At 41.3% G+C, this 133,825-nt stretch overlaps 10 protein-coding genes across 22 annotated transcripts; 7 read left to right on the forward strand and 3 right to left on the reverse strand.

Annotated features, from left to right (window-relative positions):
- The first annotated feature begins 809 nt into the window (after window positions 1–809).
- Window positions 810–4,864, forward strand: LOC147331517 (transcription factor Sp7-like). Of its 2 annotated transcripts, none has more exons than XM_086293914.1 (2): window positions 810–924; window positions 2,144–4,864. In XM_086293914.1, exons 1-2 carry the CDS (start codon window positions 904–906, stop codon window positions 3,491–3,493), a joined length of 1,371 nt encoding a protein of 456 aa, XP_086150040.1. In that variant the 5' UTR covers window positions 810–903; the 3' UTR covers window positions 3,494–4,864. The 2 variants fall into 2 exon arrangements, with proteins under 2 accessions (XP_086150040.1, XP_086150039.1); XM_086293913.1 differs by having other exon boundaries at window positions 847–939.
- Window positions 4,865–11,372: 6,508 nt separating this feature from the next.
- Window positions 11,373–17,998, forward strand: LOC147331518 (RISC-loading complex subunit tarbp2). The gene is made up of 7 exons (XM_086293919.1): window positions 11,373–11,552; window positions 13,152–13,466; window positions 13,690–13,759; window positions 13,860–13,977; window positions 14,428–14,555; window positions 14,791–14,986; window positions 15,922–17,998. Exons 1-7 carry the CDS (start codon window positions 11,500–11,502, stop codon window positions 16,077–16,079), a joined length of 1,038 nt encoding a protein of 345 aa, XP_086150045.1. The 5' UTR covers window positions 11,373–11,499; the 3' UTR covers window positions 16,080–17,998.
- On the reverse strand, window positions 16,878–29,646 carry LOC147331519 (uncharacterized). Of its 3 annotated transcripts, none has more exons than XM_086293916.1 (12): window positions 28,336–29,646; window positions 27,299–27,481; window positions 26,953–26,995; window positions 26,006–26,046; window positions 24,337–24,390; window positions 22,568–22,607; window positions 22,234–22,278; window positions 22,031–22,126; window positions 21,654–21,862; window positions 20,353–21,521; window positions 19,622–19,709; window positions 16,878–18,323 (listed from the first exon to the last, which is right to left on the reverse strand). In XM_086293916.1, the coding sequence occupies exons 2-12, from the start codon at window positions 27,435–27,437 to the stop codon at window positions 18,232–18,234; spliced, it is 2,016 nt and encodes a 671-aa protein (XP_086150042.1). In that variant the 5' UTR covers window positions 27,438–27,481; window positions 28,336–29,646; the 3' UTR covers window positions 16,878–18,231. The 3 variants fall into 3 exon arrangements, with proteins under 3 accessions (XP_086150042.1, XP_086150041.1, XP_086150044.1); XM_086293915.1 differs by having other exon boundaries at window positions 28,190–29,646; XM_086293918.1 differs by lacking the exon at window positions 28,336–29,646 and having other exon boundaries at window positions 27,299–27,637.
- A 2,011-nt stretch (window positions 29,647–31,657) lies between these two features.
- On the forward strand, window positions 31,658–39,838 carry LOC147331520 (transcription factor Sp1-like). 4 transcript variants are annotated; one of them, XM_086293920.1, is made up of 6 exons: window positions 31,658–31,750; window positions 32,359–32,432; window positions 34,076–35,471; window positions 36,637–36,778; window positions 37,002–37,195; window positions 37,917–39,838. In XM_086293920.1, exons 1-6 carry the CDS (start codon window positions 31,744–31,746, stop codon window positions 38,228–38,230), a joined length of 2,127 nt encoding a protein of 708 aa, XP_086150046.1. In that variant the 5' UTR covers window positions 31,658–31,743; the 3' UTR covers window positions 38,231–39,838. The 4 variants fall into 4 exon arrangements, with proteins under 4 accessions (XP_086150046.1, XP_086150047.1, XP_086150049.1 ...); XM_086293921.1 differs by having other exon boundaries at window positions 37,005–37,195; XM_086293923.1 differs by having other exon boundaries at window positions 31,750–31,805.
- Window positions 39,839–42,481: 2,643 nt separating this feature from the next.
- On the forward strand, window positions 42,482–54,843 carry LOC147331521 (serine hydroxymethyltransferase, mitochondrial-like). Its single transcript, XM_086293924.1, has 12 exons — window positions 42,482–42,697; window positions 46,548–46,739; window positions 49,401–49,480; window positions 50,026–50,226; window positions 50,360–50,441; window positions 50,725–50,847; window positions 51,234–51,373; window positions 51,474–51,636; window positions 52,051–52,150; window positions 52,488–52,643; window positions 53,197–53,304; window positions 53,564–54,843. The coding sequence occupies exons 1-12, from the start codon at window positions 42,521–42,523 to the stop codon at window positions 53,689–53,691; spliced, it is 1,650 nt and encodes a 549-aa protein (XP_086150050.1). The 5' UTR covers window positions 42,482–42,520; the 3' UTR covers window positions 53,692–54,843.
- A 2,462-nt stretch (window positions 54,844–57,305) lies between these two features.
- Window positions 57,306–61,738, reverse strand: LOC147331522 (cell division cycle-associated protein 7-like). 2 transcript variants are annotated; one of them, XM_086293927.1, is made up of 8 exons: window positions 61,208–61,738; window positions 60,375–60,746; window positions 60,141–60,236; window positions 59,907–60,059; window positions 59,421–59,564; window positions 57,958–58,107; window positions 57,609–57,745; window positions 57,306–57,422 (listed from the first exon to the last, which is right to left on the reverse strand). In XM_086293927.1, the coding sequence occupies exons 1-8, from the start codon at window positions 61,304–61,306 to the stop codon at window positions 57,377–57,379; spliced, it is 1,197 nt and encodes a 398-aa protein (XP_086150053.1). In that variant the 5' UTR covers window positions 61,307–61,738; the 3' UTR covers window positions 57,306–57,376. The 2 variants fall into 2 exon arrangements, with proteins under 2 accessions (XP_086150053.1, XP_086150051.1); XM_086293925.1 differs by having other exon boundaries at window positions 60,375–60,749.
- A 999-nt stretch (window positions 61,739–62,737) lies between these two features.
- Window positions 62,738–65,141, forward strand: LOC147331523 (uncharacterized). The gene is made up of 4 exons (XM_086293928.1): window positions 62,738–62,883; window positions 63,687–63,749; window positions 63,873–64,327; window positions 64,552–65,141. The coding sequence occupies exons 2-4, from the start codon at window positions 63,734–63,736 to the stop codon at window positions 64,585–64,587; spliced, it is 507 nt and encodes a 168-aa protein (XP_086150054.1). The 5' UTR covers window positions 62,738–62,883; window positions 63,687–63,733; the 3' UTR covers window positions 64,588–65,141.
- Window positions 65,142–66,032: 891 nt separating this feature from the next.
- Window positions 66,033–79,037, forward strand: LOC147331524 (poly(rC)-binding protein 2). Of its 5 annotated transcripts, none has more exons than XM_086293935.1 (13): window positions 66,033–66,279; window positions 67,440–67,561; window positions 68,754–68,777; window positions 68,871–68,903; window positions 69,031–69,147; window positions 69,247–69,378; window positions 69,495–69,623; window positions 69,875–69,949; window positions 71,289–71,330; window positions 72,438–72,537; window positions 73,019–73,071; window positions 74,200–74,369; window positions 75,004–77,095. In XM_086293935.1, exons 2-13 carry the CDS (start codon window positions 67,493–67,495, stop codon window positions 75,452–75,454), a joined length of 1,395 nt encoding a protein of 464 aa, XP_086150061.1. In that variant the 5' UTR covers window positions 66,033–66,279; window positions 67,440–67,492; the 3' UTR covers window positions 75,455–77,095. The 5 variants fall into 5 exon arrangements, with proteins under 5 accessions (XP_086150061.1, XP_086150060.1, XP_086150059.1 ...); XM_086293931.1 differs by lacking the exon at window positions 75,004–77,095 and adding an exon at window positions 77,704–79,037 and having other exon boundaries at window positions 66,062–66,279; XM_086293932.1 differs by lacking the exon at window positions 75,004–77,095 and adding an exon at window positions 77,704–79,037 and having other exon boundaries at window positions 66,062–66,279; window positions 72,465–72,537.
- Window positions 79,038–79,085: 48 nt separating this feature from the next.
- LOC147331525 (mitogen-activated protein kinase kinase kinase 12-like) lies at window positions 79,086–107,303 on the reverse strand. 2 transcript variants are annotated; one of them, XM_086293930.1, is made up of 14 exons: window positions 107,187–107,303; window positions 93,219–93,745; window positions 90,791–90,974; window positions 90,410–90,601; window positions 89,616–89,774; window positions 87,684–87,842; window positions 87,431–87,539; window positions 85,515–85,624; window positions 84,877–84,993; window positions 84,399–84,536; window positions 83,605–84,313; window positions 81,522–81,589; window positions 81,090–81,390; window positions 79,086–80,952 (listed from the first exon to the last, which is right to left on the reverse strand). In XM_086293930.1, exons 2-14 carry the CDS (start codon window positions 93,709–93,711, stop codon window positions 80,866–80,868), a joined length of 2,826 nt encoding a protein of 941 aa, XP_086150056.1. In that variant the 5' UTR covers window positions 93,712–93,745; window positions 107,187–107,303; the 3' UTR covers window positions 79,086–80,865. The 2 variants fall into 2 exon arrangements, with proteins under 2 accessions (XP_086150056.1, XP_086150055.1); XM_086293929.1 differs by lacking the exon at window positions 107,187–107,303 and adding an exon at window positions 95,609–95,740.
- A 1,856-nt stretch (window positions 107,304–109,159) lies between these two features.
- On the forward strand, window positions 109,160–130,851 carry LOC147331526 (MYG1 exonuclease-like). Its single transcript, XM_086293938.1, has 7 exons — window positions 109,160–109,644; window positions 110,852–110,964; window positions 115,884–116,043; window positions 118,169–118,318; window positions 121,506–121,628; window positions 122,879–123,060; window positions 130,515–130,851. Exons 1-7 carry the CDS (start codon window positions 109,360–109,362, stop codon window positions 130,702–130,704), a joined length of 1,203 nt encoding a protein of 400 aa, XP_086150064.1. The 5' UTR covers window positions 109,160–109,359; the 3' UTR covers window positions 130,705–130,851.
- Window positions 130,852–133,825: the final 2,974 nt, after the last annotated feature.

The raw sequence follows: 133,825 nt of genomic DNA on the forward strand, positions 1-133,825 counted from the left end.
ATCTTTTATTTCTTCCCCTGTTTCCCACTTTAAGGAAACAGTCTTCTTCTTTTTGGTCTTTTTTTTTTAAACTAAGCGTTTTAATTCATTTTATTTGATGTGATAATCTTTTCTTTATTTTATTTAATGACTAGATCCTTTTCTTCTTCGCATGCCTCTGTAGTTTAACCTCTTTAACCATCACAGTTAATGTCTGAAAAGGCAGTTAAATGCGTTTAAGAATATTGGAAACAGAGAGAGGGTTGAAACCAGAATAATAAAATCTCTGATAGAAACCACAGACTCGGTCAACTCGTTTTTTTTTTCTTCTTTTTAAATTTATGTGGCAGAGGCTACACGTTCTTTTGTTATTTTGCTCTCTCGGAGAAGAAGCAGAAGAGAAAGCTTAAGTCGTTTCGCACTTTTTATTTGCAGTTTTGCAGTTTAGTGTCTAACACAGCCAGCTTATAACTGAGGGCGTGCGTGAGCGTCTCTATAGACGAGTCCATCCAGATAATTCTCTGAGGGGATGTCAAATGTAGTCGTTTCCTTCAGACTCCACTGGACTAATCCCAGTGGAAAAAATAATGCCAGTGAAATTGAAATAATGTCCACACTGTGATTGATGACTAACCCATTCATGCATTTATATTGGAAAAAAAAAAAAAGATTCGACACTCTCGTTTGGGGAGGTGGGATGTCCTGATTTTAGCCACCAATCTCCGTCCATTTTCCCTCGGCTCTGGGTTTTTATTGCTTCTTAGCGAGTCTTCAAAGAGCCCATAGCCTATAATTAGGGGGCGGGACCCGAGTGCCTCAAAACACTTCCCCGCGTTAGAGCCCAACTTCTTCCAAACTGTCCCGGGACTCTGAGCTGCGCTGCTCCCACTCCCCTCAGCTTCCTAAGGATTTTGTTTCTCAGGGATGGCCGCATCTATTCTGGAGGTAGGGAATGTAATTGTAAGTAGCTTTTCATTTTTCTCCTTCTTCTTAATACAAACTTTTGATGGTGGAATATTTATAAGAAAGTCGTGCAGTTACTAAGGAAGAAACTTCCAGTAGTTTCAGGTCGTCTCATAGGTTATTATACATAGTGAGAGAGAAAAAAATAAGAGTGATAAAAGAGATTTAAATATACTAAAGGCTAAGCTGCTGAAAGTGCCTTGAAATATTTCTATTCACACCGAGCCTATATTTGCACAAATTTGGCGTTTCCTTAAGATGTGATTGCTCATTATCTGGGAACTGTCAGAGGTGCAAGACATGAAGATAACAGGTCCTGTAAGGGCAGCAGGCTAGTTCATCTTAAAGGATGTCACGACTTTTTATTACTTACAAAACAGAGGAAAATCTGCATGAAGAAGGGAGTTCAACCAGAGTGTGTTGTGAGAGAAAGTGAATGAACTGAGAGTGAGTCAGATTTATATCTAAAAGTTAGCAGAATATTTGATTTTTAACCACGAATATTAAAAGTTACATGCTGTAGTTACAGATGTGTCACAGCTGGTTTGATAGTTGACACCTCAGCGCACAGTTTAAACAGAAATACAGGAATATAAGCTGATGTTTTATTAGTTATATCCATGTGTAAACTGTGCATCCAGCAGAAAGTCTCTGAAATGTTCTGCTGTAGCGTTAGGTACTTGCCACGTGGGAACCTAACATAAATCAAATTAAATTCTTGTGACATGTTTGAGTCAAATATATAATCTGATGTAATCAGTTCAGTTCAAAAATGGCACATTTTTTGCTTTGTAGATAATAAGATCACGACCGAGAACAATAGCTCGTTGCCATGATGGCAGTTAGATGACCTGGTACATATTTAAATCGTCTGTATGAGGAGAACTGTAAATTCAGGTGGATTTTTGTATTTTTCAAGCAAACATAAATGTTAAATTAATTTAAGCTGGTCGAAAGCAGTTTGGACAAAACTAAAAGTGAGGGAGTTCCTCCTTTGCTGAGCACAGCTGAAACTTTACAAACACAAACATCCACTGCTTAAAATTGCCGTGACCACTTAGAAAACAGAGAGAGGAGGAAAAGCCAGCGGTGGTTGTCACACATACGTTTTTTATTAGAGTTGACACTGACAGAAGCGGCAGCAGCAAGCAGCCATTTCCTGCAGAAAGTCTAATTTTCTCCCGTGTCTCCTCCTCCCCAGGAAGACGCACGCTATGGCTCCAGTCCTCTGGCTATGTTAACAGCTACCTGCAACAAGTTTGGCAGCACCAGCCCTGTCAGGGATTCAGCTACACCCGGTAAGACTGCCAGCACCTCTCCAGTAAAGAAGCCCTACAACATGACCTCTGACCTTCAGACAGCCAAGAACGGGCGGACCACAGACAGCAGTGGCCTGGCAGACTCCTACACTGGCTCCTTCACTTCAGCTGGAGGAGGAGGAGGTGGCGGGCTGCTTACACCCACTGGAAGTCCCCCTCCTTCAGCCGGAGGCTACACTACAGAATATAACCCTTTCTCTCACTCCTTCCAGACTTCGGTCTCACAGGACCCGTCTCTTTTAGTGTCCAAGGCCCATGCTACAGCCGATTGTCTCACCAGTGTGTATACTTCGCTGGATATGACACACCCCTATGGCTCGTGGTATAAGGCTGGTATCCACCCTGGCATAACTGCTGCTCCAGCTAATGCTACATCTTCCTGGTGGGATGTCCATCCCAACTCCAACTGGCTGTCAGCAACCCAGCCCCAAGCAGATGGAGGTCTGCAGGCCTCCCTGCAGCCTGTGGCACCACAGGCATCCCTTAGCCCACAGCTGCCCAGTTACAGCACCGATTTTACACCACTTAACCCAGCTCCTTACCCCTCCGTGGGACTGGGCTCCTCCTCACATCTCCTCCAACCTTCCCAGCACATGCTGCCCCAGGACATGTACAAGCCCAAACCTGTGCCAAGTGCAGGGCTAATTGAGAATCCCATGGGCCTAAAGCCTGCTAGGGGATCAGGGGGCTACAGCGGAGGGGCTACACCCACCCGGTCTTCATGCGACTGCCCCAACTGCCAGGAGCTGGAGAGGCTGGGAGCCTCTGCTGCATCCCTGAGGAAGAAACCAGTGCACAGCTGCCACATCCCGGGCTGTGGGAAAGTCTACGGCAAGGCCTCCCACCTGAAAGCCCACCTGCGCTGGCACACCGGCGAACGGCCCTTTGTTTGCAACTGGCTGTTCTGCGGGAAACGTTTCACCCGCTCTGATGAACTGGAGAGGCATGTGCGCACCCACACGCGGGAGAAGAAGTTCACCTGTCTACTGTGCAACAAGCGTTTCACACGCAGCGACCACCTCTCAAAGCATCAGAAGACCCACGCAGATTCTGCAATGCAGGGCAAAGCTGTAGCTGTGGAGGGAGACGCAGATTCTCGGAGCGAAGAGACCACAGAGCTCAACTCCAGCGCTGTACCTACCAATCCTGTCGCTGACCAAATCACCAACGGAGATGAGAAGACTGGCACGCCTAACGGGGTGGAGAACAGCAGTGGATTGTTGGAGATCTGACTTGATGAAGTCTTGAAATTTTAGAGGTGTTTTCTTTTCTTCTTTTTGTTTTTTTTTAAATAGGAAAAAAACTCACCTTACAAACACAAAACTGTATTTTATTTCAAGACATACAAAGGAGACAGTGTTTGAAAAGACTTGATATGATACAGGACTGATAAAGGTAGAAATCACTTCTGGACCACACACACACACAAGCATAAATATGACCAAGCCTGCAAACATATAGCGATCCTCAAATGTATGCAGACACACATGCACAAATATGAGCGACCGAGACATAAATGAACACAATATGCACATGTGAACAGGAATAACTATGAGCAAATGTGCAAACATCCATAATGCATGCATGCAGGGGGATACACAAAAGTACGTCTGCTCGGAAACACATACAAGTAAACATGCTCGTGCACAAATTTTGTAGCCTACACACATTTTCTGCCTTTCAAATGAGACAAACCACTGGGGAAATTTAATCTGCAAAAGCAGAAGGAAAAGAGCTCTGAAGCCGCAAAAGGAAAGTAGTTTTAAAACGAGACTTATGGTCAGGATGATGGAGTCGATGAAGCATTGCATGCCTAGAGAAAAATCTGATTTACAGCTGTACTTTGATACTTATTCATTATTCTTGAAACAATCAATGGACAATCTACACTTACAGCTTTTTGTTGCCAAAGACACTCTGTTGTACAAGGTATTGCATTTCACCTTTGTTTGCTGTTTGCTTCTTACCATGTCTAATTTAATTTCATATTTACTTTAATAATCTAATTTATGTCTTAAATTATACACATGAAAGATTATCTTGCACCTGCAGGAAATACCTGAAGAAAAAAAAGAATGCAAGATGGTTGAAGCCGGCCAAAAAGAAAATGAAATACATTAAATTAAGACTGTTTTTTCTTATTTATTAGCTATAAGGAAGAGTTTGGGGGTTGTTTTAAAAGTTTTATTTATAAACCTTGAAGTTAAATGTGCGTGTAAACTAATTCTTATATAATCTTTTAATTGTGAAGTCTTCCATACCTGGCAAAATAATGATCAATAAGGGCTTTCTTCCTTGTTTGTGCATACTATATATTGACAACAGTATATAGATATGTATATAGGTGTGTTATTTTTTTATGCATTTTCTATGTTTTGTATAACTTTCCACAAGAAATGATGTCTAGAACGCTTTGGTTACAACAACAAAGAACGTAAAGTAAAAGCTTAATTTTTTTTGATTATTAATTTTGTTATTTAGGCAGAACTGAAGTCCTGGTGTTTGCTGACTTGTTGTGAAATGAGTGTAAAAGATACTGTAAATAGCGATGAAGCATGGTACACATGTTGTAAGGTTTATGGTGTGGAATAATGACAATTTTGGTGCTTTTAAGAGTAAAAAAAAATTTGAAAGAGAATTTTTTTGTGTTGTTCCTACACAAAATCCTTCAGAGAGGAAGCTTTAACATGAAGACGGAAATAATGAGAAGCAATTCTTCCATGAGCCTTCACTTTATCATTTTATCACACTTTATCCCCTTCTCTCGCCTCACTTCACATCATTCTTTTCATATCTTACTGTATTTCCACCTCAGCCTGGCTAACCAAATACTTTCATTATCTTTTGCAGCACAAACAAAGCTGTTCACTGAATTGGAGTCTTAACTCCACACAATGACCCCCTTTCAGAGATCCACTGTAGTTACACTCAAGACAATTACTCCACTCTCCAGCTCGAGAGGGGTAATTACTGAGAGCGATGCTCCAGGAGAGTCAGGAGAGAGAAGAAGAGGGGATTAGGACAGGGGAGCTGTGGTTGTATTGTTTATCCAGGGAGGCGGTCAAACAAAGAACCCCAATTAAGGAAGGATGCGGGACGAAAGACACGATGTGGAGATACAGACGCTGAGAAGAGGCCGAGCCGATCCCCCAAGCATCTTTTAAAACGCCTCTCTTTTTCTCTGCCACTTTTCCTGGGTTTGAGGAAGAGTTAAAGTCCCAACAAGTGGCACTTGTTTGTCCTTCTCACCACTTTCTTGTCAGGTTACTCAGGCTTTTCCAGACTAATAAAAATACTTTAGGAGGGCGGATTTCCCGCTGTGTTTTAAAAGAGAGATAGCCTCAGGATAGACCAAATGAGGCCCCAGATATGTGCACCAGTAGCAGTGCCAGACAACAATGATTTAAGGAGCTAATCTTTATCATAATTAAGCATATTTCCAACAAGATATAGCAAGGCAGGCAAGCACACATGACAAATTTAGAGATATGGTCAAGTTTCATGGAAAATCTCAATTCGTAAACAATTACAATACATTAAACTAGAACAGGAAACAAAACACTGGCTTCATAAAAGTAAAGACTTTCATGACAGAAGTGAAGAGGAGACCTGCGCTGTTTGAACCCCCCTGAATCTACTGACTCTACTATTGTAACATTTACACTTCCCAGGCTGCATGGTTCCAATTTAGGGCTTCTAATGAGCTGTAGTTGAGGTCAATTTATATAAAACGTCCCGGGGCCGACTCTGTCATCAAGGGCCGACATGTTTATGGTGGTCTGAAGTGGGCACACGGTCGAGTCCACAACATAAAAGGCAAACATGGGGAATGAGGTATGGGTAGGGTGTGTCAGGCCAGCGAGAGAGGGTGGGGGGGTTAAGAAGACGGTCAGTGGCTTTTAAAACCTCTGCTACTACTGGTATTTTCTGCCTTTTTAAAATACACTGCCTTTGCAGTGGTGGTGGTATACTGTAGCCTTAACTTTATTTTTACTTCTTTTATTTAGAAAGCCAGGAAACATTAAGTGTTTCTTCAAGTAACAGCGTAAAAAGAAAATATACATGCAGTGACACATAGAGGCAAAAAGCAGAAGCTGGGACAATCTGTTCCATATGGTTTGCCCACAAGTGCCCATTTGCTCCATTTACAAAATCAAAAGCAGACTTAATAAGACTAAAAAGGTTATTCCAGAGGATCCTAGACACACCTGCTTAAGCCATCGTGCAACTAATTTCCGATCTAACAAAAACAAAGAAGCAATTTTAGAATATTTCCTCGCCCGGTGTTTTGTTAAGCGTTGACGACTCGATGAGTTACGCAAACTCAAGCTTAATGAATTACTCCGGGGAGGGGATCAGATTCCAGTTCATTAGAATGAAAGCCCTCATCGTGATGTGTTGAACAAAATGCTAATTAACCTCTTTTCCTGCTATTATCCGGTCCTAACTGATTAGTCACATAAAACAATGGGCTGTGTTCTGATATAGCCACAGGCACAAGTACCCCTACCTCTACCTGCCCGCATGTGCGGGCGGGGGTTTGTGAGAGGCAGGACAAAAGCGCAGGTGTCTGCAGGTGTGCCTGGGTCTCTGTGGCGAACAGTGGGCTGAAATGGGAAAGAATGTCAGCATGCCCAGAGGCTCAACAGCCAGGCCGCAAGTAACGACAAGATAAGGCTTTAGTGGCAAAGTGGAAAAGTAAAGTGACCTGAGTGAACCATAGCACGACCCGAAGAGCAAAAGAGGTCAGGCTAAACGAAACAAAGGTAAAGGAGAAAGACATTACAGGTAACAGAGGGCAAGAGGTAAAAAGGTCAAGCATGCTTTGCTGATGATTTGTTTTTATCTTTTTTAGCAATGCTTTACGTGGCTGAAGCGGAAACTGCACTATGAAAAAGTTCAAAGTACAAAAGATGTCTCTCAGTGATTAAGCATCTTTGTGGATTTTGCTTTATTTGCGCAGTAAATTCCACTCAATCCCAATCCTACTGCATTACTTCCTAAATCTCCTCGCTGTGCTACACTCACCGTAACACTGGCGATCGAGGTTTGGCCGACCTTGGTGTTAATGAATCAAGTATAAGCCGTGCGCCTCACACCATCAAACTTGTAATGCTTCTCTTATTTCCAATGCTAATCTTACAATATTAAAGCTTTTTTCCCCTAGTCTGTGAAGTTCCTTTAAAGTTTAAAAAGAAGTGCTCCCTCACTGCCCAACGCACCAAATGCACCACTAAATGAGGCCATTTTGTTTATAGGAACTGTGGGAGGGTTGTGGGTGACTCTGTGCCCCTTTAAAAAGATAATATGCTTCCCATTTAATGGCCTCCGGATGACAAATTGCTTCCAGGGGAAAATTAGGTTAAGAAAATTGCATGTGTGACACGTAAAGACATATCTGCTCAACTTAGGATGTTTGGCATCCATAAGTCAAATATGCGCAGTAATAGGTGCAGTTGATATTCTTTGAAGAAAAAAACACACACACACGTTTGCTCACAGGCTTTGAATGAGGTGCACACGTGGGCTGTTTGTCAATTATCACGTACGCCCAATCCTGACTGTCTTCGCGTGCAAATCACAGCTTTAACAGAATCTATCACGAGAACATATACAGCAAAGCACGGTTTACCCCATTTTTGCCATGATGGAAAGTTTCTTTCTTTCAAGACAAGCAGGCCTATATCTCTTGGAGCTGGTTGGAAAACCACTCAGAAAATTGATGGCCCATTATAACCTAATACCGTTACAAATATCTAGAGCACCATTAAAGTGTTCTTTCCTTTTGAAAATGCTTACTATCTTGACGGTATTCTGACTGACACAGAGCCCAAACCATCCTTGTTTACTTTTTTTAAGTCAAGCCACTAAATACTTCCTTGGAACATTTAAAGTGAAGGGATTTAAGAGAGACAGTGCAGAGAAGGGGTGGCGGAGGTGTAAAAACCCACAGCTCTCAGGAGAAAAGGTAGAGAAAACAGAGTCGGGGAGAACCGCCACTGAAAGAACAGCAGTAAGTGAGAAAAAGAACGGAGTCGAATAGTAAATGAATCTGGATGCGAATCAACAGAATGAGGAAACTGAAGAAGGAAAAAACAGTCAGGGAGGAAGGAGGGAGAAGAGAGAGAGACAGAGAGTCGAAACGCAGAAGGAGAACGGAGCGATTTGGGTTGGAAGTGGGAGCTGGGAGCCAGGGTTGGCAGGGTTTGGTGGAGGAGTGTGGTGGTTCAGAAGTCCTCCAGCGCGAGGCGCCAGTGTGTCCGGCGGGGGCCCTGACCATGAGCTGCCTCACCCCCCCAGAGCCACGGCCACAAACCCCCTCTCCCCCTTCACCACCACCACCACCGCCACCCATCCAACCCAAAACCCACTGGCAGGCAGCGCTTCACTGAAGCTGCTGCTGCTGCTGCATGTTTATTTAATATTCTGAAGAAATTGAAATATCTTTGCGGGTTAACACACATACATACACAATTACATATCACTCACTCACACATACGTACAAGCGCGCATACATTCACACACATTACCACCACAATATATAAATAAATAAAGTCGAGTAATAACGTTCTCTTGATCTGTGGCCAAGAGCGGAGTCGGAGAAAATCTTTTTCAAATGGTGTTTTCAGAAGCGCAGAGGGAGGGGCGTGAATGTCTGACGCTGCGTGTTGCCTGAGCATGTCAGTCTCAGTCTGGTTCCATCAGAGAAAGAGAGAACATTCACAGCAAAAGATACTCCCAGTGTGACAGAAACACAGAAATTTAACCAAATGTGTGACTGTGCTGATATATTCAAATGACAGCTAGTGGATCGTGTAGATTCAGTGAAAAAGAAAAAAGAAATCACAGGTTGGGCAATTTAGCCACAGAGTGTGTGGTCCGTGAATGGGAGCATGTATATGAGGTGTTTGAGAAGTGTTAAATGAACAAATGTGCACGCCAGCTTTTTTTTCTGTGTGCGTGAGTGAATGTATATGCACGCACGCACATCCATAATGAGTGTGCGATCATTACAAAGCAATTCCTTCAGACAGAAATCCCTTAAACAGCCTTGGTTTTGGTCTTCATGCTATCCCCCTTCTGTCTCCTCTCTCCTCAACAGCCACCAACCACTGCTGCTGCCAAAAATAACACAGGAGCGCCACTCGAACCCGCGCCTCACCACAGCGCAGCCTGGCCGCAAGAGAAGGATCAAAACACACACAAAAAAGGAAACACATCATATTGTGGAAGGAGGGAAAAAGAGCAGCTCGAGGCTTCAAGATATCTACTGATGATTTTGGCAAGCAAAGAACCACACATACTAATGCACCAGGCCAAGGCAGGGAAAAGGAAAGTGTGTTTGTGGATGTGCGCATACAATTTGGATGAAGTATACTGTAACTGCTAAGAGATGGCATTCATCGCTGATCTCATTCAGTCAAAGATTTAACCACAAGCTCAATAAAAACGCTTACATTATCACATTATAGGTCAATAAATTGGAGCCTTCAGCTGATAAATAAAGTCTCGGAGAATAAGACAAATTAACGCTGAAAGTATGAGTAATGAGGAGGAGGGGTGCACTCCGGTCACAGATACTCAGGTCAGTGATAAATCACGCTGCTCGGATTGTAGGTTTAGGAGTTCAAATGGGAGGCAGCTCTACTCATTGTCATGGCCAGTTCACTTTGTGTTGCGTTTGGCAAAGCGGGCTTATCCACACTGACACGCTGATGCCAGTGGACGAAGTTTTCAGAGCTCCGGTTCGACAGTGGCCAGCAGGGCTTTGCAAGCGCACCATCATGGGATTAATTGTTGATCCCCGGAATTAAAGATAATTCATGGAAAGGTGGAAAATGCTAATAAAATGAAACATTTTACGAAAGCGCTGCTACATAATTTGGAAAGGAGACTCTGACGTTGTGGGTTCAGATGATTTCTGGGGTCTGCACGGTTCCTTTGGCTATTTATGAAGACACATCTTTCCAAACCAAGCAGGGGAAAAGATCCCAAATTAAAAGAGCTGCCTGACTGTAATATCATTGTAAAAACATTTACTTGGGTAAATTATTTTTCATTGTAATTGTTTAAAATAAATTAAAAGTGCTGAAAATGTTTATTTTGAAAGTTTATAACCTTTTTATTCCATGTAGAGGTTTAACTCTGGATGTTTTCAGAATAAACACTTTGGGGCATATCTGATTTCGAAACCTTATTTTCAGCTTTAGGGTGGTCAGTCCACTACACGAAAGGAATTTCTCGTGTTGCCACGTTGGTCTGTAGTGGATATGACAGGTGCTGGACATCCCAGGGACCCGACAGGGAGGGCTGTCAGCAGGGGAAATCTATAGCTAACTGTCGCCCTCTTCTGGTTACATTTAGGAACACCACACCATTCCCAGTAAAACTTATCAAAATCTGTAGCCTATAATTGGGCACATACACAGTGTAGCTACCTCATGCAAAACATATACAACTGTAGAAATTACTGTAAAAAAATAAACTGTAAGGCCATTTTTTTTTATTTACAGGCTAAACAAATAACTTAAAAGTTAAGTAACAAATGTAAGTCAACGTGATGCAGGACTTCTCTATTTTCTTATCAATCTGTTTTTAAATCCTCAGTGGCCTGAGGTGGAAGATTGGCTACCGTGAAAGCGATCATTTACCAAAAAATGTGGACCATGTTCACGGTTTGGAGATGATGGCTCTCACAAAAGACAGCAGGCAGAGCTGAAGATGCTGAGATTTGAGCTGGAGATGAAGCTGCCAAGCTGGGGGAAAGATGAAGACCACTGAGAAGATCCATAGATGCAGCGAAAAAGGACATGTAGTAGGGTGGTGTGACAGAAGACGATGCTACAGCAGATGGTGTGTTTAGCGCCCCCTACAGGGAACAGCCGAAAGAAGAATGTCTGAATCTTTTACCTCTCTAATGTGCATAAATACTTGGATTGACGCCTGTTGTTTACTTCTGTCTGTACCATCCATAGAAAGACATGTTTCGTGAAATCTCAACGTTAAATGTGCCAAAACAGATGTTTCGCAGTGAGCCGATGACGTCATATCATCGCGCCAGAGGACTCCGCTATTGTAGTCTGTCGGGGCGGCAGTGACGGGGGGGCTTTGCTTTATGCCGTCGCCTCATCATCTGTAAGGGGGAACAATAAACAGCGTCTGATGAAAGCAAGTGTCTGTTTTGGTGGGGGGGATCTGCCATCCGAAACCGACCGGCTCTGTCTGCGTGAAATAGGGAATGAACGACGAGACAGCATCGGACAGCTGGAAGAGAAACTCCGGGTGCTCCAGGTAAAGCTAAGCTAACAGCTCCCCCGGTCAGACCACCACACTCCTCCTCCAGTAACAAACAAGACGAGAAGGCTGGCTTTTAGTAGGGTTTCAGAAACAGAGCTGTAAACACGAGCTGCTAGCATTTTTTTTCCTGACAGCTGCATGTTGCAAAACTGTGACGCCAGAATGACGGCATCGGGGCTGCTGGAGACTTTGGTGACATTCGTGGTGTTTTACTCAGTTTCCACACTGTGTTCAGACTCTCCGATAATAAAGTGGCTACACTCACACTGAAAACTTTTGTAAGCTTCCCCTTTCCCATAGAAAGTGACTATTAATGAATAATTAGATCAGCGATGGCTGTATTGATCTACAGCACGTGCATTAAACAGGAAATCTCCACTAAAAGGTTTTTTTGTTTGTTTTTTTGGTCTAAGTCTATCCATGTTTGAGGACCTGAGCTCCATAGAGCTTATCTAGTTGTAACACTGAATTATTCATTATTAAAGCACATTACTGTGGACAGCTTGCACTTGAAGGCTTGAGAAAGAAATGTCTGTGTAGGTTCTCAGTCGTCCAGGTCATCGTAATCTAAGGACCTTGGAAAGAAAAGGGACTGGACTTCTTTGAGTTTCTTGAAGATGTTTTACCTCTCATCTGAGAAGCTACGTCAGTTCTAAGACCAAATGCTGGAAAGTCCTAGATTGTAAGCAACTGTTGATCATGTGCCTCATCACATGGGCCAAGATGTGAAACAGGGTGTTGGTCATTATCAGCAGAGGTTTCGGGTGAACCCACTGTGAGACATTGCTTCACCCTATCATGTGAGTTACATGGGAAGAGATCGCAAAACTACACTATAGGTGGCAGAGAGTTCAAAAATGGTGCTTCAAATAGATGGCTTCTTTCACTCCTCTTTCAAACTGTCTTCTTTGTCCAAAATGTGAATATTGACATCCTTGAAAGAGTGACCTTTGACCTTTAGATGCAGAGTACAGCTGAGTCTTGTCTTGTCGAGGTGGCTCTTCTGTGTTGTGCCGTGCATTTATGAAGTGGCTGTTTGGTTTCTCCAGTGAGAATGAAGCACAACTTTGCACAGATGTTTTATGATCATTTTTGCAGCCATATATTTTTATACAGATCAGACTTTGAAATCATTGCATTTTTCTTCTTTTTACTTCATTTTTTTATTCTACTCTTCTGTCAACATTATTTGATATTTCTGTCAAGTTTCAGGGGAATTAAAATCTCCTTTAATTGGTGAATATAAGCATAGATATATGTAACTGTAATTGTTTCTGTAACTCTAATTTGAAGACAGAGAATTCAAAATATATAGAAAAAGTATCAAAAATATAGTTCCCCGTAATATTTAGTGAGATTTTTACTCTCCTAATAGTTTTTGTTTTAATTTTTTAATGGAATAAAAAACTAGAGTGATTAAAAAATAAAATAAATATAGATATAAAAATGAAAATAAAAATAAATAAGAAATAACAAAGTAAAACTATGAAGTTACACACAGTATATTAAACCCTATATATAATTATTTTTCTTGTTTGCATGAAAAGGTGTTTCTGGAGAGTCTGTCTCATGCGAGGTTTTTCTCTTATGTAGTATTGAGCAAATGCTGGCTGTGAATCCCGGAAAGACGCCCATCAGTCTGCTGCAGGAGTATGGAACGCGGATAGGCAAGACCCCAGTGTATGACCTGCTGAAGGCCGAGGGACAGGCCCACCAGCCCAACTTCACGTTCCGCGTCTCCGTTGGAGAGATCAGCTGCACCGGCCAGGGGCCCAGCAAGAAGGCAGCCAAGCACAAAGCAGCTGAGGCTGCTCTGAAGATGCTAAAGGGAGGCCTCGGAGGTCCTGCTGGAGTTGGTATTGGAGTAGACGGGTTTATTGGGGTTGATGTGTCTACTGATGCAGATGGGTCAGTTTTTCTGTTTAATTTTTATTTATTTTCTTATAAAACAACCTCATTACAGTTAAAATTATTTAAAAATGTTTATCCATACAGCTTAGTCTGCTTTAAACATCTAATAAGCAGGCCAGCCTGAATGTTATGAAGAGCATTTCAACACTTAACAAGAGTAAGATAGAGCGTTGTGTGGTTTCATTGTTTCCTTTTTTGTTTTTTCTCAACCTCTGTGTAGTGCCCAGTCAGAGATGAAGACCACAGGCACTTCACAGCAGTCTGAATGCAACCCTGTAGGGGCTCTGCAGGTAAACGCAGACAGCTACCAAGGTTTCATTTTGCTCTCATTATTTCTGCGGCTTATAAATTTTCCAACTTTTGGTTTCTTTTTTTACTTTGTTCTGTCAGGAGCTGGTGGTGCAGAAAGGATGGCGTTTGCCAGAGTACACGGTCACTCAAGAGTCTGGTCCAGCACATCGCAAAGAGTTCACCATGACCTGCAGAGTGGAGAGATTTGTAGAAATCGGTACGTTGCTTTGTTTCAATCTCTCAGCCTGCGTGCGCGTGTGTATGTGTGTACCATGCTTACATATCTTTGTGGGGACAAAATGCCTGACCCACGAGTTTCATTTTTGAGACTCAAAATGTGGTTTTAGTGTCAGGGTTACAGTTAGGGTTAGGCATTCAATTTTAATGGTTAAGGTAAGCTGCTAGGAAAAGCATTGTGTCAATTAGATGTCCCCACAAAGACATGAAAACACAATTTTGTGTGTGGGTGTGTGTGTGTTCACTAATGAAATATTATTGATAGAAAACAGCTTAATAAAACTGAGCAAAATCATATATCTTTTGTTACACCTTTCACACTGGTCAACTAAGTTGTGACGTTCCTTGACTTACTCTCTTAAAGCATGAAAACTTAAGAGATATCAAGCACATCCTTTGGTTTCTGATGCAATCTCCTCTTCCTCTCCAGGAAGTGGTACATCTAAGAAGCTAGCCAAGAGAAACGCAGCAGCTAAGATGTTGTCACGCATACATGATGTCCCCGTAGATATGAGGACCAGCAATGATCCTGATGCCGAAGATGATACATTTACTATGGTGGGAATCAAACGCTGTTACACTGACTGACAAATGTTTATTAAGCATCATTAGAGGAATTAGAGTTTAGTTCACTTCTACGTAGTAACAAACTATTTTTGTAAATTTCATTTTTCTGTATTTCCTGAAGCATTATTAATTTAGCATAATCTCTGATTCATATGCTCTGTTGTTACTCTTCTGTCTCATGGTTATTGCACGTAATGACATTGTCCATTAATTCCTGCATGCACAGAACATGGGCAGCAGAGCGGAGTCGGGTAAAAGTAAAGGCTTCAGCTGCACGTGGGATTCTCTGCGTAACTCTGCCGGTGAGAAGATCCTCCAACTCCGCAGCCACCCTCTGGGCATGCCCTCTGATTCCAACTTCTGCTCTTTGCTGAGTGAACTGTCTCTGGAGCAGCGCTTTGATGTCAGCTACCTGGACCTTGGTGAGTTCACAGACCGTACCTGTCACACTTCTCTCTTGCGTTCTTGCATTCTCGTTAAAAGGAGGATGGTATACAAAGCGTAAAGAGCCGCTGCTGATGCGCCTGCTGACAGGAAGAGCTGCATTTTTGTTAGTATCTGTTAAATATGGTAATTCAGTGGAGTTTTCACTGCGCTGCTTAAGATCTGTTAGGTTGTGAAAGCCTCTTACTGTTTCACATCTGGTTTGCACCATCTGCACGCACTTGCAGAGGATACAGGGTAGATTTTGATGTCATGCCCATAAAAAAAAGGCAAGCTGTGTTGTGGTCGTTATTACTGTCACCAGATATTGAGGAAGTAGCCTGCAGCTGCTTGTTATCTTGGTTTTATGTAGAACCATTTTTTTAATGTGGACAGTTTCAATTCGATTCAATTTTATTTATATAGCGCCAAATCACAAGGCGCTTAAAGCTCTTCACCGAAACAACAGTTTAACGTAGCAGATTTACATTAATGAATCGAATTATTGGCATTTGTTTGTTATCTCTGCTCGATTTATTTGTGTAATTAACACACATTTTCTTTCTTTTTTTTAGTATTAAAACCTGTCACGGTCATTATTTTATCTTCTGCAAACTATATGATCTATGTAATCGTGACAAAAGTGTTAGTTTTTCTTAAAGTACGCAGTAGATGAGGGTAGTTATTACTATATTCTTATATATGTTTTAGTTACAGTAGTTTTGATCATATTATTATTATGCCTGTATATGATAACGGTACATTGAATTAGATGTACAGTATTAATAACAATGTTAACTGTCAAATCTTTCATTCTGAAGTACACCACACATATGTTATGATATTATTTAAAAAGTAGCAGCAATCCTGTAAATATCAATTTTATAATAAAAATGAAACTCGTGATTTTGTATTTTGTTCCTTCTGTTCTCAGAGGAGCGCAGTCTCAGCGGCCTGTGTCAGTGTCTCGTGGAGCTCTCCACGCAGCCAATCACCGTGTGTCACGGCTTCGCCCCAAACATAGATGGTGCCCGAGCCAACGCAGCCCACAATGCACTGCAGTACCTCAAAATCATGGCAGGAGGGAAATGACGAGCGTGTCAGCCCCCCTCCCTCACAGACTTGAACTCACCACTACAAAATGCCATCATAAATTTCTACTTTGGATGACGGAGGCACTTTTGTGATGAACTCAAATAACATGAATTACCTCAAATTTAGAAATGAAGACTCTTTATGCCCCGAGATTTTTTAAAAGTCCTATTGATGATGCCAATGAAGATTTAGTTGCCCCCCCCAAAAAAAATCACTTGACATTTACAATATTTATCACTAATTATGTATTTTTACTTTTTTATATCACCCTAGTTGTTTTCATCTGAATTTATAAATGGTGCTATCGTGGTAAACTATACGTTGCAAATTACTTGAGATAAAATTCTGATGCCGTGAAATGACCAGGGCGTGAAAGGGGTCTGAAGAAAATGGAGTGGAGTCATCCATTCACTGCTGCTTTGTTAAATCCCTGTTTTCATGCACGGACCTAAAAGAGCCCAGACTTGAAGAAAAATTAAGAAAAAGAGACTGCTGAGTTATTGTCATAGGACAATCATCTTGAAGATTAACCATTTTACACACAAGTGTTAAAAAATGTTGGTTTTAGTATGAAAATAGCCCCCCTGTCACATGCTAGTTCTTTGTTTGGGTCTGTTAGATTAGGTTTATATGATTTAATGTTTAATAAACACATTATTTGTGGCTACACCTTTTGTTGCCCTCTCTCTGAAACAGTCCACTTATATTATTGTGCGGCCTTTACAATAGACCCCCCCACCCCTCCCCCATATGTTCTAATTGGTCAGTTGAACTGACACAGTGGTATCTGAAATCCCAGTGTCTTGATAATGTTTTTAATGTTCTGGGCTTTTTAAGGTAACTTTGATGTTAAATCAGGGAGTTGAAAATGGTTTTATTTAATGAAATGTTTCACATTGCTGTTTCCATGGAAATAAAAGCATGTCACTGGGTCTTCAGAGGAGTAAAATAGTTTTACTGTAAGATTCAGCAAAGGCAGCTTCCCATTACTCATGATGTGTCAAACTAGCCTCCATGCTGGCTTTACATCAGTCCGTTACGCAGTGACATAAATTAGTCTATTATGTTTCAGAACGACTACTTTTGCCGTGTAAGCAAACCTTTTTTTTAACTTTCCAAACAAACAAAGCTAAGCAACCCCCAAAACACTGTTAGAGGCTCTTACATTTAAAACCCCCAAATTAAAGCTGACTGTCTGCTGCGCTGTGCTCTGAATGTTTGGCTATGTTTTCTAAAGAACATTAATATTTTGGAAACTCCGTTATGAATTGCCCTCACGTAGTTTCATGATGTGTCACAGTCTAATTTCTTTTCTTTCTCACACTTTACGTTAAGTTTGTAAATTCATTTCTGTTGCGATAAAGACACAGCTATGTGTTGGCAGAAAAAGGAAGCGGTACAGTGAGTTTTATAATAAATGTTTGTTCTTCTCAACATTAAACTCACTCTCGTGTGTTAAGCTTTCAATATCACACACCAGACAAAGCCATCATGTCATGTGGACTTCCAAAAGTATTAAAACAATCCCCTTGTTTTTCTGTTGATGTGACTGATAAGTTTCCACATAAAAGCTGATGACTCGCTTCCAGAGTATTCAGTGTAACTGCCTGTTGTGTCACTTCACCTTGCCTTACTGTAGCTGTTAGTTGGTAAAATGCTGTGAAGTCATTTAATAAAATTATTTTTTGCACTACTACAGAAAACGTCTGTCGCTCAATGCAGGATGGACACATTTGTGTAGTTTTATTCACACTGACACTGAGTTCAAGGTGCATGAAACTGATGGTGATGCTGACATTAAACTTGTGATGCTCCTCTGCTGTGATACAAAAACAATAAATGGAAGTAAAACGTTAGCTCCACAGGAATAATCTTTGAAATGCAGCCTTTCACCTGTATTATGACTAGATTGCCATTTAAATAAAAGATTTTCCACTGTCTACTTATTAAGAATACAATAATCTTTGTTAAATATGAGCACAATGGAAAAACTTAATACTTTGTTCAAAAATATTCTCACTGAAAAAAACCTTTAAAATCGTGACATGAGCAAGTCTTACAGTACGATGATTTTATTTTGATAGGAAGTCCTCGGCAGAGTTTCACAAACTCAGGCACTGCCGTACATGCTGTTTGCATGAGCTTTCTGTCATCTGCTGTGTCTGTCTGATGAGGGGCTGACTTCTTCGTCTGCGTAGCCGCTGCTGTCCGACTGCATACTGTCACCGCGGACCACTTCACCTATACGAGGGAGCAAACACAGATATGTTCTCCAAACTCTGGGAAGTGCAGCACAAGTGCAGCAGCACACTGACCTACATAGGCACAGAAACACACACCTGCAGAGCTACTTGTGTACACATCTGTCAAGCTCTCATGTGATGCTGAATTCATATTCATGCTCAAACATTCACACACCAGCCACTTTAGCAGGTACGACCAGTCATTAACACATTTATCTAATTGACTAATCACATGGCTGCAAGTCAGGCATGTTCATGTTCAGACATGATCAAGGTGACCTAGTGAAGTTCACACTGACAATCAGAATGGGCAAGAAAGGTGATTTAGATTAAGTGATATGAAGCGTGGCGTGGTTGTTGGTGCCAGATGGGCTGCTCTTTGCATTTCTAAGGTTTACAGAGAATGGTGCAAAAAAAGAGACAATAACCAGTGAGCAGCAATTATGTGGGTGAAAAATTCCTTGTGGATGTCAGAGGAGAATGGCCTTGCAGAAGAGCATCTCTGAACACACAACACATCGGACATTGAAGCATTGAACCTTCCTATGGTGTGGTCAGATTCTGATGTAAACAACATGAAAGCACGGATCCATCCTGCCTTGCATCAGTGGTTTAGACCTGTGGTGGTGTAATGGTGTGGGTGATACTTTCTTGGCACACTTTGGCCCCCTTAGTATGAACTAAGCATTGTTTGCTCCTGACAATCCTTTTATAACTCCAACGTACCCATCTACTGATGGCTGCTTCCACCACCACGTCACAAAGCTCAAATCACTGTGGGTTCGCTGTACTGAAATGACCTCCACACACACCCGATCTCAGTGCAACACAGCATTTTGGGATGTGCTTGAATGGGAGATTCCCATCACAGATGTGCGCAGTACTGTCATTTCAATATAGAAAGTCTGAGGCAGGCTTTCAGCACCTTACTGAATCTGTGAAGAATTACGGCAGTTCTCAAGACAAAAAGGGGTCCAACCCAGCACGAGTAGTGTATATTTTTATACCTGGGTTTGCCTGAACTACTCAGTTCCTCATTTGACCTCAACACAAGACCTCCAGTAAGCTCAAAGTTTATTCACATGTAGCTGAGCAGTGTTACATGGTAACACCCTTTGACTTCACACATTTTAACTGTTATAACTGTGTGCATCTTTTTTTTTTTCTGTCAGCGAGTTTATGACCACTGCTAACTGCAAACAGCTATTTTAAAACTGTGACAAGTCAAATTCCCATAAACTGTGTTCACAAAATAAAAGTCAAGTTCGTCAAATGAGATGTGAGCACACAGGGTACCTTTGTATGGATGTTTTTTTGAAAATGGTGAGGTTGTAGTTCTTGGAGTTTCTGACTGTCCCAAGTCTTCCTCTCCTGCACTATGCACCTAAAAAGACAAGGGGAATGCCTGCTTAGTAACTGTTTAAAAATAATTTCATGAACAATTACACACAGCAAGAGCTGAAGAAGTCATTGCATCATAGATGTCTATCACTATACAGTGTTTGAAGCCAAATATAAGTGAATATAAGAGCCTCTTTTGTATCATTTGGTTAGGTTTTCAATACTTCTGATAAATAATATTGTTATTTGGCCTGTTTTTCTTTACATAACAAACAATAATCAATGATCAAAATCCTTTTGAAAGAGAAAAAATGTAAGCGCAAGACATATTCCTAATGCAGGCTGTATTCTGGGTCAAAGTGAGCAACACAAAACACCCACGTATTATGAATCATAAATGGTTCATCGCCAATACCAAACATTATCAGAGGAAAGAACATATGGAATATTTGAAGGTGAGATTGCTTTTGAGTAATAATTTGATCATTTTGTTATATCCATTTATACCATTTTCATCATGATGATTATGATGACTTGAGCCTGTTTGGAAAATGTTTACTGAATCAGTTTGTGACGTACTCAGTTTGCTTTTGTTTAATGAAAGTCAGCCAAGCATTGTTAAACTCTTTTCAAATGGTAGTGCTGAGATAACAAGCGACATGAAGCCTATTGTAAAACTACTGTACCTCTTCCAGCTCAAAGGAATTAACCTGCTGAAGGTTACTGGAGAGCTTGCCCAGACTCTGATGCATCAGAGGATTCAGAAACTGTCCTTGCTTCTCTGAAGGAGACTTTTTCTCACCATAGAAACCATGCGAAGCATGACTAGAATCTGATGTTTTCGAAGAAGAGGATGGCACATCATCGCCTTCCCAGCCAGTCACAGTTATGCAGTAATGAGTGTAGCTACCACTGGGTTCCGAGACAGGAAGTGATCTAGATGCGTCCCCCCGCGTGGCCTCACCTGAAGAGGCAACATCGTCTGTGTGTGAATTCAGGTTAGACTTTGTCACGGAGGCTTGTAGACTGAATTTGTGTGATACAGAACAGGATTTATCTGTGCTTTCTCTCTCTGGGGGAGTCAAACTTTCCGGACTGTGTGTCCTTTGACTGCAAAAAGGTGCCCGGTGTACACTCTCGACTATCTGGGGGCAAATTAAATCGTATGTAACCTTGGCAACAGGCTTTAGTTCCGCTGTCCTTTTGTTAGTTTGTGTCAAACATGAGTCTGGCTCTGGCTGACATGAAAATGATTCAGAGTCGGTTTCTATGACAGTTTCTTCTGATAATGATGATGCTACAGATGTTCTTACACCCTGAGTCATGGAGTCATTTTCACCAGAGTCAACATCCTTTGGCTGTTTATTATCATCCCCCATCTCCGTTTCACAGGTTTTATTTCTGTCCTCGAGAATCTCCATGTCCGTCGTTGACTGTTGAGTTTCCAGCCCATTTTCACCGTCTGTGATCTGGTTAACATCCATAGCTGAATTATTGCTATTACATTCCTCCAAATCCAGCTTCTTGTTAACTCCACTCTTGTTTTTCCACACTATATCCACAACTTCTGGCAGGCTGGATCTTTTCCTGGGTGAAGGCTGTGGAGAGGTGGAGTCAGACCCCCGGGGAGAGCCCGTGTAGAGACACATCTTATTGACAGTGTCCTTCAGCCTCTCTACCGGAGAGCGTGGCTCACTTCGAATGCTGCTTCTGAACCGTTCGATCCTCTGCACAGAGGAAGAGAAGGTAAACTCCGGTGTGGACAGTTTCTGGAGAGGAGTGCGGGACACGTGGGAGTACAGGGAATAGAAAGCGTTGGCCATTGCTGTCAGCACTTGAACCTGTCTGAAACGACCTATGGGAATCAAGAGACTTATATAAATGGATATCATTTACCGTATCACAGATCAAATAATTATATACAGATTACAGCTACAGAAGTCAAAGCAAGCTAACCAACAGAAGAACTACAACTAGATAGTCTTACTAGCAAGAGAGAGGCTGGGGTCTTCTTCTCTTATCCGCCTTATTTGTGAATCCAAGAAGAGTCGGAAGTTGATGCCCTGAGCCTGAGAAGGAAAGGTAAAGAAACGAGGAGGGATGCGCACAGTAACCTGTGGCTCCTCACAGCCAAAACCCAGCTCATACAAAGTCTCCTCTGCATCCTCTGAACACAACTCGAGGACATCTGATATACTAGTGTGAGAAAAAGGAGAGAAAATGTTGTATTACAGCTAATGTAATCATCAAAGCATCAAAGATGCAACCACTATAGTGAATAATATGTTAGAAATGGTGTATACCATGTCATCTGAAAACCATTTTTGAAAATTTGGCGAATACTAAATCCTTTAAAAGACTCACGTTGATGTACTTTTCCAGGTTGAGGCAGAGAAGCAGCTAGAAGTTATGCTGTGGCCCAAGTTCATTGATGGCAAACATAGTCCTTGACGTGGGGTGCTGAACATAAGACGTGTCAGATGTTAGCCTGCATCCAACCTGCATGTTAAAGCCTTTATTTGTGCGTGATCTGTTTATTCTGACGTGTGGAAGAGTTGGTCACTGACCTGGTGAGCCTGCTCTTTTGTCTGAAGGACGGCTGTCGCACCAAGCTTCTTGGTCACCACACAGTGAAACAAAATTATAAATAAATAACATTAGATCATTTATTTATGTTTCTCTAATACTGATTTTGTAAAATTATAAAGTCACATGATGGACAACAATCACACAGCAAGCTTTGTATATTACAAGTAAATTATTAAATGAGAAATGCCTTTAATATAGTGTAAAGATCACCTATGCTATATGCCTATGACTACCAGTTCTTTACCAAATATTTGTTGTTTTCCTGTTTTGCTGCTACTGCCATAACTACATGCTTATATGCTGACTACTCACCCAGGCTCAGGTTTAACATCTCCATCTTCTACCACAGAAGCTGAAACAAGGAAGGCATGTTAAAATAAATTACAACACCTCTGGGTTCAACAGTTTCCCCAGGCACAATACCACAGGGTTGCTCAAGGAAGAAATTCACTTATCAGGAAAGACAAAACGCTACAGAGGATATAAAGTTGTAGATATATTTCTATGATGTGAGTAAATGTAGAAAATCCCCTTCGGCGCTACTCTTCCTTCATTTAATGCAATGCTTCCTGCAAAGGGACAATCAAGATCTCTAACAAGTAACAACACCAACCTGTCTCAAATTAATAACTTCTGTTAATTAATGGCTGTGTAAATGAAGACTGAGCTTTCTTTGTTTGACAGCTTAAACCTTTAATAACTTTGTACTTTGAACACTGTATGGTTTCAGTTTTATTTCAGTAAGAGACGTGGAAAATATGTGAGTTAGTTTTTGGTATTTTTGTTGAATTATCTGTTTAATATTAGAAGGAATTTTGTTAGGTACACAATTTCAGCTGCGTATTAACACAAGTTTCTTATCAGTCATTCGCATATAAGCAACTCAATAAATTTAGGCATGTGGACATGGTGAAAACAACCTGCTGAAGTTCAAACTGAGCAGAATGGGGATGATTTACGTGACTTTGAATGTAACATGGTTGTTGGGGCCGGACGAGCCTCCACAGTTACCATATCTCAATCCAATAATAGCAACTTTGGGTTTTAGTGAAACAGAAGATTTGTATCACAGATTTACAGCCGACAAATCTGTAGCAACTGTTGAAAAACTGCTGAAAAAATGGGCCAAAATATCTGAAGAATGTTTCAGACCTCTTGTTCAGTCTATGCAACAAGTCTTAAAACCTGTGACCTTTGCTTACAATCCACTAAGCTTATTGTTCCAGAGTCCGAATATCCGCTAGGTGGTTATTAATGTTGTTGCTTAACCCCTACAACAACAATCATATAACAGTTTTTTCATATATGATCTCCATGTGATCCATAAGAATCTGTATATGTGTAAAGTTGTATTTTTTTTTAATAAGTGTGCCCATTCATGACATAACATAAGAGTTATAAACAAAATATCTTTCAAGCTTTCTCAAAAAACATCCTCATGGCACTGCACAACACTGGGTGTGTCACTGACATATAAACTGCTCAGTCTAATTTGAACATAAACAGAGATTTAAAAACATCAGGATGCACAGTCAAGTTTCCTATAGTAATATAGTCTGCTCTATTATTAGTCTTTTACAAGGGTAAGCAACTATTACGTCATTTGTACAGAGAACACATGAAGGTTAGTTTAAGGGCTTGACTAATCTTCAGATGAATATGAGAAAAGTAGTGGTTATGGCTACGTCTTCAGGAAATTAATGCAAAACTATTTTCAAGAAATATCTGGGGTTGTCATTATCTGCAGTTTCCTTTTTCCTTTAACAGGAATTAATATGTTAGATGCAGTCACGTGAAGACAAACACTCAGTCTGATTTAGAAGAGTTAGCAGAGAGAGCAAGGGGCAGGACCTTTGACATCTCCAGTCAATCAATGTGAATTATCCAGAAACACTCCTTTGCTATTCTCACACCAACTCAGTGGCACATCGCACACTCTTTGTACTAGGGAGCTGACACAGAGAGCTAACCCCAGGCAAAAATCTATGTAATTCCTAAAATTCCTTTAGGATAACACTAAGTATGCATGCAGTCATGTATATTTGTCTTCCCATGCATGAACATATACAGCGTATGCTTACCATCTGCTCCAAGACCCAGGTCATCAGCAAAGTTACCGGCTTGGAGCACAGACTCTGAAGACAAGAAAGTCACAGACATGAATAATTACATGAGAAATACTTTTAAAATAAATTTTAAAAATGTAATGTAGACTTCCTCCATGTACATTATTATGAATGTAGCAAATATGAGAAACCTGTATTTTACCTCACCATTTCGTTTTCGTGCAAATTAAAACTTAAAATCGCCTACTGCATCTCCAAAGGAGTAACAAATTCTACTTTTTACTCCACCACAATCTTTTGACAGCTTTAGTTCCTTATCGTACTATGACACACAAAACATCCGTCTATTTGTTGTCCTGCAAACATGTACGTAAATAGGAGCTGAGCAACCAAAGTTGACACACAGGTTTATCTTTGGCCTCTGAAGGTTCTTATCTGTATCAGCTATAATGACATCATCAGGTTGCCTACCATCTATCTAACAACAGGCTAAAATCTCAGAACAAACAATGCTGTTGCGTGTAATAGTTAAACATAATAAACTCCTTGAGGTTCGGTGATTCATTTGAATGAAAAACAGCTCAAATTAGGAACACTGACAACATGTCTGTGCAGGTTCTCAGTCATCCAGGTCATCGTAGTCTAAGGAGCTTGAAAAGAAAAGCGTCTGGACTTCTGTAAGTTGCTTGAAGACGTTTCACCTCTCATCCAAGAAGCTTCTTCAGTTCTAAGGTCAAATGGTGGAGAGTCCCAGATTTAAACCCAGTGGAAGTTTCCCCCCAAAGAGGGACAAAGGACCCCCTGATGATCCTCTACTACTACTACTAATCACATGAGCCAAGGTGTGAAAACGGATGTGGGTCACAATCAGCCAGGGTTTCGGGTGAGCTCATTGTGAAACCTCCCCCCAACCTATCATGTGATTTCCTGAGGTCAGATGGCCAATGTGGAGAGATTTGAGAGAGACCAAACAGCCACTTCACAAGCGCATGGCACAACATAGAAGAGCCACCTCCACGGGACAAGACTCAGCAGTCCATCTGCATCTAAAGGACAAAGGTCACTCTTTCGAGGATGCCAATGTTCACACGAGAGGACAGATGGTTTGAAAGAGGAGTGAAAGAAGCCATTTATGTCCACTGCGAGCGACCATCTTTGAACAGAGGCGGTGGTTTACGACACCAACTGTCTGCCATCTATAATCAAGTTTTGAGATCCCTTCCCAGACGCCTTAACGCCCACTCACATCCTGGGCCATCTGACCTCAGGAATTCGCATGATAAGGTGGAACCAGGTTTCACAATGAGCTCACCCGAAACCCTGGCTGATTGTGACCTGCACCTGTTTTCACACCTTGGGTCATGTGATTAGGTGGAGGATCATGAGGGGGTCCTTTGTCCCTCTTTGGGGGGAAACTCCCACTGGGTTTAAATCTGGGACTCTCCACCTTTTGACCTTAGAACTGAAGAAGCTTCTCGGATGAGAGGTGAAACGTCTTCAAGCAACTTAAAGAAGTCCAGACGCTTTTCTTTTCAAGCTCCTTAGAACACTGACAACAGAAACATTTGATAACATAACATCAGAATCTGAAACCCTGATAAAAGTATCAGTATGCAGTATTATGAAAAGTAATACTGCATGCCAATATATTTTAAAGCTGAGGTTTGTTTCAGCTCCTACTCACCAAAACTCAGCTGACCGCTGTTCTCTGAGCAGGCATCTGACCTGTAAAATATTCCAATATTTAAAACATGAACACACCCACTGTGAGATCCAATCAGTGTCATGCTTTTATCAAACGAGTGATTAAGTTTGCATAGATAGCTTCATCTGCAGCACGATACTGCCAGAGCTCGTGAGAGCTGCTTCTTAATCAACTTACTGTTGGAATCTGTCAGCTTCCTCTTGTAGGTGTAATAACTCCTTCAAACTAGCCTGGTTACGCTCTCCTATTTCTTTTACTGTACTCTTTTCTGGTGTTACAGGCCATTTCAGTGAAAACGCAGACTATGCAAACTCATTGACCACTAAATGCAACTTCCTTCTTGATAACTGACATAATGTGAACTAATCTGTCTGTGTTCCTTGCAGCAGTTTGATGGGAAAAAAAAGGAAATGATTATTTCCTCCTAGTTATATCATTTTCCCTCTTCTATAAGGAAATATTACAAAGAGTGAAGCAGCAGAAGTTAGTTGTGAGGTTTAGTTTGTATGTGATGAAAAATTCTTACGTCTGAAGACATCTATATGTTGATACTCTGGCCACATATTTTAATCATACTCAGTAACAGGTACCTTCTGTGACACTTAACACTGGTTGATCTTCTGCAAACAAGTGTTCCCAAGACAGCAGAAGGTCAGTTCGGAGCACTGGTTTTATAGTTTAAAGTTCATTGTAAAATTATTTTTTTCCAATGGAACAATAATAAGTCATCATCAAAGTTGACTTTGGTGAAAAACAATACTGCGGCTGCCTTGCTGCAGCGTCTTCCTGGAACACCTGACTTCAGAGAGTTTCCACTTGCTACGCGCTGCTCTTTGTTAACCAGTTTCCAGTGACTTACAACTTGTCCTTTAGTGCTCAAAATATCATCTTACAAGAAAAACAAGCAGTAAAACAAGTTGACTTACCCACAGCTGAGAAGCCAGTTCTCAATCTTTCCCGCAAGGCAACCTGTGGAAATCGCACTTAAGATTATGATTGATCCCCACTGAAGGAACACATGCATTGTGCTATTATTAACTGACACTTAGCCGCTTGTTGTCATGTATATCCTGTTATAAACTCGTGTTATTTTTGCTATTGGTCACAACAAATATATTTTTTAACCCACTATTTATTCTTTACCCAATAAACAGGGTATCCAGCTACTTAGGTATCTTCAAGTTCAGCTGGTCACTTGATGTATGCTGAAGATAGTTAATAATAAACCACCATGGAGGACGATCCCTCCCACGTTCCAGAATCTGCTCTTACCATCAGAGAACACATCATCGTCCGCTATGGAGGCAGATGGGAACGGGCACAGAGGCCCTTCCGGGTCTTCCAAAGTGACCCGCTGACGGCTGCTGTTGATCCATGCTCGCCGCCTCACTGTGGAGGACGAGCTCTCCATCGCTTCAGTTCACAGGACTGCCGGGGGACATGGCTCTGTCAAAGCTGCCAAGGTGCAACAAAAGAGCCGGGGATGAAATGTTGAAGCAGCAACACAGTGTTAGGCTTTAATGTTTACTTTAGGAGAATGAACACCTCTTTACTCTAAAGTCAATTGTATTCAGGATTTTTAGTGATATTTCCCTTCTCATTAAAATTGAGCCATTTTTGCATAGGGATATTAACAGCCACTTCCTTATCAGTAGTGTTTCTAAGACATCTGTGCATAGATTATACTTGATATTGCAGTAAAAATGAGGTGGCTACACGCAAATCAATCTAGCTATGACATTAAGTTCAGAGACTATACTGCTTAAGGCTCATCAAAGTCAGACAAACAGTTCAGGTGAAATATTGTACCTCCAGGACAGCTGGAGACAAGATAACAGACACAATATAAAACATGTATAGATAAATATTCATTAAGAATTGATATGTTATGGTTAAATGTTCATGAAGTGAATTTAGCAGTGCGAACCACATATAAACACAGATAATAGAAAATGATATAAGGTCGCTTCTAGTTGCCTTCTGTATGACTGACTAACAGTTCAGTCTAAACCCCTTCAAAGTAAAAGCAGTTATTATTAATTAAAGGTCGTAATTTACTTTAATGTGTAAGGGAAACCAAGTGTAGTTTAGATAAATTTATCGATGAGATGTAAACCATTAAATATATATGATTATACTAATTAAGAATAATTATTTACTTACTTAATAATACAGCTTACAGGAGCCGTATGTTGGATGTGTGTTCTCGATAATGAGACGGAGTAAGATTTTCTCCATTCAGCTACAGCGAAGCGTCTACATGCTGCCTTAGAGCTCAATCAATGCTGACAACCGAAAAGCAGCCTTACCTTCATCGGCTCGGGTTTCAGTTCTGTATCAGAGGCGTTCTTTGTCTCGTTTCCTGTATGTGGCGACTTAAATACGAGACACTTCATCTGCAATCTTTACAAAACACTTAAAACTGCATCCAGCAGGCTCCCGTTTATCAACGACCGCTCGACGATTCTGGTGATTTCCTTTCGAAAGCAGTCAGTTATAAGTCGGGCTGAATATGCGCGGATCTTGGCGGTGAAGCGGTTTGAGAAGCCTTTGTAGGAAGTAACTTTGCATCTCGTCTGAAATACAAAAGTTTTATCAGCGTGGGATGCAGCTGCTGCACATCCTGCAGAAACAAAAACACAGACAGGTCTGTGGAAATGTCAGAGGCAAAGCTGATGCGACACGAGTGATTTGAATGCAAATCATATGACAGGCAAATAGTGCTTGTTTTTTTTGCACCTCTCCTTTGATATTTGAATTTTACAAAACAAATAAATATTATTTTTGCGTCCAGTGGCCCACAATCATTTTCTTCAGTCGTTTTATTGCGAGGTGTGTAGTTGTTCTCAATGCAGCTGGGAAACTACTTAAAAAGAGCAATGAGTCGCTGAAAATCATAAATAGAAAAAGAAAAAGCAGATTTGCTCTATCTTAGTGTACCATGAAAACACCAAAAAAGTGTAGCCTTGCTAATGCCATGGGAGTACAGAGGCCATTTGTAGCCATCACCCCAACATCCCAGTGCAGTGTGCCACTTAATGCCAGTTTGACATTTTAGCATAATTTTTTGCACTGACTAACACATGTGATGTATCCTCTAAATTTGACTATAGTGACAATCTCTAACTATAGGGCCCATCCTCCTGAAGGGTCTGATTCATCTAATCATTATGCCCAGGTCTTCTACCAGAGGCCTGGGAGTCTGAAGGTCCTGCACATTATGTTGGGTACTCTGGGACTGCACTCCTCTGGACAGAGATGCTCATATATATATTAGAAGGAGCTGACATCAGAAATCCTACCAGCGGCTAGAAAAAGATGACTTACAGGACAGCACAGAGGCTCTGATCATGGCAGCACATGAACAGGCCCTAAGCACCATAAAGGACAGGACTCTACCACAGCTGACAGAACCCAAACTGCCGACTGTGCAACGGCGCCCCAGAGACTATCCAACACATAGTAACAGGATGCAAGACACAAGCTTGGACTGCATACCCTGAGAGATACAACCAAGTGGCTGGGATAGTGTACAGGAACATCTGTGTTGCATATGGATTACAAGAACAGCAAGGTCCTAATGTCCTGTGAGACTTCTGAGTTCCAGACCGACAAGCAGCTGCGGGTCAACCAACCAGACATAGTGATGACTGTGGTAATACCAGTAGACAGCAACATTGGGAAGGAGCATGAGGAGACAGAGAACTACCAGAAGGAACAACTGGAGCAGATGTGGAGGAATAGCTCAAAGTAATCGTGGTGGTAAGAGGAGCTGTAAGAAGCTGTAACCCTGCAGATTCCTCGCACAACATCAGAGGTCTCTTGTCAGAAGAGGGCAGTCCTGGGATTTAGAGTATTCAGAAATCAGGACTATCCATGCAGTAAAGTACAAAAAATGTGAAAATAAGCGTCATTTAATGAAACCAGTAAAGATACGAATGAGTTGAACTCAGTTCTGCCCAGTATTTATTTAATTTTATTATAACCTTAAAATGAATTGCCCACCCCTGATTTAGGCTATTTATTAATCAACATTTGTCACCTGATTAATAAATAACATTTTTTATTTGATTATTCTTACTTTTTAATAATCACCTACAGGTAAAAAGCTGTAAAAGTCATGTTTTAAATAAATGTTAACATTTTCCACTATGATGCATATCTAGTATTTTCCTTTAAATATTCACAAAAAATCACTTAATGTAGAAACTGTTAATTTAAAAAAACAAACTGTGCCATTGAAACGCAGGAGCAATGGTTTCTGAAAATAACTGTGGGTCCACATTTACAAGTTTTTCAGATATTTTGCATGTAGGCTGTAGTTTTATTTATCTGTTGTAAGGACAGTACTGTATTTTATGAAATGCTGTAGTGATGTTACTTTCTGGGCTAATACTGGACAAAAAGCTGATGTTATGATTGTCTGCATAGTAAAGTATATGATGAAAAGCCTCTCTTTAACGGTATCGTATCACTCCATTTATTTCCAGACTACATGAATGCTTCAGTTAGTGCTGCTAGATCAGTTCAGAGTGTGGTGGTGTCATGCATGCATCAATGTGTGTCGGTAGAAGTATTCATATCTGCGTCTAATTGAAGAAGTGTCAGTGATGGAGTTCACACAGAGGTGGGTGGCTGCAGGACTGGCCTGGGGATGGGCTCCACCCTCTCTCTCCTGTTTACACGGGCACATGTGCTGCCGTATTGACAGCCCCCTCACGAATCCTAATAATACAAGCCCTCCCACAGGCGAGCCATTTTCTCCTCCCCGCGCGGTTCATAGCCAGTGTGTGCGTGTGATGGGGAAATCTTCACCGCCACCCTGGCCAACTCCTCCCGCCTCCTTGCCGTTTCCCGACCCACCGGGCGCCACCAGGGAGTGGCCAGTGGCCACGGAGGCAAGACTTAAATACCCATGCGGCCTTCCTCCTTTCCCACCTCCGTTTTCAAACCAATACACGAGCCTTAATGTCTCAGATGGACAACACAGGCTCAAGTATCTGACCGAATAAAGGCGATCGCCCATATTCCGAGAACTGTTTACTCATGGCGTCTTTTAAGCGGAAAAAGATAACCAAACGTCAATCATACTCAGGGGTACAACCTACAGTGCTTGGTTCCGCCCAGTCTTCTGCCTCTAGCCCAATTACATTGTCCGACTGATACTCGTTGGCAGAAACGCCCTTCTCCATTGGAGAAAAGAAGCGATTGCTCAAAAGAGGCTCTTAAAAGGGTGTGCTTCTTTTATTCATGGGAACAGTGCGATAGTGCAGCGAACAGGGGGTGAGTTTAATTTTTAATATGGCAAAACGCCCATTGTTGAATATATGGTTACCTATTTCGACTGGGATATTTTTCCACTCGTATTCTTGTATTTTTGATATTAGATAAATACTTTCTACCGAAGAATATTGTACTAAGAACTAAAAGGGATAATAATTAGGTCATAGATGTTTGAATTAAACGTAACTGGAATTGGACTTGAGCTGTATAGGGGAGCTACTTTCATTTAATGACTTCCTCGTCAATACTTTCTCCGATAAGCCTGTTAAAAACCTATACCGCGTGTTCTCCCCGACGTGGGTAGGCTGCCGCGTTCATAAATCGAACGCACCCACTGTTCTCCTTCAAAGAAGGGGGGGCGTCAAGTTAGTGTGAAGTTGTGAAAAGTTGTCAAGCAGAAAAAAGAGCAGCGAAACTCCTCCCGTCTTCAAATTATGAGCAGTAAGTGAACTTTTTAAACTCACTGGCATGTTGTGGACGAACCGATAACTGAACAGTAAGGAGTAGAGTGGAAGTACGTTGTTTTCAATGTGTTCCGTGTCGTAAATGTGGCGTGTGCCGATAACGAAATGCCGAGTTGTTTTTTTAAAAAAGTGACCAACTAAGGTTACAAACCCGCTAATTTTTAAATACACGGCTAACAACAATTAACCAACTGGTCACTTGTAACTTTACTTTTGGACTTAAATTAATAGGTAAGCAGATAGTGTCACTTAACTCCGTGCAACTGATGTGAGCTCACAGCTAGTTGTACTTACAGCGGTGGCTGAAAACATTTCGTTCACTTCAGCTCATACTTTACTTGTGAGTTCACGTTAGCTTAGCATGTAGCTGGCCCTGTGAGCACTTAGATTTTCTTGCACTTCTTGTCTGAATCGCCCCACAGCGGCCCCGAAAAACACCCTTTTTATTGTGTGTTCGTGGCCTGTGCTGTTCCGTGTGTTCCGTCCTATTTATTACACGCAGTAGTAAGTTTCGATGTGTGATGTTTTTTTTTCTTGTGAAGTGCTTTAAGGAGATGTACTCTTACAAAAACTCTTCTTCCGCAGATCAGCAGCAGGGTGAAATGGCCGCTGTGGAGAGCGGTGGAGGCTTCAGTCAAAAGCGAAACACAAATTCACAAGTAGGTTACGGGACACATCCACTGGAGATACTGCCAGACTGAACTCATGTGCACTTCCCATCTGTTTGATCGCTTCTATGGCTCGTTTGTGTCGGGGTCTGTGAGGGTTGTTGATTTTCTCCCCAGAGCACATGTTACCGGGGTGGGGAATGGGCAGGTAAAAGTCGCCCACACGGGGTGTTCCCGTTAAACCCCGGCACTTCGTGTGTATTTCGCTCGGCCCATTTGGCTGGCCTTGGAGGGGGTGGCTAGCGGAGTGAGTCAGTTTATAGGGCAAACTAAAAGTGTGGGAGGGAGATGGGTGGGTTTGGGGGGAGGGGAAGCCAAGCCCGCCGCAACTCCACAAAAATGTGGTCCCTCCCATACCCCCTGCCCACACCCCCTCACTTTGATGCCCACTCCCCTGGAAAGGGCAAGAAAGTGGGTTAATTTTATTAATGAAGTTCTTGTTAGTAGTGGAGTGTGTATTTCTGACATCCAGAAAAGAGGTCCCTCTTCTTCTTTTTAATTAATCTACCACATCACTTGCATTTTTTTAAATCAGAAAATTAATTTGGAAAATAATTTTAATAGACATTTTAAACCATTTAATCTTGTATCGTAAATGCTCTGAATCATGTGCAAGGAAGGAAAAAATAAACTCTAAAAATTCACTCTGTAATTTGTAATTTTCTGATTCAAAGTGAGTTGGACAAAGTGGGACAATATTTACATTTTACTGTGTTACTGGGCTTTCCAAACCAGGCTACACTTCCTCTTGTTTAGGGGATGCCACAGCGAAATATCCACCACCATCTCAGCCCATCTCTAACATCCTCATCCTCTACCAACCCTCTGTATGTCCTCCTTCACTAAATCTCTGTGGTCTTCCTCTTTTCCTCCTGCCTGGCAGCTCAGTCTTCAGCATCCTTTTCCAATATATCAATTTTTCCTCATCTGTGCATGTCCACCATCTTGGGCTCGCCTCTGTAACATTCTCTCTCACTCCACCTGACTTTTCCCCCAATATTATTTCTAAACCCATCCCTACTGGTCACGCCCAATGAAACTTGAAAGCAGCGTGCATACTAGAAGTGATTCACAGTGTCCGGATGACTAGAAACCACAGAAAGTGGATGATATTCCACGGGTTCAGGTGACTATGAGCGAAATAACCGCAAGCAATAGGAAGTGGGTGGGACCTGAGGTAACCCACGGACAAGACTACAAGTGAAAGTGAAGAATGCAACTGATTGGCACATGACCTGATGGTAAATGCGTTAGAGAGTTACCTAGGCAACAGAAGCGTGGAATGTCCACAAGTGACCAGCCGTCCGCTTTAAAGCAGCGACAAGCGATTGACTTCCAGTGTGTATGCAGCTCTGCCACGTCCAGTCCCATCTTCTGCCTTTGAGTTAGCGGCACCATCTTCACTCTTGCTGTCACAAACCACCCCAGACACTCATCTCCACCTGCTCCCCTGCCTGCACTCTCTTCTTCACCTAAACTTTATTATGTATTCTTTCAATCACATGCAAGTATCCAGCTTTACTTGAACATCCTGATATTTTGGCAGCTGTTACTTTTTTTTTTTTTTTGTAACTCTACATTGCATTTCTTATATTTCTACTTTCTAAGTACTCCTTCATTTATTCTTTTTCCAGGACTCACAGCAGCCGTCACCACTCGCCTTGTTGGCAGCCACATGCAGTCGCATTGACACCCCAGGAGAGAACGATTCCCCTGCCGACCAGCACCAACAGAATCAGCAGCAACAACTGGACCTAAACCAGGCTGTTTTTACCTCCAGTGCCAACAGCTGGCAGGTAAACCCTCTCAGTGTTCAAGCATCCTCAGGCTCCAACACAGTCACCACAGATTCCTCAGGAGTGATGTCAGGAGGAGACCTCAACAAGAACAGGCAGGTGCTGTCGCCAGCTGTAAGCTCTCAGGGTCAGCAGCAGCAACAACAGCCCTTTGTAGTTGCTCAGGCGCCGTCAATGCAGGGTCAGCAGGTCCTTACCACTATATCAGGTATGATGCCTAACATCCAGTACCAGGTCATTCCACAGTTTCAGACAGTGGATGGCCAGACGCTGCATTTTACACATGCTCAGCAGGAGTCTGCTGTGCCTGCCGCAGCAGGACCAGGCCAGCAGTTTCAGATAGTGTCTTCTCCCAATGGCCAACAGATCATAACTGCGAGTAACAGAGCCGGTGCAGCAGGAAACATCATAACCATGCCCAGTCTCATTCAGGGAGCCATACCCATACAAAACATAAGTTTAGGCAATGGTTTGTTACAAAACCAGCCCCAGTTCTTGGCAAATATGCCTGTGTCTCTAAATGGAAACATCACTTTGTTACCCGTCACTGCTGGTGCTGCAGGGGGGGATACCAATGGTGGAGGAGAAGCAGTGGGAAACCAGCTCATGCAGCAGCAGCAACAACAGCCAGTGTCTTCCAACAGCGAGTCCGGCTACATGACCAGTGCTTCCACTGTCACTACACAGACGACCTCTTCTTATGGAGTTACCCAAAAGCAGAACAGCAATGGAGCTGTGACAGGGACTTTTCAGCAAAACATGGCCTCTTCTCTGGGTATCCCAATACAGCCAGACAACAGAGACAGGGTGCAGCCACAGCAAATCCTCATCCAGCCTCAGCAGGTTATCCAAGGTGGAGCGCAACTCCAAACCATCCAGGCCGGTACTGTTGCAGCCACAGGCGGTCAAGTGTTTACTCCAACACTCAGCCAGGAAGGGCTTCAAAATCTTCAAATCATGCCAAACACAGGGGCTATCCTGCTGCGCACCGTCGCCCCCAACGGCCAAGTGACCTGGCAGACCATTCAGATCCAGAATCCGACGGGAGCGCAGATCACACTGGCACCCGTGCAGTCCCTTCCCCAGCTCGGCCAGGCTCAGGGAACAGCTACAGCTGGAGGAGTACCCGTCAACACCGTGCAGATCCCAGGGATCCAGACCATAAATCTTAACAGCCTCGGGGGGTCCGGGCTGCAGATGCACCAGCTGCCCATCACCATCGCCAGCACAGCAGGTCAGCCAGTGGCCTGATTTTCATTAACTGTTAATATTCAGCGTTAAAATGCATGCATAATATTTTCATCTATTATAACATGCAGGTTACTATATCAGCAGTTGGTGTGTTTAAGACCTGTTGATCTGACTTTCATTCGTATTAGATGCTTTTCTTTGGACCATTTAGTTTTCATAAATAATTTTAGATTCTATCTAAACACAAACAACTTTTTGTGTTTGTTAGAATTTCTGTTTAATTGGTAGTTAAAGAATTTGGTGTACATGGTAATTGTAAAGTATGTGACTTGCAGTTGGGTTTAGTAAACAATGGTTACCCTGGAAGATTAGATTTACTTTCTGTTTTTCTTTCCCTCTTTATCTTGTATCTTTGGATTGATTCCTTCACCTCTTACCTACGTAGTGAATTATACTGGTTGAACCAGTCTGGCTTGTTCAGTGCTTTTCTGACCTCGTTAGGCCACTTCACATGGTTGTGTTCCTGTTAAAGCTTTTGTTTCCCCTCTGACCCTACGTACCTCCACGTGCTGGTCCCATTACATGCAATTGTGGGTCAGCCACGACTTCTCTGTTATAGCAAGGGTGTAACTGCACCCCTCCCTTCTTTTTTTCTTTTTACCCTTTTTTTTTTTTCCAAGTTTGGCCACTGGCAGCTCCTCCCAGTATGTCTGCATGTTTGTCGGGCTAGATGTTATCAAATTCCCCTGTTTGTAAAGAATCGCTGAGTCTGTTAACAGTGTTGTGAAATCGTATGCCTCCCAGCAGTTACATTTGCAGCAGGCTTTGTTTAGACTTGTTTTAGTTAATGGCTCATTTTTCTACATTTTACTCTGTCATTAAAGTTACTTAAGCATAATGGATAAAGACCAGATGACTAAAGTTGTCATTGTTACTGAAAATGTAGCTTATTTAGAAAACAAGTTGTACTAACATTGGATTAGTACTGTTTGTTTTGGTTTTATGCCAATAAGGAGCTATGAGAAGAAAGCGCATAGCTCTTCAACCCTATGGTTTTTGGATCAGAAATTATAGAGCTGTATTTTAGATCTCTAACATGTAAAAATTTAACTGGTTTAAGCTTTTAGAGCAGCAGCTGTTTAATGAAGCACTAGATAAACTTTGTATGTTATGTCAGACTTTAGCATTTTTCTTTTCCGTTGCTACAGGAGAGCAGCCGTTACAGACGGGTGGAGAAAGTTTGGATGAAAATACAGCTATGGATGAAGAGGATATAAGCCCACCACCTCAAGGGCGACGTAACCGTAGAGAAGCATGTACCTGCCCCTTCTGCAAGGATGGAGAAGGACGGTATGTTACAGAGCCCTGTTATGGCAGTCTTCCTGTCTAAATGTTATTTTCCTTTTTACATGTATTTATTCAACAATCAGTCGTTGTTGTTAGCTATAAAACTGAACTACACAAAAAAGTTGAAGCAAACTTGTTTTTTCACAATCTTTTAAACAGAGACCTATTTGAATATCACTTGTTTTTAATTTCTCTCACGCTCATGATTTGTGGTTATTGCATCAAGCAGTGATCCGACTAAAAAGAAGCAGCACATATGTCACATCACTGGCTGCGGGAAGATCTACGGCAAGACATCCCACCTCAGAGCCCACCTTCGCTGGCACACGGGAGAGCGTCCCTTTGTCTGTAACTGGTCTTACTGCGGCAAACGATTTACCCGTTCAGATGAGCTTCAGCGCCATAAGAGGACACACACAGGTATAAGTGATGACTTAGTTTTATTGTATAAGTTTAACTGGCGTATTTTAGTTTCAGGCCCTGTTATTGTGCGGAGTCACTTGTCATGGCTTGCAGGGATGACTGAGTTGAACTGAGCCAACATTGTTTTATTATTAACAGCCCTCTTTTCCCAAATGTGTCTGCTGTGGGGAAAGTTCACTTTTATTCTTTAATGCGAAAACAGTGAAGATCAGAGGAATTCAGTGCAGCCTTTAACTATTCTAGACATTGACTGAAAATGCACGTGAGTGCAGATATCCAACATTGATGCTAGAATACGGCAGGTGTAACAGTCGTGCCCCAAGGTGGCCTATCTCACAAAATGTGCTACAAGTTGGAAAATGTCCCAGAGTTCACTGTGTGAAAACCGAATAAGCCAATGTGTGATAGGTGTTTGCCACATTAAATGGGGTGTAATTTTACAGTGTACGCCAGCACCAGCATGCTTGATTGAATAGGTCAGTGTTTACCAGCATCAGTACAGGAGCACAGAGATTCCCAGAACACAGATAGTAACAGGTAGAAAAAGTTGAGATGTTTCTGGTTTAAACTTCTTTTTATTAAGAAGTGTAAATGGTTGCTCACACAGACTGACTCCAATGGGTCAACTATTACCATATCTCAAATGGATCATTGACTGTGCAGCAAAAAGTCTGATATTATCACATGCATTTATTTATTTTTGTTTACCTTTCTTCAGGTGAGAAAAAGTTTGCGTGCACAGAATGTCCCAAACGCTTCATGCGCAGCGACCACCTCTCAAAGCACGTCAAGACCCATATGAACAAGAAACCGCCAACTGTTACCAGCAGCAACGCCGCCACCACAGTCTCACCTGACGCTGCTTCGCCTGCAGCAGGAACAGAAGCCGGCACCGGAGCGGTTTCAGCAAATGACCAGCACACCATCGTTACCATGGAAACCTTATCTGCAGAGAGCTTGGCTCGATTAGCCAGCAGTGGTATTAACATGATGCAGGTGGACTTTCACCAAATAAATGGCAATAGTTTCTAAATTGGTGGAGTAAAGTGGCCTTGGTGGATATTGTATTTGGACATTTGGGGCTTTAAAAAGGGCACCTTACTGCAGATGCAGAAGCTTTTAGAGGCTTCAGGCAGGAGAGGTGGTGACAGATGCAATGCAACAGACACTATAAATTTTGAGGACTGAGGGAGAAATATGTTTCCATCTCGTATTTGAGACCTTGGGCATTGAAGGCTCAGTTGGATTAAAATGTTAGACTAGAAAAATCACCATTTGATTTCCTTAAAATGGGAATGGCATTACACTAACATTTATCACACGTAAAGAACGGTCTTACTTGATAGTGGGATTGCAATTAAACACATAAGTCACCACACTTCATGTTGAATTTGTAGCTTATATTACGCTCTCTTTAATCTTATCTCTTCTTTAGCAAAGGGATAAATTCAGCCAGCCCCCCCATTGTTTGTTTTTGTTTGTTTGTTTGTTTTTTGTTTCTGAAGCTCTGTGCTTTGCCATTTTGCCATCCCTCCTCTCATAGATGCTTCCTTTCCCATCAGACTGGGCTCCTGTCTCACACATGCACCTCAGGCTAACTGACCACACATAAGATGAAAACAATCTTTAGCAGAACATATTCAGTTCTCAGATTGCAGTGCTGGGAGAACTGGATGTGTTCATAAACAGCAATCTGATTGCCACGGGAATAATATTTAAATGATAGGAGGTGGACCAGGACATGTACACATGACATCAGAGCCAGAAGCACTAATCAGTGCAGTGTAAGGATGTAGCTATCAGAGCACTGAGAGTAGCCCCAGCACACTTAAGCCATCATGCTTTGATATCTGTCATTAAAAAGCATTTTTTATGTAAATATGTATTTGGTTGTGTAAATGCTGCAGAAATTCTTAGTATAAGCAGGATTATCTTTCATGATTGCCTTTCAGATTTCTAAACCTTTCATGCACAATCAAGTTTAATATTGTTACTCCTACATTTATAAATGTATATGTAGATTAAATGTGTAAACCTCAGCCTTTCTGTCATAGAATAATGGATTCCATACAGTCCAGATCTTCCAGTACTTTTTCTTCCTGTGGTACTCTTCTTCCTCAACACTTTTTCTTGCATTCAGTTCAGTTTCTTTCTTTGGGTTAACTATTGTTTCATCATATCTGCTCAGAGTGATGGATTTTATAATAATTTCCAGACAGCGTAAATATGTAAGCTCAAAACCAAAGGTTCATACTCATTTTATAAACAAAACTTAAAAAAAAAAAAGTCTTTGGTCCATAAACTTTCTAATAATTTTTCTATTATAATGCACATGCTAAAGTTGTAACTGGAAAAAGTCCAGCTTGAGGCAAACCTTGAATTATTTTCCCTTTGTCCAAATAAGATGAAAAATGTACCAAGTCTTGTCATGAACAGTTGTGCTTCCCTTAACTATTGAAATGTTTTGTTTCTGCTTTGAGAAACAACATTTAAAAATTCTTTGCAACTCGAGATTAAGTCAATTGGGCAACAAGTGCTCTTATTTTTTGGCTCATTTTAAACAAGGGATTTTATATTGTTTGTATACAACTACTGCAAATGCCAACAGCTGGATTAAAATAATAAATATACTTTGTCTCATTTCTTTGTATCAGTCCAACACACGCACATACATGCAGTTTGTCGAAAACATTTCAAATTATGACTTAAATTTCACTTGGACATAAAGAATTACTGGACAAAAATTAATTTACAGAGAAAGTAAAACATTGAACGACAATTAAACCTTTGACTCCCTCTAGTGTTGGAATCACATGTCTACACATTGTCCGCACACATCACATTGTCCGCCTCGGGCTTGAGTTTGTTGCAGACTGCAAAGAGAAGTTATTATCTTGGATTAGACGGTGAAATCCTGTCTTTGATGGGACTTAAGCCCATCATTAAATCCCTTCACTGAACGATATGTGCTACTTGTCTTCAGAAAGCACTGCCATCCTTGCATGTGTTATTTCCAATAAAAACAGGAGATAATTCAAATCCCTATTAGCATTGCAGGGAAACAGTTTATACATTGCATAAAAAAGCTGGATATCTGTATTGATATGGCCTGGGTGATGTATTAGGAATGAAAGTTTGCCACATTATTATTTGATTAAAAAAAAAAAAATCAAGCTACAGAGGGCTCAATATAAAGGCACCCCCCCAAAAAATTTCATTTTGCCCACATTTCATTCCAGCAATTCAAAATAGTAATCAGTAGTTTGTAAGGACCCCACATGTTTGTATGCGTGCCTGTCATTGGCCAGAAGATTTGCTGGCTTGATTGATGCATTCATCCTGGAGGAGCTACCTGAGCAACCTCTGTACGGTCCAGGTTGCCTCATGCTACCAGTAGTGACACAGACCCAAGCTAAAAGCAAAACTGGTGAAAAAACAGCCAGAAAAGATGAGGGGAAAATGTCAGCGGCCTCCACTTGTGAAACCATTCCTGTATTGGGGGTTGTGTCTATGTTGCACAACTGGTGACCTGTTATAAATCTCATGAACACCCAAGCAGCTGAAACTGATCTACAACCCTCTGTGCTATACCAGATCCATATCCCGGAGCTTTAACTGACTCAATTACATACTGTGATTAAAAATTAAAGGAACGTTTTCTTCTTTTACTACATAATCAAGCTACTAATTTACATTTATGGGTTGTGTTAAATGTTAAAGTTCCTAAGTTTGGCTTATCTTATTATTGTGTAAATACACTGCTCAAAATAAATAAATAAATAAATAAATAAAGGGAACACAAAAATAATACATCCTAGATCTGAATGAATGAAATATTTATATGAAATACTTTGTCCTTTACATAGTTGAATCTGCGGCCAGCAAAATTAAAAGGGTTTTTTTGTTGTTATTGTTGGTTTTTTGGGGTTTTTTTTAATGATCAATGGAAATCAAATTTAGCAACCCATGGAGGTCTGGATTTGGAGTCAAAATAAAAACAGAAAAAACACAATACAGGCTGATCCAACTTTGATATAAAGTCCATAAAACAAGTCAAAATGAGGCTCAGTCATGTGTGTGGCCTCCACGTGCCTGTATGACCTCCCTACAATGCCTGAGCATGCTCCAGATGAGGTGGCGGATGGTCTCCTGAGGGATCTCCTCCCAGACCTGGACTAAAGCATCCACCAACTCATGGCCAGTCTGGTGTAACGTGATGTTGGTGGATGGAGCGAGACATGATGTCCCAGATGTGCTCAATTGGATTCAGGTCCGGGGAACAGGCGGGCCAGTCCATACCATCAATGCTTTCGTCTCTCAAGAACTGCTGACACACTCCAGCCACATGAGGTCTCGCATTGTCTTGCAGGCCCAACTGCACCAGCATATGGTCTCATCAGGGGTCTGAGGATCTCATCTTGGTACCTAATGGCAGTCAGGCTACCTCTAGCAAGCACATGGAGGGCTGTGCGGTCCCCCAAAGAAATTCCACCCCACACAATTACTGACGCACTGCCAAACCAGTTATGCTGGAAGATGTTGCAGGCAGCAGAATATTCTCCATGCTGCCTCCAGACACCGTGGAGAACTGTCACATGTGCTCAATGTGTACCTGCTGTCATCTGTGAAGAGCACAGAGCGCCAGTGGCGAAGTTGCTATTCTTGGTGTTCTCTGGCAAATGCTAAACGTCCTGTACAGTGCTGGGCTGTAAGCACAACCCCCACCTGTGGACGTTGTGCCCTCATGGAGTCTGTTTCTGACCGTTTGAGCAGACTTTTTGCCACAGCTCATTGATGTGCCATCCTGGATGAGCTGCACTACCTGAGTCAGTTGTGTGGGTTGTAGATTCCGTCTCATGCTGCCACTAGAGTGAAATCACCGCCAACATTCAAAAGTCACCAAAACATCAGTCAGAAAACATAGGTACTGAGAAGTGGTCTGTGGTCACCACCTGCAGAACCACTCATTTATCGGTGATTTCACCTGTTGTCTGTTCCATTTGCACCAGCATGTGAAACTGATTTTCAATCAGTGTTGCTTCCTAAGTGGAAGGTTTGATTTCACAGAAGTGTGACTGACTTGGAGTTACATTGTGTTGTTTAAGTGTTCCCTTTATTATTATTTTTTGAGCAGTGTTTTTATGCCTTTAAGAGCTGGACTTCCATGCCACCATTAAAGAAGTCACACATGCTCCGCTATATTTAGCAGACATAGATATTTTCAAAATGTAACGCTGAATAAGAGAAACCTAACCTGAAACGGACAGAGTGTGTGCAAGCAAAGAAACAGCAGAGTGAACGCTGCAGGGACGTCGCTAGTTTATGTGTCGTCCTCAAAACAATGTGCCTACACTTCCCATCGACCCCTTCGGTAGGACGAGCGTAACCAACCGTCTCTCAAACAGCCTTTTCGACCGTACCAGCTGTGTGTGCGCTGCTTCTTCGTCTGGTCTTACACCTGGAAACATGCTGCTATTCGCTCTGAGACAGCTCACACGGGTAACTGTGCCGTTAAATCTATTTCTACGCTGTTTTGCCCCCGGTGTTGTTTTCGGTTGGGTTACTAAGCTCGTATTTCTGCGTGGTTGGCTGTTTGCTAACGACAGAGTTTACTCTTTACCAATTCACAGGCTTGGTGGGGTTATGTTTCTTACTGCAGCTCAAGTGTGCAGTTTATATTTAGCGAATGCAACAAACCGCTAGCTGTTTGCTTTCTGTCCTTTATGCATTTCATTTCAAACTCGAGGCTTGTTTGCTCGCCACCGGGAAGCTAGCTGCCAGTGGTTAAGTTCGGTGAACGCAACTGGGTCCACGTGATGATGCAACAGCGACTGCTCAGTTTCATCATGTTGACAAACTGCAACAAACTACAGGGATTTAAAGTGTATGGTTTTTAATAAGGGGGCACATGAACCATATTTAAAGATATGATATTCAGTGAGAGCGTGTGCGGCAGGGATGTGTTTTCATGCTTAGAGTTGTTGATGCGTGGACATACATGTGTGTTTTTGTGTCATCCGCACAGCTTGATAGATGATCAGAAGGGAAGAATGCATGCAGTGGTGTTGAACCGTGTATCGTCTGCCTTTGAAATGGAATAAGAGTTTAAATAATATATGCAATAAATATAAAAACAAATTAGGTTTTGATCATGAAAAAAGATGCTGAATAATTAATTTTAAAGCCGCACTTTGTTTAATTTATTTTGTAGTATTATATTCATATCAACAAGCTTTGAAAATAACCCAGTATATTCAAAGCTAGTTCAGTATGCTTGGAAAGTCATAAATATAAACCCTTTTTGGGTTTTGGCCTACTTGAAGAAGTTGAGGGGCACACTGTAGGTTTGGTAACTTTGTCTGTTAGTGTTACACCACTTTATCCAAAAGGGAAAAAGCTGTAGGTATTTTTAGCTGGTTAATGAGTGGCTTTCATGCTGACAGGGGCTTTAATAAAGTCGAGTGAAGTCGAGCCCTGATCCCGATAACAGTTTGCAGATAATGCAAGCACAGGTTAACGGATGATAATATTCAACACTTGAAGAAGCTGGTTTTGGTCCAAATAATGTTCAAAGTGCTAAATGGGCCTCATAGGTTTTGGTGAGAGCACCAAGAAAGCACTAACACCAAATGTTCTACACGGGGGTAATTATGTAACACACGTGGGTGTTTTGTCCACCTTGAAAAGTAAAAGTCATTGTTTCAGTCACACCAGCAGCTGTTTGACTCTTTATCCTCATCAGTATTTACTGCTGTCATAAATACTTTACAAAAATGTTATCACAAGCTTGGTATTTAAAATAAGAAAAGAGGATACAAACTAAACATGCTAAACTGTAACATAATCAGGATAAAAAAGATCAGATAAAAAAAAAAAAACATATACAAATGTAAATTAATAAGGAGACAGGATCCAGATATTTGGTGTAGATTAAAAAAGAAGCTAAATGGTTTAAAAATATCATTATAAATTCACCAAAAGTTTAGTGCTGAGTAACATTTTATAAATGATTAATTATTTTATCAAGAGTCCCAGATTTTTAATGAACAGGAAAAAAGATTTTTCCAAGCTTAGTACAGACTTCCAGTGAATTACATTGATATGAACAAGTTTGGGATGCCCCAGATACAGGCGTGGTTTAAAACGTCCTAATAATGTGTTGACAATAACATACAGCTATCTATATCATCTGTTGTTATTTTATCTGGTTGGGCTGTTTGTTTGTTTTTCCTCCCCCGTAAAAGATGCAGTGATGAGCGCTATAAAAATCAGCAGTAATAAACCTGACTGCAGAATAGTAAACTGTATCCAAGGGCTTAAGAGTGGAGGCAGAGGCATGCTTATAAATCACACTACCATAATCCAACATGGGGAAAATAAGCTTTTCATGTAGATTTTGGCTCCTTTTATGAACAAGAAATCAGGTTTTTGTCTTAATTTCTTAAAGATTGTCTTTGTAACGTTCCAGTGCAAATTTATCATATATTCAAATTAAAATCGGGTCATTGAACAGTGAGGACAGTGTACTAGACTTCCACATTCCCAAAGTTGATTGGGTATGCTGAAAAACTGAATCACATACTGAATGCATAACAAAGCTGACTCAACATTTTCCCGAACTTTCATGTAGTTTCTCAGAAAGTTTGAGTCTAAATCTCATGTTTTCAGAGCTGGTTTTAAAAGTCGCTGCTGTTGGTGTTTTTGACGTTTTTCATGAAACTGAGTGGTTCACATGCACTCACGCTGTTCTTGTTGAATTTAATTATTTTGGTGTGCATCTTGATTAAAGTTTTAATGGACTCACAGGACAGGGTTTGTCTTGTGGTCAGGGCATGTGATTTCAAATTGAAAAATATTTCTGTGTGTACTTTTTTTCCTACACTTGACTTTTTCAGAGGATAGCGTTGAGATTTGTCCACGACGACGACGTCTTTCTGTCAGGGAAATTAATTTTGTGATTTAAGCATTTTAAAGTTTTTCCGAGGATTTAAATCCTAAAATTAATCTGCTCTTTGCTTCATAAAATATAACAGGACATTGGAGTAAAGGAACATCTTGGAAGGTTCTTAGTATCACTCCATTTGTGATTCTGAATGAGAGTGGCTTTCTGATGTGAAGTGTGACGCTTATTTTGAGCGACGAAAATTAATAAAATATAATTTTATTATAATATTTCAAGATCACAATAACCTTCCAATTTTGAACTTAAAAAAACAAAAAAACTAACACTAATCAAATACAGGGGTTGCTGACCACTGGTCTAGCCAGTACCAGTAGCTTGAGCTGGGGAATCTAAAACTCAAATGACTGAGAGCTACATAAAGCTCCCCACTCTTCTGATTGACACATTTATACAACTAGATGGCTCTATATAAGTAAAAACATTCAACAAATCCTTTTTATCCTAAAACAAACTTATGGTAAAAGAAACCCCTCCTCTTGGTTTAACCTGATGATGTCAGACATGACATCATAAGCACTTTAAAAATCAGGAAATGCTTGATGGGCCATTCCCCACACCTGACATACATGAAGACTGAAAACAAAAATGCAACGCAAGTAATCACAAATGACTTAATTCTGCAACATCTCACATGATGAAGCATGGTCAGTCCAGATTAGATAAGCAGGAAGTGCTGAATCTGTTCTCTATATGCCTCCTTCTGGTACACTGAGGCTGTAAAAGTCGGTCCCAGTTTATAGAAGTGCTGATAGAGGCATAATTGAACAACCATGCTGATTATTGATATCACGAAAACACGCCAGCTTCTAATTATACCAGGCTGCATTAGAGTGTAAGGGAAGCGCAGTAGTTGAAAGGAGGCAAATGTCTCCTAATTTGTACAGGACAAATTAGAATCACACTTTAAATATATGAAATGATCAAATAAAGACTAGAGAATTGATGTTCTTTGTAATAGGACAGCTAGCAGCAGCATGGTGACCAAAAACTGACAAATGTCCATGAAAATTCAGCAACTTTAGGAGATGACAGGGACTTTAACTGCACCATGATCTGTGGCTACCAAGTCAAACTAATTTGATTTCTCAACTTTGAGATGATAAGCTTTCAGCAGGCTACAAAGAGAACGACATGATTAGGTGGGAAATATACAATAGTTGTACCTGGAAATCCAATACAACCATCTGTTAGCTGCAGGATGATGGACACACACACGCACACTCTCACACTCTGGCAACTCATGACCCAGTTTGGTGCAATGACACAGTTTTAGAAAACATTTCTACTGTAACTGCGATATCTGTGTAAAGCTGACAAACTCTAAATCAAACCTTTTCCTTTCTGTATTTTCTTTCCTCATATTCCCAACTCGTCTTCCACCCACAGCCGCTGTGCCAGCGAGTCCCTGTTTGTCTCAGTGCACGTGCCCACCAGTCTCACGCTGCCACCCGTGCAGCGGATGAAGATCGTCCTTGGACGGGTCAGGAGAGCCTGGCTCAGGATGACCCCGAGATGTGGAATCTGCTGCAGAAGGAGAAGGACAGGCAGTGCCGTGGTTTGGAGCTCATTGCATCTGAGGTACTAGATCTTAGAAATGTAAATTTAAGTGCTTTTGTATAAGCCTTTTTTTTTTTTTTTTTTTCTTTTAGTGTATATTTAGTTAACAAATTATAGTGGGGATTAGGTCTGGGCCATATCATGCCGTTCACGATAATACCGGTATAACGTTGGGCAACGATAAGAAAAGGAAATATCACGATAGAATATGGGTAAAACGTGCATGCGCAGTGCCTTTGTTTTCATAAGCACATGGTGGAAAAAGCATGGCGGCGACGGAGAATAAGAAGGGCGAAAGCGGATCATTGAATGAAACGGATGAAGCACAATTGGTTTGTAAAAATGCTGCAACTTCAGTGGTGTGGAACTGGTTTGGTGTTTGTCCGTCAGATACACACCAAAGCACAATTTTTGGTAGAGCATGCAAGTGGGCCGCCGTTATTACCGAACTGATTTTATGTGGTACACGGCGCTCAAAAATCTGTCAAAAATGTTTTAGTACGACTTTGCTAAGCTACGAAGCCGCACCGCTTGATTGTCGGAGCACTGCGGCTACCGTAGTCAGGAGCCTCGTGGAGTGATACGTACTGTGCTTCAACATAATATTACCGTATGTGTATAACCTTTTGTGGATATTATACATGGTTATGCTGAGGATATGTCATCCAATTTCCACTGGAAATTACTTTTGGCTAAACTGTCAGCAAGGAATTTGCATTTGCACTGTTAAATTTTTATATAACTTTAATGCACATAAAAAAACCATCTGCTTGTTTAAGTGAAAATACATTGATGGGGTTTTTTGCACTAATAAACTTGTGGAGTTGTAAAGTATTTTGTCTAGTGTCAATTATATCGTCAGTTATATCGTTATTGTAAATTTTCAAAAATATATCGTGATAAATATTTTTGGCCATATTGCCCTGCCCTAGTGGGGATGGAATAGGCTGCACAATAAGTGGATTAACATGAATATAAACATATATTGAAAGTCAGAATAAGTCGGCACACACCTTTTATGTTAATGCAGAAATGGTTTTGTTAGGAATAAATTCATATCCAGCTTCCTGTTAATTCATTATTCACTCACTGAGGAACTGCCCACAGTAAGCTGGAAGTCATTCAAACTTGACTTCTTTAATAGTAAAAACACTTATAAGAAACTCTGCTTGTTGTAAGCGAGACTAGCTCAGTTATCAGAAAGATTTGGGCAGCTCTTTGTTTTCATTCCAAGGCTGGAAAACAAAACATTTTACTATTCAGAAGAGCAGACGAGGTTTTATCTTCTGCTGTTCCTTCTCTCTCCTCCTGTTCCTTCTTCGCCACAGTTCAGTGGAGTATGTCAGCCCCCTCTCAACACAAAGCCTGACCACTGTAGTGTGAGATAAAGCTGATATCTTCATTCTGCCTCCTCCCCAGCTCACTCTGCAAGTCACATCACAGTACAGCTCAGACAGACATTCCTCCGATGAGAAGACGTACAGTTTTCCACATGTGTACACACAATATATGCACAGCAGTTGGCGTGACAGACGGATGCTGTAGAAAGCTGTTAGCTTCCAGGTGAAGCATTTGAATAACAACACACCACGACCACCACCCCATTCAGAGAGGCAGAATTCAGACTTTATTTATCTGTGTTCATTTTATGTCAGATGCTGTTACTGACCAGTGTGACGATATACAAGAGAGACATGTTACACAGCCAGGGCTGCAACTACTGTGGCGAAGAAGAAATGGAAGATAAAACCTTGTCTGTTCTTTTGAATAGTAACATTTTTCATTTCACACCAAGCACAGTTTATTTGAATCGGCCCTGCTTTTATCTTTTGTTCTACCAGTGACAAGGGAGGTGCTGTTCATATCATCCACTGACAACAGTTTTATCAAGTTTCTGTGCAGAGTAGATTACTTTATCAGCATTTTTGTTTAAATTGGAGCTCACATTGTGCCTGCAGTAGCCACACATAAATTTTTTTTATTTTAGACAACCAAATCTGTCATATTTAGGGCTGTTTTGGACCTCTGAATTTGGTAAAGCTTTCACTATTTCAGTTAGGCCTGAAAAAGATGGAATCCAATTAAGTCTGAGCGCAGCAACTTGTTCTGTTTGGTGCTGTTTGTTTTGGCTGTACAGTGGGGCACAAGGACAGTGTTAACTTGTCAAGTGAGTACATGTAGGAGGAGATGTATGAAAGTCTGTGTGAGAATGTCAGAACTGGATGAGCATGTTTGCAGGTAAATCTGGGTCTTGTAGTTTTAATAACACACGTTGACCCATGAATAGAAACTCCCAGGAAAACAAACCAAAATAATCTGAGCTATACTTCCATGGGAGGTGAAGAAAAAATGGATGATTTGATTAAAAAAAACTAAACAAAAACCTTTTTCTGCAGATATTAATATAATAATATCCACCCATCCATTTTCTTCCTCTTGTTCAGTTCAGACTTGTGGAGAGGCGGAGCCAATCTGAGCTACCGTAGGATGTGAGAGACAGCCTGGACAGAGCTCTGCCAGTCTGTCGTAGGGCTAACACAGAGAGACAGTATTACACTGATTGCTTTTCATCAGGGAAAAATTTCCCACCATCACTTCGCAGACTTTAATTTTCTGTCGTTGTCCCATCTGTCCACTCGTGCCATTAATCTGAGTGTTCGCTTGTGTGTGTTTTCATTGCAGAATTTCTGCAGCCGCGCTGCTCTGGAAGCTCTCGGCTCCTGTCTTAACAACAAATACTCTGAAGGCTACCCAGGAAAAAGGTAGGTTTTTATTCAGCTACACCTCTGTTTATTAACATGATTGATATTATTTTCAGTTAATGAATTTTCTGTTATTTCCTTCAGATAAGTAATGACTGCAAATGATAGTACAGAATTAGTGCTGTACTTAAAGGCTTTGCTTATACCGATCAGTCTACACTATGGAGGAAATATTTTACCATAATGTATACCTGTCATAGTGTTTATTTTTTTTCCCCCAATATGTTCTACCTGCTGAATCTCAAGCAACAGACAAATAGACAGCAAGTAGCTGGAGATTGTTGTCGGGTGTATAAGCAGTTTTCATCGGGAGCTGACTGTAACAAAAACACATAAGACTGAACGCTGGATTTACATCAGATTTGAATGATATTTATTTGCTGTGTTTGCTGGGAATGCACATAAACAACAGTTCGCCACATTGGCCTAAAAGGAACTATTGTGCGTTGTGGCCAAACAATTAATCACTGTAGGTTTAAATTCTAACAAAAAGCTGAAATTAGCAGGTTATTCACAGTAGTTCATGTTTCCATCTCCACCCTCAGGTATTATGGTGGAGCAGAAGTGGTTGACCAAATTGAGCTGCTCTGTCAGAAGCGAGCTCTGGAGGCCTTTGACCTGGATCCAGCTCAGTGGGGCGTCAACGTCCAACCGTACTCTGGCTCTCCTGCCAACTTTGCCAGTTACACCGCTGTACTCAATCCCCACGATCGTATCATGGGCCTGGACCTGCCTGATGGTGGACAGTTAGTATTCACTGTTGCTGTATTTTTGCTGTACCCCCCCCCCCCCCCTTTTTTTTTTAAAATTCATAAATCTGATTTTTCTGTTTTATTCTTTATGTATATATTGTTTGTTTGTTTGTTTGTTTTACTCCAGTCTGACTCACGGCTACATGTCTGATGTGAAAAGAATCTCTGCAACCTCAATCTACTTTGAGTCAATGCCTTACAAGCTAAATGTAAGTAGAAAAGCTTTCTACTGATATCTACTGACACCCGTTTATACCAGTGTCGAATGATTAGCTGGGATATACTGATGTATTTTTTTTATGTCTTATCAATGTCAGTGTGAGAAGTCTTCCAAAAGTCAATAAGCCAGCAAATGCTAAGAAAGTCCAGTTTTCAGTATGTTACAGTAAGATGTTTATAACGGGTTCAGTGCTGTCCTTGCAAACTGTGTTTTCTGAAACGTAATCATTGACCAGCCAAGGCCATTTCCTCTATCTGCCTTCTTTACTGCAGACTGCAACAGGACTTATAGACTACGACCAGATGGAGATGACGGCCAAGCTGTTCCGGCCCAAGCTCATCATCGCTGGCACCAGTGCCTATGCCCGGCTCATTGACTATGCCTGCATCAAGAAGGTGCACAGAGAACTCTCTGCATTCTCAGTTCACCCCGTGTTCACCCCGTCTTTTTCTGTTCTGTTGTGTGCTTCACTTTTCTTCTTCTTGTTATCCTGTATCAAAACGATGGATCAGCTTTGTGTTTGTATTTAAAACTTAATCAGCTTTTTTGAGGTGACAGCTTGGTCCTCTGTCACCTTAAAATAGAGGACAAATGTATAAGAAGGGCCAAAAACCATCTGAATCTAATGCAGATGGAAAAGAGAATGTATTTTCACCTCACCTTTTAGGGCTAATTAAACGCTTTTGTAAACCACAGAACAATGGAACTTTCCTGCCACATGTGTATACATGTTAGTCTTAATTTTATAACTGTTCCCTCATCCTGCCTCTTTTTCTTCCAGCTGTGCACCAACATCAATGCCTACCTGCTTGCTGACATGGCTCATATTAGTGGCCTGGTGGCAGCCAAAGCCATCCCCTCGCCCTTTGAACATGCTGACCTGGTCACCTCCACCACGCACAAGTCCCTCCGTGGAGCAAGGTAAGGTCAAACTGTAAGAGACACGGGTGGGAACAAAAATCAAATTGCTGAGTAAAAATTGTAAAATTGCTTCATCAGTAAAAGATTCTGTTCTGTCCAGGGCTGGTCTCATCTTCTATCGGAAGGGTGTTCGCTCAGTTGACAAAAAGGGAAAGGAAATCATGTACGACCTCGAGGACAGGATCAACTTTTCTGTCTTCCCCTCCCTACAGGGTGGACCTCATAACCATGCCATTGCTGGTGTAGCAGTGGCACTCAGACAGGTCTGCACAACACACAAATACCGAACTGCAAACTTGGATCTGTTGGTGTTTTGTTTTCAAGACTTAAAGCTGAGGAGCTTAAGAACATGTTGCATAAACTTCAGTCAGTAAAGGGAATAGTGCAGGGGTAGACAACTCAGGCCTCGAGGGCCGGTGTCCTGCAGGTTTTAGATGTGTCCTTGATCCAACACAGCTGATTCAAATGGCCAAATTTCCTCCTCAACATGTCCTGAAGTTCTCCAGAGGCCTGGTAATGAATTAATCATATCATTCAGGTGTGTTGACTCAGGGTGAGATCTAAAACCTGCAGGACATCGGCCATCGAGACCTGGAGTTGTCTACCCCTGGAGTAGGGTATTACAGAGCCAAATGTAAAGGCTAACTTACTGTACACTTTTGGTTCTGTGTGTCCAGGCACAGTCTCCCCTGTTTAAGGAGTATATTGACCAGGTGCTAAAGAATGCCAAGGCTATGGCTGCAGCTCTTCTCAGCAAAGGCTACACTCTGGTATCAGGTAATCTAGCATGCACTTCTTTACTCAGCACGGAGCATTTAACACTGAAAATTCATCTAAAATGTCCTGTAACAAAATGTAAATTACACAACAAGAAAAAAAGCACAAATCCAAAAATGATATTTGTTTGTTTTGATGTATAGCCTTCAGTTTATATACTCTGCAGTGTGTACATACACCTTTCTTTAATCCCTTAGTAAATATTTTTAGCCAAATAACTGGTAAGAGTGGAAGATCGTACCAGTAAAACACATTCCTAGCGTATTTTTTCCCTTAATCTCGTGTAATGTACGGGTGACTTATTTTCCTCCTATTTATTGAAAACTGGCTGTTCCAGGTGGGACCGACAACCACCTGGTCCTCGTGGACCTGCGACCTAAGGGTATTGATGGTGCTCGAGCTGAGAGGGTGCTCGAGCTTGCGTCAATCACCGCCAATAAGAATACCTGCCCCGGAGACAAGAGCGCCCTGACGCCTGGTGGCCTCAGACTTGGTGAGAAACAGCTTCACATCACACTGTGTTTGCTGGACACACACCAGGAGGTGGTCATACTTATTAAGGATTAGAAACCACGTGCTTCCCTGTATATTCATTTGAAATCTTAATTTAAATCTCCCCCATCTCAAGTCAAGTGGCTTTATCGTCATTCCAACCATGTGCAGTGGTACAGTACACAGTGAAACGAGACAACGTTCCTCCAAGGCCATGGTGCTGCATATGACATATAACAGACAATCAACACAGGACTACATAAAGTGCAATGTGCAAAGACAGTGCAACACCAGACAGAATAGAACGATACAGACACAACAGTGCAATGAAATTTCTGGATCTGATGTGGTGATCGGTTGTAGTTTTGACACATCTCAAGCCTGTATAGGTTATTTACTGACCTTTTAAGAAGCTCCCACTCTATGCTATTTTTTTTAAAGACTATAAAGCAAAATTAGGGGGAAAACACAAGAACAGGAATTAAAAGATCTAAACTGGAAAAGAACAATGGGAAGTGTATTTCAAGCTTAAGTGATGTGTTCTTCTCTGTCAGGTGCTCCAGCCCTGACCTCGAGACAGTTCAAAGAAGCTGACTTTGTGCAAGTTGTCGAGTTCATGGATGAGGGTTTCAAGATTGCCTTGGATGTCAAGAAAAAGACAGGTGAGCCTGCTGTGAGGAGGGGGGCAGATTAATCTGTAGCTCAGTGGATGCCTAAAACATGTTGAAATTCTTTTTACCAAAGCACAGTTTGAAACTGTTCATTATTAACTGTAATAGCATTAGTGAATTTATAAAGTCAAATATAGTGCACGGTCTTTAAAATTGCTGCATGAGAGAAGACAAAATCTCCAGTGGTAGTGAAACAGAGGAAGCTAAGAATAAACATCTGAGCATTTCTCTTTTCTGTTGTTGTTTGCAGGAAAGCTCCAGGACTTCAAGAACTTCCTTCTTCAGGACCCAGAAACTGTGGCTCGCATCGCAGATCTGCGCCACCGTGTTGAAGCTTTTGCCAGGCCCTTTCCCATGCCAGGGTTCTCCGACCATTAGCCCACTGTGGACTCACGGGTCTATCACAGCCAGATGGCAGAGAGCCGGCAGGGCAGAAGTGTGGATGGAGTGAAATGTGGCTGGAGCCTGTGAACTGAAATGGCTTGAGTTCGCTTTTCCAATCATAAATGGGAAATAATTTTTTATACTGCTTTGCAGTCACGAGTCATCTGTTTGGGGAAAAACATAGCTTCCATGTTGAGTTAAATAAACAATCAAATGTGACAGATTTTCTAGAGCAGAACAACATATTTTCTATTGTGTGTGTGAAGATTTTCTTCTTCACATGATTTCTTAACAAAAGTGTGTGGAAGAAAAATTTAGCAACAGTCAGTGTCACAGTCTGACTTGGTAAGTGCATGATTAGCTACTGTAATAAGGTGCACGGAGTCTTACTTCATTTGAGTCTTAACTAACGTCACTAATGTAATTTCAATGTGAACGGGTGTGCTGGAAAAGAGGGGATCAAAAATTACACCAAGATCTTAATATATTTTAATATACTATATCTTAAATATGCAACACTACAAACTGCTTTTATAATAGGTTTGAGATGCACGTTGTCGTCTTTTGGCACTGCTTTTCTTCCAGCATATCATAGATGCAGGTTAAAATTTCTATATTTTATTATGTCAGAATAATTCTAAATAACCAAATGGAATCGTAAATAGCATTCCGTATTAAGTCATACCTTTGGTCTGTTTACAAAGAGAAATCTTTTCTACGTGTTATTTAAAAAGTATTAATTGTCATGTCATTTCAATCCATTTTCCTTTATTTTATTACAAGAAGGATTTTGTACTGCTGATATGTGGTTGTTGTTTTTTTCCACTGTGGCTTTTGTGTGATGTAAAGTGAGAAACTGAAAATCAAGCTGCTTCAGACTACTTTGTTGCACATTTGGTTTAAAGACTGTTCTCAGTACAGTGAGAAGAAACGAGTTGTCTCGTTCAACAATTAAGAACTGGATGTTAGAAATTACGTGGTACTTTTTCTTTGAACAAATGCAAATAAATGATCCATGTCACAATTCAGCCAAAATACATTTTACTGCAGTGTTCCCAAATCTCTGATCTTTGCTGTACACAAAGGTTTGAACCAACCTTTTACACATTTTACTAGTGTCATTCTAATAAAGTCCAGTAATGAAAATGGGGTCAGTGTTGTCATTAATATTTACATATTTGTTCTTTTCTTAGAGCCATAGATGATTAAAATAGAAAAACGTAGAGTGAAAAGACTTTTTCATGTCTTTGTAAATCAGTTGTGCTGACATCGTACAGAATTTCCTTACTCGCTGCTTGCAGTGTTTTCATTTGTAGCACTAAAATATCTCTCCCTCTGCAGCCCACCTGTTTTCTCAGTGCAGGAGAATGCACAGCTAGCAGACTGGAGGGGGCGTAGCTGTAAGTATGTGTGTCGATAGATGTGTCTCACAAAGTAAACAAGTCATGCATGTGAGAAAATGAATAAAAGAAAAAGTTTTGGGGGGCGGTTCTTCCTCTGAAGATTGGAGTTCAGTCAAAAATAGGAGCACGAGAAGATTAACTGCCTAAACACTGAAAGAATTGCAGTTTTTGGCTTTGTCTTAGCTCATTTCTGCTGTGTTGGCTGTCTGACAGAATTTGGGGGACTTTGTACCGAGTCACTACTTCCCCATTTGAACTTCATCAGGCGAGACCCGGAGAGGACTGCAGCTGTGACCATGACGCACTTCTTTTTTACTCTACCTTTCATCTCAAGACAGATATCAGAAATCAGCATCAACCAAGAGTAGATCAGTGAGGTTAAGATCAAATTTAGGTGATTTAATTATGATATTCTTATTATCTGATGCTCTTGCTAAATTGCTTAAATAAAACAAGTATTCAAAAGTTAACATTTTAACAGTAAAGGTTAAAACTTGTGAAAAACGACCGCATTTTTCAATGGTTCAGAAACTAATTCCTGCAGTATATTTCTGAATCTATTCATTCTGCCTAGACGATCATCAGAGGAGTCCTGCACAGTTAACGGGTGTGGCTGATGAATTGCACTTGATCTGCAACACTACTCATGCAGTGTTTCTTCTGTTAGAGCTGGACAAGTCTGCTCACCACCGGCTAAAACCAGTTTCTGCACTGCCTGTTAAAGTAAAACTCAGAAACGATGACCTTTTAAACGGAGAGCCAGTCCAGACTTCCTGTCCATGGATCACCGGTTGATCCACAGCACGTGCACATGACATCAGAGCCAAAAACACTAATCAGTGCAGTGTAAGGATACAGAGTTATCGAGCACTGAGAGTAACCCCAGCACACTTGCGCCATCATGCTTCGATATCTGTCATCACAAAGCATTTTTATGTAAATATGTAGATAAGAATAAGAGAGAATATAGAATAAAAGAACAAAACAAGAGGTGGTCAGTATCCAGGCTGTGAGGGGTCCTTGATGATGATGCTGGCTCTCTGCTGAGGTCTGCCAGTATAAATGTCTCTGAGTGGAGTTAGTGAAGTGCCAATTGCCTGCTCTACCACTCTCACCACCCGCTGCAGTTTTCGCTTGTCCTCCACAGTACAGCAGTTAAACCAGAGTGTACAGCAGTAGGTCAGAAGGCTCTCAATGGTGGAGCGGTAGAAGTTGATTAGCGGTTTTTGTGGTAATTGGGCCTGATACAACTTCCTAAGAACATATAGCCTTTGTTGTGGTTTTCCTACCTGGTGGGAAACGTTTGTGGACCAGGTAAGGTCGGCCGAGATTTGGACCCCGAGGAACTTAAAGCTTTCTACCTCCTCTCCATCAATGTAGAGGGTGGAGTGGTCAGATCGCTTTGTCCTCCTGAAGTCGATTACCATCTCCTTAGTCTTGGCTGTGATCACATGTAGGTTGTCGTCATCTCTGTAGGCTGAATCATCATTGTACTTGATCAGTCCTATAATGGTCATGTCATCAGAAAATTTTATAATGGTGTTATTGGTGTGAATTGAAGAACAGTCATGGTTAAGAGTATAAGAGGGGACTGAGGACACGGCCCTGTGGAACGCCTACATTCAGAATGCAGATGGAGGTGGTGTGCTCTCTGTGTTCTGGGGTCTGTTGCTCAGGAAGTCCAATATCCAGGTGCACAGTGAGTCACTGAGTCCTAAGTTGCTTAGCTTTTTTTAACCAGTTTGCAGGGTTGAACTGTACTGAAGGTGGAGCTGAAGTCCACAAACAGCATTCCCACATAAGTGTTACTACTGTCCAGATGTGAGGGGTTGTGTGAAGAGCTGTTATTATGGCATCCTCTGTTGACCTGTTTGCCTCGTATTATGGGTCGAGGTCTGCAGGAATAACAGCCTTAATGTGTGACATGCTAAGTTTCTCAAACCATTTGGCAATTGTGGGCAGGGATATATTATAGATAGTCATTTAAGCAGCTCATCCTGTTCTTCTTGGGTACTGGAACGATGGCTGACTTAAAGCACGATGGTACTACAGACTGTAGTAGTGAGAGGTTGAAGATGGTGAAAACCTCTGCTAGTTGGTCTGCACATGCTTTAAGCACTCTAAGGTCCAGCTTGAGGCAAATTATTTTCCCTTTTTTGTCCAAATAAGTTGAAGAATGTAATGTCAAAAACGTTAAAATGCCAATCTTTATTTTCAGAGAAAGTAAAACATTGCACAATAAAACCTTTGAACACTGGCTCCCTCTAGTGTTAAAATTACATCTCTACATCATCCACCTCAGTCTTGAGTTTGTTGCGGAGGCTGTAAAGAGAGGTTTTAGGTTACTCATTAAGTTGTACTAGCAATAGGGGGAAAAGGCTTTGATAGGACTTATTAAGGCCATCATAAAATCCCTTGACTGAATGACTCAATGTGGCACTACTTTCCAAACCATCTGGGTAAAAAAGGAACACCATTTATATATAAAATACAGTCTTGCAAAGTCACCTGGTGAGGTAGGAGTGGACGTCAGAGAAGCCGTGATATTGAGCCAGGGGGAAGAGGATGCCGGTTGGGCAGCGGCCCTCACGCTGACGACAGAAGCTGCAGTTGCAAATGCCTCGACAGGGAGGGCATTTCCAGTCCTGGAGAGAAAATGAAGGTTTTAAAACCCGAATCTACGGGTATGATGGGAGGTCAATGTTTCTACAGGTTTCATTTTTGTTATAATTTTATACATGACCCGTGTCCTAATATCTCTATACAAAACTTTAATAATTAAGTGTGTGTGTGTGTAAGATGAACAGTTTTTTTTTTGCTTTTGCACAGTTCAGTGTTGGGGTATCATCAGTCTGACCGGATCAAGCAGCGCTTTTTTGACATCCTCTCCATATCGGTTCCTCAGACACGGCCCGCAGAACTGACCCTGAATCCCACGGCAGTTCTCACTGCGACAGCACGTCTTTGTGTCAACAGTTTTCTGACGGCACTGATGACACGTGGAACCCTGAAAATATATAAAATACATAAAACTAATGATAAAAGGTAGCTTTACAACATTCCCTAACCAGCCTCAACATTCTCCAAATTTTAGATTGTGTAAATGCATTTTTGATTAAACTGCTAATCTACATGTGGAGCTAGACTTGCTTTCTGATCATACGGATTTATTATGAACACCATTCAGCACAGCCAGGTTTCTGGCTCGAAAAAACCCTAAAAACACCAGTCTGAGCTCAGGACGGTGGTTTATCTTTATCGGTTGTCTCTCCGCTTCAGGTTCTGTGCACACTCAGATAAAAGGTTCATTTCACAGGTCACATGACTCTTCTTCACAAAACGATCCCTACGAGTGTTGCTTATTCCAGACACATTATCTGATGTGATACAATAGTGATTAAGATTCTTTAATGAACATAAATAATCTGCTCCCAACCCTGGTGATTTAACCAAGTACACTTTCATGGTACATAAAACTCTAAGCTTGAGATAGCTGACTAAGCCGTTAATCTTGCTTCATAGAACAACCCTCAGTTCTTGGGTGTTTATGCAGTCTGCAGTGTTATCATTATTAGGTGGAGAAGAAGGAAAAAAAGAAAATGAAAAAAAAAAAGCATACCAAGCTAGGTTACCTAGCCACCAGGCTAAAGTCGATTTATCTGCCTCTGGTAAATCAACACCTTAGGTGAACCGTAACCTCAAACCCTTCTGTGTAACCTGCGCCATCACCTGCTGTGCACCTCTCTACAAATGTAACTACACGTCATGGAAACACAGCTGCACAGGCATAAACATGGGAACAGTGTTGGCTGCTTGTGCAGGCTTCGTTGTAGCCTCTACAGAGCAGAAGCCTAAATTCAGTTTAAAGGGAATGGCATGGTTTTGTCGCTCTGTCGCTCCTTTACCTTTTCAGTCAACACTTGACCTACAGAAAGCGTCATCTCTTTCAGGCTATGTACAAAAACACAGGCTGCATATAGAAAATACTTCACTTTACATAGCCAAAGATAAAGGCAAGCGCACCATCATGAATCCCACTTAAGAGCACCAAGCAGAAGGTGGAGGTCACAAATGTACACTCATAAAAAGGAGTTTAAATATAACTGTCAGATGTTCTCTTGACCGTAGGACACAGACAGGCTTGCCACGAAAGCCTAAAGAATAGGTTTATTACTATGTGAAGGCAATGTGTACAGAATTTAAAAAAAAAAACCCCCAAAAAGAGTGTTTATCTCAGAAGTCCTCATCCAACCATGTATCCTGATCGCCTGGAAACACTGAGTGCTAACGGGGTTTGAATAACAGCAGCAGTGAACTCACTGTGACACTGTTGTAGACTTTCTCGGTCATGTTGTCTGCGACCAACTCGAGATCATCTTCTGTGATTTCTTCTACCGGACGAATAACGTGAGGTTTGCTTCGATTACCTCGTGCGACGCCACGACGCCGTGGAGCTTGGCGTACCTGAAACAGATGATGAGAAGAATAATCCACTTAGCTTCAAGTTTTAAATGGATACTGACAAGAAACAGATTAGAGAATAGAGCAGAATAAAATGATGGCTTTCACTCACTGCCACACTCCTTATCACTCTGGTTCACTAAATGTTTGTATAGTGTTGGTTGAGGAAAGCATACGCACGGTTCAGAACACTAATGTTTATTAGATTTTCTTGACTGCCATCTATTTCAAAGCTAAACCAATAAATAAATCACATGTAAATATGTACATTACTGCACTATATTAAACAAATGCTCCAAAGGCCTTGTAGACTTTAACTGGCTGCTGATAAGTGACAGAACTGACCTCCAGCAGCTCCTCCTCCAAGCTGAGCTCCACTTCTGCCTCCTCAGCGGCCAAAGGATCCTCCGTTCCCGACATGGACCTTGTCAGCCTGCGAGATGCCCGCTCTGGGTTTCTCCTGGACTCTCCTCCAGTCGCAGCAGATCGCGGCGGATGCTGCAGGAGTGATACGATCCATAAGGAAATTCAAAAATTCAGAGATCTGCTGAAAATTCCTACATTTTCCACGACACTCACAGAGCTTCTGTCTTTTGCCTTCTGTTTTCCTGCTTGTTTCTTCAGCAGCCCTGCACCTCCTGGCATTTTCTGTAGGTCTGCCATCAGCTGAGCCAACTGTTAAAGATGAGCAACAGGAGTCACTGTAGAAGGTCAGCACTTGAAAGTATTATTGTACTATGAGACCAAATTTGTTTGTTTTCACATCAGTTTGTCACATTTTAAACTCGGTATGTGGTGCCGTGTCTGATTTACCATGGCTTTGTTGGCTTTAATGTTCTGCTCTCTCCTGGCCAGGAAAGTGTCAGACGCATCATCTGCTGAATCAGAACCATGGTCCTCAGTCGAAGCAGGCCGAGCTGCTGCTGCCTCGCCATCCTCGAATTTCACGTGTCTCTCCTCCTTTGTCCTATTGCGCTGTCCTGTCCTTTTCACTCCTTTCTTGTGTGTCGTCCTCTCCTCCGCCTCTGAATCCTCATCGTCGGTAGACTGCTGGGTAGAGGGAGCTGAGCGCAGAGCCACCCTCAGCCTGAAGGGCTTAACTGTAGAAGTAGCAGATGCTTTAGATGTAGTTTCCTCCTCCTTGGGGAAAATGTCAGGCTGAGCTTCATCTCCAAAACTGCAATTCTGCTGAATATCAACACAGAATAACAGATCTTTTTGCCAAATCCCTTTACAGAAGTAGTCTGTCTGAATGAATGCAGAGTAAAATTACTGGATTTGGTAACACTTTATCGTGAAACAACCAAAATACATGCCGATTCTAATTATTGCCAGAGAAAACCCACACATGATTACATCTTTAAGAATCATTACAAAAGAAAAAGAGAATACAGATTTATTAAATCATAAAAAGGAGGTTAGTATCAATTGATGCTCAGAAGAAGTGGTAAAAATCGTCTTCAAATAAAACACATTAGCTTGTAGAGTTGGTGCTTTTTTCTTTTTAAATGTAGTATATAAACAATTTAAGCCACCTCTCAGCCTAATGTGTCCCACATAAACAACCACTCCAAGTTAGTACTTGGCTTTCTGGTCACCCCAGTATATATGAAGGTTTAAAGGTCTAAAACCAAACAAAATCCTACCTCATCTTTGAGTTCAGTGTCGGAAAAGCCGTGAAATGTCACATCATTTTCAGAGCCCTCCAAAAAAACATCAGCAAGCTCCGCTGTTAGCGAATTCATCCTTAAAACCGTGCCCCAAAGACAGAAAAATCACCAAAATTAGCCTCAAAACCGGTGTAGGACACGTTTATCTGAACAAACAGGTAACCAAATGCTACTTTATTGGCCTCTCTGCCGCCTCTTGTGTGTGTGTGCCTAACCTGGACTGTGGATAGCACCCTGCTAGCCTGTGAGTTTTAGCTAGGCTCCCGCACACCTGCAAACACACCTTCAATTACTCGTTTTAATTGCCCGCTGATTTCAAAGCTGCCCGAAAATAAAATAGATTATTGTGATTTTGAGGGTTAAATTAGCACGAATTTGCTGACGTTATTATATGACCTTTTTTTTCTCTAAAATTAAGCTTTTTTCTTTATTGTATGTTAACAAAAACATGACGTTTGAGCCAGGAAAACTACAGTTTGAGGAAACCGACCCCAGAAACGAAGAGCTTCATCCCGCTTGCTGCTGTTTGTGATAACAAAATGGTAGCTAAAATTATTTTGATTTCACGTTCATGTGGTGAATAATGCAGTTAGACTAGATATTTTTCTTTTCCTACATTCTCCAAACTGCATTTTGTGGCTGATTAGCAGTGAAACACCAGTAAGACCTCCATGGAGGCCATGAAAGGTGTGGAAGGATGTTTATCTTCCTTAATCCTGAAGGACAATATCCAGCCATCATGCCCTGAAGCTCATCTCACTTGGATTGAGTAATGAATGATCAGCTGACTCTGTGGCCACCTCTGTGATAGCTTTATTTATGTACAGCATAACTTTAAAAAAAAGGTACCATTTTACATTTACAGTTATGCTCAAATCTCTCCATCTGCAGGTGGCTTTAAATTATGAACCTGTACTCATCGTCAAGAGATCCTCCACGTACTGAAAAAACTGGATGTATGTAATATGTTTGAATATTTACTCAGGTATTCCAGTGACACAACCCAGGTCATACCAATGCGCAAAAGGCCTTTTGAAGTATCATAATTTGAAATATTACACTGATTATAGCAAATAACTAATCACATTATTTATGGATTAATTTAATGTAGCGTCAGTTTTATAGTTTATTTCTTACAATGTGCTTTAGCTAATTGTGAAACTTTTATGAATTGCACAGAGTCTGTGTTGATGTCATTGGAGACAACAAGCATAAAAAACTCAGTTCTTGGACATTAAAACTAAACTATGTAATTCAGTGCGGCCATCGTGTCTGCTGTAAACAGATTGTATGAACCCTTTTGAAATCTGTGTATTGTTGAACAATTTCCAAGTGCTGATCCATGATGTCATGGGTTTTATGTGTTGGCATGAGTCACAGGTGAAAATAACTGTCAAGTCAGGCGTGTGTGTGTCACGACACACACCTTAACTCCTGACTCCACCCATTACAAAAAGATCACTCAGATTGTTTTCTGTTTTAGCCACGTTCCCATGTGTGATGGGCCATTGCCATTGCGTAAACAAAATGCGCAGGGTCCCTCCCAAAGGGCGTGGCTTCCTGATGTGCTTCTTTAGCCTTCCGGGAGCTGGATGCGGAAGACAAACACGAAACTGCTCTTTCGGAATTCCTGAAACTTCACTGCAATCGAGGTAAGTTCCAAAGGTAAAACCTGTGAAATCTTTAGATTTTGATGCAGTTATTATAAGTGACACGTGTGGGACAAACAGCTAAAACTCACAATAACGACTGACTGAGTGTGCTGAACTTGCTGTGTGGAGAAACATGGAGAAAGTGTTGCGGATTTACAAGCTGTTGAGCAATTATGACTTCATGTTTTGTCAGATCATCTTCTGTAAGAGTATACATGTGGCATTTAAGCCTTTGTTGTGTGTTGTATTGAGGTTTATAGCAGCGATGAGCCTTGTTTTATACTGACAAGTGCTACAAAATGTAACAGTTTCCACGGTAAACACTTAAAAACAAACAGACGACAGATATTAAGACCTTCATAAAGGGAGGATCAATTGAAGGGGTTTACTTTGGTTTAGTTTTATTTAGGTGTTCGCATTAAATGGCTTACTTTGTGCATCCGTGTGTACACCAAACACAAATTGTGAAATGAGAAACCGTGACAGCTAGAGGTGATCAGGTGAGTAACTGCCTCTGGCTCTGATGTCTCTTTGTCAACAACCAACCAAAAAAAAAAACCCACCAGATATTTCTCATTGTTGTTGAGGGTAAACACCGACTGCTTTCCCCTTTTGTTCTGTCTTTGTAAAGTGAATATCTGGTTTTGATCTGGAAAAATGAAGAAGCTGTTAAATGTTAACTGCTGTTTGTTTAATTTGGGTAGAATCACGAATTCAATCAAGATATACCGAGTGATATATTTAAGTGTTATTTTAATTTAATCCAATATTTTTAAACTGCATTTCCTTTGTCTTTCCTCTAGGATTTTTCTGTTAGGTCAGTGTGTGTATATATATATATATATAAACCATGTGGCCAAATCAAGGTAGGACATCAAACATGATTACCATTTAATTATGATGTTTTATGTGTGTCTATAATTGCTTAATAGCTTAGGAGTTTGAAGCATACAGTGTGTAAGATGGATGTGTGCTTTTACTTGTATCAGGTCCTCCTCCTCCAGTCGGCCCACCAAATCCTGCCTTTCCTCCTGGCTACAATCCTGCTTATCCTGCTGCCCCTCCTCCAGGAGCATTCCCCCAGCCTCCACCTCCATATTCTGCTGGCCAGTTCCCAGCTCCTATGAATCCAGCCATGGGACCATACGGTGCACCAGGGGCAATGCCTTATGGAGCTCCTGGACTTCACCCTTATCCTATGGCTCCAGGTGGATATCCAGTTGTTCCTCCTGCAGGTGTTCACCCAGGTCCATATCCACACTCCCCAAAAGGCGGCAAACACAAAGGTTGTCATCCTTATCATGGAGGGCTAAATCCCATGTCTGGAGCCTTAGCCGGGGGAGTTGCAGGAATGGGAATGGGGCTAGTTGGGCACAAAGCAAACAAAAAGATGCACAAGAAGATGAAAAAGGCACACAAACATAAGCACTACAAACATGGCAAGGTGAGACTGGGTTTAAATTTAGAATGTCAGAGTTTATGGTTTAATTTTTAAGTTTTGAGTGAAAAGAGCAAACAGTTGGTGGTGACTTTTAAAACCGTGTGTTTCTTTGTTCACTGTTGAAGATTGCTTAAGCAGATCAGGCATTTTTTTATGATTTAAAATCTATATTTTAACTGTTTTAAAACGATTAACAGATGTATAATTTCCTGTTTCTGTCTTCACAGTCCTCCAGCAGCAGCAGCAGCAGCGACTCAGACTGAGGCGACTGGTTTGAAGCATGGCTTTCACAAAAAAAGCTGTGTAACAACAGCACAGCGCAACTATTAACTACTAACAGTTAACTGTCAATGCATTAAAGCAGTTCTTATAGCCTTTTGCAGATTTTTGCTGAGTCGCAGCAAATCTCACATGTTCAGTATAAATGTATGACACTAGAAATGCATACAGCAGCTCTTTTTTTTTGTGTGTGTTACTGTCACAACTTTAATCGGCACTGGGATTCCACCTCATGTTGAATTTTACTTTGGTTTGTGGTTTTTAGGTGAAATGTTGCAATTTATCTACTGTTACTATTCTCTAATATTACAATGACAAACATGTAGATAACTGAAAAAGAGACTGCAGCACTGTGCAGATGATTTTCTTAATGTAATTAAGTTAAAAGGGATATAGAAAATATAGTTAATTAAAGGTATATATTTTTTTTAATTTTATGATCACTACTGTGCATGGCTGCAGAAAAAACCTGTTGCTTGTTAATATCGTTCATTTTAAAGTTAAATAAATAAATTGTATTAATAAATGAAGTTACATAAAAAGTCTATGGTGTGTTTGACATTGCTCGGAAAGATCTAGATTTTTTTTTTTTAAAGAAATTGTAATAAATGTTATGCTCACTAAGGAGACAGATTTAATAGAGAAGATACAAGAATTTAAATACCTGGTGTCAACCATCCAGAGTGAAGAAGAGAGTGTAGGGAGGGTGGAGACCAATCAGGGATGATTTGTCCCAGAAGGATAACAGCAAGGGCAAATAGAAAGGTTTCAAGGGTTTACTGCTATGATTTTTGGTAGAGAGGAGGCAGAGTTGAAGATGCTCTGAAGGTTTTCACTGGGATTTAACCAAAATGGGACAGGATTAGACGAGTGTATCAGAGGGACAGCTGAGTTTAAGCAGTTTGGAGAAAAAGTCAGAGAGGCAAGGCTGATATGGTGCAGAGGAGGAAGAGTGGATATATTGAATAAAGGATACTGAATATGGAGTTGCCACGCAGAGGGAAGATCACACAGAAGATTGATAGATGCAGTCAAGGAGGACATGCAGAGGAGGATGCTAGGGATAGAGAGAGATGGAGGCAGATGATCTTCTGTAGCGACCCCTAAAGGGAGCAGCCGAAGAAGAGGAGAGTAAGGAATATTACGCCCTCTAGCGGCTCCTTAAAAAGTATTTTATTCAGCTATAAAATCTGAATATATTAGAAACTGCAAGAAATCTGAAAGATATCTTAAAACTTTTTCTGTTAATTTATATAAACAGATAAAACACGTAGACAGTCTGTTATTCCCATCAACTGGCTTTTCGTTTTCAAAACGAATTTAGCAGTGCACTGTATTGCATAACTCTTATTTATTTATTTTTTTTAAATTATGTCCTTTCAAATAACCTGCCATGTTGTCGCAAACTGTCCCACATTTTATTGGGGCGTGCTTTACGAAAAAAATAGGTCAGACTCGGGGAGGAGTCGGGGTTTGTGATGGGTGAAAGGGAAAAGTTCAGAGGTCACAATTTTGTTGTCTTTGTTTAAAGGAGTGGAGCTCGATCTCACATCACTCTTCCCTCTTCCCCGAGTCCTTTCTAAACTCTCCCCCGGGTTTCTACCCTCCCGAACCTCTCCCCTTCTACCCTTACAACCCCAACCCTCCCCCCGATCACCTATCAGCGCACGAGTCAGGTGAGTTTGATTTCGCTGTTTGCTCTTTTTATATTTGTTATTATGATCAGAAGTCGCGGAAAGAAATCGCGCCCAGCAGTTAGCCGCGGTTCGCTCTGCGTGCTAACAGGCCGCGTGATGATGAGCACGCAGTCTCCGTGCTGACTGAGCTCAATAGCTTGGCTAGCCAAGGGGGAAGTTTTATTTTAATGTCTCCTTTATGGGCATGTTTTATCATCTTTATCGCCTACACTTGATTAAAACTGGACCAATCTACCTCGCTATGAAGACCACCGATAACTAGCCAGCTGTTTTGTAACGTTGACAAATTAAGCTAGCTAACTAGCTAGCTAAGTAACGCACGCATGCTCCATTCATTTTTCCAGCTCGACCACAATGCTAAGTGGCTAACAGGTTCACAACTAGTTTTTAATAGTTAAATGATTTGAGTTTAACTAAAACAACACGGCCAAAGTGTGCCACTAAATGTCTTGTTTTTTACACGGAAAATTGTTGTGTGCGTGTTTTATGAAATTTAGGTCCGGTTCGTGACGAGCGTGTCCGCATGTTTGTTGATAAACTTGCATAGCTAATGATTAAGGCATCGTTAGCGTATAAGCTATATGTGTTTTAGTTAACATCGAGGCCTTTCCAGCGCCTGTTTAGAGTCACATAAGCAGCATTCAGATAGTTGGAAGTAAATTCACCTACCCTGGAGAATCTAGTAAAAGTCCTTGGCCATATTTGTCTGATTCATCTTAGTACGCATCAGTATTCATAAGCATTAAGGTTAGCATATGCTATCTCCCAAATTTATTGTGGACTATTTTTTCGAATCCTTTAAAGTCACGAAGTGGAATTAGTCTTTTTTTAAATGTCACACAAACACAATATGTTTGGAACTGTTTTATCAGGCCGTATTCATTCAGCCAACAGATTCGTGAAATTTCAATTTCAAAATTTAATGTTGTGAGTTGGTATAATTAGTAAGATAATTGCTTAGTAAGATGGGTGAATGGGATCTACGGGCCTTCAACATTCAATAGCGAAATACTTGGTGTGCTTATTTACCAGCATGTTGGAACAGTATTTTAGATTATATTTGTCTCATTTAATGAATGGCGGCTCACTCTACACCATATTTCTAGTTTAATGTGTGCATATTTTTCTGTGTTCCTTAGATCCATCTCAGTGACCAAAGACCTCAGTTCTGTACTGACCTGCAGTTGCAGTCATGGACTCCGGTGTGATTGAAGGCGGGCTCAATGTCACCCTTACCATTAGGCTGCTCATGCATGGGAAGGTGAGGTCATCCATTGACAGCTTGTGTCTGCATTTGATAGTGTATGACGTTTTATTTATGAAAATTAAGCCTCCCCCTGAGATATACTGAAGGCAGGGACATTAGTAGGATGACTAGGGATATTGCCTCAGTGTTACAATCCTGCATACCAAAATAAGTGTTTTCACTTATGACTCAGCTTTAGTTTCTACCTTTAAAATCTCCTATTTAAGTGTTTGCTGAAATGATATTACACAAATATATTCATGGCATCACTGTCCAATGTATTAAAATCTAAAATCGGTAAACAGAATATGCTAATTTCACTAATCGATCTGGCTTTATGACAGTGCAAAAGCCACACGTGGCATCTCTTGGGTCCCAGAGTAGCCTGTTTGTTGTTGTTGTTTTTTTTATTTTATTTAGTTTTTAAATGGTGGTTTAAAATGTTGGTATGTCATGTCAACAAGGAAGACAAAAAGATTTTCCAAAAACTTTATGCTACCACATTTGTGTGTGTTTGCATTGGTATTTGGCTTGGCAAAGCGAAGGATTATGGATATGCCTATGCAGACATGCTTGCTTGCAGTCCTTGAAAAACCAGCAGCATGTAGCGGGATGGTTGTGATGATATGCGTAGGTTGAACGTGTTATGTTCTGACTTGGGTCTTCTCCTGCAGGCTGAAAAAACCCAACGACAGCAGACACAAGAATAGCCCGCAGGCCGGTTGTTCCAAATATTTTTAACATTGCCACCTGGTGACAGTAAACGCCTACAACATGTAGATGATGGTCTGCAAAGCTGCGCCTATGCTCTGCATGGGGCCAACTCGCAGTTGGCTCCTTAACTTGTAGCATCTTACCGCAGCCTGGAGAAGTGTAAGAAACCCACAGATGCTGTGTGCTAGTTTGCCTCCTGGATCTCATTTGTTGAGTATGTGGAGACAGACCGGACATACAAATGTGGATGTTCATGATGGATCAGGCCAAATGTTCTAAAGACGATTAGATGAAGGAGTTTTAATGATCAGCAGTTTTAATGACTGTGACAACTGAGGATTTAATAAAGGAATGAAAGTAATAACTTTTTGTGTCTCTAAATTTATTTATTTTTAATTCCCTATAAGCTAAGCAGACCGTGTCTTGGGAGCTTTGAAACTCTGGTAATAAAAGGCAAATTCAAGCTAATAACATGTGATCTTTCCTTTTTTAGGAAGTTGGAAGCATTATTGGGAAGGTAAGATGCTGTTTAAATGAACAATTTTCATTTTCAGTCATCGAAGATCTGTTTTTAAGTTATACTAAATTTGTCTTTATTGTCTCCAAATAGAAAGGTGAATCTGTGAAGAAGATGAGAGAAGAGGTGAGGTGTTTTACACACAGCTTCTTTTTTTGTATATAGTAGCAAACAGTAATATGTAAAGTTATACTTACTAACAGGCTACAAAAGGCTCCAGATCACTCATTTTATTCTTTACTTTTCTTTGTAGAGCGGAGCTCGCATCAACATCTCAGAGGGCAATTGTCCTGAGAGGATCATTACATTGGCAGGTCCAACCACTGCCATATTTAAAGCATTCTCCATGATCATTGAAAAGTTGGAAGAGGTAGATTCCATTTTTTCCTGACCTCAGAGAGGAAGAAAGCGACGACTAGTCCAGTCAGAATGTGAATGAACCCAAATGTTTTGTTTTTTTGTTGATCAGGATATCAGCAGCTCGATGACAAACAGCACAGCTACCAGCAAGCCCCCGGTCACCCTACGCATTGTGGTGCCTGCCAGCCAGTGTGGCTCGCTTATTGGAAAAGGTGGATGCAAGATCAAGGAAATTCGAGAGGTGTGCACTACAAAAACTGTGTTCTCTTCAACCTCAGCCAACTGTCACCTTTCTGCTTTAGGTTATAAGGCAACACTTGTCTCTGCATCTCACTTTCTTTCATTTGTGTATTTCAGTCAACCGGTGCTCAGGTACAAGTGGCTGGAGACATGCTCCCCAACTCCACGGAGCGTGCCATCACCATTGCTGGCACTCCCCAGTCGATAATTGAGTGCGTCAAGCAGATCTGTGTGGTCATGCTTGAGGTAAGCAGTGAAGCAGATGAAGTGGCTGTTCGTCGTCGTTTCAGATATATGATCTCTCGGCTTTTCAGCAGCTGTTTATTAGGCTCAGACAAGAGTTTATGGTTTGAGCTGATATTATTGTATATATAAAAACACAGATACTGTTACACTGCAGCTGTGTTTAATCTGTATTAATGATTATATAAACAGATGTAAAACATTATGATAAAATGGATATCAGTGTATTAACAGATCCTTTGTCTTTTGTACAGTCTCCCCCTAAGGGGGTCACTATCCCCTACAGACCCAAGCCTTCAGGATCACCCGTCATCTTTGCAGGCGGACAGGTACATGCGATACTTTGGAGGGAATCAGTAGATGCCAGAGTTTGGGTTTTTTGTGTGTGTGTGTGAGATATTTGACTATGGATTTTGTTACATACCGTACTTGGAAAACCTGATTTGTGATGAAAAGATACTTAAGTCAGAAGAAGATGAAAGGGGAAAGATCATGAAAGCAGGTAAAAGAGCAGCTCGGATGGATTTAGGTTAGACAACGGTATCTGCTAATTTTAATTTTTTTTTCTTTCTTTTTTTTTTTAAAGCCATACACAGCAGACCTAGAATAAAAGATTTTTGTTTCAGAGCCTTGAATTTCCTCCCATTTCCATGGAGCTTTTCATTGTTTTGAGCATCAGGTTTCAGAAGTGAGGTGGTCTATTTCCTACTAATGTTGGTCTGAACCAAAATGCTTTCTGGTGCTTGTTGGCCTAACATTAAAGCTCTTTTTATCCTTCTAAACACCTTTTTTTTTTTTTTTTTTTTACATTTCTTTTGATAAAAAAAAAAATCTCTCCTTTGATTTTCTGTAATTCTCCTGTAACGCCTCTAAATATTTCCTTTTTTCCTAGAAATGTGGAGACTTTGGACAAGGAATCTATTTTGATCACTTTGATACTTATTTTAATATTATCCCTTTGGCTTTCCCTGACTTAATGCAAGCAATCTTATAGCTTGGTTTTTAGGTCTTGTTTGATGATAAAAATCTTGAAACAGAACACATTAAATCTTCTAGGTTTACTTATCGACCTGTTAGGAGATTTGCAAAGCCTCCTTTTTTGAATTCTTCTTCTTTCTGTTTTTTCCTAATATTTATTCTGTACTCATTCCCAAAACCTGCTGGCTGAGTAGTACTGGGTCATAATTGTCCTACCATAACATGTAACATGCCTAACCAACACACTGATTCATGCGTGTTGTTAGTAACTGCGACTTTATGATGGGGAAGAGATATTGATGAGCTAATTAACCTTCCTGTCGTCAAAGTGTGACTGCAGTAGTTATATTTAGTTCCATCTCTAGATGGATATCTGGAAATGAATGTTCATGATTTGTTTCACATTCAGTTGTGAGCAGGAACAGTCTGTGTGGACTGAAAAAGGAGGATTGCATTTAGCAGAAGGCCCAGAAAATTGGCTCTTTCCCACAGCAGACTCTGTGACAAGTTCCCAGATTGGGTTTGGTGACGCTAGACGATGAAAGGTTCTGTTGGCTTTTCAGGCCGCAAACGAGGCTTTGATGTGTTTTGAGAGAGATTTGCTTACCAAGAGTGTTGTTGCTGGAGAAATGAGCTGCACAACAAAATCAGATGTGAGGCCTATGAAAGCTTTGTTTTCATTTGTTTCAGGCATATGCCGTACAAGGACAGCACGCAATTCCACAGCCAGATGTAAGTGCAGTAGATATTTTTATATGACCGCCCCCCCCACCCACCCATAATTACAATATGTACAGCTGCCCACCCGCCCCCACCACATTTTACAGCCTGTAATTGTAGCTGAACCTGCCCCTGTTTTTTATTTTACCTTACGCTGACATACTATTGTTAGTGTTATTCTATGTAGTTCATACATTCACTGGTGATAGTTGTTCTTTAGACAGACGTTTGTTTGTTGGTCCAGACTCTCCACTGTTGCATGAATTGTAAACTGTTCCTGCTGCTCACTTTTCTGTCTTTTCCCTTTTGTGCTGTCTTGTTTCACATGTCTGCTTCATTAATCTGTCCTAGATAAACGTACTGTTCTCTCCTTTCTCCCCCTTCATAATTACTTTCTACAATGGCCACTTGTCGCTTGATTCAATTAATCTTTCTCTCTCTTTTTTTAATGAGTTCCATCAGGAGCATTGGATGTGATAGACTGTGTATAATTAGTCATACCTGCCACTGACTATTGGCATCAGCGCAGGGAGGTACCAGCCAGAGACAAAATAAAGACTTGTAACACTTATACAGTTTAATTATGCTTGATTATTATTATTATTATTATTATTATTACATAATGAGTTAGTCATTGCTCACTCTGGCAGTTTTGGCTCATACGCACATAATCGCTTCCTTAGAAGTTCCTGTGCTGCTGGTACAGAGTCATGCTAAGATTGTCAGTTTATGTTCAGGTGTGTACTGTTGCTGGTTAGGAAATCACCTGCATATTGGGAACTTCGTCCCTTGTGTAGTGTGACTTTGTCCTGACCCTGAAGACTGCGAGAAAGCTTTACCAAGACATGCAGCCTGCTCCTTGGAGGAATACCTATGCGGTACCTTACATAGACAAGCCATAATTCACATTGTCAGACACCAGTGAGCTATGTAGTAAACCTATGAAGGATTAGAGGTCCTCACATCACAAAATTAAGTGATTTGTGTGAAATCTCCTTGTAATCTTTGTGTATCTGTCTTTACTGATTGTGATTCTCGTTCTGTTTTTTTCCCCCCCTCCTCTTCCTGTGTTTTCCATTTCCTCCGTCTCTCTCCCTGCCTTCTCTCTCACTCTCACAGTCTTCCTCTGCTGCTATCTCTCCACAGCTCACCAAGCTTCACCAGCTGGCTATGCAGCAGAGCCCGTTCCCCATTGCACCGAGCAACCAGGGATTCACTGGTATGCAGCGCCGCAACGCCCACGGGCTTTGAATGCAACATTTTAACTGCTCAGTCTTTAAAATTCCCAGGTTTACAGATCAAACACAGAACGTGACAAAACGCACGTTCACACATCCTGCACTGCTAAACTAGATGTAATGACAGCTGCTGGTGGTTGTGATGACACACTGAACACACTGAGGGCATTTCTCACATGTTTACAGAAAAGCAGCTGACGTGTGGAAAGCCCCGTGTGGTCTTTTGTTATTTTCTAATCAAACATCTTAATTTTTTGCCTTTTAACAAATCGTTTCGATCTTGAGTCAGTGTGAGTTGACTGTGTCAGTAACGTAGTATAATTAGCTAATGAGTTCATTTCAAATTGATTTTGGTGACTTAAAAATGATCATAATTACAATTTTACCTGCTTTATGCTTCATGTATCTTAAGGACCTTCTCTTTATGGTTCGTTTAAAGCACTTTCATGTTTTCTTTGTCAGGGATGGATGCTTCTGCTCAAACCAGTTCCCATGAGATGACCATTCCAAATGATGTAAGTCCTTCAGGAAGTGAATTTCATCCCAAACACTATTAAAAATAACACTGCATGTTGGTCAGTGGAAGCATCATTGGTTGTGTCTGAAGACTAGAAAGACTTTTTCACACATTATCTTTAAATCTTTATTATTTTTTTCATTTCTCAAATGCAGCAACCCGCAGTAAATGGTCCTGCTCAGGCTCATTTTTACTGTTGTTAGGGCTGATGGAGTTGCCTGGGTAGTTCGGGCAGGGTTTGCATATGACACCCACTTGCTGTGGGTTAGAAATCTACATTTCATGTTAGATGTACCCGAAACCTCCTGACCACCTGGACACAAAGTTTAAGAATTAGGACTTTTAGTCATGTGAACAAGGAGAATATCACAGGACTCTATGCTTTCCTGTGAAAACACCCTTACAGCTTCCATGGGAATTAAGAGGCTGAGGAGCAGCCAGTAGCTGATAATCAAAGTGTCAAGCATGAGTCTACCATGAACTCGTGTGAATACCGAAGTATTCTAGAGTCAAATGTTGAGGCCGTCTGTCTGACGGATAAAGCTTGGCCAAATGTGCTTCGTACAAGCACGGCAGTAAATCTACAACAAGAATGGCTGAAAAAGAAAAGAATTGGTGTGCAGTGGCTCAGAGTTTAGATGTCAATCTGTTGTGGCAGCACCTTAAGAAACTTAGGAATTGCCATAAACTTTGATTAACTGAAGCCACGTTGTAAAAAAGAGCAGGCCAAAAGGCACAGATGAAGTCATAAAGAGAGCGACTGCTTCCAGGTTACTGCTGCTAAAAGTGGTTCAGTGAGCTACTGAGTCATCGGTTGTACTGGGTCCCCCCCCCCCCCAAAAACAGGACTGCAAAGAGTACTTTGAAAACTATTTTCACATGACTCTGTATCTTTTGCTACCCCTGCATTGATTTAAATCATGCATTTATTACAGATTTAAATCCCACAGAATTTTAGTGGGGCCCAGTGCTTCATCTGTGGAGGATTTTTCTTCTTGTTAGTCATGCTGTTTAAGAGTGAGCAGGCCCTGCTTAGACGCACATACGCATAATCGCAGCGATCAGTCATCTGTATCTCTCTCTCTCTCTCTTTTTTTTTTTTTTTTTTTTTTTTTTCCTCCACTAGCTTATTGGGTGCATCATTGGCCGCCAGGGAGCCAAGATCAACGAGATCAGGCAAATGTCAGGTGCCCAGATCAAGATTGCAAATCCAGTGGATGGATCGACCGACCGCCAGGTTACCATCACAGGCTCGCCTGCCAGCATTAGTCTGGCGGAGTACCTCATCAACGCCAGGTGAGATAATAAAGAAAAGAACTTTAACTCTAGATGGGTAATTGATTCAGTCATGGGGTTAGTTTCAGCTTAAGTCGACTTATTTGTCTGCACCGGGGTGGTTTACTTGAAATTGCAGGGGCTAGATGTAAAAGTCGGGTCACGTGGGCGTGCCTGAAAGATTATTTTCTGTTTAAATGTAATCTTTCAGCACGTTTCACTCCACTAATGCCGCACAGCTGCAGTAATTACTGAAAAGCTTTATTTACTTTGTCACACAGATAGCTCGACTGCATCCACCCTTACTCTTTGGATTTATGTGCAGATGATTGATTGTAGCGATTACTGGCTTTTCTTTTAACTCCTAACCATCACTGTGGTGTTTGCTAGCTCTCTGTCAGTCTGCACTTGTGTCGGTTTCTTTTTTCTGTCCTCCCACACTGATCCATCACTAGATATGTTATTTATTTTTCCTTGCTGATTTGTAACTGATGCTTTCTGTCTCGTGTTTTGGTCACATCCCTGAGTGATTTTCCCCCTACACCCTACCCCCATCCCTCCTCCTGCCCCTATCCCCCCCACCCATTGCTCACCAGCCTGCCCTGTGACCCATCCCGACTGTGTTGTCCCTCTCTCCTTGTCTCTCTTTCTACAGTGTAGAGTCCTCTAAACCTCCTCCCTCCTCCTCCTTGAACCCTGAACAGACCAGCCTGTGCCCTCCCTCCACCTCTACTACTACTACTACTACCACCACTACTACTACTACCACCACCACCTCCTCTGCTGCTACCTCCTCCTTCTCTTCTTCCTCCTCCTCCTCTTCCTCCTGTGTGGTGCCCCCCACAGCCTCCATTCCTCTGTCCTTGTTGGCTCCAGGGCCGCCTCCTCCCTCCTCCTCTTCCTCCTCCTCTACCTCCTCCACCGATTCCCTGCTCCCCAGCTCTCCTGCCTGTGTGTCGAGTCTCCTCAGTCTCAAGCCCCTCCCTCTCCTGGCCCTCCATGTTGTCAGCGGGGCCAGTAACCCTGCACACCCAATTCCCACTGAGCCCAAAATTGCCTCAGAGCTGGGCTCCAAGTCTAAAAGGCGAAGGCTCTCCCCTTACTAACCGAGGAAACATAAGTCATCTACTACTGAAGTACCGACAATGCTCCTTATTGTCCGTACCTGCACTTGCTTTTGTATCTGGCTGTGCCATGCCACGCTTACTACCGAACAGCCCATTGTTACAAAGCCAGAAAGATGGTCGACGACGCCATATTTCTAAGATAGATAATCTGTAGCTTGACTTCACTCGTCTGCTAAAGAAATGACATGTTGAGTGCATTATATTTTTGAACAACTTTGAACTTAGCATGGACAGGGAATTATTTCACTGATTAACTGAAGCATTTCTCTCTTTGTGTAAGCTCTGCTCAGGTAGCGGCTCTCTTTAAGATGTCACATTGTATTTATGAGAAGTTTTCTTGTAGTGAATTTTAAGTGACTGTTGTTAGCTGTTGTAATGGATTGCATCTTGATGACTTTATTATTATTATTATTATTTTTGCTTATGTAAGAAATTAATTCAAAGTACCCTCAGGTATCAAAGCCACCAAATCATCCTTTTGTCATGTTGGTACAAATACAAAAACGTCCATCTGCTTCAGCTTAAAGCAGCTGATTTAGCAAATCATGAAAGGAATAATTTGATCTTTTAGGGAATATCTGGTCACCTTCTTGCAAAGAGTTGGATGAGAAGACCTAGCCCTCTCATTAATCTTGTATGAAGCACACTCTGTAGCCAAGAGTTCCTTAGACTATTTTATCTCATGGTAGAAATGACAAGCCCGACTCTACATAAATGAACAGCCTAGTTCATTAGCTGGTTTTTAAGAAAGGAAATTCACCAATATGTAAATATTAGTTCCATAGCTGTGATATTTGCAGACGATATTGTGATCTGTAGGCAGATTCGGTGGAGGTGTGAACTGTGCAGAAGAGGAATGAAAGTCGGTAAAAGCAAGACGGACATGTAGTGAAGGTAGATGAGTTTAAATACCCGGGGTCATCCATCCAAAGCAACAGACGAGGGAGGTGAAGAAGAGAGTGCAGGCGGGGTGGAGATGAGTGATGAAAGAATAGCAGCAAGCGTGAAAGAGAAGGGTTAGAAGGCGGTAGTGAGGCCTGCTGCGATGTATGGTTTGGAGATGTTGAAGATGGAGCTGCCATAAAAGAGGGAGACTACAACGAGGATTCATGGATGTAGTGAAGGATGACATGCAGAGGCTCGGTGAGGATCCCAGGGATAGGGTAAGATGGAGGCAGATGATCGATTGCATCCGAAAGAAGACTTCAGCTTCATAACGTGAAGTGTCACTGCTTACAGAGCTGTAAACGAGTAGCTTCGGGTTTTAGAACAATAAGGCATTAGGCAGGCTTTGATCTCGTCGGCTAGTCTGCAGACTCGGTCTTCAGGGGCAGCCGCAAATTATTCAGGGCTTCCGCTGTAGCCACATGGGCCAGATAGCAGATAACAGTTATCCGGTTCAGCATTTCCAGTTCTGTGTGCCTGTAATTGTTTACAAGTGCAGATGCATTTTCGACTCCAGGCCTCGAGGGCCGGTGTCCCTGCAGGTTTTAGATGTGTCCTTGATCCATCACAGCTGATTTAAATGGCTAAATTTCCTCCTCAATATTTCTTGAAGTTCTCCAAATGCCTGGTAATGAACTAATCATTTGACTCAGGGTGTTTTCTAAAACCTGCAGGACTCCAGCTGTTAAGGCCTGGAGTTGACCTGACGTTGAATTGGCTGTTTACATTACATTTAGGGAAAAGCAGTCCTCCTCTTTCTCTTCATAGAGACTATTTGCATGCATCCCCAGCCTGTGCAGAGTTTGTTTGGCTTGTGAAACTTGGGTTATGAGGGCATCTGAGTTTTCAGATAGCGCCCTTCATATATTCTTCACTGTGATGTGGTGGTTGCAGAGAGTCGGGCTTGCGGTTTCCTCTCGGTTGCAGTTTTTGTGCTGTGCAGAGTTTCATTTAACCTAGAAGGGCTGTATCAAGTGGCACCAGAGTGAATCATCTCATCCAACTCTTGACCAGTTCTTTAATGCGGCTCCATTTGCAAACCAGTAAGTTTGATCAGCTGTTGGTTAAGAGACCCTCTCACTGGCAGCAGGAGCTCAAACTGAACATCTAATTTTTGTTTTTCTACGTATAATCATAATTTTCCTGCTAAATGAATCCAGATGATTTTATCATAGTTATATATATAAATGTACATAATGATATTGTTGTTTATCTTGTCTGTCTGATTGCATGCCTTACTCTCTCCCTCCCTGCTCTCTGGGTGTCTCTGTCTGTTTCTCCAGGCTTTCCTCTGAGGCCACTGGACTGGCAGCCAACTGATAAGACACTGCATCTGCACTAAATCTCACTTTTATATCATCGGCTATGATTAAGCAGTCAATGCAACTATCCAAGTTAAGAGTTTATATATTATACTGCCTCTTCCTCATTTAAAAAAAAAAAAAAAAAAACAAAAGCAAAAAAAATTATGTCAACCGCCACTGATTTGATCCACTGAGTTCATTATTTATTTTCTTTGTTTTGGTTTTAGTCATACAAAGCAAATGATTAGGTTTTAAATTCCCTTTTTGGAGTCCAGTCAGAGGTTTTAATGATTTGTTGTTTAGGCATTTTTCTTTTCTTGATGGATATCTCGCTCTTTCCATTTCTTTCTTTGCCATCAGAGACATGAGTTGGAAAAACTCTGAATAGACATAGATTTAGTTCTGTACAGTCAGCTTTTTTTTTTTCTTTAAAAAGGAAAAGACAAAAAAGGAAAAATAAAAAAGTATCAAAAATAAGAATAGAGTGACTGTTTTATTCTGTGTTTATATACGCCCCACTCCTTTTTTTTTTTAAATTGTTTTTCTCCTCCCCTCTCTGAGATCCACCTGTCAGTTTGTCCATTTAATACCTGTACTTACTTGCTTCAGATATACACAGCATTCTCCCCCTTTGTCACTGTTTCAATTGAAGTGCTTGTAACATGGATTGCACTTGTGTCACTGACGAGAACACGTAGCTGTACATGCACCGTCACAAATTATATTTGGTTATTTAGTAAATGTTCTAACACTCAGATGAATTTATCCAGATAATTTAAAGTGTGTATGACTCCGCATGTCACGTTTCTTCCCTTTTACATGTCATTCCTAAACCTTCCCGCTCCTGTCCTGAGATCATGTGTTGATATTTTGCTGGGATGGGAGGTTTTGTTTTGTTTTTTGGGGATTTGGGGTCGGCTTTAGGGATTGGAAGCAGAGGGTTCTCCTCGCTTTTTTTGTAAAGACTGATTATATACTAAAAGTTGGAATATTTGTTTTAAATGGAGGAAATATTTTTTTTTTCTTAACTACCAAAGTAGGGTGGTGGGAGGGGGGGGGGTGAACTCCTGGATACTGATCTGTTAAATGTAATGAGGCTAAGAAGTGAAATCACTGATGCTCTGGAAGTAGAAAAGGTTGTGCGTTAACACTAGTTTCCTGCTCTTTGCTCTGCTCAAGAATTTATTTTTTATTTGCAGGAAAGGAAAAACTTTTGTGCACGTTTATTTCTTTTCCTTTGAGACTGTAGATCTGGGTGCCACGTTGTTTAAAAAGAATACAGAAATAAAGATGTGAAATGCTTAAACCACAAACCCTCTCGCGAGTTTTGTCACCGTGTGAAAGGAGAGTGAAACCACACGTTTGGTTTACAAGTTTGAATTTATTTTTAACGGCATTTCATTTTTTTTCTTTTTTTAAATATAGTTACGATAATGCAGTATAAAATGCCAACATTTAACAGGGTTGCTTTCAGTGAGCATCATGGGAAACATGAGTACCTCCACGATTGGACAATAGAGGGCAGTAGTCTTGCTTTTTGGCAACATTTTAATCCTGCAGGAGGATTTCTAGCTTCAAACCTTGGGGGCCACAATCTGTAAAATCTTTCTACAAATATAAACTGCAAAAGATAACCTGTCTCTTTCTTTCTTTTCAAAGATGAACAAAATAAGCTGCCTTTTTGTATTTTTAGCTTATAGAGTGTGACCTGATCAGTCATGGATTCATGGAATAACGTGATGTGCTGTTGTACGGTCAGATTCAGGCGCACATTAAGGACATTTGCCAAGGAGAACAAACACAAACAAGGGTTTTAGGTGTCACAGTTTATGACGCAGCCCTTACAAGAGTGAAAAATAACCATTGGATGGCGAAGTTTTCAGCCGGCGAGGCCGATGATTATGTTGAGAGTAGACTATAAATAAAATTGGCCAAATTAAGTAGGCATGAAAATGGCAACGTCTGGGTCCAAAATGTTCACATTTAAAGAGATAAATGTTGAGATGTAATGTTTCTGCCAGAGATGAATCAGTTACTGGACACAAACGGGTTTTTGCATAAATGATTTTCGGCTTCTAAAATTACCACGCTGTAGGATCTGTATTGGCGTTTCTTGTGCCTTCAGTTACTCGGTACTGGAGGGTGTAAATTTCTGCAGATGTTCTCATGTTAGAGCCGAGACACAGTTTGACTTCAGTAAGGTGTCCCTACTATTTCACTCGCATGCTTTTTCTCAATGCTATAAACGGGGGAATATGTTTTAAAATGACCTTGCATTTTTAAATACAGTAAACACGTGCGATAAGTATTTTTAAAAAAGCTCATCTGTCCTAAAAGAACCCGGCTGTGAGACCAGAGCAGACATATTGCTTTTCCTTGTTCACATGTTTGTTCCTCCTTTTCCTGTTTGGATGCTCGGACATGAACAGCAGCTACAGTACATTCTACTACCGAGAGCTTCAAATAAAATAGTTCCACCTAATTAGAAACATCAGCACCTTAAATTATACAATCTCACATTTTAAAAATTTGTTCATTTTACATCCCATATTTACACCGATATTAAAAACAGAAGTAGAAAATGGAAACGTAATCTATGACACGATTTATAAATAAAAATGTAAACGGCACAAAAAGATGTAAACATTGTTTTCTTTCTAATAAATTAAACAGTGCATAAGTTGTTTTTTTTTTAAAGACGACAAGTCAGAAGATTTCATAAATTATAAGTAAAAAGAGCGACACTGGTCGTCTCCAGTGATCGTGACATTTAAATAGTTTCATGATCATTTTCATTAGGACAAAAATAAAAAACGGACATGAATTATGATGGAGGACATGAAAACAACATGACAACAGACGGTGCAGACGTCGCCTCTTTGATCGAAGCTTGTGTCGCTGAGGTGTCATTTGATGCGATTTCAGAGAACACATCGCCGTGCTGCATTCATCTCCAAAGGAAATGCGACTTTCCTTTTTTTTTTTTTTGTTTCCTTAACCAGGATATGTGGTTAAGAACACATTGCTCAATTTCCTGCCTCTCTGCGATGTCCCTGATAATGACTCAGAGTTTCTAAGAGTGAAGGAGGTATTGAGAGGCCAGGTCTGCAGGTGGTGGAGTGGGTTAGAGGTGCCCGGTTTTCACCAGTTGGCTGGAGGTTGACTGGGGTCTGCAGTGCACGAATGGTCCAGTTCTGCACTGTCACAGTCGGAGTCATCATACAGGCCCTGGTTTGGAGGAAAATCAGGAGTCAGAAAATGAACAGATTATAGAAGGATAATTTATCATCTCCTTGCCAGAAAAGATGTTTGTGTATCTGGCAGATATCAGACCTCTATACTACATTTCACTCTTTCTGCCTTACCTCATAATTGGGGTCATTTGAGGCGAGCTGCGTCTTGACTTGTTGCAGAATGGCTTCTTTTTCAGACAGACCATCGGAGCCCAGCTGAGTCGGGTCAGACGGGTCAGCAGGAATCTCCGAGCCCTGAGACAGCAGGTCGTCGCTCTTGTCATCCAGTCGCTCGTCTGTGTTGGTGCTGACCACGTCGGGCGTACCGCTGTGGGAGTGGTCAGTAGTGTTGCCCTCCTCACCGTCCGAAACCGATAGGTTCTCTGAGCTAAAGGTCGACAGGGACTGGCATTTGGTGATGCTCACAGGCCGCCTGAAAGGGTACGCAATATGAGAATACGCATTTTAATGAAAATCCGCAAGTATGTTAGTGACCATGGCTAAAGGATAGTACATACAGATATTGATACACAACAAGCAGCGGTATGAAAATGCACTAAGTACCGTCTCCTCGGCAACTCCACTTCACTGTCCACTTCTCCTTCCTCTTCCTCTGATGACACTCCACGTCTCTGTGGAGAAAAAGCATTTTCCAATGTGCTGTAATTAGACTTAATTGAGCTGAGATGTCTGATAAGTCTGAGAATAGATAAAACAATCTCACGCTATTCGGCTAGAACACATAAAACAGACTTTTGAAGGTGCAACCACGTGAGCAGTCAGTGCACAAGAACCAATAACTGACTCCAAATTCATTGGACCGTAATCCCACTGAATTTTTTACTTTTTACTAAGGTTCGAGTTTTTTGTGTTAGTTGTGTTTATCTAAATGAGTTGCACCTAATGGAAAGAAGGAAGTTGCGCTCATTAACGAATATATCTAATCAGCCAATCACATGGCAGCAGCTCGGGGCATTCGGGCCTGTCCAGATGACTTGCCGAAGTTCAAACAGCATCATGTGACTTAAGTGACACGGTTTGAATGTGACACGGTTGTTGGTGCCACACGGGCTGATCTAAGTATTTCAGAAACTGCTGATTTACAGCGATTTTTCTGCACAATCATCTCTCTGCTTCAACCTGATAGGAAGGCAACAGTATCTCAAATATCCACTTGTTACAACCAAGCCATGCAGAAGAGCATCTCTGAATGCACACCACATCAATCCTGGAAGCAGAAGACCACACCATGTGCTAACTCCTGTCCACTGAGATCAGGAAACCGAGGCTGTGATTTGCACACATTCACCAAAAATGGAAAATAGAAGATTGAAAAAAAATGCTCCCACGCCTCAATTTCTGCTGCAATATTTGGATGGTAATGTCAGAATTTAGTGTAAACAACATGAAAGCTTGGATTCATCCCATGTTTACTGATCAAGCAAAAGCAGGATGGGGTGGGAGATATTTTCTGGGCACATATTGGACCCCTTGTACCAACTGAACATCGTTTCAAACCCACAGCATACCCGAGTATTGTTCCTGATCATGACCACATCCTCTGATGGCTGATGGCAAGCTTACGCACCATGTCACAAAGCTCAAATCATCTCAAACTGGTTTTTTAGACATAACAATGAGTTTTACTGTACTCAAATGGGCTTCACAGTCACCAGATCTCAATCTAATAGGCGGTGAAAGGGGGGATTTGGGATGTGCAACCGATAAACCTGCAGTAATTGTGATGCTATCATGTCAATATGGACCAAATCTCTGATCAGTGTTTACAACACATTATTGAATGTATTGCAAAGGACAAAGAAACCTAATCCAAGACTAGAAAGAGGTACCTAATAAAGTGTCCGGTGACTGTATATTGAGCAAAGTAAGGGGAGACACTGTAGCTGAATAGAGAAGAAATTTAAACCAACAGATATTAATGTGAAACCTCAAGTTTTTTCCTGATGTAGTGTTCATGTACATAAATTCAAGTTTTCGGTATTCAAACGCATCTCTTTTCATCACTCAGTAAATCAGAAAATACTACACAGTGGTCCCTTGTTTATCGTGGGAGTTACGTTCTTAAAATAACACGCGATAAGTGAAATCCACGAAGTAGCCAACTTTATATTTTTACAATTATAGATGTTTTAAGGCTGTAAAACCCCTCACGACACACTTTATAAACTTTTCTCAGACAGGCATAAACATTTTCACACTTTTCTCTCTTGTTGAGATTGTTGTGTTCGTTGGGAAGAAAACTTACAAACATACAGTGCAGCACTTCAGAGTCACACTGCTAGCAAGCAAAGATTTATGTAAATTTGACAAGCTGAACGCATCCTGTACAGGAGGCATGGCACGAGATTGACAATGGACAATCAGGATGCAGAATACAATGCGCTGTAAAAAAAAAAAAAAAAGCATCCAAAAGTGCACAAGAGAAAAAAAAATCAGCGAAAACAGCAAGACCGCGAAAGGTGAACTCCTATAATTATAATTCTGAATAGATTAAAGAGCCCTTTGATACAATATGGACAGAAATACTGATATATGTTGGTGTACGTCTGTGCTATTTAGGTTGAGATTTATGGCTCCGAGCTTCAGACAGAAATATGTTGACATACAAGCTGTATTAAATTCTCACCTGACTGCGTGTGACTGCTGCCCTGTAGAGCAGTGCTGAAGGCGTAAGCCGTTGACTTCTGGGCGAGCGTGTAATCACCGTCCCTTCCTCCTTCTCCTCACCTTCGTGGGTGACACGAGTGTTCCCGAGTGCGGACGCCCTGCCCGCCGCTGCTCCTCTGCCACAAGGGGAGTCAGGGCTACTGGAAAAAGGAATAGATGCCGCGTCTTCGCTCGGTGTATCACTGCGTGGAGGCGTTTCTGCCAAGTCATCCCCGCCTACACCCACATCAGGGCCCCGCTCTGGCCCATCAGTCCTTCTGCTCTCTTCCAGCCCAGCTGAGGCGCTCTGACTGCCCGCTCTGTCCAGCCCTGATCTCACCTGGCCTTTCCTCCTGCCCTCGACCTCCAGAGTGGTAGAAATAAGATCGGGGCTGGAGGAGGACATCTTTTTGAGTAGAAGGTCATGCTGTAAGCCCCTGAGGGCTGCGCTGGGGTCTAGACGGTGCTTGCTGGGAACAGACGAGGTTGCATTGATCATTGCTAAAGACGAGGACAGAGTGGCTTTCAGCTGAGCCAGGTCGCCACTGCTGCCTTTTCCAGCCTTTCTGTAGCGAGGTTTTCCTCGGCGTGAGCGACCGGGGGAGGTAGAGCCCTTGTTGGGGATTGTGACCTGGGTCATGGATGAGTCCAGCTTAGGGAGGATGACCTCTGACTTTAGTAAGTCTGGCCTGGAAAGGACAAACACAGACGAATGTTATTAGCAAATTATTGCTATATAAACTACAGGACGAGACATCTTCCTTGTCGCCTCACCTCTTGCTGTGCGAGGGCAGTTTCTGAGGTACATTACGTTTCTTCATGAGCTTCTCCATGGAATTGGAGGAGGCTGACTGTCTGGTACTGTGGTGCTTGAAGCAGCCTGGGTACTTCTTGTCCAGTGACTGCTCCCTCCTAATGTTTAAACACAAAGTCAATACCCCTTTAATGGATGTCACTGAGCATAAGAGAGCGGCCTATGACATGCAATAGCCTCGTATGACTATATATGTAATGGCCACTTATGTCACATTTCAGATTCACTTTTCCGTCTTTTATTTACTTCACCGATGCTGATGTATTAAAAAGCTTTTAGGGTATTTTAATAAGTGAAGCCATCAATTTCTTTATATATAATTACTTTATATTCAGTCTGTGCCCTCTACTTTAAAAAATATGGCGTTTTGACATCAGAGGATTTTTTCTGATACACCCTGTAGTCTGCAAAAAGAAAAATTTAAGTTTGTCTTCATACTTAAGCAGCTCCTTCTCTTTGATCTCCAGCTGCAGCATGATAGCATTCAGTTCCATGTAGAGGTTATTGGCTCTCTCCAGCTTCCTCTCGTAGTGTTCTCGGATGTCCAGTGCATGTCTGCGAGGGGAAGAAAGTAGGGGAAGGCTATAAATAGGCAATACTGATACTTACCTACTACACCTAGTATATAGAAACTGATTATTTGCTCTACATTTTGGATTTACATTCTGTTTTCCATTAATCAACCTTTGCTGCTTTCAATATCACTTCCACTTTAATACAGGCTGTGATGTTCACATAAATCCACTATAGCATTAGTTCAGCCACAGTCCCAAATCAGCTAATACCCGTCTCCACATTCAGTTGGCAAATATCATAGAGGGTGTATTCTCACTTGTTAAGCATCTGCAAGCCACTTTACAACCCACCTGTACCCCAGCTCTTGCTTTTCCTGTTGTTTCTGAATTAAAGGCATATCTGCAGTCAGTAAAGTTCACTCTGTTCAGTTCCTACTGCTCTGTCTGCCTCCAGCTTTCCATGTGTTTACACGAAAAACGGTGAAGTTGAAGCCCAGAGCTACACTGCCAAATATAAACTAATACAGATGATAATATCAATCTTACTGAGGTATATCTTACCTCAGTTCTTCCCTGCGCCGTTTTATCAGCTCCTCGTCCAGCCGGTGAAGACACGTGCCCTCGGACTTAATCTTCTCAAAATGATGTCTCACCTCATCTCTCCACTCCGCCTGGCAGAACACACAAAACACCACATATCCATCAGAACGAGTGCAAGTGCAAATGAACAGTTTATAACATCAGGTAGAAAAACATCCTTGTCAACCTGATAAAATGCTGCACTTGCTATTAAATTTAAAATATACATGCATGTACAGACATTCAAAAACCCAGAGCCACCTTTATTAATAAAGTCACCAGAGGTCAGCAGCCTGTAGTAGAACAGTGGGGTGATCAAACATGCTTCATTGCACATTCACATTTTTTTCCTTTCTTTCTGTTTTTTTTAACTGTTGCATTTATTAGATTTGCACACTTGGAAGATGAAACAGTTCCTGTTTGTCACTGAGATAATTTATATGACTCAAGTTTATGAGTCATGAAAATGAGCTTAATGAAAAATGATTTCAATGCTATGAGTAAACCCAACCTTGATCTTCTACCAAAAAACCCTCATAATTTGCACAGCGACTCGTGTATATATCACTGAGACAAAATCCATTAGGCTATCAGATGATAATCAGTACTGATGGAGCAAAACTGAACAAGAATTGACATGAAAGGCAAAAAACCCCAAACCCCCCCCCACCACAAAAAAATGCAGTACACACTTTTTTTTTGTACACAGTGCAGGATGACAGCTGTTATCTGATACCTGTCATATCAAAGGAGAAGGGAAGTCAGATTTATGAGTGTGTGTGTACATGCACGTGCATGTGTGTGTATATCTGTGCATAAAGGATGCTCTTCTTATTAAGCTAATGGACTCTCTGCAGTCTCCTGTCTCCAGTCCCCCTCTTTCTCCTCTCTCTCCTTGCTCTCAGCTCCCTACCATTAAACCAATCAATACACTCCAGCAGCAAATACTTCTTTCTAACGTCACAAGAAAAATCCATTATGGGGCAGAGAGGGGAGAAACTGCAGAGGGCTGCAGGGGGGGGAAGGGGGACAGGGAGAAATAAAGGATCAAGGATAAGTGGAGAAAATGAAAGAGGTTTATGTTTTGCACCATGAGATATAACCAGAGGGAGAAGCAGTGGATTACTCTAAAAAGGGACAGAAAATCTTATTTATTTTGTGAGTCTGTGTGCACAAGCGTGTCTCATAATTATACATGCTTGAGTTATAAATGGATCCGCATGGCTGAGCAACAACATATCTTCCACACAATTATACATCTGTGATTCTCCTTCATCCAGTTTCGTTTGCAGAGGTCGAATATGTTTGTCGTATCCTTGCGTCTCCACGCGCACTCAGAGGCAGACACCCGGTGCTACTGAATTACACTGTGATATCACGAAGACAGTAAAATGTTTTCTTTATTCCCTGTTACATGCGAGTCCTGATCTACGGTCAGAGACTGAGGAACTCACAATAATATGTTGTGAATGAGAGGACAGGTATTATTAGTGCTCCCATGTGTGCAGCTGCCTGCTCTGGCTGTAGTTACGCAGCACAATGGGAACAAATGCCACAAATGACTGTTAGTGATGCTGGCTGATGTTCGAACAGACATACAGAGCTCATATTCTCAATATTTATTTGGTTTAAAAATAAGCTACAAGGTCTGAATTTTACTGGGTGACCCCAACGTTGTGTAAACTGGCTCTGAAAAATAATGCTTAACAAAAAGGCCCGTCTCTGTGGTCTGGTTCATATTTCCTTGGGTCAATCTTATAACAATACACCTGTGAGTGCACTGAGAGAGAAGAGAGAGAAGCTAAAAAGAAACGTAAGAAAGCATGTGAGCATCTTCCATTCAGGTCAGATTGTCTGAAGAGAATAATGAAACTATAAAAAGGGCAAAAGAAGCTTACCTGAGACTTAAAGTAAGTTTCTTGTGGGGTTGACAATATATCCGCTGAGGCAATGTCCAGATGCAGGAGAATCTGTCGAAACGAAGGTCTATTTCTGGGCTTGCAGTTCCTGTGAACAGTTTAAATCATGGCTTTATTAGCGTCCCCCTCTGTGTGTGACATTTATTCTTTCCACCTTCTTAAAGCATCTTTCCTCTCAACGATTTTATCTTTTTTCTTCCCTCCAATTTCGTCTCCCTTCACGTCTGCTCACCAGCATTGCCTCAGCAGCAGTTTGAAGCTCTCTGGACAGCTGTCGGGCACGGGCAGCTGCAGACTGTTGTTGCCCACTCCCCAGATGATAGCGGAGGAGTCCACATCCTTGTACGGCACCTCTCCTGTCAACATCTCCCACAGCACAACACCAAATGACCTGCAGAGATACGAGCCATGTTTCTTTCCTCCAGACATTTGGATAAAGATGTGAAGTTGGCAGATAAAAGGCAGCCTCACAGAAATGTCACACTTTTAACTTCCTGTGAGAAGGAAATCTTGCTTTCTGAGCTATTCCAGCAGCTGTTTCTGATGGATACCACAAGCAAAAGCTCCAGTGCCTTATAGGGAGTCTTTGATGACTTAAACTTAAAGCGAACCTATAATTCCCCTTATATACTGAATATATAACCAGCCAATCACATGGAAGAAACTCGGTGCATTTAGGGAAGTACTCATAGATTTCAGAAGCTGCAGATCTACTGGATTTTCTCACACAATCGTCTCTAAGGTTTGAAGAGAACTGGCCATGAAAGATAAAATATCTAGCAAGCAGCAGGAGGAAGGAAAATGGGAATTTATTGAAAGAGATTTATTGAAAGATTCTGTCATAAATAAAAAAAATACAGCATAGAAAGGCAGAAAAAGGCAGAAAGAAGAGCTTTGAATGACATTCAAGACATCTGGAGAAACGTTTCTGACGACTACTTTTAAAGAAATGACAGAGTATTGATGTTTTTTCTGCTCCTATGTCATCTATGATGTCATTAAAAGTGGCAGTCCTCAACATTACCATTTCAACTCTGGCTTATAAATAAGGATTATGTAGGAAGTTGTGGATCATGTGAACCAGCTCTAATTTTTCTAATGTTTTATGGGATATTTTAATTAATTCTGGAAGAAACAATATTCGCTAATCATTTTAACGATTCAAGAAATACAGCCGATAAGAGCCATAATAACACTTGTTCCATTACGCTTCACTGTTTCAGTTTAGCACTAGAAGAAGAAGAGAGCGCACCCGTGGGGACGGTAACTAAGGAAAGTCTGTTGCTGGTGATTCTCTGGGTTGCGATGGAGACCGTGTACAATATCCAAGGTGCCAACAGCACCTTAACATAAGGTTAGGTTGGTTTATGATGTTGTGTTTCAAAATGAGTCCTTCCATCTCCATGTTCACGATTTTTTATATTAAAGGAGAATATGTACTGATGATCCCAAGGCACTGCATGTATTTTCCCCTTGGCTTAGAAATTATTTGTGGAAGTCTTTTTCTCTCGACTCGTGAAGAACGTTAAAAACATTCAGGAAATGTATGTCATAACTAAATCAAATATGTACAACACATGTAAATCCTTAACAACAGCCTCTCCTCCTCCGGCACTCCTGTCAGAAACAGTACTGCTAAGCGATTTACATATATTTAAACAAAACTGTGCAGTACACACCCATGTTTTGCTTTGCTTCTACATCAAAAGCTTTTTAATCCTATTTTCACTTCTCTGCTAATGCACTGCTGGCTCTGGGCCAAAGCATCCATAGGCTCGGAAGGTTATTCCAGCCTCTCCTGAGCACTGCAGCATCTGGCAAATCAATTATTAAATTAGCTAGCGTTTCTTTCAGGACACAGAGGAAGACTGGTGGAGGAATACAGTATAGGAGAAAAAGAGAGGCAGAGAGTGTGGAGGGGGGAAAAAAAAATATCAGTGCTCATAAGAGGGCAACCCATCAGAAATAGCAGAGACCCTATAGAATTTCATGTAATGAGATATTGTAATGCTGAAAAGATTGGCTGGGAACAGGATCCTTCACTCTGCACCGTAGTAGACGGCAACTAATGAGATTCTGTGTTGATTTGGTGACAGATAAGAAAACTCTTATGGTAAAATTTCAATAATGCAAAGGGACAGTTCAGAGGAGTTATGACACTCACCAAATATCCACCTTCTCCGAGACCGGTTCATTACGTATGACCTCGGGGGCCATCCAGGCTACAGTGCCAGCAAAGGACATCTTAGTGCTCTTGTCATTGAGCTCCTTAGATGTGCCAAAGTCAGAGATCTTCACTGCATCGTCATAGGTGATCAGTATGCTGGAATGAAACATCCCATCCATCAGGTTTAAACAGTCAGTAATAAAACACATTAGCACTTCATGTTTTGTCAAACCCTGACCAGTGGTGAGGCATTTGGGGACTTTCACATTAATTTCCTCACAAATCATACAAATGATCATAGCTGTTAATTGCAATTAACTAAAGTAGTGGTTCTGAAGCTGTGGTTTGGGATATAAGCATCACAAATCTGAACTTTTTCCCCCACAAAGACAACATGTGACCAGCTCCTTGTACTCTTATACAGCATTAAAGACATTTAACAACCATTAGAATACTTTCTGGGCTTTTCCAAGGGTAGTTGCAAGGCAGAGACCAGCCTCACTAACTTTTGATGCAAACCCAGTATTTTGATTTATAAGAAGTCTGAAATATGACAAAAACCTCTCCTAGTAGGTTTTCAAAGGGTAAAGCATTAACATTTGTGGGTTATTTAAAACAAACAGAATGGAGAAAGACCCACTTCTGTTATTTTTCTTTTAATCTAGAAGTCACTGCATCTCTTTCATTGCTTCTTCACCCTTCCACTGTTTCTATAATGCACTAAAACGTAAATTAAAAAAAATTAAAATTAGATGTATATATAAAAAGAAAAAGAAAAAGAAAAAGCTCACTTGGGTGATTTGAGGTCTCTGTGGATGATTTTGTGGAGGTGAAGATAGTTCATGCCTCCAGCGATGCCCATGGCCCAGTCCATGAGCAGGGATGGCGTGATCTTCCTCCCTGCTCTCAGCACCTCGTACAGCTGTCCCTGGGCGCAGTACTCCATGATGATACAATAACAAGGAGCCTGGGTACAGATACCTCTGACAGAGTAAAGAAAGGTTATGTTTGAATTTGCAATGTTTGCCGTTACAAATGTAGACAAATGAAAGCTTAAGTGCCCAAATGTTCATCTTATTCCATCAAAGAACATTCTTCCTATTCAAAATGACTGAAACCATTATTGATAGCCTCTCTATTTCCACCTAAGCCAAGTGATCACATCTGCTTACTTGAAGGTGATGATGTTGGGATGTTTGAGCTTCCGCAGGTGCTTGATGTCTGTCTCTTTGATGTTCCGCACTTTCTTCACAGCCACTTCCTGGCCGTGCAATCTACCGAGGAAGACGGCGCCCTGGGCTCCGCTGCCCACCCACTGCAGGTCCGATATCTCCTCGAATGGGACTTCCCACTCCTCTGAAGCCAGAAAAAAAAAGCGCATATAGAAGAAAGGAATGGTTTCACTAATGTCTACTGACATGTTTTGTCATGCTGAATGATGAAACTCTGCTGCAAAATGATGCTTGAAAGTAGCTGCAGGTCTTTGTTTGGTGATGTTGAAAAGTCAGCCTGGCTACCAGACTATGGGACATTTGATGTGACACAGATTAGGCCCCTTGTGTCGTTTGTCTAATATACTTTAAAATCTCAGCAGCTTTTAAACTGATATGTATTCTCTCTAATGAATGAGTAATAGGGACCTTAATGATTCCCTGACAACTTCTCTTTGTGGTTCAAAGTGGGTCGCTGAGACATTGCTACAAGTTTTCAAGGTGACACATCCTCGAAACACTGGGGATCCCCCCACTTTTTGTCTGGTTTGTGTGTTTTTAGCATCCTTACTAAGCGATATATGTGGTAAACATGACATTTGCTAAACATCAGTGTTTACACTGCTGTGTGTAAGTACAGCAAACATAAAACACCAAAAAGACAGAGTATAAACCCAAACCTGCTAACACGTGAAACATCCAGCATCATTACAGTCGCTGGCGTGCTGCAACGAAAGGCTAAACCCGTTAGAGTAAAATCTCAAAACGGAATCCCCAGTTGATATCTTGTTCTGCTGTTGAACCTCACCTTAACCTAAGCCTGGGGTGTGCAGGCAGACAGACATAAAGCTCTAATCTCCTGCGGTTAATTCTCTCTCAGCCTCTTAAATCCTCCTTAGTGCCATTGTGGGGCTGACGCAAAACAGGGGTCCAGCGCTCGGGAGGGGGCTGGAAGAGGGAGGGAATTTCAGAGTCTGAATGTGGATGTATGGTGAACGGGAGGTGGTTGGATAGCACTCGTGTGTGTGTGTCTGTGTGCAAAGAGAAAAGATGGGAGGGGGATTCCCCACCGGTCAGCAGGGGTCCATGTGGCTGAAGACAGACTGTTAATAGAGAGAAGATAGACAGCCTACCCTGCTGCTGTTTTTAACCCGGGGAAAGAAGCTTCAGACACATTTATCATATTAATAAGGATGAAATGAATGATTAATGCCGGTGATTGATTGTGGGCTCAGTCTCTAATGAGCCCCTCAAATTTTCCTCAATAAAGACATGAAGCCACATCTGATAAACCAGAATCTCCGTGTGTCTTTGTTTCATTTGAAACAAAAAAAAAAGAGGGGACAATTTAGCGCATTACCAGATACCTTCAGTCCTTCAGAATCAATAGAGGACCAGCTTTTTACAGATATATATTGTTAGTTCCAGTCAATACTGAAAAAAGAGTCGGTGTTGTTATATAGTGGCTGAGGATTTGGTTACAAAAGGCCCATTTATTTCACTTTTATAATATCCGTTTTGCTCTTATTGGTGTGTGTGAGACTCCCTGTGATGGCGCAGAGAGGAGGGGAACAGCGAGGTGCAGATGGGCTGGGAGTGATAACAGCACGGGATGAAAAGGAGAGGAAGGGAGACAATGAGGGATGGAAAAAGGAGGGGAGGAGAGGGGATACGTGGAAGTCAAATGGATGATAAAACATCAGAAGGCAATAAAGATGAGGAGAAGTGTAAAGCTGCCACCTTGGTGCCTGATGTCTGATGCTCTATTTATTTCATCAACTTTTGTTTTTGGCACCTTATATGACTTTATGCGTTTATGTCAGCAGCAGATATGAAATGTTTCTATTTGCGGACGTGTTTATGTGTGCACGCGTTCATCCTCATGCGTGTGTCAGGTTTGTGTTAATAGAGATGAGAGGCGCAGGGTCAGAGCATGGCCATGCATAATTCATGAGGCAGATTTGGCAGAGGGGTCTCAGGGGAGCCCTGCGCTATTGTAGTGGCTGCACACATAAACAACACAGCGTCACAGGGAGCTAGTTTCACTGTGGGGGTGGTAGTGGGTGGTGGGCACGAGCAGGAAAAAGGATGGGGGGGGAAATATCAGGGGAAAATAAGCCCTTTACAGCTCTGATAGAGTCTCCCTCGCTGGCTGCAGCTCGTTCATGTCAGGAAGGGGTTTGTTTACAACGTGGCCTTTGCGGGAGTCATTTACCTACTGTCTGTTTAATGTAATTAAACTGGGGGATAAGATCAATTAATTAGCATATCAAAGCTTATCATTAAATTTAATTGAGGGTTGTTTTTTTATTGCAAAAGCAAAAGTGAGAATTCAGGCATATTTGTGTTCAGTCATTTACACTGAAATAAATCTGATGGTTCGACTCACCGTCCAGGTCATGCTTGTGCTCTGTGGAGTAGGCTTTGCCGATCATTGTCCAGACAGGCCGCAGACACCCAAACAACCCCTCCAAAAACCCTCCTCCCCCTCCTGTAGACTGGCACTGTAACCTGGCGTCATTCGCCTGGCTCCTGACCGCACTGCTGTCCATATCCGGTCCCTCTCCCTCCGTCCTTCCAGGACCGCCATCGTGTTCATGGAGTTTCAGGACACTGTTGGCAAAGTGCTCCTGTTGTTCCTCGCAGGGTGTCTGGTTGTGTCCAGTAGTGTGCCCCTCTCTTCCTCCACCCCCGGGTTCCACAGCACCTCCGGTGTCTATGGAGAGGACGTTGCGAAGAACGCACTGGGTTGGGGTCAAGTCCATTTCTGGCGTGCAGGGTGTTTCGGCATCGAGGCGGCGAAAAGACGGAGGATCGGAGAGGGGTGTGTTGAAGCCAGAAAGAGAGGGCGATGGGGCGCGAGGTTCATGCATGAGGGCCATGAGTGACTGTGGTCATCAGAATAACTGAAGAAAACTGGAAAAGAGGGAAAGAAGGGAATTTAAATAAAATAATATGAGTGAAATCAAGATTAAATGAACTCTTTCTGAAAGTTGTCAGTAGTGGCTGATTTTGCAGGAGAGCGTAGTCATCTTTAGCTCCATTTTAAGTAAAAGAAAAAAAAGAAGCTTTGGCTACTATGACGTCATATGTGCAACACAAGTCTGTAGTCTAAGTCTGATAGGCAGACAAAGCACATCTTCCTGAGCCTCTCATCAATATCACCAAACTGCATTTTAAAGGTTTTGACTTCCTCCACAGATACCAAAGGAAAAGATGGAGTTCAAGATCAGAATAAAAATATATAGATACAAAAATCCACAGACAATAATCGTTTTCTGCATTTCTTACAAACACAGAAAACAAGCTCTCTCATAATTTGGCTAGTACAAGTGGAGGTGACAGGTGTCAGTCCACATGTACCCTGTAGTCGGGAGACTGACATCAACTGGGTAGATGCCAGTCGGTAGATATAAAACACTAAAATGTGAAAAATGGTTATGAGATAAAAGAACATCCTGTCTGCAGCATAATAGCTAAGCCTTCAGTGGAGGGCACAGAAAATAAAGAGACCAACCCCCCGTTCTTAGAATAAACTGACACTGTTAGGTATCACACTGATACAGAGTATTACATGCTTAGCGTTGCATTGCTTTTAGTTCGGCAGGATTAACTCACTGCTGCTCTGTAGTCCTAATGGTGAGACAGCTGTTTATTCACATCTTACTCGAGTGACATTAAAATGGATAAGATTACAAAATAATGAGCAAATTCTGCAGGGTTCGTGAAAGCTGTACATTTTTCCAAGGGCAGCAGCATCTGCACACTCAATGGAGAAGAAAAATGCATTATTTCTCACCAGAGCCTCTTGAAGTAAACCACTCCTTTGATGGACAAGCAACAACAGGATTTACATGCTCGGTAAAACAAGAACACAAGTCAAAATGTTCGTAGTACTATCATCATCATGTTCAAGTTCTTGATAAAGAACCAGCAGAATATGAGGAACAGTCACAGCAATGCAGAGCACAGTTTTGGAGTAGATGGGACAATAAACTTGCACAATAAGAAAACAGGATACTTTTGTTAAAACCCCGAACTTGGAGCTCATCAATTTCCATTTCAGTCATTATGAGATGCACTTCATGCATTTCTACATCAGTCAATTTGGAGGTCAATTTGAGGGAAATTGAGTGAATTACCATTAGACTACATCAACCATCCCACTGTGACACTCCCACTAGAAGTAAAGTGCTGATGTCTGATGAATGAGCTATTAGCCGACTTACCCAAGATGCATATAAACATCCATAATTCCCTGTCCTCAGATTAATCAGAGACTCTGAAACAAGGCAGAGTCAGCCTGGAGATTTCATTATCCAAGAAACTAACAACAAACCCCCAAGTCTGGAAAAACCACCCTCATTATTATGTGATGCACTAAGAGAAACTCAACCACTAAGACACATCTGGTGTACACATCAGTCACATCCGACTGATCCTGCCTCCTAATAGTCCTGCTCCGTTTCTCACTTTCTTTATTTCGAGGTGTCAGCTGCGGGAGCCGCAGGAGCAGCTACGGTCTGTTACAGGCCAGCGCATTGTGGATGTATCGGAGGCGCATCATTGCCTCTCCTGGCACCTCCTGCGGTTACGACCCGGAGCGCCAGTGGAGCATCACTGACAGCACTGAAGTTACACTCAAACGCACGATGGCACTTTAAATTGGGGAAAAAAATAAAAGAAGTAACGTGTTATTTTATGCAAAGACCACCCGCTTCTCCTCATGCTTACCTGCCTAACAACTCGACTGGAAGAAGCCAATTTGACGATTCCTACCTCAATGCCGATAACTGGAGTCCATCGCTGATGACTGCAAAAGATTATTCCTCTCTAGGATTTATTGGTCCTTTCTGATTTTCTCCCTTGTCCTCCTGTCCGTGTATCGAGCATCCGCGCTCAGCCTTCTCTACATCCAGCGCGGGTTTCCAATCGCAGGGCTCTGTGGAGGTCTGTTTTTCTCCTGCGTTAATTTGAAACGATAGAAAACGCAGATATTTTTCCTTGTTTGGGTTGTTTTCTTGATCCTACACCTCCTCCCCCTTTTCAATTCCCCTCTGAGGATGCTGCGATATGCGCACTCCCAGGCAATTTATACGACCGTCTCTCCCAGGCTGTAGTAAACACGAGCGATGGAGAGAGCGAAGCGAGGCTGTGTGGGAGGGAGGGAGCGCTGATGCCCTCCTATCAGAGGAGAAATCTGGAGTGACGAGTGCAGTCCGGTGAGAGACGGGACAACCGCAGGTACACGGGCTCGAGTGAGGCTACTCTTAGAGCAGGGAGGAGGGTCAGCCGGCATGTGAGGTGACCAAAATGATGTCATTCTCAAAGCATGCAGCATTTGACTGGACAGCACCATTTAAATCCCCTCAAAACCTATTAACGCCCTCTGAACAGAGCGCAGAGTAATTGATGGATAATCTGCAGACTCCGTCTGCCACAAAAGGGACACGAAGGAAGGACGTTTTTTTTGTTTGTTTAAAAAAAAAAAATTATATCATCATCATCTCCAATCTCTCCTGACCCATTTCTGTGAGACAGGACAGCACATGCAGAACCTAAATGGGACTGTCCCCCAGCGTCATTTGTTTCCCTAAGCGACCATAATTAACCTGAATGAAATAAAATATCAAACTAATTTAAACAACTGTCATTTTTTCTAACACAAAGCTCAGCTCTGTTTGAGGAACCACGCCACCAGCAGATAACTGCCTTCACCTTAAATAAAGTTATTATTCAAGGTATTTTCAAGGCCTTGCAGCGTACAGGGCACACATGGTTCTCCAACACCCCAACTATCATACAAACAAGATCCAGGATGCAACAAATGCAAATACATTTTAAACAAAACTAGACTATTAAAAGTACAGAAAGGAGAAACTCTGATGAGGACAAACTTTTTATATTATTTCACAAAAACAGAGTGTCTCCGCTACCTATTGTTCAGAGGGCTTCCTTTAAACTTGCAATCAGATCGGATTTTCAGACTTTTTGTTTTTAACAGTACCAAAAATAAAGAAGTAACACTTGCAACATTTTAACCATATCCAATCCATTTTTTCCCAGGATGTTTCAGGATTTTGTCAAGCCATTTCATGGGAATATTGACACTGAACAACAACATTACAACTTAAAACTGCCGACATTTAGAGAAATGCTGCAAGATGAATAATTTGTGTAAACAGTGGAGAACCTCCAGCTAAAAAGCATAAAGGGTCGTGAAACAGCTGAGGATGCTGTGGGTGAGCTTTGTCTTTACTGAGAGTGTAAATGGTTGTAGCTACATGACCCTTTTGAGTGGTAAATCCAAATCCAGCCCTTATCTCCCAGATTAAGCCCGTGCTGGGCTTAAATCCATAACGATGACCTCATTGTGCCGCTTGTACACAGTAGGGAAATCCTAGCTAGCGCATAGACAATCCACGGAGAGACCTGAAAACCACTCACAAACACGAGTATTCTCCACTTTCTCCTCCTACTAATGAATGCTGTATGAAGTCACGATGAAAAAAAGATCACTGTGCCAGCTCAGTTTGATGCCCCTCATGAAATCTGAGCAAGGAGAAACTGATTGCTTCTGTTTTCATTTATTCATCTTTGAGTCATTCTGTGCTACCCGAATCCTCGCCAAGTGAAAACAAGACACGTTTTCATTTTTTTTAAAGCTTGAAATAAGATTTGTAATAAAGAAGTAGACTGAAAACAAGAGTTCTTTTATAATTCTGTCCATCAAAGGGGACCAAGAGCAATAGCAAACTAATACTGGGCCTATTAACAATTTAATAACTAACACAGTCAGACTCTGTGAGAGACTAAATTATCCTTTTCAGTACTTCTAAATATTTAATTACTTTATTTTGATAGTAATTTTTAATGCTTTTCATTTTCAAATGTGAAGGAGCATTATCTCATAGCTTACTCTCCCAAATGAACATTCAAAACACCCTTGCCAAAAAGTAGTTTATGAATGTTTCATTTGGGTTTTAATATCACATGAAGGAGAAACTGTGGGCTTTGCAAGGAAAACTCAGTAGCTTTAATCAGTCTTGCTATTTTATGCCATCCCCATCTACAATCCTCTTCTCACTGTGTCTTAAGGCGGTCTGAATAGAGAAGCACACTCTGTTTTTTTCCTCTATTTCAATCTTTTTGCGTTAAAACTTTCTTCATGATTTATTCAGTGGACCTTGTAGTTGCAGGAAGGCCTCTCGTCAGTGATGTTCAGGCCTCTAAGGATTAACGCTGCTGCCTCTGATGTCCACCAACGCAGCTTCAGCTCCTGTTGAGGTAACTCCACCAGAAACAAGAACAGAAGTAACGCTGAAGGGTATCGCGTGTTTTAGATACAAGCCGTCAGCCTGCACAGTGACAGCTTTTAAGAACGATACTCGATGGGGATCCCATTTACTTTTAAAATAATTACACAATAGATTTGGAATTCAGATTGCCTGGCAAATTACACCTCCAGAACGTAAACTCTTTCTGCATATATATATTAAAACGAAAATCAAACTTCTAAAGAGCAGTTGGACTACAGAGGTACTGTGGCGTCCATCCAAAAAGCTGATGTAAAAATGCAGCATTGTTTGGCAACATGTATCATAATCTGTAGGAGGGAATTAACAGACTCCTGCAGTGAAGAATGTCAAGAGGAATGTCATGTGTGTGCACGTGCGCATGCACGGCTCTGCTGCTGAATATACAGTATGTTTTTTGAGGCCTCGTGCCAAGTGGACACAGATTGTCCAAGTCCGGTTAGCAGGAAGGTGGTAGGGTATACGTGTGTGTGTGTGGCGGGATGTAGACTAGAGAATGAGGGGGAGGGTTGCTTCTGGCTTACTTGAAAGGCTATTTATGGATCCTCATCGAGAGGCCCTTGTGTTACTCATTGTCACTTTCACTCACACGTAGCTGAATAGGTGGCTCATCATTAAAGCTCACTCAACTCTGCTGCTGAAGGCAAAGTTGAACATAAGAAGCAAAGATGATTTTCACTTTGCTTCATCATCGTGTTGACTGGAAGCCAACAGCAGAGCGGCAGACATTTTTGGAGTTTTCTAATGACTGAAGAAAGATGTGTGTCTGCATTTTTGTGCACCTGTGCCAATGTGCACTGCGGAGTGACTTCTTCCCGTTTGTTGGGGGAGGCTGATATTGGACAGCACTTTCATTAATCAGGTTGTCAGTACTGTTTGCTTCATCCATATTGTATGTCGATGGGATTCATTAAGATTGGCACCAACCGGCATTGATGTGCGATGGGAGGGTGTTGCAAGTGGGTGGGGGGAGTCTCCATCCCAACAAGATGATCTCACCTCCTGTCTGCAGCTCGGGAAAAAAAACAAAAAAAACCCAGCTTTCATTCATGAAGTCCATCCATTCACACATGCGCGTGCTCAGACACATGCACACAAACACACACACATACAACCCAACGTGTCTCCTAATGGGATGCCGAGGAGACAGTTGTGCCAATGAGGCAATATTCAGGTGAGATCACTGCCGGATGCCGTGGCTCCTCTTTCCATTTCAAAACTCTAAAGGATGTGTGTTTGATACCTTTTATAAAACTCACCCACCATTGTGCAACATCCTTAGAGAGGGAACAAAAACAGTGGAAACTAATGTGCGACAAGCAAGCAGTTGTTTACACATCCAGTAAACAATGAACACCATTAATGTCTTATTGCACATTTTTGATCTCTTATAACTACATGCCACAAGACGTTTCACCAGCTGTGACTGTTTTCTATTTGTCACCAGTCTGACTGAAAATTCACTGTCTGCTGAACGATACTGTGAGAATTACCAGAATGAACCAAAACAAATCTGAAATTAGTCGTAAGGCTCGATGAAGTTAAGCTAAGTTGGTGATTCAGGTGATTTCCTTCAGGTTTAACATTGTGACAGATCCCTTTTCACAAAATTTGGCATATTTAATCTTTATATACTGTTCATATTTCAAGACCTCACAACAGTTGGTAACATTTTTGGCCCAAATCACAAATTTCCCCATACTATACTTAATTTTAAACTGCAGGTCTACTTGGAGTGTCTAAATAGCCACTGTCATACTAATAAATTGATTATTAATCCTTTATTGACCTTTCAGAGGCAGGTAAAGTTTCTTTTTGAGGTTTTACAATGCTTATTTTTGAGAAAAGGCATCCGAAGTACACCAAAGTGCTTTCCAGTAAAATCATGATACAGATAAAAATCACAATATAAAATATAAATTACAGATATAAATAAAATATACGTATAACCATCAGGCTGCATCCACACTGGAAGTGATTCACGGTGACGTAGTAAGTCATTCACTTGCTACGTCGCTGTGCTACCATCACCGGTGGTTATTTTGTGACTGAGGGCAAAATTACCGACGATGAAGCCAAGTGGGCGGGACCTAAGATCCATTTTTCTGGATAGTGCTGGATACCAATGACTGACATATGACTTGGTAGTAAATACATTAGGGGGTTACCTAGGCAACTGGAGCCTGGAATGTCTGCAAATAACCAGCCTATGCTTCAAAACGATAAGTGGAGAGAATTGCTTCCAGTGTACGCAAGCTTTACAACAACTAAATGCTGCTGTGTCATTAAAAAAAAAAAATCTTCCTAACTATCATCTACAATACTGTGCATACGTCTTGAGCCACCACTAGTTTCTTTATGTTTTGCTTCCAAGATATCGGGCTTTGTTGCTCTTGAGCAACAGGCCAAATTACACAAGAACTGGACTGAAAATAAGAAGGAATGCGGTCAGGTGAGACTTCCAGCTGTGAGTGTCTACAGTCATCTGTAAAACACAGTGGAGACACTCATGGTTTGGGCTTCATTTTAGTCAGTGGTGTTGGGGAGATCAAATTATGAACACAGAAATGTAACATTAGATTTTTATCCACAATGCAGTATCATCTGCAATGCATCTGATTGACAACAGTTACATTTTACAGCAATGACAATGATTCCAAACACCCTGCCAATGCATATGAAAAGCATACCTGGACAGAAAAACACAATGTAACACTATCGGTCATGGACTGGCCTCCCCAGAGTCCTGACCTCGACGATATTGAAAGTGTAGAATCATCTTGACAAAGGAGTGAAACAAAAGGCAGAAACATCCAAAGAAGAGTTTTAAATGTCCTCCAGGAAGCTTCATAAGAGAGTTCAGGGTGTGTTAAAGAATAACAGTGCTCATACCAAATATTCACTCTTCAGCTTATTAGAATTGTGCAGACTATGTTTTTGACTTAAATACCGTATTCGCATTTATGTTTGCACGTTTCAATAAATTGCTGCAACTTTTCCTAGCAAAATATAAAAAAATGAGGGGTGGCTCAAGACAATAGCTATACTTACAATACAACATAAAAATATTCAGAGCAGTGGTAAGCAACCATTCAAGGTAAGTTCTTACTGAAGCAGCAACTCAGGTGTCTTTATAATCTTATTACTCTCCGACTCCTCTTTAAATCTCAGCTAGCTTTCAAACTCCAATTCCATCTACACTAAAAGTTGAACATTTTGACTTGGAAACCCACAACCCCAAAACAAACAAAAAAAAACCTGCACTTGTTGCAACAGAGCATCACTGATGTTCATGTTAGAGTCACGTGGTCACTGGATTCATCTCAGTCTGCTATTCGCTGCCTTTTCGTTCCGTCGTTGGTCTCCACCAACTCTGTGTGAAATCCCTGGCCATTTAGCAGCTTCATGCATGACTATGCTCACTAGTTAGGTGTTACGTTGCTGTTTGATGCTGGTCAGATGGCGTACAGTGGATTTGAAAACAAGAACAGCATAGAAGGATCTGTCACAAACACATCCTTTCACATAGATAGCCAAGTTATCCATGGTCATTATTAACAGTCATGTAAATACACAGTATAGATTCTTTAAATTCAGAGACCACTATTGTAAATAGGTTTAGGAGGTGTCTTGCACAACTAAGGAAACATAGTTATGTTTTAAAATATGCTAATCCAACATTTAGATCAAGCAATGCTTTGATCTCCAAGGGAGATTAGAGATGTGTCTGATTTCCCTTTGAAACCTCTGCGAAGCGAGAAGGCAGCCAGCCAGCATGCTGCTGAGAGCCTCTGGCAGCGGCCCAGTCAGGAGAGGGTTAATAACAATAAAGGGGAGGTTGGAGAAGCCTTCCTGAAAGTCACATGGTCTGTGCTGGGAAGGGTGGGGTAGGGGGGGTTAAAAGATTGGAGGGAGGGCTGCTGGAGATGAGAGGGGGAGGAATCTGGAGCATGTTGCCGTAGAAACAGAATCCTCAGTTGGCCAGTGTGAAGTCAGAGGCGTAATTCTGGGTGGTGACTGCAGTTAGATGCTGCTGCTGGTGGTGTGAGGTGGGTGGGTGGATGGGAGGGTGACTCACACTGGAGAACGCACTCTGCATTCTAATGGATGGACACACGTGTATGCACACATACACACACCTTCGTTAGCTATCGTCACCTTCAATTGTCAGTATCTTCTTATCTTAGCATCTCCTCTTTTATCCTGACTTCCTTTGCTAATTTATATAATGGATCAGCGTTATCTCGCTATTTCTGACCATATAATTATTTCATTATGTGCTGGAAAATCCATTAGTATACGTTTTGTTGGCTCTACTTGCATGTGTTGATAAAGGGCATCTATTACGGGGAACTAACTGCTCAGACAGGCAAGTAAACTATAGCCATGTAATTGTTGACGGTATAATTGCACAGCACACGTAGCAATTAAAGCGATAATATGTGTAAACCATGCTCAAGATTATCATTGGATTAACTACACTTCCCAAATACCCTTGGGAGTTTAGCAGCTCACCAGCTGTTAAAGGGGGACTGTTAATAATTATGTTGATGATTTTATGCTGTTTTATTTTTGAGGTGTTTTTTTCCCTCTCTTTTTGGCTGCAGGGGAGTTAGTTTGTATCTCATTATATGAAGCTTATGTTAATGAACTTTGTCTCTTAGGATGCTGGACAATAACACATAAGAAGCAATATTAAACAGATACATATTTTCTCAGTGCACAACCTGAATCCTAACATACATATGAATCTGAATTTATACACTAATAAATTAATATTGAAATATTAAATATGAATAATTTAATATTGTGTTTTTAATCTTGAATACAATCAACATTAGGTTGTTTGGATTAACTTTAATCCACAGCTTTAGTCGGTAATGAGACGTGTAGTTTAAAGCATAACGTATACGTTATATAAATGTTTTCACCACACCCCTTTTCTCTTATGTTCACTTTTTAACAAACCAAGCAAAACATCAGATTTTCTACCGATCACAACAGCCACTGCAGTGCTGTAGCACTGCTGGATGTGACGTCCACTTGTCCAATAGCAAATAATGGTCCTTTGATTGAAAGCTGCTTTGGTCTTCCTTTTAAGGAAAGCCAAAGCAGGTTCATTTCCCATCAATGCAGCATGTAAAGCAGGAAGCAGCAGATCACAGGCACTGTGACGTTTTCTGGGTCACCACCCACAACTGTAACTCATGGTTTGAGACAAGCCAATGGGGAACAGTAAAGCTGGGTGGTCAGCAGTATAACGAGGCTGGGTAAGAAAAAAAAAAAACTTAATCTTGTTTATTTGAGTTTTTTGTGACCATGACTCATTTCTTTTCTGGGAACAGGTAGAGGCAGCTGTGCCCCATGCACAAGTCAAGAAACTGGATTTTCTCTTTTTGATTTAAAATTTCCTTTCAGAGATTTGCTGTGATTTTGGCATTGGTAACAATGAAAAAAACCCACATCTGCTTTAATTGTCTGTCCTCAATAGTTACTGTTTCTTCTCGATTGCTTTACGTTAGAAATATAATAACTATAATATAATATAACAAAATAACTCATCTTCTGCGTGTTCTTGCCATGTTGATTGGAAACAAGTTATTCTGAAAGAATAACTTTGGAACCCATTACATTTTGCCAAAAAAGGAGTTCTTGCAAAAGTATTTTTTAATCCATTAATATTAATTTTGCTACAAAGTACAGCACTATGAAAAAGTCTTTCTTTATATTTTACATGTATACTTTCTCTTATATTTTGCATTTTGCACCACACTTGTTTGTATTTTTTAAAAGCGATCTTGATCAATAGTTTTCAGCCTTCCTGACGCTTTTCAAAGTTTTTCTTTGGATGGACATTGTCTGCTTTTTCACTCATTTTCAATCCAGTCCTTGTCCTTGACCATTTTCAAGTTTTTGCTTGCTTGTTTGTTAAATCCCATAATACAAATCACTAAAGCATAAAAATGCACGTAAGATGAACCACTGTTTTATCTACACATAACAGAAAACTTAGCAAAGAACCAATTTTAAATTGTATTATTAGGCACTCGGTTACTTGCAGCCTGTAACAAAGACAGAATTTGTTCCCCTTTCTTTAGTCAAATATGACACTATAGAAAGATTACACTTTTGACAGGCATCCATCTATCCATCCATCTTTTTCCGCCTTATCTGGGGCCGGGTCGCGGGGGCAGCAGCTTAAGCAGAGAAGCCCAGACCTTCCTCTCCTCAGCCACCTCCTATGGCTTATCCGGGGGAACACCAAGGCGTTCCCAGGCCAGCCGAGAGATATAATCTCTCCAGCGTGTCCTGGGTCTGCCCCGGTGCCTCCTCCCGGTGGGACATGCCTGGAACACCTCACCCAGGAGGCATCCTTGTCAGATGCCTGAACCATCTCAGCTGGCTCCTTTTGATGTGGAGGAGCAGCGGCTCTACTCTGAGTCCCTCCCGGATGGCTGAACTTCTCACCCTATCTCTAAGGGAGAGGCCAGCCACCCTTCGGAGGAAGCTCATTTCGGCCGCTTGTATCTGCAATCTCGTTCTTTCGGTCACTACCCACAGCTCGTGGCCATAGGTGAGGGTAGGGACGTAGATCTACCGGTAAATTGAGATCCTCGTTTTTACACCCAGCTCCCTCTTCACCACGACGGACCGGTGCAGCTGCGGCCGCAGCGCCAATCCGTCTGTCGATCTCCGGCTCCCTTCTCCCATTACTTGCGAACAAGACCCCGAGATACTTGAACTCCTCCACTTGGGGCAGGAACTCATCCCGACCCAAAGTGGGCACTCCACCCTTTGCCATTTGACAGGCATGAAATCATATTTTTGCAACAACAAGATGATTCCCAAAGCACTCTTATGCGATGTGACAGAAAACCTGGTGTATCACATCATGAGGTGCAGTGCGTTCTCAAAAAATTTGAGGAGCCTGAATAGGACAATAAAGAAGTGGCAGACCTATAAAACTCTTCTTCAGATGGAAAGTTTTTCCATTTTTCAGCATGATAATGCAGCAGTCACCAAATACACAGGTACATGGGTTATGGTAATTACCTACTTGACCAACTCACACATTAGCTGTATTAAGAATCACTAATTTAACTGAAAAAAGGAGTCCCATAAAACTATGATGGAGTTAGGTCAGGAGTGAGCTGTCCGTGGTACTGTTTAGAGGCTACAAAATCCAAAAGCAATAATGCACCAAATACACTCAGTAGACCTGGCAGCATGGACAGAAATAAGACTATGCTTAAATGTTCACAGGCAAAAACAAAACAAAAACACAACAAAATAACTAAATTCATTGCAAATGTTTAGCCTTGTGATATCCCTCCCAGGGTTTACCCTGCCTTTTGCCCTATGACTATGGATGAACGGACAATTGGACGTTTTATTTTTCCATTTATACTGAAACAGCTGAATGTCTCCTTGGCACAGGATGGTAAATGCCAAAAATTTATTTCTATACATTTTTCTGATCCCAGAAATACACTCATTTAACCTTTTGATCACTGTGCTTTTCCCTGAAATGAGAACATAAAGGATCGGACTGTTTTTTTTCCCACTTTCAAAACAGACTGATAGGCATGACTTCTTAATTAATCCCGTTCTTTCATTCATTCACTTTTAGTACCACACATATAGAATATTTAATAAAGCTCCCTTCTGAATTTTGTTATGAACAATAAGAAGGAGTTGATAGCTAACATTTCTGAACACAAGAATTACATCAGAAAAAATGATGAGAGGTCCCCTACAGCCAGACATTTTCAGTTAGCTGGAGGGTCAGTGGTTACGGGGAATGGTGGTTGGGCTGTTGAAAAGAGTTGTTGACAGGGAAGGGAAATCATCAAAGGGAAGCCCATTGGATATATAACAGTGTATCCTGGAGGATTAAATGAGGAATTGTTGTCGTCCTGTTTTTTACGATTATTATATGTAGTGGATGGGTTCCAAGGACCTCTAGTAAACTGACGTATATTGTTCCATATAATGTTTTTTTAAGGTATTCATGGACTACTAGATGTATATTTGATCTTTCTATTGAATCCGACAGACTGTATCATCTAAGATATTTTGTTCCTGTTATGGGAAAGGTGTTTTTAAATTCATTTCTTCTTTTGTGAGGTTTGGCTTTATATCCAGCTATATATGTGATGTTATGTACGAATAAAAATACGTATACAAATAAATATAAATCCCCTACTGAGCAGGTTCCTGTGTGTCCCAGTGCTTTATTGCTGGTGATGTCCACATATGCAGTGGAAAGCCATTGACAGAAGCGCGTCCATTTTTTCTTATTGCCATTTTATACTAAGTAGTTTAACAGCATATAAAATAGTATTATATATGCAATTGTGAGTGCTTAAGTTCTATTAACAGTATGGCAGTTTAATGATTTGGAGGTGAGCACGACGTTTGTTTTTCTTTGTTTTCTGTTTGTCTCATATCCTTTAAATCTCTCCGAGTTGAGCTCCGTTTCTCCGAGACACTTAAAAAAAATCCCTCGTAGTCTTCCATAAAATACAAGTTGTGTATTTTGACGAATAACATCGGGGCTTCAGAGGAAATACATAGAATGATGGAGTGTGGGCGTCGACTTCTTAAGTCCCTTTACAGGAGAAACCCTACACCGGCCTCTCTGTGGACTCCCCCACTCCAAGTCAATGTTTATCGATTTCATTAGGCTGAAATAAAGACTTGCCAATGTGCCCGCTGAACTGGTGATACAGACGATGAAGCAACTTGGTTAAATGACCGAGACACAGCGCCACCTGGTGGTTCTACGTCAGACTAACATCGCAGCAAATATTCTCTGACTGTATTTACCGTTTTAAATGTGTCAGGCTTCATGACTCTTTGTGCCGATATTTGGGGAACATCTGCATTGCAAAGCAGCTGCAGTATGAATTGATGCCAGTGAGACATTTGCGTGCGATCGTTAAAACTGGACAGGAAGAATATATTACCGACATCGGAAGAATGAATGAGGCTCTGCAGGAAGCAGGCTGTGCCTTCATAACGCTAATACAAAAGCCTACCTTTTGCAGGCTTGCTGTTTGGTTTCCGCTGGTAGATCGGTTTGTAAAGCAGGAAAGTGCAGCTGTTTTTCACACGGGAAAGCCCTGAAACCGTGCTACCTCCGTTCAGCCCTGCTGCTACTACTGGGGTCCCATCTGGCTAATTACCTTGTCAATAAACCTTGAAGGTAATACCGCGAGAACGAGAGTTGGGGGTGAGCGCTGATCCTGACCCTCACTAATTATCCCATCCCAATTCCAGCACGGCAGGAAAAACAGTCCAAGGCAATAACTCAAGGTTTCAATATTATTCATGCACGTGTCCATTCATATTAAAAACCTGTCACTGTATTGCAGATTTCATTTAAAAAGGAACAACATTACAGTTTTTGCCCATCAAGGTGTAAAAAACAGTGTAGAACAAAGCTGACCAGGAAAATGTTTATTTGCATTCATATTTATATGTCTTATGCACATTTCTAATGCACTAACTTTTTTACTGTGCTGAGACTCTTTTGTTGTCACGTGCATCTTTTTTGTTGACATTATCCTTGAGATGGAAAGTTGACAGTGATTGGATGTAATATAGAAAGACACACACCCATGAGCTTTCACACTGCCTGTCAGGACAAACACTAAGCCATCAATCTCCAAAGATGACTTTATCTAACTCTAAACCTTTTCTTGTGTCATCCCAGCAGGAACAGTGGCCTAAATAAGTGTAAAAGGGAAAACCCCCCAAAAAGGTTTGTAACCACCAAGACCTCAGGTTGCACTAAAAATGCACAAAGCTGTGAATAGGTGAAAATAAGACAAAATGGACTTTCACCTCATCCAAGAGGTGTTTTTTTTTAGTTTAAAAATAACTGATGGAGAGTCCCAAGTATTTAATACGTAGTGGATGCGTCAACCTGGAGGAGATCCTAAGGGATAACCCAGCTAGGTGTTAAATACCTGGAGTCTCCATCAGTTGTAGAACTGAAGATTCCTCTTGAATGAGAGATACAACGTCTTCACAGACAAAAAGTGCACAGCCTGTCGCAGTGTCTGTGTTGCTTTTTATTTAATCTTCTTGTTCTATTGGTTCTTCAACCTGTTTTCCTCCTGCCTACATCTCCATCTTCAGGATCCACTGAACAGTGTACACTATCCCTCTTCTGTACATGTCCAAACAGTCTCAGCCTTGCCTCTGTAACTTTGTGTCCAAGCTGCTCAACCGGAGCCCCATCACATTTCTGTAGTTTACCTTCCTGCTTCTGTTTCTTAGATTTAAAGTGTGCACGTTATTATCTTCTAATGCCATTTCTATACTCTTTTGCACAATCTCTGTCTCATTTCTTTTACATTTTTTTTAAACTCCATTTACTTATTTAAATTTTCATCACTGCTGTAAATATCAAATAGTGCTAAACATAAAAAATAGATATGAGACGATTTTTATTTATTTATTGCACTACCTCACACTATAGGCCTGAAAGTCTTAATCTCTGCCTCCTGTCATTTTATCACTGCCACCTTCTCCAGCACGTCTCATTACAATCTTGTAAACATTTCCTTTGAATCTTGCTACCATCCTTCTCTCACAAATCACCTACACCCTCTCCACCCTGCCTGCACTCTCTGCTTCACCTCTCTTGTGCACTGTCCCCTGCTTTTGATAGTTGACCCCAGACATTTAAACTATTCCACCTTCACTTCACCTCCTTGTATCTTTTCTTTCCTCTCTCATTGACAAATATCTATTTTGTATGAGAATACGAAACCGCGAATCCTTATACATTTAACATAATATTTTTATTATTATGTAATTGTAGAATATACTTTTTAAATAAAATAAATCATGTACAGTAGTACATAATTAACTATTTGTGCACTATACAGTGTCCAAGTCCTGCTTTTTTAACTCTGCAGCGTCCTCTGCTGTACACAAGTTGAGCTAGCATAAAATCATTCTCCTGCAAACGAGCTTCTGAGATAATGTAATCGCTTTAATTACCTGTGTTGTTGTCACCAGTGTTGTTTATCACTGTCTGCGTGAGTTATTTAAGCCCATAAAGGCAAACAACACAACGATAACAATGGTGACAACAACAAAAATGCTCCCGGCATTTTTAGTTCTCTAAACAGGAGCAGCACATCCGGTCCGGCTGTCAAACCTGTCCGCCATTGGCGCGTCTCGTGGATTACTCTCTGGATGTGGGTCGTGCGTGTTTTTTCTTTGGCGCTTAAATTAACAAAAAACAGATATTTTCTGGTAACCAGTGAAACAGCAGGTGTGTCACGAAGGGTATTTTCGCGGGTTAGCTGCTTTAGTTCGCCCGTGCACTTTGCTAACGGAGAAACGCGCTACATGTCAAGTGAGCCGAAGAGACTCTGCACCGAAAACATGACCGTTACAAAGATCGGAACCCACAACGGGACCTTCCACTGCGACGAGGTTCTGGCTTGTTTCTTCCTCCGGCAGTTACCCGAGTACTCGGTGGGTGCAGCACGCTGCCGATTGATAGAAACATGTTTGGGGTTATTGCTAACTCCACGCTGTGCTTTGAATTTTTTTTAATGTAATCACTGTGCTCATCGTTACTGGCTAGGTAGAATTTAAATCCTCCCAGGAAGTCCTCACAGTAAGGATAAAGCCACATCTGCATTTTTGGAAACAACACTTAATCTTGTCTTCTGTTGATGGATCCAGTGTAATGCCAAAAAAAAAAACCCACCAAAAGGGGGCGCTGTGTGTAAACGGATTGCAAAAACGATTACAGCATAAGACGTAATACGGTGAATATGTCACACATTTCAGTGTTATGGTCTGAATAAACTAAAAATACATTTTTTGTGTGTGTAGCCAGGTTTGCAGAACATTTGAGGGAGTTTTAAATTAAGTTAATCTCAACCTAATAGCACATTTTGTCTCTAAATACTTAATATGGGTGATAAAATAATATTGATCAGAGATTTGCTGCACTGCCCTAATAAAACCTGTGATCAAACCCAGGTTATAGCCTGTCGTAGCTGTACCGTTGTTTTGTGGCACTCTGTTGTTTATATTTGTAATTTTTATAATTTATATTAGTAACAAAAATACCATATTTGATTACCTCTACATGTCTGTGATTTATGCGCAGTTTAACAGAAACATTTTGATTACATATTTGAATTGACGTATACTTTATACAGTCAAAGCTTAAAGGTTGGACCTCCAAACACAGGGCTGGGCTTCTATGGTCTAATTTTTCACGTGTTTTTTTTTTTCTTTTCCCTCCGGTGAGATTGTTGTAATGGTCTTTTAACAGGTATCAATCAGAAAGCATTAAATCGACTTCAGATGGTGAAAAATTCAGCAGCCAGACTTCTTGGCGGGCCATTACTTCTAGAACTGATTTTCAGATTATAGTCATTACTTTAAAAGCCCTTCATGATCTGGGGCCAGAATATATACTAAAACTGCTGTTCCCGTACCAAACACCAAGCAGCCTCAGATGCTCAGGCAGAAACATGTTAACTGTTCCCACATCGCATTTAAAGACTAATCGTTTTAATTTCATGCTAGTTTGTTCTTTTTTCCTGTGTTTCTGGAAAGCACTTTGAATGTTGGTGTTGATAAGTGTTATACAAGTAAACAAATAATAAAATAATAATTATTATTAATTTAGTTTGACATATATTTCTTTTTGTTTGCTGCACAGGATGGAGAAATCATTCGCACCAGGGACCCTGCACAGCTGGCGGAGTGCGACATTGTTGTGGACGTTGGAGGAGAGTTTGACCCAAAGAGGCACCGCTATGACCACCATCAGAGGTGCAGTTCTGGCAGTAAGCTGCTGAAAAGAGAGAAATTTATAGCTGTAGATTTCTAAAATATTATGTACTCTGAACTAAGACTGGGGGAGAGATTAATCTTCACTGTTCATCAACAGTAAGGGTCAGGATCATATCACAGATTAATTTTATGCCAGCTGAAAAATTTGACTTCAAGTTTAAGATTAAAATCTTGCTTTGTTCCAAGTGCTGTAAAAAACATGGTGTTGCATTTTGAGCTGTTCGTGTTTTCTGTCTGTATTGGTAGTTTTAAGGATCAACAAAAGAATGTTTTAAAAGATAAAGAAGATTCAGGAGAAACACCACTCAGCCATGTTATGAGTGTTGATGTTACATAGTTTGTCCAACAGAGGGAACTCTCTATTTCCCTGTCAGCCACTCTGTTTAGATTTTATTTTTCTAAAAGTAGAAACAGCTGACATATCAGATTATTGGATTTTGAAATTACCAAATATTGGTATCAGACTTAACAATCCTATATCGGTCAGACTCTAATATACGCATGTACCAATGGAAGGAAGCGTAATCTTTAAAGTAGCTCACGCACCAATCTCCAGTCACTTCCAAGCGCTGAGGCGCACCGTCTCCAGCAAGCCAAAATAATTTATCGGAATTATTACGCCTGGATTTTTCCCACTTTAACATCGTCATCGTACAGCCTTTGGGATTTCTTTTCATTATCTGAGTTCTAATGATGAGAAACTACATTTCGGGGTGGCTTCTGCTCTGACATCTTTGAAGCACCCTGATTGCATGAATCATAAGGTAACAGGCTCTGTGTTTTGTGTAGAATTTCTTCCTGATGATTGCATTCAGTCGACGTCTCATCACGTTGAGTAATCAGCCTATTCCAGGTGTCTTGTCAGCTTAATGTCCTGATGATAATCAGCCATAGCTTTTATGACCACGGCGATAAAGATATGCCAGGGCTCTCTTCCTCGCAGGCGGTTAGTGATAATTAGCGCTCCTTGAATTGAACGCCCCCCTGCTGTCGGTTCACGAGGCACAGAGGCTGCAGCAGTGCTGTCGGGGCCACAGGAGGCTGTGGCTGTCACTCACATGCCCGGATGGGGGGCAAGATGGTTGTGATGGCACAGATGAATGTAAGTGGGATTGGTGCGACAGGAAGTTAGAGAAGGAGCTGGCGAGAACAACTGTAGTCCTCATTTCAATTTCACTTGTGACAGCATACAGATTGAGCTGACAGCAGTACCAATGAATCGCAGACACATTCTGTCAAATAAAATAGCATGCAATTACAAGAGTGCAAGTCATTAAAGGACCTGCGGTTATTATATATAAATATATTTACAAATATCAAATGACTACTAATTAGAAAATGTTTAAAAATACATTTTATAAATTTGAAGGCTAAGAAATATATACCCAGTTAAATTATTAAGATTGGTTGCTTATGCTCGGCTCACTCACTGCTTTGACTTAACAAAGAATTATAGGTGAGTAAACATATTTTTCAGCGGTGACAAACATGCTCTGCATTTTGCAGCTTGTCATAAACAGCAAAAGGAAAACCTTTTTTGCTGATTTGACTGCTACTCTCACTGAATTTGGACCTTTAACAATGTAGGAAAAATGATTTTTGGATACTGCAGCTTTCCTTCTCCCATGTATTTATTGCATATCTTCAGTGCATTATAACAGCGGTCCCCAGCCTTTTTTGCGCCACGGACTGATTTAATGTCAGACAATATTTTCACGGACCGGACTTTAATGTGTCGCGGATAAATGCAACAAAATAAAACGATACGACCGAGACAAAAACTGGTATTTGGTAGTTTGTAAATATAGTGATAAACGCAAATTCACAATGTAATTGTATAACTTTATTAGCAGCATCCTCCTGAAATGCACCAACAATATTGAAAGTAACATCCTCCTCTCTGCCCTTTAACGCTCTCTGGTTGCTGTGGTAACGCAGAAATATTTCTTTCAATTACAACACGGGAAAAGACCCAGGGAAACCCTGAAAACCCCAGGGGGTTGGGGACCACTGCATTATAATGTGACCAAATGTTGATCAGTTATTTAATATTTGGGATTGATCTACTGTAATAATGTCTGCATTTGGGTCTAAATATGAATATCAGTAATGGTGGTGGCATGGTGGTTAGCACTGTCACCTCACAGCAAGAAGGTCTTAGTTTCAAATCCACCAGCAAGATGAGCCTTTCTAGAATAGAATAGAAAAGCCCTTTATTGTAATTCTACAATAGATTGGCAGCCTGTTCAGGCTGTACTCTGTACATACTAATGTATAAAAACATTGCCGTTGCTCTATGTGAGTTGGAATAAGCTGCAGTCCAACAGTGACCCTGAATTCAATAAATGGAAGAAAATGAATGAATTTATGGACAGTAATGGTGCAAAATGTATGGAGTCATTGGTGCTTGCCTCTCAAAAGTACAACAATTTTTAAATTAAATCACCGTTACTGCAATGCACTGAGTTGACTTAACAACTCTTGCTGAACTCATTCGATGGGAAAAGTGTAATCAGCAATGCCCCATAGATCATTTACTATCTGAAGCTCTCTGAGACTTAAACTATTGAGTCTGTTCTATTATTTGTTTACAGTTGGCTATAAATGAAAATGCATTTCCTTGTTTACTATCTGCCTTTCAAAAAACCCCACAAACGGGCAAAATTTGCTCTTAGACATTATCTGTCTTCCCAGCCCTCATTTTCCATCAGGTATTATACCGCACAGGAAACTGGGAAATTACCAAGTAATAGTATTCTTTTTAAACAGTGTTTGAGCCGAGTCACTACATTTCTTGCTGTATTTTCATGTGTTGTGAATTATAGTTATGCACAGAAACAATCCGAAAAATAAGTACATCTTGGTGTTCAATGACATGGATAACTTAAAAAAAGGAGCATCCAGCAGATTTGAAAAGAAGTGGACAAATCAAACCACACCAACACCAAACAGCTCTGTAAGTCTTTCTGTCATCTGTATTTCCACAATTCAAGAGCGTCACTCCTCCTGCTGTAGCATTGGTCAGAATTCATCCTCGTACAAGCTGTAAAGTCGAGGTAATATCCAGCATTTTATGGACATTTTTCCATGTTCACAAGAATTGCTGCTCCTAGAGTAATGGCATTAATTCTCATTATTTTGTACAATACAGCCAACCAGTGACAAGAAAACTCCACTTTCCTTGTGTACTTCACACATTACAGTAACCTGTGAATTTAGATGGAGGATAAGCCGGATGAGCCGCTACGACACTGACGTTCTGGTTCTGTTATTATTATCAGGAATATATGGAAAATAATCGCATCAGAGTAAAATGAAAACAAATCTCTTTAATGTGTTTTCTTCCCGGAGAGGCTGGTTTAAAAAAGCAGGGTGAGGTGCTGCTCTCTCCAGCGTGTTGCACAGATATGGTGTGTGTCACAAAAATGAGCTGAGCAGTTAGTAAAAAAGACAACTCTAACATGAAGAATAAATCAAAGTACTTAGATAACAATTGTCTGATTACATATTCAACATATTACATATCTGAATATGAAAGATATTTCTGTTTCTTTCGGGTTAGTGGGAGAAAATATAATGAGGCACTTTTAATCCAAGTCTCCATATATCCTGTTTGTCTGAGGAAATTTTTAATCTCCTTAGGTTGTGTGTATTAAGTCCTGATTAAGCAATTTTGTTGGAAGCGACAGAATTAGATGCATTAGATGACATTGTGAACTGCAAGTCTTTGTCTTTCGAGTCTGCATCAGAGTTTCTGACACTGACCAAATACAAAAACACATAATTTAGGTGCCCCTTCCACTTTGAGATGATCTGAACGACCGTTTTTGTTCAAAATGTCCACCACGGGAGGCAAAACCTGGAGACAGTTTGAATCTTTATCAAAACATCTCCAAGTTTCTACAGTAATTTAAGTCACTAAAGAAAAAGAGAAATTCACTAATAAGGTCTGAGTTAAGTTAATCTAAAAGTATTTTGAGTTAATGTGCTGTAATCAGTGTTTTGTAGGCAACATTTACATTTGGGGTTAAACACGGTTGTAATGAGGCATTGAGGCTACTTTGGAGTCGGTTTGTAGTCCAGCTCCTGGAGGTATCAGTGACAAATTCATCTGCATAATTCTGAATAAGTGAATTTCCTCTAATGACACAGAGAGACATCAGCAACATTAAGTGGTGCAGCTGGTGCAGTATGTGAAGCACACTATATGTTAATTATGTTTAAATAAAACTTAATTTATGCCTAAATATCACCAGCGCTCAGCTGAACTGTCCCATTTTAATGCAGCGAGATGTTGCTTGATCTTGACTTCACACAAACAGCTTGATGACTTTTTCTTCGTAAGTGTTTTTTCTTTTAGCCGTTCTTCGTTTCAGATTGTCATTTTCCTCTCTCTCATTCACTTCCATTTTATGATCGTCAGCATAGAAATGCCTCTGCACGGCCAATTAGCCCTTTAATGGCTGTGATTACCCCCTACTTCCCTAGTATGTCACTCATTCATTTGATGGTCGGTTTTCCGCTGTGCTGCTGCCCGAGCATCCTAATTAAGCCTGAATTAAATGACCAGCAGTGACTCTGTGCTGGAGCCCACCCATCTCAGCACGTGTCTGAGAGGCCTCCAGTGGTTATGTGAGCTCACACTTACAAACCAGTGCGTCATTATTGATAATTTCAAGCACATGGCTAGATGCAGTATTTTGCTGAAGAGGAGAAAAAAATATGAATTATTTGTTATGAGCAGAAAAAAAGTCTAGTGATTGGCCTTTAGAACAAAATATGAATATCACAAGTTTTGGTTTTTAAATAAATAATCCGTTCTTCTCTCGCTACACAGTATATATGGTAAAGTTTTCAAAGGCAAAGACTAATAAACACATTTTCTTCCTGTTTTTCAGGACCTTTTCAGACACTTTCAACAGCCTCTGTCCAGAGAAGCCATGGCTGACCAAGCTCAGCTCTGCCGGCCTGGTCTACCTGCACTTTGGCCATCGAGTGCTGTCGCAGCTCACGCAGCTGAAGGAGGACGACAGGCAGCTGGAAGTGCTCTATGACAAGGTGAGAGGAAAAAGATGACAGATTTATAGCAGGCAGTGGATTTCTACTGATTGTATGTTTATTCACAAAATAAACACGCCATTGAAAATGTGTTTTCCACTGGTCCACTTGTGCCAAAAAAAACATTTTCTCAGCTGGTGAGTGGAACCTGAACATTGTTAATTTCACGATAAAGCTGGAAGAGGGAGATTACAAAAATCTATTAAGTGGGCAAGCTTGTCAATTACAAAATTATAATAGAAAATAAGGGACACAGCATCCTAATTTGGCGTGTATTTTGCTTTTCAGAAGAATTGTGCAGATTGCATCCTGAAATCCTTCCAAACTGTCCTATTATACATAAACAATAGGGTTGGATGCGTTCTTCATCTTCTGTCGGTTATTTTGAAAACTAAAGACAGAATCGTGTGAAACGATCTGTAGTGTTGGGACACTGAGACACAATTCACCATTTATGATAATATCTTTAGCAGTAAGGTCAGAGGGGAAACAGGATGGATATGCTTGTGAATGAACCCTTTAGCCTCGAATCAAAGAGATCATCTGCTCTAAGCTAAATCTTAAGAGAGTTGTGATTTAGAAAATGTTATCAAAATGTTATCATTTGACTATTTGGCCAGATCATCCATTTCTACGCTTACATATGCCAGTGTTTTGAGTTTATTTTTGGATTTTCTGCAATCCACACAAGCTCAGATATATCCATAAACTGACTTAAATATTTTAATAGGGGGGTGCTGATGGTTCCACAGTGTCAAGTTAAAAGACAGTGCCAAAGGCTTTTAAATGAGCGATTGGCTACAACTGGTAGTTTCTCTATGTCAGCATAAAAATGATTTGTTTGACAGCACTCATTGGTCAGACAAGACAAAGATTGAGCTATCAGGCAACAATGACAAAAGGAATACATGGAGGTGTAAAGGTTAGGCTTGAGAAACCTGAGAACACTGAGCCATCTGTCAAGCATGGTGGTGGTAGCATCATGCTCTGGGTTGTTTGTTGCCAGAGGTTAAAGAGGCTAAAGCAGGCTAACCTGAACTCGAGCCTCTTGACAGTTGGCAGACTACGCTGGGTTCGTGCCAGGAAACCAGACAGTTTATATGAAATCTACTGATTCTGCCACGACGCGTGGTCAAATATCCAGCCAGAAATATACCAGAAGCTTGTTCATGGCTGCCAAAAGTGCAAAAAAGTGCAACTTGTTAAGGGACATTTAACCAGATATTAGTGGAAGTGTATTTATATATTTGACCCTGTGTGCATTTGTAGTACAATCATTCCACAGTGGAAAAAGAACAGTTCACAGAAATGATCAAATTCTCCAAATTACCGTCACATTTATACCCATGAAACCTCTGACCACAACTGTAGATTTAAAAGCACAAACTAGGACACTTTTTGGGATTTGCCTTCATCCCACAGTTGGCAGTAGAGTGTGAACAGATATAAAAGGACACGACAGGACACGACAAAGTCTTTTAGCCAGATTTAAACAGAGTTCAGTTTCTTGCATTTTAGACAGCTTGGCCAGCAGGAGGCCTTGGCATCCATTGTGTTTTAATGGTCGGGCACATTAAGCCAGCCAAATCTTGGGTCACTATAAATATTAGCACTATTAACTCATGATATCATTTTTCTTTTGATGTGTCAGTTTGTTTAAAGCCCCGAGTAATCCTTTTACTCATGGCTCGGGCTCTACGTATTTTAGGATGCTGCATGTCATGTCCTTAGCCAGTTCCGACAAACTAAACATCGAGTTTTGCCTCAGAGCTTAGCTCCACTGATAAGTCACTTGTAAAATGTCAGCTCTTGCATGAATGACCTTCCAGTGAAGTTGAATTTTTATCATTTAATATGGCTGTTCCAGTTCATCTGCTCGTACAGTATTTTCGGGGATTTGTGAAGTAACAGCTTTTTTCCTATTTCATTTAGGTTTAATATTTTCTGTAACTACACATATCCTGTGGGTTTAATTCCTTTCCATGCATTCTTCTTGAAAAAGCTTTGTCTTTTTTTACTACTCTGATTTTATGCTTGGAATAAGTGTAAACACGAAACAGCTGATTCTGATGCCATAACAGATTGACAACCTCTGCCGCCACGTGCCTCTATCATGTGCTTACAGCTGTATGAGAACTTTGTGGAGGAGGTGGATGCTGTTGACAACGGCATCTCACAGTATGATGGGGAGGCCCGGTACAGCATCTCCACCACGCTGAGCGCACGTGTCTCACACCTGAATCCACGCTGGAACAGCACAGATCAGGATACTGAGGTGAGTACATGTGAGTGCAGCTGTACTCTATACCAGGACAGAAGGTGGCTTTTGACATGTGTGTGACTTCACATCTCTTATATGGGATTAATTATAGTTATTATTTGTTTATCATTGCCTGGATTTCCACAGCAAAGCTCACCGTTTCTCAGCCTAATGCAGTAAAATGAGCTAATATAAGACTGTATAACTGTGGCATGCAGACAAGTCAGCATCTTTCTCTTCACTTTAATGTCCTCAGAACAGTTCTCTTTTATAATACACAAAATATCTCTCTGTCTGTGTCTTTGTCCCTGATCTCCTCTCAGACCATCAGGAGATGAGCGACCAAAATTGGCACACAGGTACATCTCAGGTCCCTGAAGGTTCTTAGCTACATCAGGCATTACGATGTTGCCTAGCAGCTACCTAGCATTTTTTTTAAATTCAAATAATTATTAAATTTTGCATTTTCTAACAAACACAAAAATACAACAAAAAATAACAAAAACAAAAAAACGAAGAGGTTTTAACATCTGTTGCATTAATCTGGAATTTCCAAGTCAGGCAGACATGTGGGTGGAAAAATTGTCCCATTGTTCCACCAAAGCTTCAGTCGCGTAATGTAACCTTCCAAACATCTTTTCTCCAGCAACATTCCCAATCATTTTTTCTTTCCACATTTTAAGCGTTGGAGTATGGGAGTCCTTCAAATATTCCAAAATGACACGGGCACATGTTACCAATGCAGCGCTTAACACTCTAAACTGATGTTTAACTGTGGCACCTCTCCTTTGTCTCCTAGTAGACATAATTTAGGTGATCTGGGCAAGTTACAAGGTATCCATGCCTGCATATAATTCAATACACTGTTCCAAACTGGAAAAACCAGCTGGCATTCCCAGAGGGCATGTATCAAAGTATCTTTAGCTTGTTGGAATTTCCAACATGGGTCATCTCTACCAGCACCTATTTTATAAGCCTTGAAGGAGTATAATAATATCTATTAAACATTTTGTATTCTGGCTTCCCTAATGTATAATCCATTATTCGACAGTATAGAATCCCACGTATCTTCATCCCCTGTAGACCCTAAATCCCTTTCCCATATTTTTTTCATAAAATGTACCAGTTTTAGCATTTATCCACCTATAAAGCATTATTGTGGGTCCATTGTGGTTTTACAGTTGTGCCTAATGTGAAAAAGATCACCGGTTCAATCACATTCACTTGTTCAAGTTGACGCAAATCCCTTAAACACTGCTTCAGGAAGGGATTCTGGTTAAAAGAAGTTATAAAAAATACAAATCAAAACTCGCTGCCCACTGTGCTGAACCCTTGTGAATAAAGAAGCAACAGAAAGTAGCTTTTATGCACCTAAAACACCTTATAATGCCTGCCTATCATTTTAATTTCAGTCTCATTTATATCCCCAATAGCTGAATTATGCATGATGCTTTATAATGCCATCACAGTGCCCATCAGCTACTGAGAAGTTTGCTAAAATGACCTGTTTTTAACCTCTGTGCACTTAGAACACCCTACAATAACATCTAATTTATATCCACAAAACTTCAGTTATACATCATATATTATGATGGCATCAGGTTGCCTAGCAATCACCTAGCAACGTGCTGAAATGACCTGTTTTTTTTGCCTTTTTACACCGACAAGACCCTATGAAAGCATCCTATCATTTATTGACACAAAAGCTTAATTATATGTGATATATTATAATGTCATCATGTCGCCTAGCAACCGCCTAGCAATGGGGGTAAAATGACCCTATTGCAAAAAGCATCACAGCCCACAATACGAATAGGCCAATGACGATGCTGCAGCGTTGGCATGTACTGGCGCACTTAATACATACCTGTTTATGACCTCAGTTGATCTGTAGAGTTTTAACCTTTTAATCAATAAAATGCAAGAAGTAAAAAAACCCAAACAAAAACACTATACAGACGATTTTCATATTGGAGAAACCTGAGCATGGAGTATTGTTTTCCATGAAAAATTGCTAATGTTTTACTATTAATCAAAAAATGGTAGTTTATTTTATAATTGATGATTAGTTATCTCAGCCTACTGATTTGCAGCATCATCTCAGATACACAATATTGGAAAATTTGAGCAAAGATAATTAGTACAAACTAAAAAAAGAGAACTTAAAAAATCTAAATAATTATCCAAATGCAAACATACAACAATAAAATGCAACATGCATACTTTGCAACATGGATTAATTGCGATTTTAACAGACAGCTGTTCCACAGTAGTGCCCCAGTATAAAAAAAGGGATAAATTTAATTATCACACACAGTGAGCAACCTGTGATGAAGCAAAACTACAAAATAGTCTTAAGAGGGCAAACAGGTGCAGTGTGGTGCAATCAGTGCTCAGAGGTCATTGTGAGAGCTGTGCAGGACCAACAGAGTGTGAATTTTCTGTCTCTCATCAGTGTTTCCTGCACACTCACCCACAGCCTAGATATGCATATATGTCGACTATGCCAACATTTTTTTCCCCTTAAGTTACCTGCTTGTTTCTTGTTTCTTTTTTTTTCACGTTCCACTTCACATGATTATAATTCATGTCCTCCAAACACTGCAGGCGAAGCCATATCTGTGAAATGGGAAACTGAGAAAGATTTGAACTGGAAAATGTTTGGTAGACAACTTAATGGTAGAGTGACCTGTTGAACTCTCTGCACTGGCTGCTGCTGATAATTGAAAAACCTGATGGATTTTCATCTCCTCCAGCCATGACTGTTAATACTCAGGTCCAATTCAGCCCCCTCAAACAGATGCATACAGATTGTGCATGACATACCGCGTGTGTGTGTGCATGAGTTTGTGTGTGAGATATCTGTGCCGTGCTTTCTTTCACATGCTCCTCTTGGGCTTCTGCTCGTGAAACTATGCGAGAGTGAAATCGGGCTGTGGTTTGGGCTGCAGGGATCAGCAGGGAGGTAGTAAGACAAGACTTAATCACCCCCGTTTTGTCTGGTACACGGTCTCACGTAAAGTAGCTGATGTCAAACTGATGCTGTAGTAGTGATGAAAGAAGCTAAATGATCAAAAGAGTCAGCTGAGTCTACAGAGTTCTTTCTCTGTTAAAGTGACATCAGTGTTTTAAGTCTAGCCAGCTGTCAAAAAATCCAACATGTCTTTATTCTCACATATTTTAATCTCTATTTTATCCTTAGGAGGGTTTCAAGAAGGCACTGAAGATGGTTGGGGAGGAGTTCCTGGACCGTCTGGATTTCTACAAGTCCTCCTGGCTGCCAGCTCGTGAGGTCGTGGAGGAAGCTGTTAAGAAGAGGCATCAGGTACGAAGCTGCCCATTCTGTTTCATTCTGTTTGTTTTCTTTATTTGTTTGCACCAGCAGCAGTGGGCCTCTTATTACTCTCATGGTTATCTGGTTCACGGAGGGAGTAGCCTTTGCAGAGATGCCCAGATGTCCCTCTCCCCTTCCACCTCCTCCTGCTCTTCCAGGGGGACACTGAGGTGTTAAAAAGCCATCCGAGAGATGTAATCTCTCCCTGGTCTGCCCTGGGGCCTCCTACGGACTTTCCTGGAACACCTCACCTGGGAGACATTCAGGAGGCATCCTTTAATGTGGAGTAGCAGCTCTACTTGCCACCCTAATGACCAAAATCACCCTGTCTCTAAGGCTGAGCCCACCACCATATGGAGAAAGCTCATTTCCACTGCTTATATTCACAATCTCATCTTTTTTCAGTCACCACCCAGAGCTCGTAACCATAGGCTAGGGTGGGAATGTAGATCAGCTTTGCATTTACTGCTGACACCACACCAATCCATCTGTCGATCTCCTGCTCCTCACTCATCAATAAGACTCCTCAACTCGGGGCAGCGGCCCATCCCTGACCTGGAATGGGCACTCCGCCCTTTCCCGACTGAGAACCGTGGCCTCGAACTTTGAGGTTCTAATTTTTATCCCAGCCATTTCATACTTGGCTGAATTGGCTGTGAGTGATGATGTTTTTTGTTTTTGTTTAAGCCGCTGGACGAACAGTCGGTGTTTTCCCTGAGACACCGACTGTGGTTTAAATAAACTAAATAAATATGACTTTGAGGTTGATATGGAAACAAATGAAGCTAAACAGCAAAAAATATCTAAACACAGACCAGACAAAAAAGAAAAAAGCAGATGTAGGACACCTGATCTGTTAGCCCATAATGAGAAACTCACTGCAGAATTTCATGTTTGAGTATTTTTAATAAAAATCTGTGAATAAAGTTTGTTTTGTGCTCCTTAGATCTAATTTAATTTCTTTAATTGCTTTTTATGAAATTCTGATTCTGAGCATTTTCTGTCTTGTTTTGAAAACTGTAAATATTATCAAAAATGATGAGAGTATCAGGACTGTTGTTGTTTAGTTGAAGGAGACATTTATCACTTATAAAAGAAGCACAAGTTACGGTGAAAATGAGTTTAAAATGCTGCTGCTTTTCTTATACAGTGAAGCTTTCCACAGACACAGGCTTTTGTGTCTGTCCTTGATTTTTGCACATTAGTCACATGTGTTACACCTGTTCTATTCTTGTTTCCAGATAGATCCCAGTGGAGAGGTACTCCTTTTTTCCCAGGGTGGATGTCCTTGGAAGGAGCATTTGTTTGCCTTAGAGAAGGAGCTCCACGTGGAGACGCCCATTAAGTTTGTCCTTTACCCAGACCAGAATGGACAGTGGAGGGTCCAGTGTGTCCCTGCTGGGCTCAACACTTTCCAGAACAGGTAAATTTTAAGGTTATCTTTTAGTAAAATGTTATTGAAAACCATTTGAGGACCTTTTTTTCAGCTTTAGCTGTAGCATTCAGTCGCATGCGTGGAGGAGACCTCTTGCATGAGTTCCTTCAGCAGAAGTCGAGCATGCATAACTCGCAGGGGTTTTGTGAAACTGAGTCACGCACAATAAATTTTTCCACACTGGATTTTTTTTTTAACACAATGACAGCTTCAGAGTTTTCAACGTGTTGCGTTGAGCTCCGGTGACAGAGACAAACAATGGTCTATGATTTAACTTTCATGCTTACTGGACCGTGTGACAGCCGCTCACGGAGGGTTGACGTGTTATCCGGTGAGAGACGGACTCCTACAAGGATAGAAATGGTTGTTTATAGAATGAGGAAGATACTTTATTTAAGCCGAAGATTTTGTTCCCAGGAACTTAAAAAAATATAAACACAACTCAGCACAGCCACCTGCACAGCCCTCCCACTCAGGTGCTTCTTGTGTGTTTTTCTGCTCTTAATTATACCCAGTGCTTCAATACAGCAGACTGAAAGATATAAAGCACATGCCAGTTTGACTGGTAGGAGAGATGCTTTGATTTCAAGATTTTTTTTGTGAGCATGAATCAAAGTGAGATGCTCTGTCGAGCAACAAAGCCCCTTTGATTTTCTGCTTCTATGCTTTTGTAATATGAATACCATTTAGGCCACTCAACAGTTTAGAGATGTGCTCAGTCACTGTCAGTTGTGCCTGACATACATGTACATGCCTTTCCTGTTTGTCCTTTTGCACCAGTTTAATTGGGTGGGTGAGCAACGTCAATGCCAAACTTTAAGAACACGATAAGTCGAGAACGAAGTGACGTGAGATTTTCAGGTTGATATCATAGGTGCTACGAGGCTGAGTGGTCGCACTGGCAGCTGGTGGTATTTTTGCTGTTGTGATAAGCAGCATTTCGACATACTTTAGCAATAAAGATGACCCGAATCCTCAAACCTAGCACTTAAATGAGAGTGCTAGGCTTATTAAACCATGTTAGAGTTCCTGTCAGGTCCCTCACTAATGACAGTGATGACAACACCACACCCCCTGTGTGAATTTTTAAAGATGATTAGCACCTATCGTCTGTGCTTCTTATCTCTGGAGGGGAAAGTGTTTACCCAAAGAGCTTCTCGCAGACCGACCTACAATGCTGTTCTAATAATGTCACTAGCGGGCCCACTGGAGTCCTGTAGTGGGTGTGTTGTGCCCTAAATCCCAGAATGTAGCACACATAATCACCAAAGTATGGCAAACACTAGGCTGATCCTGGACGTTATCCAGATATTCGTCTCTATAGCTGCTTGGTGCCGTACGGTTGCAGAGTCCATGTTCCCCAGAGTCGTGTTAAATGTGTTCATAATCACAAAAACCTGTTTCCAGGTACTAACAGAGACATTAGCGACAAAAAAATCTCCTGGTGCAGAAAATCTTTCCAGCATTGATGTTCCTTCCCTGTTTCGTTTACTTGACATGAGCTGCTGGATATTGATCTGCGCTTTTAAAGTGGTAGCCCTAAGTGGTCAGCATGTGCACTTAAGAAGCAGTGACTTAGGTGGAAGAGTATTGGAAGCGATTTGCGCTTTACAAAGCTGTGAAGATGAGCAGTTTTGCCTCGGGGATAGATTCTAGCATGTGGGTTTATCTTTGATCTTGTTTCCCAGTCTGTTTGTTAGACTCGCATCTTGTTACAGCTTGTATTTGTCTGGTGACAGAGCAATATGCAAACCGTGTTGTCAGAGTATTTTACAAGATTATATCAACTGTAGTTAATTAATTAGAAGTTTATTTATTCTTTGGTTGATGTGCTCTCTGCAGCAGGTTTGTGTATCTGTGCATGTGTGCGAGTGAAGAAGGGTCACCTGTAACACTGCTGTATTCAATTAAATTAAAATTAAATTTTACATTCAGTTTTATGAATATAAACCACAACAACAGTCACCTCAATGGGCTTTATGTTGTTAGGTACAATATTAGAGAGAAAACAATAATATAACCTGTTATGAGCAGGTACTTGGTGACAGTAGGAAGAAAAAAAACGCCCTTTTAACAGGAAGAACCCTTCAGCAGAAGCAGGTTCAGGGAGGGGCAGCCATCAGCCACGACTGGTTGGGGTTGAGGGGAGGAAGACGGGGCAAAAGACACACAGGACAAATTTTATATATACACATAACTCATCCCTGTTCATCTGGACGTAGCGTTTTCAGTGGGAGAAATGTTTCGTCACTCATCCAGGTGACTTCTTTGACCTCAGCTGACTTATTGTAATTGACTCTTAAACTTTTTTCAATGGAAGAACAAGTAAAAAGCCCTGTTTAAATGAAATAAAAAAGCTTTATAAACTTAACGCGAATAAAAGTAAATGCAAGGAAAAAATTCTGAATAAATAATAAACTACAAGTGTTTATGGCACAAGTGGATGAGTCGAGGGGAAAGGAAGGACAGGTGAGATTTCTGTTTACCTGTTATGAGAATTATTCATCTTAAGCTGCAAGAATCAGTCGCAGAGCAGAGCAGGCAGCTCGATTTGCACACTCTGTATGAGGTGTGGGAGAACTTTGCCAGTTGGACGTATAGAAGTGTATCGGCTGATGTGAGTTGGCGTTGTGTTCAGCTGGTCCGCCAGTATTATAGCCGAGCTTGACTTCACCGTCTGTCTGAATTAGCGCCATGCTCAATATTTTTTTTCTTTTTTTCATTTAACGCGTCGGATGATTTTGGGTGGCGGTTTCTTCTACGTCAGATACAATTTTATCCAGACAACAAACTCAGCAGGAAAGCTAGACCACTTCCATTACTGAAAGCATTTTGTGGTTACAGAAGTTTTACTAATCGAACACACCGTCTAATGAGTTAGGAAATTTGTGCAAAGTGAACACAATCTGTTTTTTAATCCTCTAAAATTGGTAAATCCTCTTAGACGTCAGATCGAGTTATATCTGCTACAAAATGTTTAAACTGTGTTATAAATTGAGCTCTGACCTTTGTGACAACGACTAAAAGCTATGTGTGAGTTTTGAGGGGATTGCTTGTGGAGAACTGAAGAAGAATTGGGGATTGTTGTCTAGATTAAGACTCTCTTTCCTTCTAAGTGTGAGATGCTGATAGTTTTTGTCTGATTCCAGTTTTCTTTCTAAATACTTTAAGTGACAAACAAAAATAAACTTTTCTTCTATGCAGAATATTAATTTATTAATTAAAGAAGTTATTAACTGTAGTAAATTACAGGATTTCGCTCCCTTAAAAAAAAAGCACAAACTGTAGATCACTAGAGACATTTTCCTCTGGCGCGATGAATCAGGATTGGCGGTTGCCAGGATTACTTGTCTGACTGCATTGTGCCAAGTGTAGAGTTGTGGTGGAGTGGGATTATGGTGTGGGGTTGTTTTTCAGGAGTTGGGCTTGCCCCCTTAATTCCAATAAAAGAAACTCTCCCTGCTTCAGCAACAACATGACTGCACACAAGGTCCATAAAGACATGGCTGAACGAGTTTGGTGTGGAAGAACTCGACTGGCCTGCACAGAGTCCTGACCTCAGCGAGCCAGATGGGAACGTCATATTAAACCCTGAGAATTAGGAATAGGATGTTGTTCAAGATCATGTCTATGAAGGCAAGTGAGTGAATACATTTTCTAGTATGTTTATAACGTCTCTAGATTGGAGGATATTAACCCTGCTTTTACCCACTTTGATCCTTTGCTTATACCGAGGCTCACACTGAAGCGGCTGGTTTGGAGCTCTGGATAGCTTTAGCCACTTTTCCTTTGTTAGCTTCTTTATAATGTCCGTGTTTTGCTGGGTGAAGATGGTTTAAGTGTCTGACTGGGTTTGTTGGTACAAACATTTTCATGCTGGTCTCCCTGTGGTTTAATTTGGCCAGTTTTTCAGTCGTTACTCATAGTAAAGTGTTTCCACACTAATGTTAGAGATTGGCTTTACGTGTGCTTGTGCACATGCATGAAACGCCACAGATCATAATCGGATGACCAGCTGTCACCAGTCTTGACTAAACACAGTGGAAATCGACTGATTCTGGTCCCTGGATGATTGATCGCTGCTCCTCTAGCAGCAACTTGATATGCATCTGTGATACTGCATTTGAGAGTGAATAGTAAATTGATGCTGATATTGATGTAATGAGATAAAATTAGAAATGTGCCTCTGACAGTGAGAGCTACATTAAAGAGAGGAACAACATAAATACACTAAATGGTTGTTGCTAAATAAATTGCGCTTATAAATAGTATCAAAAACAAGGAAAAAGCAGAAATCGTACCAGTCACATGATCTTTCTGGTCCTTCACGTTGACTGCTTGAGAATAGTGGGAGACCTTCTGAACACATCATTCCTACAGAGACAGGAAGACGCTGGAATAGCTTTCTGATTCACTCCTGGCCTGACCAGTGGCTGCTCTCACCCCTTTCCTCCTCTTTTCTTTTGATTATCCCATTAGTGGGTTTTTTGTGCTTCTTGCTCTTTTTGTGCAGAGTATTTCTGTCTCAGTCCTATAATCACACTCCTCCATTTTGTCACCCCCCCCCCCCCATTTGTCTTGCTCTTTTCCCATTAATCCCTTTTTTCCCCTCCTCCACCTCCTCCTCCGCCTCCACGTCCTCTTCTATCTCCCCCTCCTCCGCCCTATCTCGCTGTCTCACCTTTCACACCTTCCGCCCCTCCCTCGCCTGGTCCCTCAGTTAGACTTTTTTCCACTTTGCTCCAGAATCTCATCAGGCGGCCGCGCTTTCAAAGACTAAAAAGAAAAGACACCTGTTTGTAGTCGCGGAGCACTTCAAAGATTTAATTTAATGCAAATATGCTGGTTGGTGTGGCGCTACATGGGAACAATAGCTTGTGTGATGGATAAAAACGTAGCTCCAGATGGCTCTTTCTATGGGTGGCCTGCTTTCTCCCAGCGGGCTTGTGCCGACTCTGCAGAAGGGGTGTTGTTATCGCCTGTGTCCCTGCTACTGCACCTGGGGGGGAAAGGGTCTATTTTTATCAGCATCGTAGTGCAAAGTAAATGTGAGCTGAGAGAACGAAGAGGGGAGTGAAAGCAGCCCTTGCTTGGAAATGTGCTGTATAGGATGATACTGTAGGTTGACAGCAGAATGAGCTGAGCCAGAAACATATACCTCTATTTCAGGAAATACACACTGGCAGCTGCCACATTTACCTGCTGTATCGCGGTATTGGAGGTGAACCTGATGGTTGTGACTCGATGTCTTTATCCTTTCTACTTCATCTGATTGTTATTTTGGTCGATAGTTTAGTCGATAAAGCGCCAGAAAATAATGACTGATGTCCTTCACAATCACCCGTCTCCTGGTGATCTCTTTAGTTTGTCTGAAATCTGAACATATGAGCAAAGGGCAAGACAAACAAAAAAACAAAACCCAGACTGTATGACATTTTTGCTTGAAAAATAATTAAATTGAGCTGGTCATCTGTAATCATGTCTGTAATTCCGAGATGAAGCAGCGATGTCAGGTATAAAATGACAGTGGATCATATGAGAAAATGCCTCGGAGAAAAAATGGGAATAATTCCATTTAATTTGTCTTCAAAAGCAGAGAAATTTTACATTGTGGAAGGGAAAAATGTGTGTAATGTGGAAGATCTGTGGTCAGAATTTGGTGCATGTTATTGATGAGTAAAGGTGCAGAAAAATGCAGCACTTCAGCTTCTACAAAAGTGCCTTTTGTTCTGTTCTCAGTGAGGAACCAGAAGGTTCACGCTTTCGTTCATATCGCTGAAAACATGCAGTAATGAAGTCTCAAGGATGTGTCTCCGACTCTAAAGTAACATTTTTGTAATGACCCACTAATTGCCACTATCTGTCTCAGTTGAGGTCTTAGGGGGTCTTCTCTCATGAGACGCTAATTTGTTAATTGTGGATTTATTTTTAGACCGGTCATCTCGCAAGCGAAAGCTTCCTGGCCTATTGTAACAACATCAGCCGCCCCCTCCTACTCCTTCCCTCATCACCAGCCCTGTTGACCTTTCCTCAGAGCTCATTTTCCAGCCGCACTGTGCAGCTATCGATTGGTTGATTCTTTAATGGGGATTATAGGTTTGCCATGCTTGCCTCTCCAGGTAGTCCTATGGCAGTCTTATTAGGGATAAAAGATTTGACATAATGCAGTCGACATGCAAATCATTCTCATCATTATGGATGTTATAGAAAAATGGCAGTTAATGCTCAAAGTAAAGAGAACAAGCGAAAACACTTTGCTCGCTTCAAACTGATGCACCGTTTGACAACCGTGTCACTTTATTTCTGACAAATTCGACCGTGCTGTTCCATAATTCATCAAGTTTGCGATAAAGAGAAAGACGAGCCAAAGGTTTGTATGACATCCGACGCTTTTAGGGAATTTCGGCGTTTTAAAAAGCATTTAAAGTCTATTCCAGAAGCAGGCGGTGGGTGAAAGGTGAACAATGAAGTGCTTAATCAGGCCAATCGGAATGAAACATTGCTAAATATAAAAGTCCTCTGAGGAGAACAGGGGTCTGAGATAATGGAGATAATAACCCCGTCAAGGAAAGAGTGATATAAACGCACGTGCTAGATAACAGGTAAGGTGTGATTGGCAAGGCTGTAGAAAGATGTATGCTACCTGCAGTAGGTGGTAAATGAGCTGTTCTACATTTTTATGAATTTTCTCTGCGTGCTCCATCCAGAGACAAGTTTTCCAGGTCGGCTCGTAAACCATCGCAGAGCCAATCTTTCCCCCACTTTGCGAGATTGCCTTTTGACTCCACTCCGCTACCATAGGGCTCTCCAGTCGCTGCACTGAGGTGTGATTTTCCACATTGCTGGAGGAGAATAAAGCTGATTGTGTTTTTTTTGTTTTTTATTGTATTGGTCTATTTGTCGGTGCCCATTATAGTGGTGCTATGTGCAAGAGTGGCTGCACATAGCACCACTACCCCTGCAGGCATGAAAGCTGAAAGGATGAGAGTAATCCAAGCGTTTGTGCAAAAACATTCAGAAATTATGAAAGAAATGAGTTACAACCAACTAATATACATATAAAAATGCATTTTTCTGAGCTTTTGCCGATTAATATTCTAGTATTGTCTTCATGCTTTCAGTCAGTTTATATTTAGGACTTTGTTAAAGCTCAAGTTCACGTTCATATTTCTTGTTTTGTGAAGCAGATTTTCACTTTAGTACCATATGAGCTACGGAGAATTTGAAAAGTTTAAGAAGTGCAAATATATTTTGTTTTTGTCTGTAAAATGACTTTGTTAATCACTCTGTTTTGGGGTTTTTTACCCTAAACTCCAGAGTTTGCTGTTTTTCATAATGTACAGTACATTTTGTTTTTGCAAAACTAATGCGCAACATGAAGTGATCAGCAGACCACAGTGTCCATCTGTAAACCAACCTGCCCTTCTGTGCTCCTGTCCCAGGCTGTCGCTGCCAGAAGAGTGGCGTGGTGTTCGGGATGAAGCGCTGTCGGAGCTCAGCGGGATCAAGGGCTGCATCTTTGTCCACGCCGGAGGCTTTATTGGCGGGAACAAGACCCAGGAAGGAGCGATGGAGATGGCCCGCAGGACCCTGCAGGCCGCCGCCCAGTCCCCGGCGAACGGAAACAGCTGACTTAATTACCATGTTGTTTAGTGATATACCAACGCAGACTCTGGGCTCTGGGTCATCGTGCTGACTCATAATATCCTTCTTCTCTCTGCCTGTTCTTATAAATGTCTGTTCTGGAGTTCTTTTGAAATAAAAGACTGATTTGACATATTTTTGGTCTTTGGTAAATAATTGAGCATTGGCTTGAATCCGGCAATAAACCTGCTGTTTTCCCAGTCTCTTGGCTGTCGCTCGCGCCCCATAATATGCTGCCATCTGACCGAACAACACCAGCATCTTCAAAGCCTGAGATACCACGGCCTTACCTTTCAGTCGCTGATTTATAGAGACACCTGGACTACGGTTGCACCTTTCATTTCCAGCGTGCTGACATTAACCGTAGCACTACAAAGAGATACAGAGGCCACTTCCTTTGGCTCCGAGATCAAAGCGTCAGTAATAAGGCCTGATTAATTTGGATAAATTAAATTACCAAACGCCACAAAGACGTGCTCCGCGTGGCAGGAAGCCTCGTGACGGGGTTACCGGGACTGGGACGAGTCATGCAGTCAATTTCCCTGTAATAAAGTCGGTAGATGTGGCTTGAATTTTCTCATCATTACACCAGATTTCCTCCCCCTTTTGCTACCTGTTACTTCTTATTACATTCTCCACGGGTCTGACCTTCCGCTGCTCTTCGTCTACATAACGCACCGCTCTGGTTTTATTGCTGTGCATTTTATTCCATCAGCGCTGGTGTCATTGTGCAAATGCCACTGCGGTGCAAAATAAAATGGACACGTTACAGCTGTAAATGTTGCTCGGCTTCATGTCTTTCTCCTCATTTGCCTTTCGTTGCATTCAGACTATTTATTCTTAAATCCAGTTAATTTTCTCCTAACACGCTCTTGCTTTTACTTTTTTTTGTGGCAAACGTTAGACCTCCCCCATCTAATGTCAAGAAAACAAGCTCCCACAGACAGCATGTGCTCATAGCAATAAAGCTCATGGTGTATCGTCTAATCTATATCTGCTCTCAACTTTCAGCTGCTGAATTATTGTTTACCATTTGGCTGAGAGTGCACTAACAATATATAATGGCTTTGGAAATGTGCGCTTCCTCTTGCAACTTCTTTGGCACGCTACCTTTGTCTCAGAAGCACACAGATACACGTTTTAGTGTTATTACTCTGCTCTCTATTGTGCTGGTCCCGAGCCAAGGTCTCAATCCAATCCATACACATTTGTCACAGCCTTTTATAGTCACATGGTGTTGTAATCCCTGCCAACTGATGCTGTATTGTTTTGGGAGATGTAGAAGATAACCCCTTTTCACAGCTTGCTTCACTCAAAGGAGCAGGACACAGCAAAGGTGCATTCATCACAGTGGCAGAATTGGAGACTCTCTGAGAGAAGCATCAGATTGAAAGGAGGAAAGAACTGATGTGTAGCCTAATATGCATCGATTTGAGCTTCCCAGTCTCCACTTTACCCTCACATGCACAGTTTCAGGCTTATTCATGGTCAAGTGCACTTGCCTGATTGCTGTGCACAGGAAATCACAGGGTGCTCTGTGACTATATTCTAAATGTTTAGTGTCCTCAAAAGCTCTGCTTTGCATTTTAGCCCATGCGCTGGTTTTGCTGCTACAGAACAAACGGGCTGCAAGTCTTTTGCTGTCACCCAAAGCCCCTACAAAGCAACATTTTTTAATACTTTGTTTTGTCAGCAGAGATGATTTTCCGTCTGTGTTGTAGTTTTTAACAACACAGCAGCAAACCAGATCTTTGTGTTAGTCCTCGGTCGTAAGCATTTTTAAGACGACTCCAGCACTACCGAGTCCCACTTGGCTACGCTGTGGAAAAATGGCTACTGAGAGCCTCAGCAGAACACCTGCCCCCAGCCTGACCTGTTGTTAGTGGATTTAATCCCGAGAGAATGACAGGCTAGTTACAAGAAATGCTCCACTGCTTTTTCTTTTCTCTCGCTCCCCCTCCTCTCCCTCTCTATACCTAATGGAGAGGTATAGCCACATGAGTTTTGTGGGTTTTATTTTTTTTGCCCTTTCTTTTCACAACACAGATAAAGAACAAAAACACGGACCGTGTGCACAGAAAGAACTAGATTTTTGTTTCTGGCTGGCAGATCTTTTCCACTGCCTCTTTGTATTTACAAATTTGTATGGTTTGCTCAGTTTTCCCCTCTGAGGACAACACCCGAGCAAACAGATGATGCCAAACTGTTTCACTTGACTGCAGTGATGGTTTTCCTTGGAGTTCATATTGTCAGTGTTGTCATCATCGTGCTGCTCAGAGGCATGCGCATCCTTTAAAAGATCTTCATCCGATATTGTACAAATAGACCCTCCATAGCCTTCTCACCATGTGGTACAGCTTTTATTTTTCTTCCTGCAAATTGAACTTCGGACCCAAAATCATGCTATTCGCTCTCAGTTCAGGGAGCAAAAATAGACAATGTGCAATACTTTTTTTTTTCTTTCTTTTTTTGAGTAGGAGATTTTTCTATCTGCTGCCATGTGCTTTCTCATTATGCACCCCTTTGTCCCTTGTTTTCTATCTGTAAAAACCACAAAACTCAGCCTGTCTGCCGCATCATGTCTGGCAAGCATGGAAACAATCACCCATCAAGGGCAAAACATTCACAAGTATTCAGCTGGAATGTGGGGGCAAAAAAAGGCATTATACTTGCAGCGTTCTGTATTTGTCAGGAGTGGGAATGTCATAGATTTAGCAGGAGCGGGACGGGCTGTAGAGGCAGAGGAGGGATACGAGGTGCCATCATGGCTGTCAGACCCATCCTTTCCCCCCTGAGGGCTCTGCTGTACATGGGCAGATATTTTTGCTGCTTACAATAGAAAATCAGAGACGGAGCAGGTCACTCATCCCGAGAGTGCGCCTGCTCTCTGCATACATTCTGTTTTCTGCTGTTTTGTCTCCCGGTCTGATGGTGTTTCCATGTCATTTATGTGGAAATTCAAAATGTCAAGGCTGCCATATGTTCTGCTGCTCCTTTGTAGGTCCATGCTTATGTTTCCCTGCGTGTCCAAGTCAGTCTTCATTTTCAGCTTGATCCACTCTCTGTGTCTGCACACTGTGACAAATGAAGTCTCTTTCTACTTGACCTC

The sequence above is a fragment of the Aulonocara sp. 'chitande type north' Nkhata Bay genome, linkage group LG5 (assembly GCF_057382095.1).
Source record: "Aulonocara sp. 'chitande type north' Nkhata Bay isolate Kocher_YH1m ecotype deep benthic linkage group LG5, A_spYH_male_GT1.1, whole genome shotgun sequence".
Lineage (NCBI taxonomy): Eukaryota > Metazoa > Chordata > Actinopteri > Cichliformes > Cichlidae > Aulonocara > Aulonocara sp. 'chitande type north' Nkhata Bay.

Bases quoted from the DNA above. Each gene is read 5' to 3' on its own strand.
- LOC147331519 (XM_086293916.1), bottom strand. From the start codon at position 27,437: ATGGAGAGCTCGTCCTCCACAGTGAGGCGGCGAGCATGGATCAACAGC. The intron at 21,522-21,653 runs GTAAGACTATCT...TGATTCCCATAG, and splicing joins CCCCAGCCTCTCTCTTGCTA to GTCGTTTCAGACAGGTTCAA. The intron at 19,710-20,352 runs GTACAGTAGTTT...TTGTCTTTTTAG, and splicing joins ATTCCTTTGAGCTGGAAGAG to GTGCATAGTGCAGGAGAGGA.
- LOC147331518 (XM_086293919.1), top strand. From the start codon at position 11,500: ATGAACGACGAGACAGCATCGGACAGCTGGAAGAGAAACTCCGGGTGC. The intron at 11,553-13,151 runs GTAAAGCTAAGC...TCTCTTATGTAG, and splicing joins AGAAACTCCGGGTGCTCCAG to TATTGAGCAAATGCTGGCTG. The intron at 13,467-13,689 runs GTCAGTTTTTCT...ACCTCTGTGTAG, and splicing joins GTGTCTACTGATGCAGATGG to TGCCCAGTCAGAGATGAAGA.
- LOC147331520 (XM_086293920.1), top strand. The intron at 36,779-37,001 runs GTATGTTACAGA...TATTGCATCAAG, and splicing joins TGCAAGGATGGAGAAGGACG to CAGTGATCCGACTAAAAAGA. The intron at 37,196-37,916 runs GTATAAGTGATG...ACCTTTCTTCAG, and splicing joins CCATAAGAGGACACACACAG to GTGAGAAAAAGTTTGCGTGC.
- LOC147331526 (XM_086293938.1), top strand. From the start codon at position 109,360: ATGTGGGTCGTGCGTGTTTTTTCTTTGGCGCTTAAATTAACAAAAAAC. The intron at 110,965-115,883 runs GTGCAGTTCTGG...CCTGTTTTTCAG, and splicing joins CGCTATGACCACCATCAGAG to GACCTTTTCAGACACTTTCA. The intron at 118,319-121,505 runs GTGAGTACATGT...TTTTATCCTTAG, and splicing joins GCACAGATCAGGATACTGAG to GAGGGTTTCAAGAAGGCACT.
- LOC147331521 (XM_086293924.1), top strand. From the start codon at position 42,521: ATGTGTCGTCCTCAAAACAATGTGCCTACACTTCCCATCGACCCCTTC. The intron at 50,442-50,724 runs GTAAGTAGAAAA...TCTTTACTGCAG, and splicing joins CAATGCCTTACAAGCTAAAT to ACTGCAACAGGACTTATAGA. The intron at 53,305-53,563 runs GTGAGCCTGCTG...TGTTGTTTGCAG, and splicing joins GGATGTCAAGAAAAAGACAG to GAAAGCTCCAGGACTTCAAG.
- LOC147331525 (XM_086293930.1), bottom strand. From the start codon at position 93,711: ATGGCCCTCATGCATGAACCTCGCGCCCCATCGCCCTCTCTTTCTGGC. The intron at 87,843-89,615 runs GTGAGTGTCATA...GTATCTCTGCAG, and splicing joins TCGGAGAAGGTGGATATTTG to GTCATTTGGTGTTGTGCTGT. The intron at 84,994-85,514 runs GTAAGATATACC...TTCCCCTCGCAG, and splicing joins CGGCGCAGGGAAGAACTGAG to ACATGCACTGGACATCCGAG.
- LOC147331517 (XM_086293913.1), top strand. From the start codon at position 904: ATGGCCGCATCTATTCTGGAGGTAGGGAATGTAATT. The intron at 940-2,143 runs GTAAGTAGCTTT...CCTCCTCCCCAG, and splicing joins TGGAGGTAGGGAATGTAATT to GAAGACGCACGCTATGGCTC.
- LOC147331523 (XM_086293928.1), top strand. The intron at 64,328-64,551 runs GTGAGACTGGGT...CTGTCTTCACAG, and splicing joins AGCACTACAAACATGGCAAG to TCCTCCAGCAGCAGCAGCAG.
- LOC147331524 (XM_086293935.1), top strand. From the start codon at position 67,493: ATGGACTCCGGTGTGATTGAAGGCGGGCTCAATGTCACCCTTACCATT. The intron at 69,148-69,246 runs GTAGATTCCATT...TTTGTTGATCAG, and splicing joins TCATTGAAAAGTTGGAAGAG to GATATCAGCAGCTCGATGAC. The intron at 74,370-75,003 runs GTGAGATAATAA...CTCTTTCTACAG, and splicing joins GAGTACCTCATCAACGCCAG to TGTAGAGTCCTCTAAACCTC.
- LOC147331522 (XM_086293925.1), bottom strand. From the start codon at position 61,306: ATGAATTCGCTAACAGCGGAGCTTGCTGATGTTTTTTTGGAGGGCTCT. The intron at 60,750-61,207 runs GTAGGATTTTGT...GTTGATATTCAG, and splicing joins ACACTGAACTCAAAGATGAG to CAGAATTGCAGTTTTGGAGA. The intron at 59,565-59,906 runs GTCAGTTCTGTC...CATCTGTTTCAG, and splicing joins TGGAGGAGGAGCTGCTGGAG to GTACGCCAAGCTCCACGGCG.